The sequence below is a fragment of the Euleptes europaea genome, chromosome 9 (genome assembly GCF_029931775.1).
Source record: "Euleptes europaea isolate rEulEur1 chromosome 9, rEulEur1.hap1, whole genome shotgun sequence".
Classification (NCBI taxonomy): Eukaryota; Metazoa; Chordata; class Lepidosauria; order Squamata; family Sphaerodactylidae; genus Euleptes; species Euleptes europaea.
This window is the reverse complement of record NC_079320.1, coordinates 63,353,014-63,497,192: the sequence shown is the minus strand read 5'-3', so window position 1 is coordinate 63,497,192 and position 144,179 is coordinate 63,353,014. Positions and strand designations below refer to the sequence as shown.

General features: G+C 42.8%; 3 protein-coding genes across 3 annotated transcripts; 2 read left to right on the top strand and 1 right to left on the bottom strand.

The window, feature by feature from the left end:
• Positions 1–27,106: 27,106 nt before the first annotated feature.
• On the bottom strand, positions 27,107–33,836 carry FGF20 (fibroblast growth factor 20). Its single transcript, XM_056855933.1, has 3 exons — positions 33,557–33,836; positions 29,245–29,348; positions 27,107–27,363 (listed from the first exon to the last, which is right to left on the bottom strand). The coding sequence occupies exons 1-3, from the start codon at positions 33,834–33,836 to the stop codon at positions 27,118–27,120; spliced, it is 630 nt and encodes a 209-aa protein (XP_056711911.1). The 3' UTR covers positions 27,107–27,117.
• A 19,621-nt stretch (positions 33,837–53,457) lies between these two features.
• On the top strand, positions 53,458–98,662 carry MICU3 (mitochondrial calcium uptake family member 3). Its single transcript, XM_056855077.1, has 14 exons — positions 53,458–53,736; positions 67,800–67,953; positions 69,591–69,622; positions 70,254–70,332; positions 73,014–73,061; positions 75,498–75,580; positions 79,557–79,628; positions 80,521–80,559; positions 83,114–83,209; positions 87,400–87,500; positions 90,742–90,913; positions 94,834–94,942; positions 96,886–97,043; positions 98,537–98,662. The coding sequence occupies exons 1-14, from the start codon at positions 53,458–53,460 to the stop codon at positions 98,603–98,605; spliced, it is 1,491 nt and encodes a 496-aa protein (XP_056711055.1). The 3' UTR covers positions 98,606–98,662.
• A 15,686-nt stretch (positions 98,663–114,348) lies between these two features.
• On the top strand, positions 114,349–142,766 carry ZDHHC2 (zinc finger DHHC-type palmitoyltransferase 2). The gene is made up of 13 exons (XM_056855934.1): positions 114,349–114,395; positions 129,007–129,033; positions 132,656–132,750; positions 133,813–133,933; positions 134,879–134,948; positions 136,403–136,435; positions 137,583–137,703; positions 138,401–138,533; positions 138,639–138,765; positions 138,918–139,010; positions 141,053–141,162; positions 141,949–142,023; positions 142,576–142,766. Exons 2-12 carry the CDS (start codon positions 129,012–129,014, stop codon positions 141,987–141,989), a joined length of 966 nt encoding a protein of 321 aa, XP_056711912.1. The 5' UTR covers positions 114,349–114,395; positions 129,007–129,011; the 3' UTR covers positions 141,990–142,023; positions 142,576–142,766.
• Positions 142,767–144,179: the final 1,413 nt, after the last annotated feature.

The window sequence follows — 144,179 nt, the reverse complement described above, 5'->3', positions numbered from 1 at the left end:
TTTGGAGGTTTGGACTATACAAAACCTTCACCTTGAATTTTAAAACATTTTTCTCTCTTGGCAGATAACAGGTGGGGGAGGAGTCAATTGCTTTCCAGCCACACCCAACTAGTCTTTAGAAATACAAATAGCAGGCCTAGCCCGATATGATGAGGTGGTCAGCTCACACCTTTTGCAACTGCACCCAGACACATATCAGGGATCAGAGATCTAGAAGGTGCTAGAAAGTAACTGGAGTCTTCAGGGAAAGCTTCTTTGACCCTCAGTTGTGGGCAAGGAGAGAGAATAAAATTCCTTGGCACAGAGGTTATAGGCTCCTCTTGCCTGATTCCACCTAGGACGAAGGAGGTCTTCTACCCAAGCTCCTATGAAGGTGGTCATTGCCATGCAGTGGTCTACAAGTCCAAACAAAGACTCCAATGTAATAGGGACCATTTAGAACCACTGTAACTTTTACGTTAAACTGCCTGTCTTAGAATAACATCAGCTAGGGTGTGTTCGGAATGAGGGAATTGAGTGTCTTTGAATTCCTTTCTTTTGAATCCCTTGCTCAATCTGTTTCTGTGCTGAGAGTATTTGTGTAGGCATTTTCTTTTTTAATAAATATTTTATAACTTTTAGTGCTGGCAGCTGTCCTCTGTACCACCATTCGAACCCATTATTTTAAAACAAACACCGAGAAAGGGGGAAGGGGCAGTCAATTGTTAAGATGCTAAGCGAGATGCCTCCATGGTAACCAGATGCTGGGTAGCAGGATACGCAGGCAGTCCCCATTTTTGGTTTCTATCCCTCATATATTACCTTGACTATTTGGCTTTTGGGAATTCATTCTGAAACTTTTGCTAAAGGTAAAGGTCCCCTGTGCAAGTACCGGGTCATTCCTGACCCATGGGGTGACGTCACATCCCGACGTTTTCTAGGCAAACTTTGTTTACGGGGTAGTTTGCCAGTGCCTTCCCCAGTCGTCTTCCCTTTACCCCCAGCAAGCTGGGTACTCATTTCACCGACCTCGGAAGGATGGAAGGCTGAGTCAACCTTGAGCCGGCTACCTGAAACCAACTTCTGTTGTGATCGAACTCAGGTCGTGAGCAGAGCTTTTGACTGCAGTACTGCAGCTTAACACTCTGCGCCATGGGGCTCTTTAAACTTTTGCTAGGTCATTCTATAAGTGTAACCAGATCCATTGTGGAAGTAACAGTGTAATCAATTAGTTTAGACTGTGATTAATTCCATTTAGGCTTGCAGTGCAAGTTTTTTTAAAAGGAAAATAACAAAGGTCCATTCAGGTTATGACACTGTGTTTCCATTACTGGTTATTAGAGAATAAATTTCTCAGAGTAGTCAGAAAACAATGTTGTGCAATATGCAATAGTCTAAGTGGAGATGGTAGATGGGGGATGCTTGGGCTACCTATCCTTATTATGAGATTAGAGGAGTTATAAGTACATCCCTGTTTAATCTCTTTCCTTATCTAATTGAAAAACAGACTCTTGTCCATGGCCATCAGCTTGACATGTAAAAGCCAATGCGAGATACAGTTCTTCCGTGTCATCAGTCCCTCCCCTCTCCAAACTCTGCTCTCCTCAGGCTTCACCCCAAAATCTCCAGGTATTTCCCAATGTGGAGCTGGCATCCCTATCTACCACTGAGCCATCCAGCCATACCCCAAGGCAATCTTCCATTGGATTGCTGATTTTACAAGTGGGTCACATGGGGTTCATCTTAGTCTGAGTGCCTGACTGAGTCACATGATACTTCTATGGATAAGTTGCCCATATGGTTACACATTATTTTTGAAATGTATATGCATTTGTTTCTTGGACCCTGTTCCCTTAAACCAACTGCATATCCCCTAGAGTACTATCTATTACCTAATTTTGGTCCTCTTTGCCCCTCAATAAATTTTCCTTTACAAGGAAGGATTGCACTGAAACGTAAGGCCAAGTTAAGACAAGAATCATACTTGCTGAGTTCTACAGCGAAAGCTGCCCACATCAACTGATCAGGAATAAGTTCTGTTTTATCCTGTTCAGCCCTAACAACAAAGCTAAAGAGGTGGGGGAAGAATGGATGCACATTGAGCAAAAAAAAAAAGTTCCCAGCTGACAAACACAAAAGCTGAGATATCAAACAGGAGAGAACGGCTGATGATCAACACCTGCAAGGAGCTAGTGGCCAAGAAGTAAGCCAGAGAGTTTGTGAACCAACACACCTGCTTGATTGAGCATACTTTAACCCATTCTCTTCTCGCTGATTTATTTTCCCTGTTTTAAAAAGAAAATCCATGCTTTCTAAGCCAAAATTATAGAGCAGCAAAAAGGGAGGGGAATCCATGTTTTCTGCAAAGGAAAAGAAGGCAGACTGATATGGGTTTTCTTCCCTAATAAATATTTTTTCTCTTAGTATTTTTATTATATTTTACTTTAGTCATATCCCGCTTTTCACCTCAATGGGGACCCAAAGCAGCTTACTCTGACCTCTTAACCTCCATTTTATCCTTACAATAACCCTGGAGTAGAGGTGCCAACCTCCAGGTGGTGGCTGGAGATAGCCCACTATTACAACTGATTTCCAGGCAACCGAGATCAGTTCCCCTGGAGGAAATGGCCACTTTGGAAGGTGAACTTTATGGCATTATATACCATTGAAGTCTGTTCCCTCTCCAAACCCTACCCTCCTCAGGATCCACCTCCAAAATCTCCAGGTATTTCCCAACCCGGACTTGATAACCCTACCTGTGAGGTAGGTGTATCACTGGCCCAAGGTCACACCATGTTGAGCAGCCTTACTAGGGTGACCAGAGGTAATAGAGGTCAGCATTGCAGACTATTTAAAATTTGTGTAGCTTAAGGAATTTTAGCAGCTAGAGATTGTTTTACTGGGATGAGAAAAGCTACATCCACGCTCCTTTTTTCTCCTTTTTTTCCTCCACAAGCTAATATCGGAATTGTTCATTAGCAACCCAAATATTGCTGCTGTTCCTGCATGGTAGTGTCCCATATTGGTCCAATAACATCTAAAGTGGGAGAGGTGGACAACATGCTGCCTTTCCATGACAATGCCACTGGCTCCCAGTTGAATTGATGTGCCAATGCCAGTAGTCTCTATATCATCCACCCTTTCTGTGTTGACTTCCTGTGCAATCCTTACTAGAACAGCTGCAGGAACAGCTATGGTGGGGTAGCAACTACACCACCCAATAGCCCTTTTCAGTTGTTACAGTTCCGACCTCATGTAATGGGAGAGTAAGCTACCCATGATCACCCCAATATGCACAGTTGCCATTTTGTGTGATCAGGGTAACGTATTTTCTATGTGAGAACCAGCATGGTGTACTGGTCAAGAGTGATGGACTCTAATCTGGAGAACCGGGTTTGATTCCCCAATCCTCCACATGAGCAGTGGACTCTAATCTGGTGAACCAGGTTGGTTTCCCCCCTCCACATGAAGCTTGCTGGGTGACCTTGGGCTAGTCACAGATCTCTCCGAACTCTCTCAGCCCCACCTGCCTCACAAGGGGTCTGCTGTGGGGAGAGGAAGGGGAGGTCATTACAAGCCATTTGAGTCTCCTTAAAAGGTGCAAAAATTGGGGTATAAAAACCAACTCTTCTTCTTTTTCTTCTAGCTTCAGTACATGTGAGCTTATACCCACAAGTAATCTAGCCTTCCAGTTACACATACCGTACCAGGAAAATGTATGCTGTATTATTCATGTGAAATGGACAGCATGAGTCTTAAGAGGCTCATGTATAGTGCACAGCTGGATTGGCAAAACTGTAACAACTGAAAGGTGTTAATAAGGAACAGCTTTTGTTCACATGGACTGGCCCTTCATTTCAAAACCAAGGGGGAAATGCAACCATTTTTAAGACTTGGTTGTTCATTTTTCCCCTTTCAAAGAAATGCTAACATGCAATTTCCATTTGCTACTCAGAAATACCTGAGTCTCACATACATTTTCTTGAGGGTAACTCGCATTGATTTCAACTTACAAGCAAAGTGTCCATCAGTATCTTCACCTAAGAACTGAAAAGGGAGCCGCTGCAAAGGTGGTTAGAATTGCTGGATGCCCTTAGCCACTTGTCTAACCTAGGCTTGAACTTTTGAAGCAGTTAAAATTTCAATTGGCCCCTATAAACACTGCTCAAAAGTGCTGACAGTGTGAGGATAACGGTTCGGACACGTTAATAGGTTTTAGTGCCTGATACTTTTGATAATCTGGCCGTAAGTGTCATGGGTCTTCCAGGGTAGATTCCATCTGTCCTATAAAGTTATGTATAGAAACATAATGTGTCTCTTTGATCTCCTCCTCTCTGAAGATTCCAAAAAGTCAGTAGCATGTTCTTAGCTGTTGGGGGTGGGGGAAATCTATCACATCTTGATTGGCAACACTTGTGAAGGTATGGGTTTTTTGAGGGAGGGGAGGAATTAATCAATAAGATGTTTCATTCTAAAGTAAACATGTGTAAATGGTAACCCACTGAAATTTTGTGTCCTTATTTGAATATACCTTCTTGTGCTCATGAAGGGGGGCATAACAAAAGGGATGGATTTATGCTTAAAAGTTGAAAAGCAATATTTAAATCCCTGCAAAAAGTTGTGTTTACTATTTTGATTTTAAGTGTTGCTTTTCAGTTTAAGCACTGGCCTTCTAAAATGCTCAGTACAGGCAAAGAGAAGAGGGGAAGGGAATTTTTTCCTCTCTTTGCTCTCCTATTCTGTTTCCCATCCATGCTAAAGATCTCTTGTGGTTGGATCAGGAGCTTGTATAAATCAATACAAATCAACTTGCTTGGTTATGCATTTTGCAAATGTATGAGAAAAGCTGTCAGGTGGGCAATGTTCACACTGAGGCACAGTTTGGGCGAGATTTGAGTTCAGGGGGAAAATTCGGCCAAATAGCCATAAAAACCACATTTGCGCCTTTTTGCGGCTAAGGGGGGCATTTTGGGGGGTAGAGCCCCCAAACTTTCAGCGTAGCTTGAGGGGACCCTTCTTGCAAGAACCCCCAAGTTTGGTTAAGATTGGATCAGGGGGTCCCAATTTATGGGGTCCCCCCCTTTTCCCTATTGGGATGAATGGGATCAGCCGATCCTGTGTGCATCTACAGAGTGGCAAATCCAAGGCAAAACCTCCCGTGCTAACCATTGCAATGCAAAGCAACATGCAACCTTTGGAGTGTGCAATTGAAATTTGCAAACTCCAAGGCAGAGCCACTCTGGGTATGCATTGCATATGGCAGTGATGGCGAACCTTTTAGAGACCGAGTGCCCAAACTGCAACCCAAAACCCACTTATTTATCACCAAGTGCCAACACGGCAATTTAACCTGAATACTGAGGCTTTAGTTTAGAAAAAACAAATCATACATTAACATCTTTTGTCTTAAAAGAAAAACACAATAACAGAGCTTTATATGCTTTCCACACTCCTTTGCACACTTTGACCACATGCATTTGGAAAAGCAAACCTTATTTGGGGGGGAGAGGGATAAAAACCAATACTAAACAGACTTTGGGCCAAGGAAGCATCTTTAAAAGTCTCATCAAACCCTTTTGCACACTTATACCACATGACTTTGAAAAGCAAACCTATTTTGGGAGGGGAGAGATAAAAACTAACACTAAACAGATATAAAAACCAACATTACACAGTTTTTGGGCCAAGGAGGCCTCCTTATGGGTCAGAGCAAACCCCTTTGCACGCTCCTATCACATGCATTTCAAAAACCAAACTTGGGGTGTGTGTGGAAGAGATGAAAATCACCACATCTAAAAAAGGTGCGGGGAAGGCACCAGGCTCAGTGGGCTGGTTAACAGTGAGAGTCATTAGGCAAGAATGCAAACAGGAGCAGCGTGCGCCCCAAGAGCAACCCAGGGATTTGAGATTGCCTTTTTGCCTCTCTCCTTTCTCCTGCTGCAGCTTGGACAAGTCGCCTGCACTCTCCCCACGTTCGCTGCCCAAGCAGGGGAGAAAAGAGCCAGAAGGGGTGGGGTGGGAGGAGAGCTGCTTGTTCAGCGGGCCCTTTAAGAGTGGGAAGGGCACACAGACAGGAACCTCTCTCTCCTGCTGAAGCCGGGAGAAGTAGCCTGCGCTCTCCCCGCGTTTGCTGCCCAAGCAGGGGAGAAGAGAGCCAGAAGGGGTGGGGTAGGAGGAGAGCTGCTTGCTCGGCGGGCCCTTTAAGAGTGGGAAGGGCACAGAAACAGGAACCTCTCTCCTTTCTCCTACTGCAGCCAGGACAAGTCGCTTGCGCTCTCCCCACATTTGCAGAGCAGAACTCTGTGCTGGGGCGACGGCGCGTGTGCCCACAGAGAGGGCTCGGAGTGTCCGATCCGGCACGCATGCCATAGGTTCGCCACCACGGGCATATGGTATTAATTAACTCAGCAAAAAGGGGGAAAGGAGCAGGTGACTTGGGAGACCGTACAAATGTATTTTGAAAGTCACATTTTGCAAAAACAGTTTTGAGCGAGCGGCAAAAAAGACCGTGCTAAAAAAAAAAAACCCAGAGTTTGTATTTTCTGCCCTGCTCCTTCTTCTCATGGTGGAGGGACGCTCCCCCTTATGCAAACGACCCCACCAAATTCAAGCAAGTCTCACCAGCACCACCCCCACCTCTCCAATCAATACGGCACCGCGCTGCACCCCCCAAACGGGGAAAAAATCCAAGGCGCAGGGGATCTCACGCAAGCCACACTGTTGCACTCAACCCCAGGCTAGGGGCAAAAACGGGAAAAAACACCAAGGTGGAGGAGGCACGGCCCGGGTGCCGAGCGGAGAGAGACTCGCTAGCCACCGCACAGACTCAACTTTAAACTTTAAAAGCAGAACACACTCCCGCAGAGGCGAGCGGGCACACACCCCTCAGCAGAATGGGCAAAAGCCTCCTTTGGCTTCCCCCACACACACAGACTCTGCTTCCCTCCCACACACGCAGGGGGAAAATTATAGAGAAAAGCCCCAAAAGAGGTCTTACTGTGGATGTCTTCTGTTCCATCTGGGAGGACTGAGTAATCCAATATGATTCCATTTACGCACGGGAGGTTTTGCCTTGGATTTGCTGCTCTGTAGATGCACAAAGGATCGGCTGATCCCATTCATCCCAATAGGGAAAGGGGGGACCCCATAAGTCGGGGGGCCCTAATCCAATCTTTACAAAACTTGGGGGTTCTTGCAAGAAGGGCCCCCTCAAGCTACGCTAAAAGTTTGGGACCTCTACCCCCAAAAATGCCCCCCCAAGCTGCAGAAAGCTGCAAGTGTGCACACGCACCCCCCCCCCATGGGGATCTCTCTCTGTCTCACACAAACTCTTTCTCTCCCCGGGGCGCGCAGCAGCTGGGCTCACGCACTCAACCGCAACTGATTGGCCAGGAGAAGACCCAGCTTGGCCACCATTGGCCCTGGGAGAATGCTGCTTACTAAGTGACGGTTATGCTGCTGCTTCGGAGCACCCGGATTCGCCGAATTTATCCGGCGATCGCGCCGAACTCGCCGAATTTGGCACGTCGCTTTCCCGCCTTTTTTTAGTTCGGTTGCATCCGAACTGAAAACCCCCAAATCAGGGAAAATTCGGCTGTTTTTTCGGTTCAGACGAACCAAATCGACAGCCCTACTGGCATCTTGGTTTGTTGCAGGCCCCAGTCCCAGAATCTGTGTCCATGTTTGGAAGGGTATTGCTGTGGATAAGAAGTTGATTAAGGTTAGGAGGCTGTCTGTGGGCAAGAAAAAGTGTGCCTCCCAATGCCTGTGAAAGAACAGTATCAATGTCCAGGATAGGTTGTAGGTCATTAATGATGCATTGAATCGATTTGAGCTGAGATCTGTATATGACTGCCATCTTGCAGCACGTTGTCCCTTGGTATCATTCTGCCTTTGTTGATCTATTTCCTTACTACCTCAGGTGGGTACTGTAATTTCAAAAATGTCTGTTGTAGAGGTTGCAGGCGAGAATCTCTGTCTGAGGGATCAGAACAGATGTGGCTCTAGTGTAGCTAGTGTAGGTAGTGTAACTACCTCACAGGGTGTCTGTTGTGGGGAGGGGAAGGGAAGGGGATTGTAAGCTGGTTTGATTCTTCCTTAAGTGGTAGAGGAAGTTGCTGTATAAAAACCGACTCTTCTTCTTTTTCTTCTTCTTCTACAGCTACCCTCTGAAACTGTGGTCAGTATTAGATATTCAGAAGCAGCCACAGGATTCGCAATCCCATGTTTGCCTCTCATAGCCGAGGCAGCAAGTAATTGCAGGGGAGAAGCAGGTGGTGGGAGGAGATGTGTGTGTGTGTAAAGTACCTTCAAGTTGCAGCCGACTTATGGTGACCCCTTATGGGGTTTTCATGGCAAGAGACTAACAGAGGCGGTTTGCCAGTGCCTTCCTCTGCACAGCAACCCTGGTATTCCTTGGTGGTCTCCCATCCAAGTACTAACCAGGGCTGACCCTGCTTAGCTTCTGAGATCTGACGAGATCAGGCTAGCCTGGGCCATCCAGGTCAGGGCGTGGGAGGAGATACTCAACACTTTTCCTGCTTAACTCTGATTCTCTCCCCCAGCCTTTGTTCTCTGTTTGGGTGGGAAATCCTCTCTTACAGCCAGGCAGGGAAAGCAGCGGCAAGAAAGGGGCGCCTGCAGGGGGAAAGGTGGTGAGGTAAAAAGTTAAATCTATCCAGCCTCATCCCCGCCCCAAGGTGGCCACATACACATTCCTGGTTGTTCATTATTTTTGAACTGTCTGGTTCTCCCCACAGTCCATAGCGACCTTTTCCTTTCCTTTTCAGTCTTCCTCCAGGATGAGGCATACTGACCTCTCCATAGCCCAAACCAGAGATTTCCCGGTGAGTTTCAGAGCTGAGTGATGCTTTAATGTGAATGTCCCACACATCATTCTTCTCCATATTGACTCTTTACAGTTCAGAACACTTCTTGGCTCTCTGTGCTTCTTCAATAGCAGAATGGGAATAAAAGGGCAATTTTTTTTTCACATGTAGTTTATCATCATTGCATTAGATGGCAGTGTAGCCTTCAAAGCAAAAATCTGTAGTGAATTTCATTTTTTTTAACAAACATTTCTATTGTCGTACAGACTTCTGCCATTCTTATACCCTTTTTGTTCTTTCTCTGATATAGGCAATGAGCTTTGGAGGGAAGTAATATTTCTTATCATTCATATAGTAAAATTAGGCCTGAGACATCAGTATTGAAAGTAGCTTCTTAAAAGGGGGCAGCTCCTATGAAAGGAAAAATATTAAATTGTTAAAGTGATCCCTGATTGGATAGAAGAAAAGTTGGTTTTAATACCCCGCTTTTCTTTTCCTTAAGGAGTCTCAAAGTGGCTTACAATTGCCTTGCCTTCCCCTCCCCACGACAGAAACCTTGTGAGGTAGGTGGGGCTGAGAGAGTTCTGAGAGAACTGTGACTAGCCCAAGATAATCCAGCAGGCTGCATGTTGACTAGCGGGGAATCAAACCCAGTTCTCCAGATTAGAGTCTGCGGCTCTTAATGAATGAACAAATAACTATAACTTGAGTTTTTATTGCATTATCTATCCAATATAGGTAACAGTGATGTTACCAATATAGGTAACACTATGCTCAGTCTAACTAAACTTCATGTATCTTTAGTTGCATCCGTACATACCTAAATCTGATGGGGTATATAATATCAAAACATCATAATGTACAGTACTGGATATCTGATAAGCTGGGACCCCCAAAATAGTGGCCACAACAGATAGGAGAAATAGTTGCCATGTAGAGCAGTCACAAATAATATAAAGGTACAACTCAAGTGTTTTTAGGAACTGCCTCTCCCCACAACTACAATTTTAATGCAAAGATAACTAGCTGAATACTCAGCTCATCTCTAGGCAAAGTCCTGCCCTCAGCTCTTATTACAGGATGTATTTATTAGACCTCTCTGAAGATTCATTAGTTGATGAATCATTCAGTCCATATTGGAATAAATATTTGCTATTTAGAAAATCATGTATTGGGACAATGGCTTTTAATTAGAATCATAGAGTTGGAAGGGGTCATACAGGCCATCTAGTCCAACCCCCTGCTTAATGCAGGATCAGGGGGTTGGACTAGATGGCCTGTATGACCCCTTCCAACTCTATGATTCTATGCTTCTAATTAAAATCCATTACCCCAATACATGTAATTGCACATACATCTGGAGCACTAGGAAATTCCTTTCTGTAAATGCAAAATACATATTGCATATCGATAACGGGGGGTGCGGGCAAGCTCAGTTGACTCAGTCTGGGTCCAGCGCTGCTGTCAAGGATTCAAGCACCAACTGCAAAGCAACCTAGAGATTAATCTAGGGCAAAGCTATGGGTTCAGCTAATCACAATTCACGACACAGGAGATAATATCCGGGAAAGCTGAGTCCAAATCAAATTTAGGGTGGAGCTCTCTAAAGCTGAGTGGAGGAAGACAAGGAAGTCAGCTCTAGCATAGAAAAAATCTTTCAGCTTCCGTTCTGATAACACCTGCAGCAGAACCTGTACAACTGGTCCTAGTTCTGTTGCCGCTGGTGGCTCAAAGCCACAAAAACAATTGCAAAGTATCAGTACGTCAGCCTTGAATGCAATTCTCCATGGTCTTTAGGGGTGCTATTAAAGTCTGAAAAGCCTGTTGTTTCGGCTCAAAAAAATCCCTATTTCCTAACCTTGTGTGAAGGGACCCTGTGTATCTTTCGTGTTGCGCGATTTTCTATTTCCCTCCTATTAAGGATGGACAAAAAGAAATACTTCATCGAGTAATTAAATTGTGGTATTCACTGGCAGTGAATGCAGAGACAGCCATCAGCATAGATGGATTTAAAAGGGGACTAGAAGATAAATTCATGGAGAAGAGGCAACTAACCATGGTGGCTAAAAGTGAGCCTCCCCATTCTAGCTTTTTCTTTCTTTCTTTCTTTCTTTCTTTCTTTCTTTCTTTCTTTCTTTCTTTCTTTCTTTCTTTCTTTCTTTCTTTCTTTCTTTCTTTCTTTCTTTCTTTCTTTCTGCCATCAAGTCGCAACTGATTTATGCTAACTCCATAGGGTTTTCAATGCAAGAGACGTTCAGAGGTAGTTTGCCATTGCCTGCCGCTATGCAGGGACCCTGGAATTCCTTGGTGGTCTCCCATTCAATACTAACCAAAGCCAGCCCTGCTTAGCTGCTGAGATCTGTCAAGATTGGGATAGCTTGGGGCTATCCAGGTCAGGGCACATTCAGCTTACACATTACAAAGTCCTGGTGTTGGTTGGGGAACAATCCAAAGACTTTGGGCGAAAATGCATGGTCGCTTTAGCCTCCTTTATTCCCTGTTTCAGCCAGGATTCAGCCAGGATCAAACGTACGCTCGGCAAAACGCATGCGTTCAATCCTGGCTGAATCCTGGCTGAAACAGGGAATAAAGGAGGCTAAAGCGACCATGCATTTTCGCCCAAAGTCTTCGGATAGTTACTTACATGGCTACACGTTTCCCCTGGCACCTAAAAGACAGCAAAATTGAAGACAAATGAACTTCTTTCAGGATAAAGTTCAATAAATGGAGCACGGGGACAGAGCAGGCTAGTCCCTGACTTTCACAGGCACCCAGAGAATTGTCTCCAGTAAAGGCCTCGACAGGCAGGTTCATGAGGCAAGGCAGTAGTCCTTCAGATACCCCATCCCAGTCTACACAGGGCCCTTTGAACTGGGCTCAGGAACCAACTTGGAGCCAGGAAAGATCTTCCAGCACTGGTGTAATGTGCCAGCATGGTACACTGGTTAAGAGCGGCGGACTCTAATCTGGAGCACTGGGTTTGATTCCCCATTCTTCCACGAGCAGCAGACGCTAATCTGGTGAACCGGGTTGGTTTCCCCACTAGGGTTGCCAGGTCCTTCCTTTCCTCCGGCAGGAGGCTGTTCTCGGATTGTGTGTGTGTGTGTGTGTGTGTGTGTGGGCGCGCGCATGCGAGCCGATGCACACATGTCACTTCCGGTTTAGAACCGGAAGTGCCGCCTTGCTCTCTCAGTCCCCCCTACCTCACAGGGTGTCTGTTGTGGGGAAGGGAAGGGAAGATAATTGTAAGCCGGTTTGATTCTTCCTTAAGTGGTAGGGAAAGTTGGCATATAAAAACTAATTCTTCTGCTGCTGCTTCTCTCTGAGGCTAATTTGTCTCAGCCTGCCTTCTGTGTTTGGGACCACTTGGTTTTTTCAAAGAGAGTAAAGGGGTCCTTTGACTGAGCACCATGGATGGGTGAGGAAGGAAAAGATGAGGGGTTAGAACATTCCAGTGTTTCGTTTTTGTTACCACTGTTCGGGATCATGTGGTATCACGATTAACTTACAAATATAAAGATTCAGCCGACACTTTCATTTCATTTATTAAACTTACACCCCACCCTCCCTGACAATGGCAGGCTCAGGCAGCTTCCAACCAGGTAAATATAATAAATCATTTAAATATATAGAGATATTACACTTAATCTAGGCCAAAAGGCCAAGAAGTGATAAATACAACAACATTAAGACATACCAATAAAAGCTTAAAACTAGACCTAGTTAACAATATGGTGCCCTAACTATCAACTGTGTGTGTGTAAAGTGCCTTCAAGTCGCAGCTGACCTATGGCGACCCCTTTTTGGGGGTTTCATGGCAAGAGACTAACAGAGGTGGTTTGTCAGTGCCTTCCTCTGCACAGCAACCCTGGTATTCCTTGGTGGTCTCCCATCCAAATACTAACCAGGGCTGATCCTGCTTAGCTTCTGAGAGCTGACGAGATCAGGCTAGCCTGGGCCATCCAGGTCAGGGTAACTATCAACTAACTCCTATAAAATATCCTTGTCATGGAGGCTGGCCAAAGATGGAATCAGAAGGCCAAAACCTTCAAGAGGCTCACCAGCCAAAGGCCAGGGATAGGCAGCGGCAATGGGGATGGAGAATGAACAAAAGGGAAAACATGGGGGAGGGGCGGGAAGGGGAGGGGAGGGGAAGCGAAAAAGGGGGAAATGAGGGGGGCAGGCCAATCTATATAACCATTGCTGTTCTCAGCCATATGCCTGGTGAAACATCTCTGTCTTACATGCCCTGTGGAACTGTTAAGTCACACTCTCTCAGCCCCACCCACCTCACAGGGTGTCTGTTGTGGGGAGGGGAGGGGGAGGGAAGGTGATTCTAAGCCGGTTTGAGTCTCCCTTAAGTGGTAGAGAAAGTCGGCATATAAAAACCAACTCTTCTTCTTCTTCTTCTTGTCTCCATTCTCTCAGATGGTTTGACATCAAACCTCGTCTGGAAGATATCAAAAGCTCTTTTGCCCATGAGTGCAATACACATCTTCAAAATACCATGGGCAAAAAATATCATGTGGAATCATCAAAGAATTCTCAAGGAGAATTCTATAAAGCTACCAAGTCAACATGCCAAATGCCCATGGTAACTGTGATAAGTGAGCATATTTGTTGCATGCAAACACACATGTCACGTGCAAATATAAATTTCCCCATGCTGTTGTTTAGGCCGGTCCTTAGAATTCTTACCAGTCAGAACTTGACTGCACACATAACTACTCTTCATGTGTAGAGCATAACCTGTAGCCAGCAACCACAGATTATCACTGTAGATAGAAATTTCAGATCATCTGATGTCACCTCATCTTTTCAATGGGAGACAATTTATATATTTAGCTGACAGCACAGAGTGATAAGTATGAATATATAAAGGAGTACTTGGCCTTCCAGATACAGAGCACTTAAGAACGTTTGGAGTTTTATACTCCTTTATGTGGGGGGTTATGTTGAGAAGTCCCAGTTGATTCTATATTAGGGGCCTCTCTTATAGCCTCTAACCATGTTTCAAAGGGATTTTCCTCAGCAATCAGGAGATTCCAAGTGAATTTAGCATCACATTTTCACATGTCTGAAATAACTTCAGCATGAACAAAATTCAACACTTATCAAATGTGGAAAACCAGCATGCTCTCTGATATAGAGGGTTGCCAGCCTCCAGGTACTAGCTGGAGATCTCCTGCTATTACAACTGATTTCCAGCCAGTAGAGATCAGTTCACCTGGAGAAAATGGCTGCTTTGGTAATTGGACTCTATGGCATTGAAGTCCCTCCCCTCCCCTAACCCCACCCTTTTCAGGCTCCATTCCAAAAACCTCCCTCTGGTGGTGAAGAGGGACCTGGCAACCCTACAGATATAGAACCACATGCAGGACGAGTATAGTGGATGTACCACCACATGTAGAGTGTTGCTTTGGCCCCCACCTAAGGGGGGGAGATGCTGTCTTTCCCTTAAACCAGAATCATGGTGTGGCTTGATAGCTTCCATTCAAATAAGGATAACTCATTTTTAGAATGGGAAAATTTCATGTTTTTTTTGGGGGGGGGGGGAAGTGGTGGAGATTGTTCTCCCAAAAATTACAGTAACTCTAGACTCTACCTGCCTGACCCAATCAGCTCTGCTTCACCATTTGACTGATAGATTTTTTTTTTCAAAATAAATATCACCCATATACCTAAGTGATCTTGAAACACAGTCCTCTATGATTTTGAGTGTTACCGGCTAATTTACATGTGATAAGAGGGCAACTTAATAGGGTTGCCAACTGCCAGGTAGTAGCAGGAGATGTCCTGCTAATTCAACTGATCTCCAGCCGATAAAGATCAGTTCACATGGAGAAAAATGGCCGCTTTGGCAATTGAACTCTATGGCGTTGAAGTCCCTCCCCTCCCCAAACCCCGCCCTCCTCAGGCTCCGCCCCAAAAATCTCCCGCCGGTGGCAAAGAAACACCTGGCAACCCTAGCAACTTAAGGAAGTTATTTATATATGGAAGGTGGCATTAAAAGCAAGTTACATCAAAGTTACTATTCATATTCATGCACACTAACATACACAAAGCCATTTGGGCTTCAGCTACCAGACATTTCGGGTAGTGGAAATCGGTGATTCTCGATACATTTCTTTATAGCCTCTCATGGAAATATGGGGAAACCCCCCACACACACACACACACACCCCATTTAGCAAGGAAGGGTGGTTACAGGCCTGCTCCAGCATACCTTTTCCTTGTAGAGAGTATTTAGCCACCTTCCTTCATGGAAAATGGGTTAGAAATAGGGTTGCCAGGTCCCTCTTCACCACCAGTGGGAAGTTTCTGGGGCGGAGCCTGAGCAGGGCAGGGTTTGGGGAGGGGAGGGACTTCAATGCCATAGAGTCCAATTGCAAAAGCGGCCATTTTCCCCAGGGGAACTGATCTCTATCGGCTGTAGTTCAGATGTAATAGCTGGAGATCTCCAGCTAGTACCTGGAGGTTGGCAAGCCTAGACTCCATATTCATGTTTTATAACCTCAAAAACCACTTTAGGTGGGGTCTCAGTAAATAGGCATAGGGGTGGGGGTTGCAGGCAAACAGAAAAAGGTGCACAAGGACAAATGCTATAATCTGGAAATCACCTTTCAGCAATGGAACAACGGTGCTCTAAATCCAGGGAGGTTTGGGATTTCCCCTCTTAACTGCCGCCACCACACCATAACATTATTTCTCCAGCTGTGTGCACGACTCATGATTTTTGCCAGAGGCACATTGCTGCAAAGATGTCGTACAGCTTTTCTTTCAGTTGCTAATTCTGGTGGATCAGTGTCTTAGGCCTTTTATGCATGGCTGTTTCCCTCGTGGTCACCCCTCTGACGACTTCAGGTCTTTGTTATGATTGTGCATGCCGTTTCCCACTGTCGGAGGTCACCTCGCTCTCTCCCTGAGTTTCACTACATTTGAGATAAAACAGGTCCCTGAAAACGTAGGCAAAACAAGGGGAAATGCAGGGGGAGAGCGAGGCGATCTCTGAAAGTCGGAAACGGCATGCATAATCCTAACAAAGACCCGAATTCGTCGGGGGGTGACCGCAAGGGAAACAGCCATGCATAAAAGACCTTAGGGTTGGATTGGGGTTGCTAAGTGCCCAGTGGTGGCAGGTAAAATCCTGCCAATCCACCAGGCTGCCCACCGGCCAGCTGATGGCCGGTGGGCACTGTGGGCACACTCGCGCATGTGCACGCATGCGTCACTTTTGGGTAAACCCGAAAGTGACGTGGACGCTCTGGGAATCTCGGAGATTTTCCCGAGATCGCTACAGCGTCCACGTCGCTTCCGGGTAAACCCGGAAGTGACAAGGGCACGTTGTGCGGGGTGCGCATGCGCACACTGCGCTACAACCACGGCCCCAGAAAGCTCCCGCCGGTGGAGCTACGAGGCCTGTTAAGCCTAGGTTGGATCCATCCCACATTTTCCCTCAATCTTGACCAATTCTTCTCCTTGCTACAATCCCCAGCTTACAATAGCTTTTGTCCATGCAAGTCCCATGATCCTTTTCGGTGGTCGAAGAAAACTCCATCCTCCCTTTTTCACCAGCGAAAAAGCTGGTTGGATCCAACCTACACAGTGCAATCCTATGCAAAATCCTTTGACTTTAATGGACTCAGACTAGCATTACTCTGCCCAAGAGTTAGACCCAAATCAAACATGCATTGTATGGCAGAGAAAAGTTAAAGTACAGATGTTAATCAGTTATCCTGCGTGGCCATTAATCAGTTCAGAAACACGGTGCAAGGGCAGTTAAAAACTTTCTGTTTTTTACATATCGAATACCTGATACTCAATCCACGTAGAACTGCCTTTCTGGTTTTCACATGTGGCGCAGAGTGGTAAGCTGCAGTACTGCAGTCTAAGCTCTGCTCATGACCTGAGTTAGATCCCAACGGAAGTTGGTTTCAGGTAGCCGGTTCAAGGTTGACTCAGCCTTCCAGCCTTCCAAGGTCAGTAAAATGAGTACCCAGCTTACTGGGGGTAAAGGGAAGATGCCTGGGGAAGGCACTGGCAAACCACCCCGTAAACAAAGTCTGCCTAGTAAACGTCGGGATGTGACGTCACCCCATGGGTCAGGAATGACCCAGTGCTTGCACAGGGGACCGTTACCCTTTTAAACTAACAATGCAAAAGAGGCTGGAAAGCACTTTGAGAGTCATATGTGAATTTGGTCTTTTCTATTCTTTCACATTTTAGTTTGACAGTACAATTTGTGAAATCAGCTATCTCCCTAGGAAATATGGGGAAATGCAGATGTGTGTCTGGTGCAAAAATAAGGTTTCGTCCCATACATCCTGAGGATTCAGATCTCCGCACATCTTTGTTTCCTTTAGAGGGGAAGAAAATGGATTTCTGTTCTTTCTGGAATAGTCAACATAAAGTCAACTGGAACTGTCTTGAGTTCTGCCCTTTGTTTCCCTGCTTTTCTCCATTAATATATATATATATATATATTAATTCAGCGGCTAGTATGTCAGGGTTGGATTGGGAAGATCTGGATTCGAATCCCCACTTAGCCAAGGAAACTCACCGGGTGACTTTGGTCCAGTTGCCTTCTGTCAGCCCAACCTATCTTACAGGGCTGTTGTGAGGATTCAATAGAAGAGGAGAGAAACATATATGCCACCCTGAACTTCTTGGAGGAATGGTGGGAAAAATGTGAATAGTCACGATCTACCATGGCATTCACCAAAGTTCCATAAGCAAAAAAGCAAAGGAACATGAAATCTGAAAGGGTTGTTTATTTCGCTCTCAGTGAAATGAAAAACTGATAGGGGACAATAACATAATAGCAACGAGAGATTGGGTGTAATGTTTTATGAGACCATTAATATATGTCTTAAATTGCTTTCATTCCCAGAGTGCCTTGAGGCACTTTTAAAAGGCCTTCTGCAACATGCTGGCTCATGTCTTCAGACTGAAACATCTCCTGTAAAGATCACAAGGCTGGTCTTTAACAGCTCTCTGATAGCAACCAAAAGGCATAAGCTAACCTTATAAAAGGTGCATTAAAAAATAAGACAGCCAGACAGCCACATTTTTCATTTTCAGATTGTTTCCATATGGACATGCATTTTTACTCATCTAAAATCAGGGTATTCAAAGGAAGCGTCAGGTGGCCCACCTTAAAGAAGCATGGAAAACTGGCAATTTCCACCTATTCTTTTCTCCACTTTGTTTGTGTCCATGTTAATAGGGCAAAGAAAGGGGAAAACTATCCCATCCGTCTTCATGTGTTCCATGTAGGATTGCCAACCTCCCACTATTATGACTGATCTCCAGGTGACAGAGATCTGTTCACCTGCAGAAAATGGCTGCTTTGGGAGGTGGACTCTATGGCATTATACCCCATTGAAGTCCCTCCCCAAATCCCACCCTGCCCAGGCTTCACCCTGAAAATCTCCAGGTGTTTCCCAACCTGGAACTGGCAACCCACGATCCATGGGCTGCTGTCAGGATTGTCAACTTTTTGACTTCAAGTTGGCTACCCACAGCCCCTAGTCAGGATAGGAATGCCAACCTCCAGGTACTAGCTGGAGATCTCCTCCTATTACAACTGATCTCCGGCTCATCTGGAGAAAATGGCTGCTTTGGTAATTGGACTCTATGGCATTGAAGTAACTTGCCTCCCCAAACCCCGCCTACCTGAGGCTCCACCCCAAAAGCCTCCCACCAGTGGCAAAGAGGGACATGGCAACCCTAAGTCAGGAGGACTATGGATCAGAACAAGGGATTACAGAGCCAACGAGGGCCTGTTGCATCATGGGTGGGCTCTGGAGGAAATGGCGAGTTTTGAATGGAACTAGGCCAGAAACTTGTGAGCCCTAGACGAAATCTGGCAAAACCCTAGATTTTTTTTGCTTCCCAAACTCCAGTACTGGCACATGACAGAACACTGTTTTACTGGCTGCTCCAGCAACATATACCAAAGCTGACAAACCCTAGCAGCTGAATGCCATTAAACACGTGGTGAATTATGCTGGGAGGATCTGCTGCATCCTTCCCACCTGGGCAGGAAGCCTTCTTTCAGCCCAGGAGGTTCAACTGACACAATTCAGGAAGGGTGATATTTTGCCCTCCTCCTTCTCTTCCTCACTGCAGTTAGTCAAGGTGATGGCTTTTTCATCCAGATGTGTCTCCCTACCTTTTCAGCATTCACAGCCTGCTCAGCTGACTACTTGGGATGGAAGAAGGCAGGAAAAATTTGTCTCTTCCACAACCTTCATTTGGCTCTGCAAAGGATGGGGAGGGGCCGTGGCTCAGTGGTAGAGCCTCTGCTTGGCATGCAGAAGGTCCCAGGTTCAATCCCCGGCATCTCCAGTTAAAGGAACTAGGCAAGTAGGTAATGTGAAAGACCTCAGCCTGAGACCCTGGAGAGCTGCTGGCAGTCTGAGTAGACAATACTGACTTTGATGGCCAAGGGTCTGATTCAGCATAAGGCAGCTTCATGTGTTCATGTGATTCAACTCAGTGATGGATATACTATTGGCACTAAGGGGCCAAAACAGAAGGGGGGGGGTCCCAGTTTAAATCTCACCCTACCATGAACTTGGTAGGTGACCTTAGGGAAGCTGTATTCTCTTTCAACCTCAGCCCTAACGGGCCTGGAGTAAAATGCCCTGTCCCTTTAACAGAGGCTTAATGTGTGGAAACGGGCAGTTGAAGCGTTTCATGACATAAAGATAAAGAACATCTCCTGGTAGATAACAATCCCATTAAGCCTCTAATAATGAATAGGACATTTTTCTCCAGGCCAGATGGCAACCCTACCTCCATCTGCAATAAGGGGATAATAATACCGATCAACTTTACAGGGTTTTAAAAAGGACTACAATCCAAAACATTTGTGAACACTCTAAAGCACAATATAAACATTATATTCCTTCAAACAGGCAACATACAAAGCTAAATAAAGGTAAATAAGTTCCCTGAGCTAAATTAATATCTTCCTTGTACACTTCCCAGTGACTGTGTTCTTTACCAACAAATCTCTTCTGCTGACTTTTATAGATTATCTTGCATGATACGATGTTTAAACCCATGTGTCTTCAGATCTCTGACAGGAAATCCCCTTTACGCTAATAAATATTGTGTCTGTGGCAGGCAATTGGCAAGTTACCCTGATTGTGATAGTCCCTGGCTGACAATCACACAAAACTCAGAGCAGAGAGAATATCTTAAAATGTTTCAGCGTTCGGATTTTCCTGAGGACTCCTTTCAAGTTCTTTATGAACAACTTGTGTATGGATCAAAACATGCTAATTTCATCACTGCTGGCCAACATCATAAAAGAATCCTGTGCAAGCATCTGCATACACTCAGTAATGTTTGAGCAACTAAATCTTGAAGAGAAGCGTCGAGGCAATTCCACTAGATAAAAGGGAGCCTCTGTTGGAAACAATGGTGTCTTTTTTCACATCAGGTTGTATTTGTTAATATTTTAACTTCATAAATCGGGGGACATTTGCCCAGGGCATCTGGGCTCTGAAGGACATCATGTGACTAGCTTCCAGGTGTTATTAACAACAGCCAGAGAAAACCTCAGAAAACCAAAGTAGGATTTTCATGCCTGTTGAAATTTCCATCTAGACTTTCACCATAGAAACATAAGAAGATCTCTGCTGGATCAGGCCAATGGTTCCTCTAGTCCAGCATCCCATTTCACAGAGTGGTAAACCATTGCCCTAGAGAGCCAATAGAGAGGTCATAGGAGGCCAAGGCCTTCTCCTGATGTTATCTCCTAGTACTGGAATTCAGAGGTTTGCTGCCTCTAGATGTGGAGGTTCTCTCTAGTTATCTTGCCTGGTAGCCAAGTGGACCTATCTGCTGTGAATCTGTCTTTTAAAGCCATCTTGTTTAAAGATGTCCACTATCTAGCCCAAAGTACCGCCATGCATTCAAATTGACTGCCACTGCAATCTTGAGGGGTAGAAAGGTGTCATGAGAGCTTAAGATTGTGACAGTTACTCTATATTATTATTTAAAATATTTTATATCCCACCTTTTACGCTGTTCAAAGTAGCAGGTAGAGATGTAATCTGGAATACAAGCAAAATATCAAAACACCCACCCACATTCAATATAGAGAAAAATCAGAAGTCCAAAATCAAATATTGCCTTTATTTCCATGGCATTTGATATGAACAATGCAGAAATAAAAAATTTAAATGTTTACAATTTTTTCAAACTTTTCATCAATCTTAACACAATGATAAAGAGAAAACCAATCAGTTCTGTCTAGTTTGGCACCCCTTAAAGCCTGGTGCCCAAGGTGGCTGCCTATTTCACCTACATGGTTGGGCCAGCCCTGCTGACAACTTTGGACAACATGAAAGAAAGAGTCTTTGGCTGTTGTTTCTATCTGGTAGTGCCGACTTGAGCATCAATTCTGTCCACTTAGCCTGCTATTAGATCTTGGCAGGCTCTCGCAGAATGTTTTCCCCTGGTCCATCATCACTATCACCACCATCTTAGTCAGACTGAACTCAAGCCAACTGGCCTCTCTCCAGCACCCGGTTGTTTTCAGGCATTCAGATGGCACTGTTTGGCCCCAGTATAGAGAAGACAGTGGTGAGCACCCTCCCTTTAAGTCATGGAAAGCTTCTTGAGCTCTCTCTTGTAACTTCATGTAAACCTCGATGACGATGGCTAACAATGCCAGCAGTTCCTTAGAACCGCCACACTGCTTTCCTCTGGCTTGACCTCATGTATGAACAATTCACAACACATTTAAGACTAGTGGTTCGGGGTTAAGAGCGGTGGTTTGGAGCGGCGGACTCTAAACTGGAGAACCGGGTTTGATTCCACACTCCTCCACATGAGCGGCGGACGCTAATCTGATGGACCAGGTTGGTTTTCCCACTCCTACACATGAAACCAGTTGGGTGACCTTGGGCAAGTCACAGCTCTCTTGGAGCTCTCTCAGCCCCACCTACCTCACAGGGTGTCTGTTGTGGGGAGGGGAAGAGAAGGTGATTGTAAGCTGGTTTGATTCTCCCTTAAGAGGTAGAGAAAGTCAGCATGTAAAAACCAACTCTTCTTCTTTTTCTTCAGAGTCCAGACACTTGAGATACAGTCCAGAGTGTGGGCTCTTGTTTTTTCCTCATAGTCTTCCATGGATACATGCTCTGGTTCGAAAATGTCATGTGTGAATTAAGGGCTGCATACGATAGCCGCCTGCAATTTTCAGCGATGTGGGGGCGGGGGGAAAATTGTTTTAATGTCATGATCGTGGGAATTGCTGCTGACAGTGCTTCCTTAAGTGGAGTTATACTCTTCTAAGCCTATTGATGGAAATGGACTTAGAAAGGGGTAACTCTGTTTAGGATGGCTCCGTGTGCCTGTAAACTGTCCATTCACTCATTATGTTTCTCATTGCACGTATACAGGTTCATTGGCTCTGTGTTCATTATTATTGTTATTGTTATTATTGCTTTATACGGCCTGGTCTAAAGCCGGGCACTGAAAATAGTTGTCAGCTTAGTTCAGCTCTAGAGTAGGGTTGCCAGGTCTCTCTTTGCAACCGGCGGGAGGTTTTTGGGGCAGAGCCTAAGGGAGGCAGGATTTGGGGAGGGGAGGGACTTCAATGCCATAGAGTCCAACTGCCAAAGCGGCCATTTTCTCCAGGTGAACTCATCTCTATCAGCTGGAGATCAGTAGTAATAGCAGGAGATGTCCAGCTAGTACCTGGAGGCTGGCAACTCTACTCTAGAGGGCAAGAACGATGGGTGTTTTCTGGGACCCCAAGACTGGCACAGGGCCTACTTCTTGAACAGCACCACCCTTTTCCCTTTGCATGGAGCAACCATGATGTAGTACAGAGGTCGCCAACATGGTGCCTGTGAGTACCCAGGCACCCACCAATATTTTTTCTGTTTTTAGAAAGCAGGGCCACTGGGGCTTTTGCCCAACAGGGCTTCTCATTGGCCATCAGAGAACTGATTGGCTATGAAGGTTTTTTTTTTATTATTGCTTGGGCAGCAGTTGCCACCACAGCACAAGAATCTTCACTGTGTTAGTGAAGGTAAGTTGTGTGCATGCAATAAAATGTTTTAAACAATATGTTCATTTTAAAAGGCATCTGGTTAATCAGAGTATATGCCTGAAATGTTGCAGAGTTTCTATTAGATTTATGCATACTTCACTCCCTGACATTGGAAAGGAGGCAATTAAGGGGAGACATGATAGAGGTCTATAAAATTATTCTTGGTATTGTAACTCCAGGTATCCCCCCAATGGGTTTTTCTAACAATATGGAGAGAGTGGACAGGGAGAAGCTTTTCTCCTTCTCTCTTAATACTAGAACGTGGGGTCATCTGCTGAAGCTGGAGGGTGAGAGATTCAAAATAGATAAAAGAAAATATTTCTTCACCCAACGCATAGTTAAATTGTGGAACTCCCTGCCCCAGAATGTGGTGATGGCTGTCAACCTGGAAGGCTCTAAGAGGAGAGTTGACATGTTCATGGAGGAGAGGGCTATTCATGACTACCAATCAAAATGGATACTAGTCATGATGCATACCTATTCTCTCCAGGATCAGATAAGCATGCCTATTATATTAGGTGCTTTGGAACACAGGGAGGATAATGCTGCTGCAGTCATCTTTTTTGTGGGCTTCCTACAGGCACCTCGTTGGCCACTGTGTGAACAGGATGCTAGTCTTGATGGACCTTGGTTTGATCCAGCATGGCCTTTCTTATGTTCTTATGACAGTTTGTGTTTGGCTCAAAATCCAGGGGCAGCCATTTCGTGCTTACACCCTCCATCCTGTGTCAGAATTCCACAGATGCCCAGAGGCTGAAAAAGGTTGGGCAACCCTGATGTAGCATGACGGAATGATCAGCTTGTGTAGCCTACTTTTTCCAGACAAAAGGTGCCCACTGAGGGTGCTATTCCCTCAAAGCCCTGGAGCCAACAATGCTACCATGTGCTGAGGATAAACCCTAGTGAGGACAAGCCCTAGTCAGTCATGACTGAAATGGAGCCTTGATTCAGCAGGTGATATAGCGCATTGTGCAGAGATTTTGCACTATTACTGCAGTTGCCAGTTGCTGAAATGCGTATGATCTCCATGTGAGGTTGTGAACTAGAGGGGGAAGGAAAGATGTACTGTCCCTTTAACAGATTTAATGAGAGAAAATGGGCAGTTGGACATGACATGAATAACATCACCTGATAATTGCTTGCAGATCAAGCTGATATTAAAGGAATAGCTACCAGGGCCAGTTTATAGGTTGGCACTCATTAAATGACCTAGCTTTAATACATAAGAATGCCTAATCTATGTATAATTGTAAGCCACCTTGGCCAGGGAATTTATGCATGGGAGGTTTTGCCTTGGATTTGCAACTATCTAGATGCACATTTTCCCCATCCAAATTCTCAAAACTCAAAAATAAGCCCCCATGCAGAGTTTTGAGAATTCAGATGGGGAAAATTTGCATCTAGGCAGCAGCAAATCCAAGGCAAAACCTCCGAAGCATAAATGGCCAGAGAAGGAAGGCAAAAATTCCAGGGGGTGAAAACAGATATGGCATGCAGTGGTAATGATTAATAGATACCCATATACTAATCTCATTATCTAGAGTTACAAAAACATAACTGTACCTAAAACTGTATACTTTTGAAGTATTCCATGAACTACTTTGAAAGCCACAGTATTAAGGCAGGAGTAACAGAACTGTATTTCATGAGCTTCTCAAAGATACATTTTGCATTCATTCAAGTATGTATGTCGTTTAGAAAACAACAAGTTCCCCAAACTGCTATGGTCAAATAATTGTAATGCTGAGATGTTGTGGTTTCTGTTATTTATTGCCCCTTGTCTCTTCTAAATTCACTGCTAGTCCCTTTGAGAGATCAAAATGCTCGTGAGAAACTGCATAGAACTGACAATGTACATTTAGAGGGTGAAGCTCCATTTACTGCAAATCAAAATAAATGTAACAGCTCAATCCTAAAAATATAGACTCAGAAATCAAAGTCTCAACTCAGAAATAAGTCTCATTGAGTTCACTGAAACTAATTTCTTACTAAATGTGTTTAAAGAACTGAATGCTGGGGTACGATTTTGTATTTTTGCAGCCAGGATGCAGATGTCGGGACAGAAGAACCATAGCTAGCTTTACTCAATAGGCGGGGATGCTATATTTCCAGGAAGGGCTTCTAAGAAATGAATGTAAAGTCAATGTTTTCCCTGTCTGAAATTTTTCCAGGTCCAAGTGCTTTTGCGTATATTAGCGACAATTAATTGCTACTGTAAGAAAAATTTAAGTTGAATAAGAACAGCCATTTTAAATTCAGAAGCATTTACCCACATTTTTATTACACTGATAGCCTGTCTTTCTTCTAGGGTTGCCAGGTCCCTCTTCGCCACTGGCGGGAGGTTTTTGGGGCGGAGCCTGAGGAGGGTGGGGTTTGAGGAGGGGAGGGACTTCCATGCCATAGAGTCCAGTTGCCAAAGCAGCCATTTTCTCCAGGTAAACTGATCTCTATTAGCTGGAGATCAGTTGTAATAGCAGGAGATCGCCAGCTAGTACCTGGAGGTTGGCAACCCTACTTTCTTCCATTATTGAAGTCAAGGCAGTATACGTAGGCTTCCCAAAATATCTCCATCCAAGCACGGACTAGACCCATACCTGCTCAGCTTAAGCAAAGGATATGATCATGTACCTTCCAGCCATACCAAGGGCTCTTATAAGGAAAGCCTTCCTGAAATCAAGAACTTTCTCATAACCTCTTTGCCCTTTGAAATTAAGCCTTTTCTGAACATGTTAAAAGGTCATCTCTTTTGAAATAAAGAGATTTTCTAGGAAAAGAGCCATGGTGGTAAGCATCAGTGACAACACGGATGCCTGTACTGACACGTTTGCTTTCTGGTCATTCTTTCGTGTTTCGTATTTCTTTGTCATATCAACTTGGATCCAACTGTAATTTCCACTGAAGGAAGAGATTTCTCTCAGTGGAACAGCACTTCCCTGCTTCCCCCTTCTCATGCAGCCCCCAAATTTCCAGAAATGCTGCTCCTGGAGGCAGGAGATAACCCCCGCCCACCCAGGAACAACATAAGGGGGAAACTGGAGATCTGCAGCAGCAGGGAAACAGTAACAATAGTCCCCTCTCACTTCCGTTTGTGGAAATCCTCTCTGGGATCTTTTGCCCGTCTCATAATAAATGTTGCAATGCAAAACCATCTTTTCCTTTTTTTACCATGAGGATTTATACATTTTGCCTGCATACCTAACTCAGAAAGTGATTTAATTCTCTCCCAACACTCATATGCAGAGTGAGTGTAGAGTGGAATGAACCTAGACACAGGTACCTCTGAACAATAACCTCATGAGGTCTTAAACTTGGGGAATTAAGGGGAAGAAAATCACTTTCCTCCCTTAAATAGTTCTAGTATCAGATTATTACTTAAAGAACACCTGCAAAACAGACAAACAGAAATGTATATTTTAATTTCTTTTTAATGTGCTTTTTTTTCAATTCAGTACAAATATATAGGGGGGCAGTCATCATAAGGCAACTGATGTCTTTTTTTCCTGTTTATGACTATTAATCAGGCAACAGTGTGCACATAAAATATAACCCCAAACTATTATCTCACCATAACAATTTTTCAAGAGATGTTAACTCCATTTGTAATGTTTTCTGATGAAATGTCTCTTTTCCTCGTGCACCGTGATACTAGCTCATAGTAATATTGGCACCATCAATGGTTTTTGTCAGGGTAAAGGGTTGTACTCTCTTCATAGCCCAGTAAAAAATAAACTCTGTAATAAATAAATATTTAAAATAAATATCTGGAATCTGAAAGTGTATAAATTAGGTCCATCCTGAAGGGAAAAAAATATTCTGAATTTCATTTCCAAGCTAGCATAGCCACCACAATTTCATCTGATCAGTCTGCCAGGTGTCCTTTTTTATTTTCCCTATCAGCTTTCTGTTTCTTCTTTTTAAAAACCATTTCTTCCATTTAGGTAGTTATTCAGGTTCTACAGTAGGGAGGAAATAATCCAGAGTCGTTGAGCTCCGATCTGGTGCATAAATTGTCCAGTTTCGGCTTCCCATCGTCTACTTGACCAACACAATATTGAATAGACCTAAAAGACGTTGGACCACTTCTCTGTAAGGCTCATCCTCCAAAATCCAGACATTGGGAAACGAAGGCGTCTCTGACCGCCAAGTGGTCTCTCCAACCCCAGCCTTCTCCATCTCCTCCGCAGTCCAAAACTCTTTGTGCCAAGACTAAGATTCTGTTCCCCTTCTGTGTTGAATTCAACTGAATACTAACACGTCCTTGTAGAGTTCGGGCACTCTTTCGGGATCCACAGGCCTGGGCAAGAAATGAGTGAATTTCTGGTGTCTTTTGGACCGTGCCCCGTCTCTGGGGCTGCCATCTTTGTTAAGTGCCACAAAGTACCGCCGGCCTGAGTCGCCGTGCTTGTACACGTTGGAGGAGTAAGTGTTGTACCAGTTCTCTTCAAACTGTTCCCTGAAGATGCATTCAGGAGTGAGCCTCTCCTGCAGATAAATAAGTAAGAGGTTAGAGAAGGGAATCCAGAAAAGGGCAGCAGAAATGTTTTTTTTAAAGTCCAACATCAGCATTTTACTTCAAACGCCGTTTTTCTTCCAACCGATGGAATAAGCATTAGCTGCTTCTGTGGGGTTTATGCATCTTAGATACTTCCAGAACAGCAGTGGTCTACAAGTAAAGTGACTGCTTAGATAAAAGATTCCTCTTTAACTGAGGATTACGGTACTTTATCAGCGAGGAAAGTAGATACTCCAGAGCGCCACCTGCTGAATCACAAAGGGGAACCCAATCTCATGACCCTTTCCTGCATTTACTTTTAACCACTCCTTTCTTTTCTCTCTCTCCCTGAAATTCAGTAAGTGAGCTTAAGGCATGACTTGTGTTTAAGGCTGATCCAGGAAGAGGATAGCTACTAAATAACTATACAGTAGAGACATTTCAGGACTTTGAAACTAATCATAATAAATGTTGCTTCCCCCTCCCACCTAGGGCTACCAACCTCCAGGTGGTGGCTGGAGATTTCCCGCTATTACAACTGATCTCCAGGCGACGAAGATCAGTTCACCTGGAGAAAATGGCCGCTTTGAAAGGTGGACTCTATGGCATTATATCCCATTAAGGTCCCTCCCCTTCCCAAACCCTGTCCTCCTCGGGCTCCAGTCCCCAAATCTCCAGCTGTTTCCCAATATGGAGCCGGCAACCCTACTCCCACCCCAAGATGGGATCCATTTTCCTCTTCCAAATTGACAAAATGTTTGATATTTGATAATGCACAGTATAACCCTTCGTTATTTTATCTTGAAGGGCATTTTTCTCAGGGGCAGATATACCATTTAACTTACAGGGAAATCTGCCAGTGGGACGCTGCCCTAGTGTTAGCTTACCAATTGCCTCTTCCCACACTGCTGGCCATTTGTGGGAGGGGGCAATAGGAGAGCTTTGTTGACCCCACTGGTTGGCTCTGAGTGGCCTCTGCAGCACTAGCTTGTAGTACCACAGGGATTGTTCACCTTGGCTTACTGCTGGGCTATTTTAACTTCTCAAGTCCACCCATGGAAATTTCCTAGGATGAGAAAGGACAAGATGCCCTGATGGCATTAGGGTGGCCAACCTCCAGGTGGTGGCTGGAGATCAGTTCCCCTGGAGGAACTGACCGCTTTGGCCATTGGACTCTATGGCATTGAAGTCCCTCCCCTCTCCAAACCTCACACTCCTCAGGCTCCACCCCCAAAATCTCCAGATCTTTCTCAACCTGGAGCTGGCAACCCTAGTTGGCATGGATTTATGTATCAGAACACCTGCTCTTTGAACATTTTTTCTTAGGTTTCATAGACCTTGGTTGTATTTTCTTTTTGGCCTGAAGTCAATGTGCTTTCTGCCTTCAGACAACTGTTTCCAGAGACTTCTCTGCAGAGGGACCACTATGCATTGGAGAGGATTCTGGGGCTTGTTTTAAGGTAGATGCCCAATTTATATGGCATTCTGGAATTTCACTGTCTCCCTCATAAACTTAGAAGCATTTAAGAACATAAACATGGGATATGCAAGGAAAATCCATAGTGGTGGGCAAGCTGACTTTCAGTAGGCCAGCTTGTTATTATTGATCTTTTCACTGACATACCTCTACTAAACTCCAAACCCAGCTTGAAAAAATATTGGGAAAGGATCACATGGCATCAGTGGAACAGATTATTTCGGATAATTGACACCTTGAGTTATTCCACTGGCCAGATAAGCCTCTTGCTGTCTTCAGGTAAATAATGAAAGAAATGTGGTGTACTTCTGATAGGAGCCAGCAGCCAAATTCCCAATAAGGTACCACATTCAGCACAAAGTCTGTAACAGGTAGTAATGATGGTGGTACTTACAGAGCCATAGAGTTCTCCTTTCTCATTCATTCCAAGGTAAAGGCCGCTGTCCACCCCTCGAATACTGACTAATCCCACTGCCACACTGATGAATTCAAGGATACCTGCATTGAGACAAAAATCAGACATTTGACGTTAATATCTGTTTGTTGACATTAAGACTGGTGTATAAAATACAGTGAAAGTCTGATGATGACTCCACTAAATACAATCTAACTGTAATACTAGAACAACATCCTCACCATGTTTATCTTGGTAACAATTAGTTGTAGTAATATATTTTGACATCTACTTGGTCTGAGGGTATGGACTGATGTCACATGATCTGCTACCTTGCTGAAGCTAAGTTGGTCTGGGTATTGGAGAATTTCTGAGAATGACATTTATGCTGCTTCCGCATAGGAAGGCAAGGCATATGACTAGTAAATAAAATACTGAGAATTAAACACACTCTTAAATACCTTCATATTAAAACCAAGGGGGCTTAACGCTGCTTAACTTTGGTTTCCGCCCATTTTTTAAAAACATAATAGTGATAGATGGATAGATTAGCAGGAAATCCTTTGTTGATTTTTTTTTAATTACACATACTACTCATTGCTATCTTTCAAATAGTAACAGCTATGTTAATCACAGCTTTCAGTCTCTCGTATATTTGTCAACTAAAAAAAATTTAAACTGCTTTTTGTCTAAAGAAAAATAACATATGTTATCATATACAATTTCTGGAGCTTTAATTGAAAATTATTAGGTTTCTGATGTGTAATGCTAAGGGGCATCCCCAGACCAAACTTTTGCAAATATTAAATGATAAATCTTTCTGTTGCAAATAAATCATCAGAGATTTCTGATATTAAAAGTTCCACTGAAAGACATGGGAGGTATTCTGGCTTTCTGATATCATTTTCAAAGACACTGTTCCCCACCCCCACCCCAAATCATAATAACCAGGTGATTCAACTCACAAAGAGACCACATCAGACACATTTACTGAGAATGGAAATAGAAGAAAGAAGTCCCAGAAATGTTTGATCTCAATTTCAAACTTTTTTTTTTTTTTGGTAATTGCTTAGTGTTTACATGCTGTAAGAAGTTTCCCTTCTGTGCAGAACTTTTGTGCTGAACTCAAAGTTCCTTTCCCTTGGAAAAACATTGGCATTTCCAATGTGTTGTAAATCAGTTAAGAACCTTTTGCTGGGGATTGTTTTGACTATAGGAAACCTGATAGAAAACCTCTTCAATCACCTATTGTGGCTGTTGATTCACAAAGCACTCAATGACTGCCAATAATAGCCAGTTTCTTTAGATAAGGCTGGCCTACCCACAGTCTGCCCTGTTTGTTTGCCCTTTTCAAATCAAGTAACCTTTCCTATTCTCAGGGAAGTCCCCTTTCTTGGTTATTAGTTGCACAATTGTATTCTAAAGCAGAGGGGCAGATTTTTGGACTTGGGAGGCCTAACACCTGCTTCTCTGCGGATTCAGTCACTGGCTAGCTTTGGGTGAGCCACTTAGGGTTGCCAGGTCCCTCTTTGCCACCAGTGGGAGGTTTGAGGGTGGAGCCTGAGGAGGACGGGGCTTGGGGAGGGACTTCAACGCCATAGGGTCCAATTGCCAAAGCGGCCATTGTCTCCAGGGGAACTGATCTCTATCATATATTGTCGAAGGCTTTCACGGTCTGAGTTCATTGGTTCTTGTACAACTGATCTCTATCAGCTGAAGATCAGTTGTAATAGCAGATCTCCAGCTAGTACCTGGAGGTTGGCAACCCTATACCCAACTGGGGCTTGTCTTGTTCCCAGCTGGCCCAGGCACAGGAGGAGGTGAGAGATGTAGCCTACGTTGGCCTCTCCGTCCCAGACCCAAGTAACTGTCCAGATCTCAGAAAGCTCCAGCTGTCAGCAAATGGGAATTATGGGATTATGAAATGGGAATAGTAAATACCTGCCAGGACTCTTGCAAAGATCCGTGTAGGCTTAGGGTGCAGTTATACCCTCTATTGATCTTTGGAAGTCAACGATCTTAGAAGGGTGCAACTCTGCTTAGAACTGCGCTGTCACAAAGCTGTTCTGCAGATATGTAACATTGGCTAAACAGACACTAAAATAGCAGTCTCAGTTCCGTGTGGTTGCACAGTTCAGCGCACTGGATGCTCAGTTGAGTAAAGTTGCACTTTGCATACACAGAATTCTACTGAAGGTTGCAATCCTGAAATTTTTACATACTCATAAGTCCCATTCAAATGCATGGGGTTTATACAAGGGCAACTAATGGCAGGACTGAATTACAACTGGTTAAGATCAACTACAGCTCTATTATTATTTTTAAAATCAAAGCACTGGAAGAGAACACAGTAAGACTGAAAATGATGAGTCATCTTCCTTCCTCAGCCAGAGCAATGCTGTTTGTATACATCTATAAATCACACATTTCCACAGTATGCAATTCTGCTTAGCCGTGCAACTGACTCAGCAAGTATGCAGCGCCTCATTCCTAAAGCGAGAGGTGCCGGGACTCAGCACGCTCTGACCTAGAAGCCTTCTCTTCTAAGCTGACTCATACATGCCATATTTCCTACAAGGAAAGCACTATGTGTACCCTTTTCTAGTGTTTTGGGCTTCTTATTACTTAATATTTCATCACTAGGGATACCAGCCTAGTACTAGGGGGCTGGGGATTCCCTGGAATTACATACAGCTCATCTCCAGACTGCAGAGATCAGATCCCCTGGAGAAAATGTGTGCTTTGGAGGGTGGACTCTCTGGCATTGTACCCCACTGAGGTCCCTGTCCTCCTCAAATCTCCAGGAGTTTCCTAACCTGGAGCTGGCATCCCTGCTCCTTCACCTACCCCCACCCCCACTGGTGGCCAGGAAGGTGCTGGCAACCCTATTTATCGCTTATAAACCAGCTTGGGTGTTCCGTCCACAGAAAGGTTGACCAGAGATATACTAAGCAAATAAGTATCGATATAGTACTCAACCATGTGGATAACATGTGACAACTTAGGCAGATGTGTATTGGAGAATCTGAGCTTCCAAAGACACATGCAAGCTGCCCGACATGTATGTGCACGTAATACCTATGTGCATGTAATTCCTATGTTGGTATTGCATGTGCTAGGCTGTGAAGCCATGGCATCTCAGCGGATGCCAGCAAGACACCGCACGTGCCCAGATGCACTCTGTGCTTCACAGATGCCCCAACCTTCAAGCCCTGCCTCAAACCCAGCCCTGCCAACCTCTGCCAGATAGGGTTGCCAGATCCCTCTTCGCCACCGGCGGGAGGTTTTTGGGGCGGAGCCTGAGGAGGGCAGGGTTTGGGGAGGGGAGGGACTTCAATGCCATAGAGCCCAGTTGCCAAAGCAGTCCTTTTCTCCAGGGGAACTGCTCTCTATCGGCTGGAGATGAGCGGTAATAGCAGGAGATCTCCAGCTAGTACCTGGAGGCTGGAGGAAAAAAGGCACCACTGTACCAATATCAAAAGATAAGGAACTTAGTACAGGAGCGAAACACGCAACGTGGTGCAAAAGTACAAACTTTATCTGCTACAAAATTTCCAAGTTAACAAAGTGTCTGTACAATAAATACGCCAACAGTAAAGACAAAAATAGTGGCTATGTACAAAATCATGAAGTAACGAGGTACAAATTCATGAAATAGGGTAACTTTCTCATAACATTAGTCAAAAAGGGCAAGAGTCCATTAGCACCTTAAAGACTAACAAAAATATTTCCTGGTAGGGTATGAGCTTTCTGTATCTGAAGAAGTGAGCTGTGGCTCACGAAAGCTCCTACCCTACCAGAAAATATTTTTGTTAGTCTTTAAGGTGCTACTGGACTCTGGCCCTTTTTGACTACTGCAAACAGACTAACACGGCGACCCACTGTGCATTTTCTCATAACATGTCTGTCTATGGCCGATGGGTAGCCTCCAAATGTGAGGCATCCGGCAAACAAGAAGAGATCTGAAGCCCCCCGAATTTTGCAGCGTGTAAAGTTTGTCCTTTTGCACCCCGTCGTATGTCTCGCTCCTGCACTAAGTACCTGGAGGCTGGCCACCCTGAGCATCTGCCCCCTCGGCTGTCCACAACCACCTTCTGCCAGCCTCTCCGGGTCGGGATGGAGTTGTTTGGAAATTCCCAGCTCGACGAGAGAGGCCGTTGCTATACCATCTGTTGCTATAGGATGCTTCCGTCGGGGGGTGGGGGGGGGTGAAGGCAAAGAAGCCGCAGAGGAGAGCGAGGGGGAGAGGAAGGAAGGAGGGAAGGAGGGAAGGAGGGAAGGAAGAAGGGAGGCAGGGAGAGCGGCGCCTTACCGAAGAGGCTGTGGTCCTGCCTGGTGCCCTGGACGCGGCCGTCGGGCAGGATCTGCAGGTGGAAGCCCGTCCGGCAGTAGAGCTGCCTCCGGCGCAGGATGCCCTGCAGGTGGGCGAGGTCCGGGACGCCCCCTCGGGACCCCCGCTCCGCCGGGGCCAGGCGGTCGCCCAGCAGGGGGGGCCTCTCCCCGCCGGGGGGCAGCAAGAAGTGGGAGCCCACCTGCTGGCCCAAGCCGTCCAGGCCGCCGAGGAAGCCCCCCACTTCGGCCAGGGGAGCCATGGAGGAGCCCGACGGGGGGGGCGAGGCGGAGGACCGGGGGGGAAGCAGAGGGAGGCTCGACGGAGAGGGGGGGGTGTTCCCCTCTACAGGCTCAGCCGACGCTGGAGGCTCTCCCGCAGGCCGGGCTCGGCGTTAAGGTAGCAGCTGCCTGTCTGGGGAGTCTCTGCTCTCCCCGGGCATGGGGGTGGCGGGGCTGGGCTGGGCTGTGGCATAAAAACATCGGCAGGTGCTGGCTGGCTGGCTGGAGGTGTCTGGGGGGGGGGGGACCCGACGTGCTCCGACCGGAGGCTGCTCTCCCAGCGCGGATCGGTATATATATAGAGAGGGGCATGGGGCAGGTTTCTCCCTCTCCCCCCCCCGACATATGCTAATGCTGGAGGTGGCTTGAAATCTTAAACCCCCCTGCTCTTCCCCTCCTCGCACCTCTGCCCCTCCTCCTCGATCCGAAGTGACGAAGGGGAGTTCCTGATGCTCCCCAGCCGTTCACACACACACACACACACTTGGCTTCCAACTTAACCTTGGAAACACCCTCCCGTCCAGCCCCCCGGCCCCTCCTCCATCACCCCCTCTCCCCCCCCCCTGCTGTCGAGGGGGAAAGGGAGGATGCCGTCGGGTCCCTGCCGCCTTTTGATGTCCCAGCCCCTCCCCGGGGATAAATCGCAGCCAGCTTTGGCAGGGGACTCCGGCAGCAGCAGGAGGGTGGGATTCGTGCAGCACCTTACGTGGACAGGTGCAGGGAAAGGTAAGACGCAGGAGAAGGAGCCAGGGCGTCACCTGAGGGTTGGACCTGCCCAGACACACATGAAAGGGGAGGGTGGGGGGAGCCAGCGAAGCAAAGATCTAACAGGTCGACGCCTGGGTTTGCAGAACAACTCATAAAAGTGTTACACGGTTATCCCCCCTCCCGCCCCACACCTCCGCTGCCTTTTATCACCTTATGTTTTCAAAAAGGGGGATTTTTTTCCCCTTCCCCAAATGAACTGGCATCCTCCGCTGGGGTTTCCCCCTTTCTTTCAAGAGGGGTTCCCCCCTTTCTTCCATGCTTCGTTCCTCACAGACAATGGGACCCATATCGTGTGGCCTGCATTAACTGAACGATCGTGTATATGATGTGCGTAAAACGGAATAAGGAGTATACCCTGGGCGACGGCAGGAGCTTGGTTGAGCGATGACATTTATAGGTAAACCTGACAATACGAAGAGCCCCAAAGGGGCAGTAAATATCAGAGCAGAGCACCTTGGATAAATGCCCAAATGTCACGTTCGTTTCCATCTTCTACCACAACACAGGTGTAAATGTCAAACTAGACCCGAGACACAACGATTTCTGACATTTCCTGATGGGCCACACACAAAAAAAAATCTTACCAGTCACTGTCATCAGTCTTCTCTAGGAATTGCCAGAAACTATGGTTTTGCCAGCTTTTGGGATATTTTAACATATGCACAATACATTATGTAAGAAAAAATGTTGGGCCTCAGTGTCTGAGTTCAATATTGGACCAGCCAGCCAACCAGCCTTGGCAGAGGTGCTGTTTATAGACAGAGCGGAGCAATACTCAACCAATAATCAACTAGAGAGCCAGCATGGTGCAGTGGTTAAGAGCGGTGGTTTGGAGTGGTGGACTCGGATCTGGAGAACCGGGTTTGATTCCCCACTTCTCCACATGAGCGGCAGATGCTAATCTGGTGAACAGGATATGTTTCCTCACTCCTACACACAAAGCCAGCAGGGTGACCTTGGGCTAGTCACACTCTCTCAGCCCCATCTACCTCACAGGGCATCTGTCATGGGGAAGGGAAGGTGATTGTAAGCCGGTTTGATTCTCCCTTAAGTGGTAGAGAAAGTCGGCATATAAAAACCAACTCTTCTTCAATGTGTGAAAACAGAATGTAGAACAGAGGAAACAGACCACCAGATGCCTGATCACCCGTGGTCTGAAAAGCTGGGAGTGGACAAGAGAGCCCTCCCTCTAGCTAAATGGTGTACCTAATCGATTCCAGCAACTCTCCCTTCCCTGCATACTCTGTATGGAAAGAAAAGTAGAAGTGTTTTCTGCTTTCCGAAGAAGGTCCCAGGAGACCAGTACTGATTGCAACACATGCCACTTAGCGTGCTTTTTTTGAGCCTCTTTCCCACTGCGCGTTGAGGTGCACGAGTGAGACAGTCTTAAATGAGCTTCTTCGGAGTTTTAAACCCTGATTGACAGCCGTGCAGGAAGGAAGTTTACAACCTTCATCCACCATTGTTGTCATAGGGTTGTAGACTTTGGGGAAAGGCTTTTTCTCCTCTTTTTAAACCTCCCCTTCCTAAATGGAAGTGCCTCCCTTTAGCCACTGTGGTGGTGGTGGAGGAGGAAGAGGAGAAGAGTTGGTTTTTATATGTTGACTCTCTACCACTTAAGGGAGAATCAAACTGGCTTACAATCACCTTCCATTTCCCTCCCCACAACAGACACCTTGTGCGGTAGGTGGGGCTGAGAGAGCTCTAAGAGAACTGTGACTAGCCCAAGGTCACCCAGCTGGCTTCATGTGGAGGCATGGGGAATCGAACCCCACCCTCCAGATTAAAGTCCACTGCTCCAAACCACCTCTCTTAACCACTACACCACGCTGGCTGTGTCCTGTTCTCTAGGTTAAAAAATGATATTGCCGTTATTTTTGCTTCCCTAAAAGAGATTATACCCTTCCCTGGATGGCCCAGGCTAGCCTGATCTCATCAGATCTTAGAAGTTAAACAGGATCAGCCTTGGTCAGTATTTGGGAGGGAGACCATCAAGGAATACCAGGGTTGCTATGCAGAGGCAGGCAATGGCAAACCACCTCTGTTAGTCTCTTGCCTGGAAAACCCTACTGGGTTGCTATAAGTCGGCTGTAACTTGAGGGCACTTTACACACACAAAAGAGATTATATCACAGCCATTCTGATTTTTCCAGAGATCTGGATTTCCTTACGCAAATCACTTCCTTCGCTAATTGCACACAACAAGTAAGAAGAGAGAGAGAAATGGAGGGAAAGTCCCTGCTGGTGCCATGCAAGAGTTCTCACAAGAAAGAGGAAGGAAGGCCTAATTCAGAGTCAAATTATTTTCTGCCTTAGGTGGAAGGGAGAGGTAGGCATGCTCAAGCTCTCACCACGAGTGCTGCCTGCATTGTGGTTGCACGTTGCTATCCCAGCAGCTGAACGTTCACCGGACTGTTCACCGGACTGTTTGGGTGGAGTATGAGAAAGTATGACTGACCCAAGGTCACCCAGCAAGCTTCCATGGTGGAAGGAAGATTTTTTAAATATAAGTTTTATTAGTTAAAAAAAATTCCACACGCATACAGCAGCATACATACAGCCATTCCACTCTTCCAAAGTGTGTCCATATCCATCATATTATAAAATCAAATTTCAATACCTTTATTGGCATACCATCAAGCAGTCGATCAAATAAAACCAACCCTCCAAACATCATTTAATCTCCATCTCTTAACAATTTCATCAAACAATTTAGCCATAGATTCAATAGTCTCAGAATCTCGGGAGGATAACAACAATTTGATCTTACTATAATCAGCTTGATCTACATGATTTGAGAGAAAGGGATCTAAAAGGACTGCACAAATTTCACAATAAAATGGACAATACAAGAGCATAGGGTCAATACTTTCAATCTCCCCCAGGGCACATTTACACACCCTGGCAGAGTATGGAATTTTCTTATATCCATATTATAAAATAATTATCTCTTAAATTACTACTGATAAAATCCATTTTACAAATACTATAATAGATAATTTCTAATACTATATTAGTACTGATTGTTACTGTTTCTAATTTATGATTTTATACCTAATGTTATACATCTTGATACTGATTCAAAAACTTTCTGAATAAAAGTAGCATTCTAAATTGAAAACTGCTCATTAATAAAATTGCAATATTTAAAATGTCTACTCCATCAATACAGTAAAAATACTATTAAGGGGCTATAACATGTCTACCTTAATATGAATTTCTCCATATCTGTATTATAAATAACTATTTTACATAATCATAATAACTTCCCCATTTTCTTTGCAATTCCCCTAATGGCAAAGGGAGGATTTGAGCAAGTGCAAAGTGATGCATACGGGGGCAAAAAAACCCAACTTCATGCATACACTGATGGGATCTGTGCTGGCAGTGACAGACCAAGAAAGAGATCTTGGGATGGTAGTGGATCACTCGATGAAATCATCAACCTAGTGTCTGGCTGCTGTGAAAAAGGCAAATTCCATGCTTGCCATAATTAGCAAAGGAGTAGAGAATAAAAGTGCTGCTATCATACTGCCCTTGTACAAATCTATGGTGAGACCACACTTGGAATACTGTGTACAGTTCTGGTCACCACATCTCAAAAAGGATATTGCAGAGCTTGAGAAGGTGCAGAAAAGAGCAACCAAAATGATCAGAGGACTAGAGCAACTGCCCTATGAGGAGCGGTTAAAACGCTTAGGGCTGTTTAGCTTAGAAAGAAGGCAGTTAAGGGGAGACATGATAGAGGTCTATAAAATTATGCATGGTATGGAGAGAGTGGACAGGGAGAAGCTTTTCTCCCTCTCCCATAATACTAGAACGCGGGGTCATCTGCTGAAGCTGGAGGGTGAGAGATTCAAAACAGATAAAAGGAAGTATTTCTTCACACAACACATAGTTAAATAGTGTAACTCCCTGCCCCAGGATGTGGTGAGGGCTGCCAACTTGGAAGGATTTAAGAGGGGAGTGGACATGTTCATGGAGAAGAGGGCTATCCATGGCTACTAGTCAAAATGGATACTAGTCATGACACATACCTATTTCAGGATCAGAGGAGCATGCCTATTATATTAGGTGCTTTGGAACACAGGCAGGATAATGCTGCTGCGGTCGTCTTGTTTGATCTGATCCAGCATGGCTTTTCCTACATCATGGTAAGTTTTGAGAAATGGGGCTTGCAGCAAAAAGGGTTGTCTGGCATTGGGGATGCTGCTGCAGTTGTCTTGTTTGGGGGCTTCCTAGAGGCACCTGGTTGGCCACTGTGTGAACAGAATGCTGGACTTGATGGACCTTGGTCTGATCCAGCATGGCCTATCTTATGTCTTGTGAATCATTTTTAATTGCATAAATAATAAATAGCAAAATGCAAAGGTTTAAAAAAAATGGTGTGCTCATTTTCTTCTGAACTGATGAGTTTGTTGCTCAGGTACCCACCTCATAACTCTAGCTGAAAAGTCTTCTGATCAATAGTTATCACCTACAGGATAGGTCAACTACAAACCAAAGAATCACACAAGTGCAGAAGCAGCAAAAAACTAAATGCATCTATGAAAGCTTCCCATCCCCATGTTAGAGTTAAGTGGAAAACAGTATGGATGGGATGAACTGATCCAAGGCTGTACTTATTTTCAGAGCATGGTGGTCAAACACAGAACATTTACCTAGCAACCGTGTTCATCATGAAGTTTTCAGTAGGCCTACAGAGAGAAGGGGAGAGACTATCCTGCAGCAAGGAACAAGGAACATAACTGCCGCAGCAGTAGAAGTCACCATTTTTCCGTGATGCTCATTTGCTTCCTCTCATTATCACACACAGGCTCACTCACCTGTATGATACTGTGGGTGGGGAGGGGTGTAATAAATGCAAACGGTCATGTTGTTTCCTTCCATGACCGTAATCACACAGCTAGAAAGCTACTCATTCATTGAAAGCCAGTGTGGTGTGGTGTTTAGAGTGTCAGACTAGAATCTAGTAGTCCCGGGTTCAAGTCCCCACTCTGCCATGGAAGCTTGCTGGATGACCTTGGGCCGGTCACTTGTTCTCAGCCTAGTCTACCTCTCAGAGCTGTTGTGAGGATCAAATGGAGGAGAGGAGAACAGCGTAAGACACTTTGGGTCCCCATTGGAGAGAAAGGTGGGGTATGAATGAAGTGATTAAATATATACATCGCATGATTCTGTCCTTCTTCTTCCATGTCTATTCTCCATGCCTCCACTCCCCAGACGGTTTAAAGATATTTGGTTGTTTAATAGACATGTGTGCACACCAGCAACGGAGCACATAGAAGAATTTTTTTTCTTTAAAAGACACTGACAAGGCTCTGAGAGGTGAAATTGGGAAGAATGTTCAGCTTATATACAACTGCTTTGCATTACTGCCCTGTGGCACAGAGTGGTAAGCTGCACTACTGCAGTCAAAAGCTCTGCTCACAACCTGAGTTTGATCCCAATGGAAGTTGGTTTCAGGTAGCCAGCTCAGGGTTGACTCAGCCTTCCATCCAAAGTCGGTGAAATGAAGAGCCAAATTGCTGGGGGTAAAGTGTAGATGATTGGGGAAGGCAATGGCAAACCACCCTGTAAACATAGTATGCCTAGTAAATGTTGGGATATGATGTCACCCCATGGATCAATAATGACCCAGTCCTTTACCTTTTTGCATTACTACTGCAGAGGGGTGGACAGGCAGGTGAAGTACTAAAAAGTCAGAGCAAGGATGCTGGATCAGACCAGTGATCCATCTAGTCCCACATCCTGTTTCCAGAAATAGCCTGTCAGAGGGCACAGGGAAGCCCGCAAGCAGAGTTTGTGGACAACAGTCATCGCCTGCTGACTGACTGCTCCCCAGCATCTGATAATTCCACTGAACCCAGAGGATGCACTCAGCTATTGTGGCTAACAGCCAACAATAGACTTATCCGCCATATATCCGTCCAACTCTCTTTTAACTCCATCTAAGCCAGCTGAACAGATTTGTGGAAAGGTGGAGTAGCTGCATTTGAATCTGGTCTCAGGGCACTATAAGCCAACATTTGTTGTAGGTAAATGTAGGGGGGTGGTTTCTATTGTGCTCACTGGCTGGGGTGAGCATTTGTCGCAAAAGGTGGCGATGCACAACAGGGACAACTCTTGAGCAATAATTGAAAGCTCTTTAAAATGCACGTCATTCAGCCTAATGATTCCTCTGGAGAAGTGAGCCCTGGGAACATTCCCAGTAATCCCTTTCCTTTTTGTTGCCATATGCTTGTTCTCTTATAAGGCGAACAGCAGACAGATTGACACAAAGAGAGTTCTATTGCACATTATGTAAGAATTACTATACTGGGTCACAACAATACTAAGTTGTTATATTTAGCACAGCATTCTCTCGTTGATTTAGGAACAGGAGAACTAAGATTGTGATAGGCATCCATTATTGTCAACACATGGCAATCATACTTCTGTTGAAGATAAATAGAGTACATATGTATCTAGGTATGTAGATATTATATATAGATATTATATCTAGGTATATAGGTATTCTAGGAAGCTGTTAAAAGTCCGTGGTTTATAATGTATTGGCAATAATAGCTCCATGTTTACTTGTCACTTTCACACATACATAGACCTTAAACTGCCTTATACAGAATCATACCCATGATACATCAAGGTCAGTATTATCTACTCAGACTGGCAACAGGTCTCCATGGTCTCAGATGGAGATCTTTCACATTGTCAAGTCATGTGTTTCTCGGGCTAATCTTTCAGTGCCCTTGTATGGACTTTTATGTTGTACTGGAGGTGTTAATGTAGTTGTGTTTAAATACTGTACCTTCTCTTACTGTAAAGAGCTGGAAGAATCAAGATATTCTGTGGCTGTTCATGATTATGCTAAGAAAAGGTACAGCAAAATGTATGTGTGTATAGTATAGCATAGTGGATACAAAATATTGTCGAAGGCTTTCATGGTCAGAGTTCATTGGTTCTTGTAGGTTATCCGGGCTGTGTAACCGTGGTCTTGGAACCTGAGAAATCAGCAGTGGCTGAACATGGACTGACACAAACAGGACACAGGGTCTTATTCCAAGACACTGAAAGACTGGACAATTCTACCAACTATTTTGTCAGATTGCACAGAGAAGCCACTGAAATTCATAAACATCAACACAACTTTAACAGAAAAGAAGAGAGTTTAAGAATGAATAAGACTTGGCTTCCTGCCCTGAAAAACCTCCAGACTAACAAAGGCTACACTCAACAATAGCCATGCAGATTTCACACATTACCAGATCATTTCAGGATACAATGCTTCCATATTAACATACCACACTCTCATTAGTACATTATCTTGATACTTACAGGACAATGATTAGCACATTATGTCTGCAGGACAGTACTCAGCTCAAACCCAACCCCTCTCTGACTCTTCCTACACACTTGACACTGAGAGACACTGTCCTTCAGTGTTACTACTCTGAAGATGCCTGCCACAGCTGCTGGCGAAACGTCAGGAAAGAAAATTCCAAGACCACGGTTACACAGCCCGGATAACCTACCAGAACCAATAGTGGATACAGTTTGCATTCTGTACACATGAAGTTTCCTAGCTCCCACTATAAACCCCCTTTCTTTTATATAAGATTGATCAGTATATAATGGTTAATATAATTTATTGGAAGCACTATGTAAAGGTTAAAAATATTTTTAAAACATTAAAATAGCACAATGACATTTCCTAAGGCTGACATCTGTAACCACAACCAAATGCGTTTCAGCCTATTGGGCCTTCATCAGTGGTTAATTAAAACCCATGTTAAGCCTGCACACATTTACAGAAATAAATAAATACATAAACAAACACTTCAAACCCAACCAGACATGTGTATAGGCTGTAAAATCTATTGCCAATTACTCAAACATCTGGTCAGATTGGTTCTAGTTGTAATACTGGTTAATATATGTCTCTCATATACTAGCAGGTATCAACCTAGTAGAGCAGTGTCAAACTGGTTGGGACTTATTCCCTTCTTTTTTCTTCCACCACAGTATATAATGGTGCCATCCTATGCAAAGTTACACCTCTTAAGTTCATTGACATCAATGAACTTAGACGGGTATAACTCCAGTTAAGATTGCATTGTAAATGAGAAACTCTCACAGTCTAACATTCTATCCCAACTTTGTCCTGCCTTGCTTTATTTGGTTTGCAGTTTGTTCTGGGGTATGTCCTAACCCATATTTCAAGAGAGACAGGTAAAATGTCCCAACTTTTAGATGTTTCTAGAAATCAGAGCACATTGGACATATGTGCCCAATTTCAGTTTAGCCATGGAAATGCCTTGACATTGTAGACATGGAGTCTAATGTCAGCGAGTCCCACACAATCTTTTTTAAAATATAAATATACCTAACTGAGTCAGAAGAGATTTGATGGCACTTAACACACACATGAACACATGAAGCTGCTTTATACAGAATCAGACCCTTGGTCCATCAAGTCAGTATTGTCTACTCAGACGGGCAGCGGCTCTCCAGGGTCTCAGGCAGAGGTCTTTCACATCACCTACCTACCTAGTTCCTTTATCTGGAGATGCCGGGGATTGAACCTGGGGCCTTCTGAATGCCAAGCAGATGCTCTACCACTGGGCCACAGCCTCTCCCCAACTGTGGCTCAAGGTCTGACTTTCAACAGATTGGGCAGAGATCAGCTGCCAATGATTATCAGCAGGGTCCCACAGATGTGCAGCATGCCAATGAAAAATGGCCTCTCCCAGCAACGTGAGTCTCCAGATGCATATGATTTTGATTTTAGTCCATCTAAATTAAAAATATATTAATATACGAATGCCTAAAGCAGTTTGCTATGTTAACAAAACATCCATGTGTAAAATGGATAACAATTCTTACTGGATTCCTCCTCACAGCCCTGAGGGGTAAGGTAAAGGTAAAGGTCCCCTGTGCAAGCACCGGGTCATTCCTGACCCATTGGGTGACGTCACATCCCGACGTTTCCTAGGCAAACTTTGTTTAAGGGGTTGTTTGCCAGTACCTTCCCCAGTCATCTTCCCTTTGCCTCCAGCAAACTGGTACTCATTTGACCGACCTTGGAAGGATGGAAGGCCGAGTCAACCTCAAGCCGGCTACATGAAACCAACTTCCGTCAGGATCAAACTCAGGTTGTCAGCAGAGCTTGGACTGCAGTACCACACCTCACCACTCTGCCCCACGGGGCTCCTAAGGGGTAAGTTGTTACTATTCCTATTTTGCATATGGGGAAAGTAAGGCGGTGAGCAAGTGTCTTGATAAAGGCTATTTCTGGAATCCATGGAAGTTTGACCCAGTCCAGCTCCATCCTTTCAGCCACACTGGCTCACTCGTGATGGACTGCATGAATTCAATTCTAGTACTGCAATGTATATGCTTACCAGCCTCAATACACTGTTTATTGTCATGTATAGAAATGTTGTTTCCCTATTGAAGATTTTCAGTATTAAATCTTGAAAGGGATGGAGGGGGAAAAAATCATTCAGCGGGCTTACACTTTTGTTTAACAAAAACATTATGGCGCTATAAGAAAGAACAGGAGGTGCTTTTTCAAAGTCTCTTTCCATGTGTCTTTTCAGTCACCGTGTAAATCTGAGAGATCAAATGGATTTTGGCTGCTTTGCTTTATTTGCTGGAGAGAGTTTGGGGCTAATTAATTGGCAGGTGGCTTAAAGCAGGTAATGCTACACCTTTTCATCGCAGCAGTCCTAAGTACTGCCCTGTGCGCACCTGAGTGATTAAAAAAAAAACTGTTGAAAGCAAGTGATTTATTGTGGAAGGATTTAAAACCCCAAAATGAAAATAATGTTAAATACAATGATCAGATAAATCACCTCTGAAGGAGAGAGAGAGAAGGAACAGACAGGCTTGCTGGAGAAGCTGTTGCAGATAGATGTGATATAAGTTTACCTTTCAAATAACAGGGGCCTGTCATGTGGCTGGACCCAAAAAAAAATCCGCCATGATCGAGCTTTCAAAGCACATCTGTGTAAACATTATCACATCAGTGTAAAACATCAACCAATGGGCTTTTTCTTTGAACCAAATCTTCTTAATTGCAGGGCTAAATCAAAGAACCAGATCAAAGATGCAGAATCCAAGAAGGACCAATGATGCAGGTAGCCTGCACACTTGTGTCTTAGAGATAGCTTTTTTAAAGTTTGACACACCAATTGAGTCTTTTTTTCCAAATAAATGACACAAGGGAGGAGGATCAAGCTATAATTAATGCAGCAGCATAGTACAAAACACTAGGAAAGGTCCAGTTGACCAAAAACATTACAATTAAGAGAGAGATTATCAGATTCAGAGTGTGTAAATATTATTCCGGTTTGCAACAGAAGTTTATTTAGAGATACTTTTATTTTATTTTATTTTATTTTATTTAGAGATACTTATACTCCCACCTTTCTCCCCAATGAGGACCGAATAGCTTGCAACATCATTCTTCTCTCCCTCCATTTTATCCTCACAACAACCCTGTGAGGTAGGTTAGGCTCAGAGAGCGATTGACCCAAGGTCACCCAGTGAGATTCCATAGCAGAGTGGGGATTTGAATTCAGGTCTCTAGTCTGACACTCTTAATTACCGAACTTTGCTGGTGGTGCCTTGGCTCCAAGAAAAGGAACAAGTAGGATCCACCCTCTATCATTTACCTGCTATGCCAACAAGTTAAAGTAGAAAGCTATCAGAAGCACAGAATAGGGTTGCCAACCTCCAGGCACTAGCCAGACAGCTCATGCTATTACAACTGATCTCCAGCCAATAGAGATGAGTTCACCTGGAGAACATGGCAGCTTTGGTAATTGGCCTCTATGGCACTGAAGTCCCTCCCCTCCTGCCCTCCTCAGGCTCCACCCCAAAAATCTCCCGCCGATGGCAAAGAGGGACCTGGCAACCCTAGCACAGAACCAGACTCCTCATGGCAGAAGGGGCTATCTTGTTCCTATTGCTCTGTAGGAAGAAGATGACCTGGGTTACCACTGAAAATGTGATCTAAAAAGGATGGCAATTTTAAAATACATACAAGGGCAGGATATAAATCTAACAAAATAAAATAAATGAAACATGAAACATCCAACTAAAAGTCAGAACCATTAAAATACATCCTGGGACTCTATGAACAGCTGAGTCCAGCCCCTCAAGACCCATCACAAATAGGAACAGGCTGAGGGTGAGATCTTGGGAAGCCTTCAGAAGGTGCCCTTGATTTCCAAACCGACAGAATGAATAGGGATGCGTTCTTAGTAAGTTAGCTTCAAGAGATTGTGGATGGGACAGGTGGGGAGGCCGGTACGTTGGGCCAAATTCATTTAGGGTTTCAGTCAAAGCTAGCAGCACAATCAAAGCTAGAACACAATCAGAAAACCCGTGATGTACAGTACTCGCAGCCTCCACATTCTGTTCCAGCTGACGCTCCCCAATAATCTTCAAGGCCGGCTCTCCGTGGGGATCATTCAGCCCATTCTGAACCCTATCTACATTTTTCCTAATAAGAATGAGAAACTTTCCCCAAGCCTAAACCATAGATTTTCAGGCCTTGAAGGAGTTCAGGAATGAATGAGTCCACTCTTCTCATTGAAGAGCTCAACGGTATAGCGATGCCCTTAACTAGCACCAATAAAACGTTTCTAAAATTACCCAGGCAGATTTATTACAATCCTGCCAAAATATTCTTTTAAAAAGTAATATAAATATGCTCAGAACAGAGCAAAAGAAAAAAATACAAAACAACCTGACCTCTTCCCCGCGTAGCCTTTCGTGTCTGAACTCTGAAGCAGTTAGGCTGCTTTATCAAGTACCGAAAGACACGATAAGGAACTTTTTTCACCTGTTTGCACTAGTCAGGTGACAGGAAAAGATAACTCCAAAGTTTTTCTGGTCCTTCTGTGATGCTGTTATAGAAAGTTAAATACATTTTAAGAGTTTTTCCCCCCAAGAACACATTATTCTGCTTTGAGCATACATTGCAATCTAATCTTTCCCCCTTTACTTCCTAGAACGGCATTTTCAATGGAGTTGAATAAATATATAGGTGATCCAAGTTTTTTTATGTAAAAAAAAAAACCACTCCCAAAGCAAAAGACTATTATGATTTGCATTGGCAATATAATTTCTCGCCAGTTTTCATAGAACTGTATATTGTCCTGAAGACCATTTGGTGGTTTACTTCAGTACAGAAAAATGAAATATTTACTTTACGCTTTTCCATAGAAAAAGAGTTCCTTATTTGTGGAGTGGCAGGATCCTATGTATGGGATGACTGTGTCAAATCATACCAACAGGGTGCCCTCAGGTGGTATCAAAAATTATAACAGATCAAAGGGAATCTGACCATTCTTTTTCTTTTTTCTTTTTACAAGAACATATTTTGTTTTAGAAGAATGGATTTGAAATGCATGCACTGCCCCAGAGCCTTTATCCCCCTTAGACCGATGATTCTGTGGTGTTTATGTGTCCTCCAAGCAGTGATGGAGGAGGTGTCATGAAGAGCTCTGGGAAATATACCCAGAAACTAATTTGTCTATTAGAATGGCTGAAATCTCAGATCAAATAAATAAAATTGCTGAGTAGTGCGGAGGAGAAATTGTGACCAGAAGATTCCAAGAGAATGCTGCTAGCGAGTGAGGGATGGGGAATAGGTCAGTGAACACATGTGGTTCTGTTGGGATATGACAAACTGCAGAACCAACCCGGTATAGTTGAGGAAAAGCTACTCACACTGCAGTCCTTAGTAGAGTTACACCTCCATTAACTATAGAAGACCCAACATAAGCACAACAGCAAGTTAACATTTAATCTACTGGTCTAAAATAGTCCTTTGATGTTTATACATCACTCTTGGTACATAAAATATTAAAGTAATAAAATATTGGTACATAAAATATTATAGTGGTTTGCTGCACAATAGGATAGTAATAAAATAAATATTATCCTATTGTGCAGCAAACTTTATTCTACTTTATTCACTTTGTAAACAGAAGGAGAATTTCAAAACAGTGATTTCTCTGGTAGTTATGTGGCTGAACCATAACTTGAACACATTTTCCCCTAATAATTCGTTAGTAAGGAGGCACGGTTTTTATTACTTTATTTAAATCCTTGATACTTTTGCTGTTTCTAAGTTATATAAACCAAATATTTAACTGTTAAGTCAAACCATCAAAGAAATGTTTCCTTCCATGGTCAAACATAGCAATGACTGATTATTAATCTTTGCATGATGCCATGATTTCTAATCTATTTTAGGCCATTTATGCAGGGTCAATTTTGATGCTCGCTCAAAGCTTTTCAAAAAAATGTCACCTTTAAAATGCCTATTCATGGTCCCGATACAAAAGGAGAAATTCCACCCCCACACACACTTGCCTCCTCCTTCGTTTGGCAATGGCTGTTTGCATAGCTAAGCCGCGTTTGTGATTTTGCATGCTTCCTTGAGGGGATTCTTCGAGGTGGGGGCGGAGCAATCACAAAAGGTCGTGTTAAAGGGAATCTTAAGAAATGCAAAGCAGGTATTTGCCAGCTTCGCAGTCACTTCCTGAATGACGGTTCAGCGTGAAAAACTAAAAATAATATGCGGGCCTTTTCAGTCTGTAAAGCGCTGCTAATTACCAAGCATAAATGGCCTTAATGTTGGGTAAAACTATGGCAATTGTTGATCTATTGTGGTGTCTTCCTACCAGACCACCCATCCCTAGAGCCACTTTGGAAACAGAGGTTCAAAACAAACTGTGTTGGATACATGTGTTTCATCAGGACCTCATAGATACTTTTAAAAGAATAATGTGAGCTCTCTAAATGAAAGCATTACATCAGAATCAGCTTTTCCAGAGATATATCAATGGATACGCCCCAGTAGAAATCTGGGACCCCTCAGGGAAATATTGTGATCAAGCACACCTGTATAATGTTGTGACCCACCAAGCCAATGCAGGTGGTCCCCACCCAGGTATGTAGTCTAGTCTGCTAGTACCTGACAAATATCCTCTTTTTCATAGCCCAGAAAAGCAGCATAAGCATAATCAAGCCCCAGGGGAACTACCTTACATATCTGGTGGCATGCTACATTCAGACTGGAGGGTCACAAGTTGTGTAAGCCTGTAAAGTAACATTTTTACAGGAAGACACTTACCCATCATGTTGTTTTTTAATCTATCAGATAACTCCAAGCATTGCATGAGAAAAGGTTCTCTGTCTTTTGAACAGTAAACGTCCACATTACAGAAGTCCTCTAAAAGCAGGAACTTTTGAACATTGCCTCAAACTGCGCTGGGTGTGGATGTCAAAAGTGAAAGATCTGTCCAAGATGTTTTAGCTGTTGTTTCTTTCTGGCAGAAATCCTAACCTGGCCTACTTAGAAATGATTTCCATTTTATTCAATGGGGTTTACTTCCAGGATTGCAGTGTTTAGGATTGCTGCCTTTTTCTGTGGCTGTCTCATTGTTACCCAGAATGCTACTCATGGGGGTTCCTTCCTTTTAGCTCATTCCTCCTTCACACCATGAGATGTGCTCTCTGCAATCTCTCTCCATCCTACCACAGAGAAATAAAATGCCTATTCTTCCTTTTCTATCAAATTATGGAGTTCATTTACAATAAAGGACCTCTATTCCTCTCTTGAAGCAACAGTCCTCTTGTCAACTTTATTCTGTTAGCAGCATCCCCCTTCTGCAACACAAATGAAGCTGCATGCTATCAAGATAGCCACTCATACCCCACTGATTCTCCACTGACATGCTCCATAAGTACCATATCAGTCCTATCCCCCTTGCTGTTCTAACCCCAGTGGTTAGGTAAAAAGGTAAGGTAAAGGTCCCCTGTGCAAGCACCAGGTCATTCCTGACCCATGGGGTGACGTCACATCCCAAAGTTTACTATGCAGATTTTGTTTGCGGGGTGGTTTGCCAGTGCCTTCCCCAGTCATCTTCCCTTTACCCCCAGCAAGCTGGGTACTCATTTGACCGACCTTGGAAGGATGGAAGGCTGAGTCAACCTTGAGCCTGAAACCAACTTCTGTCAGGATCGAACTCAGGTTGTGAGCAGAGCTTGGACTGCAGTACTGCAGCTTACCACTCTGCGCCACGGGGCTCCTAGTGGTTAGTTAACTATTGTTAAATGCACTGTTTATCTTAGTTCTCATATTACAGTTAGATAATGAAAAGCATTTCACTACCGGTATTAAAGTAGCATAATTTCCACAGGGTTTGGCCAAGATCCATTCATATATTTTAATCAATGGGTTAGAAGTCTGGGATGAATATAACTGGCAAGACAGCTTTATACATTTTATTATTATTTCTGCACTTTATTTTTGCTTATTATTTAGATATCTAGGACATATTTTGAGTCTGTTTTTGCTACACTGTAAAGAGATTGAAATATGGATATGTTACATAGCATGATCTTTGGTTCTTTAAATAAATTTCTGATACTGGAACATTCACTTTGTTTTACGAGAGTTCGAGTGCTAGCACACAATATCTTCAATCAACTTGGAATCTTATACTTACTGTGCGATTAAAATGAACTTGTGTTCTTAAGCAAACATCTCAATGGGAGGGTCTGATGAACACATCCAGACTTAAGTGGTTACAGATGTGCTTTTTTTTTTCAGTTGAACAAAAGATTAGCCTCGAGGTGCTACTGAAAAGTCATTAAATTCATGACTGAAGACTCCAAGGAAGCATTTAGCACAGATATCTGTTGATTTTCACGTGGTTCGAAATGATAAATACAGATCTCACTTTGAGTTGACCCCCTGCCTTGAGATATGCCTTGGATTTTTTTTTACATAGGCATATTAATTTTCATCTTTCCTATTGCCTGTATTTTTTTTAAATTCCAAGGCATATCTCAAGACAGGGGGCCATTTCATGAACTACAGTGGCTGTCTCTTAGAACCAATGTCCATCTTCAAACATTCTTCCAGCTACCATCTGCTCCCCATATTAATTACAAAGCTACAGAGCATCAAAACAGAGGCGGAAAATACAGACGCTCCATTTTAAGATCCCCAGTGACCATAGCTTGTAGAATGCCGGTGCTGATACCACCCAATCTACTTGAAGCTCCGGAGAAGGCACAAGCTGATGACAGTTCTGCTTCTTAGGTATAGTAATCCATTCCTTGAACACAGGATACTGACTTGGATAGAGCCCATACAGATTAACAGCATCCGAAGTCTAATTTAGGGACTTCCCATTCTCAAATTCTGCTGAACAGCCAGCGTGGTATAATAGAGTGTCAGATTAGGCTTGGGTTCAGATCTTCACTCTGCTACGGAAGCCTGTTGGGTGACCTTGGGCCAGTCATCTGTCAGCCTAATCTACCTGAACATGAGTCAGCAGTGTGATGCGATAGCTAAAAAGGCAAATGCAGTCTTGGGCTGCATCAACAGAAGTATAGTGTCCAGATCACACGAAGTGATGGTATCGCTTTACTCCACTCTGGTTAGACCTTAACTAGAACGTGTCCAGAGGAGGGCAACAAAGATGGTGAGGGGTCTGGAGACCGTCCTATGAGGAAAGGTTGAAGGAGCTGGGTATGTTTAGCCTGAAGAGGAGAAGACTGAGAGGGGATATGATAACCATGTTCAAGTACTTGAGGGGCTTTTATATTGAGGATGTTCCCTAGTTGTTTTCTGTTGCCCAAGGTCAGACCAGAACCAACGGGTTGAAATTAAATCAAAAGAGTTTCCGTCTAGACATTAGGAAGAATTTTCTAACAGTTAGAGCGGTTCTTCAGTGGAACAGGCTTCCTCGGGAGGTGGTAAGCTCTCCTTCCCTGGAGGTTTTTAAGAAGAGGTTAGATGGCCATCTGTCAGCAATGCTGATTCTGTGACCTTAGGTAGATGATGAAAGGGAGGGCATCTTGGCCATCTTCTGGTCACTAGGTGTGGGGGGGAGGTAGTTGTGAATTTCCTGCATTGTGCAGGGGGTTGGACTTGATGACACTGGTGGTCCCTTCCAACTCTATGATTCTATGATTCTGTTCTACCTCAGAAGTTATTGTGAATATTTATTTAAAACATTTCTACCCTGCTTTTCTCCAGTACACAGGACCCAAACTGGATAAAAAATGGAATATAATGGGAGAAGGGCAAACCTCATACGGTGCTGGCATCAACATTGTTAGATAGGCTCCATCAAGGAAGAGATAGAGGATTTGACATTTCACTCTACCTCTTAGGGCTGTGCTTCACATTCTTTAATCAAAAACAAAAAAAAAATGGAAAATCCACTTCCTCACTGCAACTGTCCATGGAATTCCTGGCTGAGCTAATGCACGCAAAGGCCACTTTGCAATACCATGGCACCAAGCCAGGATATTGCCCCTTTACTCAATTGTTAATTGCTGAAATTGCTTCCCTTTCCCCAGTCCTGAACGCATTTCCCCCTGCTATCTGGATTGAACCCAGAGACTAATAAGAAAAATGTGTTTAAAGATTTCAGCACCATGGCAACCCCGCTAATTTTCTGCACTGCTGATGAACATGCCCAAAAGTTATTTTATTTTGGGACAAGATCTTGAGATAGAATTAATCACACAACACAAAGTCCCTCATGATGCGTTGTCTGATTAGAAAAATTTCATATACAAAAACTCTCTATCCTAAAAAGGGTACTGATTTCGTTACTGCTACTGGCAGCAAAATTTCCGATTACCTCAGGCTGGAAAAAAAGCTAAGATACTTTCCATTGGGCAGTGGTATGAGATGTGGAATCATTTTAATTTTAGATAAGATATCTTCACAACTTACAGCCCATTCCTGAATGGGGGGGGGAGCAGTTAGGCTTCCCAGCTGCTGAAAATGCCCCCATAGACTTCAACGGGGCTATGACACCAAAAAAAGTGTCGTAGCGACACCACTACAAGAAGGGGTGTCCCTGGGGTGAAAGGGGTCAGGAAAGTGGTTTGCCCCCAGGAATGCCCTGGGAACACCACCCAGGATGCCCAAGCGGGGACTTGCGCCACTGGAACGCTGCCAGGAGGCAGCGCCTGTGCCCAAGCCCCGAGCCGTGGCATGGCATCCCGGCACCGGCGTGGACGCCACCCATGATGGCGTAAATGCCCCTTATCATGGATTAAATGGGCATTTACGCCGGCATGGGGTCACACCAGCTCCTAAAGAGCTTTGCCCCTCCCTTCAGGATTGCAGCCTTAAAGTAGCAATTCCCAGTGGGTCGCCGTGTTAGCCTGCCTGCAGTAGTAGAAAAGGGCAAGAGAGTCCAGTAGCCCCTGAAAGACTAACAAGAATATTTTCTGGCAGGGGATGAGCTTTCGTGACCCACAGCTCACTTCTTCAGATCTGCAGTGGTAGAAAAGAGCAAGAGTCCAGTAGCACCTGAAAGACTCACAAGAATATTTTCTGGCAGGGTAGGAGCTTTCGTGAGCCACAGCTCACTTCTTCAAATACCAGAAAATATTTTTGTGAGTCTTTCAGGTGCTGCTGGACTCTGGCCCTTTTCTGCTACTGCAGGCAGGCTAACACGGCGACCCACTGTTAGTAATATTTAGTAAGAAATGTTGGAGTAAACGTTTAATGACTAAATTAAAACTTTTCAGTTGAAATTTCTTCAACGAAACTGATGAACTCGGTCCATTTATTTATTTTTTTGCAATAACAACAATAACAATACCAAAAATCCCGCGCTGCAGTAGGGATTGACAGGCGTGAAGCCCGGGGCAGGAGAGCGGCGCGCGGAATAACGGGACTTTGGGGAGGCTCCACGTTCGCGCTCGACACCTCCGCTCTCGCGAGATTTGCTGGCGGCGGCGGCTCTGCGCGCTGTGCTCTCGGCCGCGCCGGCTCGCATGGCAGCGCTGCGGGGCCTCCTGCGGTGGCCGCGCTGCCGCCTCCAGGGCCTCGGCGGCGAGGCCGGACGCGCCCGGCGGCCGTGGGGCTCCGGCAGCGGCGTGGCGGCGGCGGCGGCGGGCGGCGGGGCGCTGGGCTGGTTCGTGTGGCGGCGCTTCCACGAGGGGCGGCCCGAGGAGCGGAGGCCGCCGGCGCTGGGCGTCGGGGGGTCCGGCGACGCCGCCCAGGCCCGAGGGCTGCTGCCCATCCCTGTGGCGGCCGCTGCCATGGAGACGGCGGTAGGTGGACGAGAGAGAGAGAGAGAGAGAGAGAGAGCGCCCCGCCTCGGCCGGCCTCTTGGCCCCTCCCTCTCTGCTTCTCCTCCAGGGGCGGGGCGGCAGGGGGGCTGCCTCTGGGGATGCTCTGCAGGGAAGCAGGTGCTTGGGGGGCGGGGGTGGGGTGAGAAAGGGGCTAATACTACCACTTCAGAGCAAGCCTTCCTATTGTAGGTCTGCTATCTGTTCTCAAGGTGTCAATTCTGCCGGAACCCTGGCATCTCTAGCGGCTTGAAAGAACCCTGATGTTTTGCATTTCAAAGCCATTACTTGTCATCAGTTCTAGTGTGTGTCCCCTATAAAGATGGCCTGTATTTCCCCCATCTGTATTCTGACCTTAAGTTTGTATGGACCTACTGAACTCGTTCTGCGTTCTTAACAAAACTTTTAGCTTGCTGCACCGTCCGGAGTGAAGTTTACTATTACTGATATGCAACGAGGTACTGACACGGTTACCAGTTTTAGCGTTCCTGCTGTTTTAAGGGTGCTAGACAGGAGGCGAGGGGGCGTGGCTCAGCGGTAGAGCCCCTGCTTGGCCTGCAGAAGGTCCCCGGTTCCATCCCCGGCGTCTCCAGTTAATGTGATGCAGTAAACCAGAGGTTCGTGGGGGAGAAGGAGACCCGAGACCGTTGTTTGCAAGAAAAACGAGTTATTTATTCGGAGCAGCTGCTACCCAGAGCACTCTACCGAGTAAAAATCTCTGAGTCCCGATCATACTGAGGAAGGGATATTTAACCAAATTCAAGATATGAAGATATTTACCCATCAACATTCAGGGTAAAGCTGATAGCACTACAGACATGGAGGCGGCAGTATAGTAACAGTTTCACCCAGTTCTTGTTATGGTTCATTGTAACCCTCCGTGCCCCAATTCCTTAGCACACAGACACACAGAGATATCCTGCCCATCACCAAGCTATTCCCTGGCTGTCCTAATGCATTTCAATACATTTTACAGAAAGGAAAAGAGATTATTGCAAATTGCTAAATCAGTGGATCTTCCATAGTCAGGGGAAGTCTACCCTGCTGTCTCAAAAGGGACTCGGCCGGTAGGTGATGTGAAAGACTTCACTCTGCCACAGACCCTGGAGAGCCGCTGCCGGTCTGAGTAGACGCGCACTTTGAATTCCCAGCGATGTATTAAGCGTTTGAAAATGTTGTAAAAAAAACATCGCTTTAAAAGGGTTTTTGGATACCACAGCTTATAAATGGTTGGAAGACATCTTCACAGCTAAAGGGGCCAAACAAAGTGTGAACAGTATTTTTTATAACGTTTTCAAACTCTTAATACATCGGTGGGAATACAAGTGCGGTAACAGCCAATGCTGACTTAGCCATTGACACAGAATTGAATTGCTCCCTGTACATGTGTATTGAAATAAGGGTCAGGGGAGGCTTCACTGCCCCCATTGTACATGGGGACGGAGCCCAATTAGCTAATGTGTGATGGTTGGAGCTTTTACTTTGATTGTACTCTGCTGCTGACGCTTGCTGGCTGACCTTTGGCCAGTCATATTCTCAGCCTAACCTATGCAGAGGGTTGTTGGGAAGATACCGTGGCTCAGAGGTAGAGCATCTGCTTGGCGTGCAGAAGGTCCCAGGTTCAGTCCCCGGCATCTCCAGTTAAAGGGACTAGGCAGATAGGTGATGTGAAAGACCTCTCTCTGCCTGAAACCCTGGAGAGCCACTGCCGGTCTGAGTAGACAATACTGACTTGGATGGACCAAGGGTCTGATTCAGTATAAAGCAGCTTCATGTGTTCAGGAATCCGGTGTTTAATTGAGCAGGAAGGGGCAGTGTGTGAGGTTTACCTGTTGAATTTCTGTCTGCCATGAAACTGTAAAAGAAGAAGAAGAGTTTGTTTTTATGTGCCAACTTTCTCTACCACTTCAGTAAGAATCAAACCAGCTTACAATCACCTTCCCTCCCCCTCCCCACAACTGACACCCTATGAGGTAGGTAGGGCTGAGAGAGAGCACTAAGAGAGCTATGACTAGCCCAAGGTCACCCAGCTGGCTTCATGTGTAGGAGTGGGGAAACCAACTCGGTTCACCAGATTAGTGTCTGTTGCTCATGTGGAGGAGTGGGGAATCAAACCTGGTTCTCCAGATTTTTTCCCTATTCATTTCATTTATTATGGCCATTTGACCAGCATTATAAAAATACAGCGATACATACCATAAGCCTTACCAGCAAAAACAAGACAGATTTAAGGACAAAACAGATAACACTATTAGAATAAAATATGACCATTAATAAAATAAATAATTTAAAAATTACTGCTGTGATTTCCAAGTCCTACATATTAACATGCAGTATCTAGCAACATATCTCGAGATCTGGGGATTACCGTATTGCCTGCTAATAGGTGGTGCAATTTGGTTTTGTCAGATTCTCCCGAGAATTTCTTTAGCAAAGGATCAGTCATTTTACTCCTAGCCTCCTTGTAAAAAGTACACCATAAAATCATATGTTTGATCGTTCCCACCTCTTGAAGCAAGTATGGGTACTTTCTATGAAGGGGATCTTAAATTTGCTTTCAAGATTCTCCAGATTAGAGTCCACCGTTCCAAACCACCGCTCTTAACTACTACACCACGCTGGTGTACATCTCACTCTGCCAACATCTCTCTCTGTCATCTCTCACTACCAACATATAAGGTGTTGATATTGCAAAGCCAGCTGATAACAGCTGATATTGCAGAGCCAGGCGTCTGTACACTGTAATCCCCCCCTCCTCTGCCATGCAGCCAGCACATTGCTTGAGTCAGCGTCTCTGATCACGGCGGCTGTTGGGGAAGGGGGCCAGATGAGCAAAGAGAACCCTGTCCCTAGATGCAATGGCCTTTAATGTCATTTCTCTGCCTCTCTTCCCTCTCTCTTGTTTTTTATGTTCTTGGTGTGGCACTTGGTTGCCATAATTTGTTATATCGGTCAGTTCAAGCATTATAATTTTCCCATGTCAGAATTGTTTCAATGTAGGAAAATACAGAGCAAAGCTGCATATTTCGTAGGATGCTTGAGTTGCACAAGCATTCACCCAGGCTGGAAAGTTGTGAATGCAACAGCTTCCTAGTTCATTCACACTAATGCTTCCTAGTGTATTTACATCCACCCAGGCTGGAAACTTGTAAATGGCTACAGTTTCCTAGTGCATTATAATGAAATATTAATATGTTTACATTACAGATACCTAACAGTGAAGACATTGTCTGTCAAAAGAACCGTGTTCACCGTTTTGCATCGGGAAATGCATGTCAAACAGCCGGCAGTCTAGGCATCTGTAAATCCCATCATACCATGATCCAGATTAATCCACAGCTTTGGATAAATTTGCAGATCTTTATCATGGTTTGCTGGTTTGTCTTGAAGTGGTTTATGTGGATTACTAAACTGTGCTAACTTAATCTGGGGAAAAGGTTGTATTCTATAGTTGACAAACTAATAATAATAAAAGAAAGGCAGGGATTGTGTCCTTTATATACAGCTTTATGGTCCTTTATACCATAAATATATTAGTCCACGGATACTGTGGACTGCCAAAAAAACAAAAACAAATCAGTGGGTTATAGAACAAATCAAGCCTGAATTGACCCTAGAATCTAAGATGACTAAACTGAGGCTATCTTACTTTGGTCACATCGTGAGAAGAGGACAAGAGTCACTGGAAAAGACAATCATGCTAGGAAAAGTTGAAGGCAGCAGGAAAAGAGGAAGACCCAACAAGAGATGGATTGACTCTATAAAGGAAGCCGCGGCCCTCAGTTTGCAAGACCTGAGCAGGGCTGTTAAAGATAGGACTTTTGGGAGGACATTGATTCATAGGTTCGCCATGAGTCGGAAGCGACTTGACGCCACTTAACACATGCATGGTACAGGTGATTTCAACACTGCTAACTCTGTGGACATATTATCAATCAAAGAGCAAACAGATGAAAAAGACCAAAATTTTTAAAAAATGAATTACAACTATACCAAAAATGAGCTACATTACTATCAAGATTCACATATCAAACCAGAATCAGTATTATCAGATTCTGTTTGAATCGAAAATAAGGATTCCAAAGAAGTTTTAGTGAAACAGAAATGTTGGGTTGGAAGCAAACTCTGCCTTCTCTCCTAAGATACATTCCCAGTGCTGTCCCTCCCTGTTCACGTTACAGTGTACTGAAGTGACCAAAGTGGAGCCTTAGAAGATGCCTCTGATATTTTCCCAGGCCCAAACACAACTTCACTCCCCCCCCCCCAATTGGCAGAATAGGGATCATTGTGGCAAGGCTGAGCAGGAATGCCCGTTTTCTATATTAGTACATTGGATTCCTGAGACTATTCACACAATTCCTGACATCATCAGAATCCAACACACTCACAACTTCCCAGTGTCTCTGTTCCCACAGCTTCAGTTAATTCTTTTCAGAATGTAGAGAACCCAGAATCCAAGTATTACTTTGTGTGTGTAAAAGTGCCATCAAGTCACAGCAAATTCATGGAGACCCCATAGGGTTTTCAAGACAAGTGATTAAGCAGAGGTGATTCTTCAGTGCCTTCCTCTGCAGAGTCTTCCTTGGTGATCTCCCATCCCTTCCTTGGTGATCATCCCAACCCTGCTTAGCTTCTGAAATCTGATGAGATCAGGCTATACTATACCGTTCCACATCCCATCTGCTGTTTCTACTTCCCATATATTATGTTTTCCTTCGATCTGAGACAGCATTTTATATTTCACTTGATTAAACATTTGTATCACAGGGGTTGGGGGACCAAGAAGAAAATACAGCAGCAGCATCACAGAGGCCTTCTTACTGTAAACTCAAACCTGTACAGTGTCATGAGACACAGAAAAGTAGCCATGTTAGTCTCACAACAACAGAGAACAAACATTCAGGATTTCACACAGTCCGAAGCTACTGTGAGTTCTTAGATGAAAGCTCATATGGTACAGTAGTTAGATTGTTGGACCAGGACTTGGGATACCTGGGTTCAGATCCTCACATGCATCTCACTGCATCGCTCGAGGCCTTTCACTCTCTGTCGGCCTAACCTATCTCACAGGGTTGCTGTGATAATAAAATGGAAAATGGTAGAATTATTTACACTGCCCTGATCTCCTTGGAGGAAGAATGGTCTAAAATGTAATGGACACCTTTGCCATGTGTGTTTACAGAAACTCTGAATCCTTTACCAAGTGCATGGACCCCAAATAGATAATGAAGGAGCTTTGGAAGGGGGAGTTTGTAGAGGCTTGTTAACAGTGCTGGGGCAAAATAAAGATCATAGCTATAATGGCTGGTCTGTGACATGGTATTAGTGGCAGATTCCGCTGTAAATCCATATAGTATCTCATGATTTATGTTAGGAGGATGAACTTATTTTGTTACTTTTATGTTTTTCTAGTGAAGTTGTAGAAACAAACACAGACTCTTCGGATCAGTTTTAAGGACTTCCGGGATTGAGAGCGGTTGACAAAAACCCCTAACTGATCAAGTGGATTTTGGGCAGTAGTTTAAGTTGCTTTGTGAACAAATATATTTTGTTTGAGTAAACCTGATCAATGAATAGTGCAAGGTTTATGAAATTGAACTTTTGCCCCCGAAGGCTCTACTGTGCCTTGTATCAACATAACGTTTACTGCCATTAGAATGAAATTTATTTATTGGATAGAAAAATTTATTTATTGGATAGAAAAAAGAACGCTCTCCTCTAAAAAACAATGTGAACAATGGATAGCCCAGGCTAGCCCGATCTGGTCAGATCTCGGAAGCTAAGCGGGGGGGTGGGGTGGGTCACCACACTTTGTATTCCCAGCGATGTATTAAGAGTTTGAAAATCTAAAAAACATCGCTTTAAAAGGGTTTTTGGATACCATGGCTTATAAATGGTTGGAAGACGTCTTCACAGCTAAAGGGGCCAAACAAAGTGCGAACAGTATTTTTTATAACGTTTTCAAACTCTTAATACATCAGTGGGAATACATAGAAAGTGCAAACAGTATTTTTTATAACATTTTCAAACTCTTAATACATTGCTGGGAATACAAGTGCGGTAACCTCCAGGGTTGGCCCTGGCTAGTATTGGGATGGGAGACCTCCAAGAAATACCAGGGTTGTGGCATGGAGGCAGGCAATGGCAAACCACCATTGGACGTCTCTTGCCTTGAAACCTCTACAGGGTCACCATAAGTCAGATGTGACTTGACGGCCAAAACAAAACCACAATGCAGAAGATGCAACATTTCTTGACATTTTAAAGGAAATACATTTGTACAAAAAGGGGAAGCGTATAGAGCCGTGTTGGCGAACCTATGGCACGCGTGCCACTTCCGGCACGCGTAGCCCTCTTTGCCGGCACGCGTGGGTGATCTCCAAAAGGCCTCCTGGGTCGTCTGTGCCCCTCCCTCTCTCAGCTGAGCTCCCCCCACCGTGCGTGCGTCAGCGAGTCAGCTTCCTGCCTCGCACGCACCCGGCTGGCTTCTTCCTCTTCCCCCCCTCTTGCCCCGCAACAGCTGATAGGCGGCGGGGAGGCCAGCAGCAACGAGGCGGGGCCTCCTCCTCTAGGCTCCAGCAGCAGCTCCTCCTCACCGCCTTCCTCCTCCTTGTCCCCCTCAGGCGGCTCCCAGCAGTCCAGCTCCAGGCTGCCGCCGCCTTCGTCCTCCTCCTCAGGCGCCTCTCCCCCTGCCGTTTTCACCTGCCTCCTCCTCCGGGCGCTCGCGGAGGGCCAGGCGGCCCCTCAACAGCCGCGCATCCGCCGGAGAAAGGCCTGCCATCTCCCGCCGTCCTCCCCCTCTCCCCCGTTCGCGCTCGTCCCTGACTCTTGCGGTAAGCTTGTGGGGTAGCCGGAGCCACCCTCGAGTCCTCCGGCTTAGGCGTGGCTGCGTGGCCTCTGCCTTCTCCCTCCCCGCCCCCTAAGGTCGCCCGCAGGCTGGCGGGGTCGCAAGTGTTGGCGCGCTCGCCCTTGCTCTCGCCGCCCTCCTCCCCTGCCCCCGACAGCAGGTGCCCAATGCTGCCGCGCCGGGGCCCAACGTCTCCGCCGTCCCGCGCCGTCGCCTCGCCGCCTCCCCAGAGCTGCCGGTAAGGGAGGGGGGAGAACTTCAGTTGTGCATCCTGGAGCAAGTCCTGGGTGGGGCTTGAGGCCCGACCCAGGACACTTCCTTCCCTCCTTACATCCTTTCTTCCCCAGTTCCTTCCTTCTCTTTCCTTTTCCAGTTCCTTCCCACCTCTCTTCCCCTCTCCCCCCCCTCTCTCTCCCCCTCTCTCTCCCCCTCTCTCTCTCTTTCTCTCTCTTTCTCTCCGTCTCCCTCTCCCTCTCTCTCTTTCTCTCTTTCTTTCTTTCTCTCTCTCTTTCTCTTTCTTTCTTTCTCTCTTTCTTTCTTTCTTTCTTTCTTTCTTTCTTTCTTTCTTTCTTTCTTTCTTTCTTTCTTTCTTTCTCTGTCCCTCCCCCCTTTCTTCCTTCCTTCCTTCCCCAGTTCCTTCATTCTCTTTCCTCTCCCAGTTCCTTCCTTTCTCCATCCCTCCCCCTTCCCCTACTAGGGCTGCCAACCTCCAGGTGGTGGCTGGAGACCTGGCAACCCGAGCAATAATGTCCAGTATTCAGGTTAAATTGCTGTATTGGCACTTGGCGATAAATAAGTGGGTTTTGGGTTGCAGTTTGGGCACTCGGTCTCTAAAAGGTTCGCCATCACTGGTATAGAGGATCAAAAGTGTACCTGATGTCTTAAAGCACTGTTTGGTTTCTAGCAGCATTCTTTAATATTACATTGTGATGAACAGGTTGAGTTCCACCTCTCTCTAAGAGTGACCAATAAGAGCTGACAGTACATTGGGGAGAGGCAGTTGGAAAACAGCAGATAAGAGAGCAGTGGGGATTTGGAAGCTAGGGAGTGGGAGAGAAAACAGTATGTTTGAGTGAAGCTGAGGTGAAGATCAGCTTAAAGCTAGTTGGCTCTTTTTCAAATCACAGCAGCAAACTTAAAGTTTTTATTCATTCCTACTTGCCCTGTTTCAGAATATTTATGTGAAATCTTAAGCGCTAAGGAGGATCAAATAGCAGGACTGCTGGGTACTCTATAGACTCCAGAGTTTTCTAAGCACTGAAATAGTTCTGGCTGCTTTGGGATTTTCCCACACTAAGAATTTGATGTTTAACCTCTTGGCCACCCAGCAAGCAAACAAAATTATACCACTTTTATCTACTTGGGAGCATATTATGTTTGCCTGGGGTTAAGTAAAACACAAGTTTTAAAACTGTTTTATTTTCCTTCACTTGTACAAAATCACATTAATTTCAAACAACCTTACTTGGCATCAAGGAATGTGAAAATTGCTCGTTTTAAATTAAAATCTCATACAAGACTCTTCTTAGATAAAAGTGATGTGAATTTGGCATGAAGGTTGAATATGCTGTGTCTTTCACTTCCAATAGACTCTTGATGAAAATGTGTTGTAGAGTTAGTGCTTAAATTCTTGGTTGAAGTGTAAAATTCAGCTGACTCTTCACTGTTGGACTATAATTCTGTGTGCCCTACAGTTTGGATCTATGCAGTAACATTTTTGTCTGAAATGGAGTGCCAAGCTATAGCTGCAGCTGGTACATCCTTTGGTCATAATGCATTCAGTTTTTTGTGGTTCCCAGTGATTTAATCAGAACCTCAGTTGAATTATTGTTCCAGTGTAGACATAATGCATGATGAAGTGATTGATTTTGGATTGTAAAACTTTTGATACAATCCTTTGCTGGTGCTTGTTGAGGGATTAAAAAGCCGATGTTGTTTGACTATTGATAATGAATATAATTGTGGAGTTACATCTTTGGGGCATCTTGGCATCAGTTTGCATGCAGTAGATCTTTTATCTGGTGTTCAGCCTTTTCTCCATGGGAAAATCACTTTTTTTTTTAAACTTTAAAGAGGAAGCTTTTAGATTGCTGGCCTTAAGGAAACATGAAACCAACTCTTGGCAATGAACCATTTGTTTCTTCTTCCTTAAAAAAAAATCCTAAGAATTGAATGATGTCATGCTTTACCGGAATTTAACTGTAATGAGGCAAGGCTGTTGTTTTACATGGTACTTTGGTAAAATGAAGAGTTTCTAACACTGTCATTATACTTTATAAGCACAGAATTTAGATTTGTTCAATCTAGTAACAGACATATTACAGATATGTAAAAAAATCTTACTTGGTTTCTTAAATTTTATACAGCGTGCAATACTTTCGAATAGTTATAACTGCACAACCTCTCCTGGACTCAGATCCCAACTCCTCATCCAAGGACAATCAGGATGAGCTAGGAACCACTCTGGGGGGAGATCTGTAGGCCCTGGGGATACCTAACACCACCAGGCCCTCCCCAGACCCATAGCCCCTGGATCCAGGGCCTCAGTTGAAGGATGTGCCTCTGAAGGCTCAGCTCCGGCCAATGCTGCCAGTGCTACAGACCCTGGGGAAACTAGCCCCATGCCATTCAGGGCTAGTTCCCAGACCATCAGTTCTCCAGGTTGCCCCCCCCCCCCCATCCAGCAAGAGCTGCAGAAATGGTAGGCCCATGAGGACGCAGCTCAGTATTGATAAAACGCTAAGCTGCTGGCTCATATTCCACCTACAGAGCCAGCTCACTGCCTGAGCATATATAGTGCTTTGCACGATTGGGGCTGTATCAGGCCCTGGCTTGCTCTCCAGGATGTTTAATTCCTGGGCTAAACAGAGAGGCTTGCTTCAACCATTTCACATGGCCAGTGTACTTCTGCTGTCCCTGTGAATCTAAAACCAGCTGAACTCAGATTCTGACCTCAGCATCTGTGCTTCTCTAAAAAACAGATCCATTCTCCAGCTGCTGTGCAGATCCCTGCTCCTGAAGAGTTGTTGTTGTTGTTTTAGCATTTGAATAGAATTTAATGACTCAGACCCTAGCGGCCAAAGACAGAACAATATCTAAAAATGAGACAAAGCAGTAGTTTAAATGTTACTTTAAAATATATAGCCTGGCACCTGTGGTCAGGTGACTAAAGGCAAATGGGCCCTTTCCAACGACTCCATTATTGCTGGAGAAGTAGGTGAATTCAGCAGTGACAAATGCCTTTTCCAGTGAGCATGGAGATTCAGTCACTACCCAGCCGATTTGGCCATGTGGATCCATGCCATGGTAACCTTGAGGCTAGGCTGTTGTCACATGGGACTGCCCTTGAAGACAACTCAGAAATATCGATTGGTGCATATTGCTTACTGTTGAGAGCAAGGCAAAATGAAGAAGAGGAAGAGTTGATTTTTATATGCTGACTTTCTCTACCACTTAAGGGAGACTCAAACCGGCTTACAATCACCTTCCCTTCCCCACAACAGACACCCTGTGAGGTAGGTGGGGCTGAGAGAGCTCTAGCAGAGCTGTAACTTGCCCAAGGTCACCCAGCTGGCTTCATGTGTAGGAGTGGGGAAACAAATCCAGTTCACCAGATTAGCCTCCACCGCTCATGTGGAGGAGAGGGGAATCAAACCCAGTTCTCCAGATCAGAGTCCACTGCTCCAAACCACCGCTCTTAACCACTACACCACGCTGGCTGAACACATCCTACTTATCTTACAGTCTATACCATTTATTGCTGATTAGTTTCAGGGCTTGATTCAAGGTGCAGATTATTTCCTTTAAAGCCCTTCATGGCCTGAAACTTCAGAAATGCTGGACTGCCTCTCCTCATATGCTTCATTCCTCTGAGCAAGGCCTTCTGAGGGAGCCATTGAGAAAAATTGGTATCTGCCCATACTCAAAGCATTCTCTGTAGTAGCTCCTACTTGGTGGAATGGCTTACCTGACGTTGCTGGGAAGACTCCCACATTGTTTTATTCCAATGATTATGTAAGACAGTTGTTTAGGGAGTGTTATTATAAATGTGGGATGTTTATGTCATATGAAGGCCTTTAATGTGATTTTATTTTTTAAATTGTTTCTGTAATCCGCCTTGAGAAAGGCAGGTGAGAAATATACTAAAATAAAAATTTGTTATACAGTAAAAGCATTTTAGATGACATATGGTATGTCTTCTAAAATACTGCTCGCCACTTACAGTTTTTGTAAGTAAATAAAAATAATTCGCTTTAAAAAAAATTTGCTGCCTGATTTGTGTGTATCGTTTTTATTTGATGAGAAGATTTTAATCTATTAATGTAACAAATTAACTATGCATCACAGCCATAATTCTGTGCAATCTTTAATGTACATCCCAGAATCTCCTGCATTATTGCAAAAGATGTTTGTGAATCGTCAATTCACTTTCCCCAGAGAACCATCCATATCAGTTCTTAGAAACATGCTCTCTTTTAGCTTGGAGCCTGCCCCACCAGGCAGCTACTTAGTCTACCTATATAGTAGGTCTAATTAGGAAATCCCTAGGATGAATCCCATGACCAGTAAAAACACAATTAGTATTGCTTATATTTTACAAGCATTAAAATCTGATTTCCAGCTCAGTCTTTAGCTATTCCAGCAGTACCTAGAAATGTAAAATTTCCAGAAATTTTAAAGCAGGGGTTGAGGAATCCCGTTTGTCCTGACATAAATGGAAAGATGAAATGTATGGAGTACTTTCCTATGAAACCTAAATTTCCTTTACAAAATGAACAACACAAAATACATAATTTATAAATTGGTCAGCATATAAAATTTTAAGAATATGGGTGTGAAGGTTGGACTGTGAAGAAAGGTGACGGGAAGAAAATTGATTCATTTGAAAAGCAGTGCTGGAGGGGAATTTTACGGATACCATGGACCACCAAAAAGATAAATAAATGGGTTCTAGATCAAATCAAGCCTGAACTCTCCTTAGAAAGTAAAATGACTGAATTGAGGCTATTGTACTTTGGTGACATCATGCGAAGACAAGAGTCAGTGGAATAGATAAGAATGCTAGAAAAGTTTGAAGGCTGCAGGAAAAGAGGAAGACCCAACATGAGATGGATTGACTCAATCAAGGAAGCCCTGGCTTTCAGTTTGCAAGACCTGAGCAAGGCTGTTCATGATAGGATGTTTTGGAGGTCATTCATTCATAGGGTCTCCATAAGTCAGAAGTGACTTGACGCACTTAACACACAACCACAATCATCTTCATTTTCTATAACAAAAATTGGCAGGGTTATCCACTACTTGAGAAAGAGTGGCCAACTGCTACACACTGTGCTACCATAGGACGTGTATCTTTAATTTTTGCCAGGAAGGAAAACTAGACATTGAAAGTAGAAAACCAATTCTATAGTAAACGAAAGAAAGTATATTATTTGGACCAGTGATATTCAATGACTCAGGAGCCTCATGTGGGTCTTTGGCATGCCACTTGTTGCTGTTCTGAGCACCATTCCCCAATGTGGTACCTACCACATGTCAGGAAAGCGGGCACAGCTCCTTCCAGGTGGGGCTTGTGGTTGGCACTTGGTTCCCAACTTGAACCAGCTGCTGCTGGAAGAGTAGATAAACTGTGAGTTTGGCTTGGCCTGACCAAGTGACATTTATGTCATATCCAGCCCTCATAACAAATAAGTTCGACACCTAGGGTTGCCAACTCCAGGTTGAGAAATACCTGGAGATTTTTTTGGGGGGTGGAGTTTGAGGTATTTGGAGAGGGGAGGGGCTTCAGTGCCATAGAGTCCAGTTGCCAAAGCGGCCATTTTCTCCAGGGGAAGTGATTTCTATTTCATGGAGATCAGTTGTAATAGCAGGAGATCTCCAGCCACCACCTGGAGGTTGAAACCCTGTCAACACCCCTGATCTAAATAATAGTTACCACTTGACTGGAAGAGCACATTAGCTGAAGATACAGTTGCTGATACTAGTTTATACACTGGAGAACTTTCCAAGGTACAATCTTTAAACAGTCTATTCAAGAAGCTCCCATGAGTTTCAATGGGATTGGTCAGGGGAAAGTGGCTTGATTTTGTCTGAATACCCTTACCTTATAATGATAATTACATAGGTGGAAATTTCTTTACCGTGGATGCATTCGTTTCAAAGCTTTTTATTTTGGGCCCTTCTTGTTTTAAAGAGAGGTTAATTTTGAAAGAAATGGCTGTAGTTGCAGAGCTATGCTACATTGTTTTTTTGGAGAATCCTGTTAAGCAACCTAGTTCTAAAGGCTTATACAGGTGAACTAAGATCTGCTGTTCATAACAACAACATAATGGCTTTAATCAGAGATTCGTGACAGTGCGCTCGAGAGAAATGGCTATGTCCAGTTTTGTAAAGGTGCTGAGCTATAACATGATACAAGATCACTGTAAGATTGCCAAGAAGATTAGGAAACAAAGGTCTTAAAATCTTTTGATAGGGATACGCTTTCATGAAAGTTTTTGAGGTTTGCCGCTAATTACTAAGAGATTTGGATCAGATAATCTCCAAAAGTAAGAATAGAAATCGAACACTTATTGACTCTTACCCATTACCTCACCAATGCTTTTGTCCTTTCCTGGATCTCATTGCATGGTCTGTGGGGTGTGATTTCCATTCTGTTTCACACACAAAAAAAATGTTTGAATGTGCATGACTTGGGCACACTTTTGCCATCTCTGTTCCCAAGCAGCATGCATTCATAGCAGCCCTAATTCTGATACTTGGTGGGAGCAAGTTCTTTCCTATTTCAGACGCTTCTTTATAGTCAGTCTATAGGCTACTTTCTTTTAAGTTCTTTTCTGGCCAACAAGACGGGTGTACCGATGGCTCTTTAAAAAGGTAGCTGAACTACGCATCCATAATGATAGGTGACACCTAATATCTTTTGTCACAAAGGAAGGGTATGCTGTAAAACAATACATATAGATAACTGGCATGTGTTTCTTGAAGCTAAATAGACTACACGTAATATGAAAGAGGGAGAGAAGGAAGAATTCTGTGGTTGAAGAAGCAGGTTGGGGCACTGGAGGTGAAGAGAAGGTGAGCCAATTTTGAGTGTGAGACAGGAGAAGTTTGAAGGGGAGAGGTAAAAGAAGAACCACAGTCATTATAAATCAGCAGCTTATACTCTTTTTATTTATGTTTCTGTTTGGTCTTTTAACAGGGCACAAAAAGCATACCAGATTATGAAGATTTAGGTCTGTATGCAACATCCCGGGAACAGCGGTTTCGGGTGTTTGCAAGTTTAGAATTTGAAGGGCAGATGTTTATGACACCACATGATTTCATTCAGTCTGTAACAAATGATGAACCAAAACGTAAGTATAGTTTCCACCCCCTTGCACACCAGTGTGGCTGCTACTACATATGTTCATTAAATGCCGCACATCCACTTTATTTAATTTACAACCTGCCCCTTTATGTGGGCTCAGTTAAGCTGTCATACATCATACAAAAACTTTAAGGAGTGCTTAAAGTTTAAGCTAGTGAGCCCTGATTAATCAAGAAGGATTATGTAAAATAGAAATGATATTTGTTTCATGATTCCTGTGAGGCTCGCTTAGATTAGCTCTGTAAAATCCTTATCTAAATTGCTAAATAAATTATTATGCTCGTACATACATTTCTGCCATTTCCATTCCCTGCAATCATAGATACACTTTCATAGCTTTATGTGTGATACTGGCATAATTGTTTTGGTATTGTGAAGATATATGTATTTCATAGCATCACAAACTGTAAAATTGGGTTTAAGATTAGTTTGTCCTGCTTGTACAACATTGTCAGATGCAAAGAAAAGGGTTCAGCAATATAAGGGCAGAAATGACTCGGCCTCCCTCTTCATACCACATTTAGCCCTCATGCTGTTTCCTCTCAAGGCCAGACTACACATCACAATTCTTAACATGTAGCGTCTGTGTTCCCCTGACCTGACTTTGTGTTCCCCTGACCTGACACATCAACTCGTTTCCCAGGAACCCAAGGCCCAAATTTGAATCGAAGCCACAGCTTAGGGGGAAGGGCCTCCCTTCACCATTTTCTGGACCCCAAACAGATTCAGGGGCTGCTATTTGCCCCACTAGGGCTCTACACATGTCCATCAGTACACATACAGCCCTCCAAGAGGAACATTGAGGCCCCTCCCCCCTGTGCTGGGTTTAATCTGAATCAGGGCCCTGGGCTTCTGAGAAACACATTCCCTAAAAGTAAAAGTACCCAGGTAAATATTGGACACAGCTTCAAGGTGTAATAACTGTATTGCTGGCTGATTGCAAGACCACGGTTCAGGCGTGTCACTTCCTTTACTGTGGCAGTAACAGCCTCATTTTCTATGGCATACGAATGCTAAACTCTGCATTCTTCTGCCTTTGTGCAATGGATTGGATTTTAACATAGATTTTAACTTTTGAAAACTTCAGTTTTGAGCTGTGTACTTTTAAGTAAGCTGTGTTCCAATTAGTGATTCTTTTTGTAATTCGCATCATGCATTTCTGTGAGCAATCCAAGCTGTTCCCAGATATATATCCACATGGACAGACTTCATAGTGAACCTGGGAATCAGTGAATAAAATCTGCAGTAGTTGGCAGTCACTTTTCTCTGGCATGCGTCATATGAAGTGAAGCTAAAAAATAGACATGCTCCTTTCTGTGAAGAGTATATTGCCATGTAGTTTGTAATTAAAGTATGCATTAGTTTCAGATAGACATCCATAGGACTGTTAGTTCAAATGATATCCAACAGACTAATAGTCAGACCAAAATATTCACAGAAGTATGTCTTACTGAGTACCATGTGTGTATGAATGAAGCCTAAATTGGTTTAAAACTAAGTTTTTTGCTGATTTTGAGGACTGAGATGCTAAAAGATAAATTGCAATGCTGATCATGAAATTGACCTGTAAGAGCATACCATTGAAGATTTCTGTATAAATAGTTATTTTTCTCTTCATTTTAGAGACAAAACAATTGAGGTCCCTTTCAAAACAGGTGAGTTTCAGGTCCCTTTTGTACGGTAGGGAATTAGTACAGGTACCCCCAAGTACACAACAACCTCTGCCTCAAGAGTCTCCAGTGTGCAGCCCACTGACACCTTTCCTGATGCCGCCAAGTGGTTTTTTTGTTTGTTTGTTTGTTTGTTAGAAAATGGACGGGGCTTTTACCCAGCATAGTTTCTCATTAGCTGCTGATCTGATCGGCTGTGCAGATTTTTTAAACCGTTGCTTCGACGGCAGCTGCCACCAGGGCACAAGGATATGCACTAGCTTGACTGAAGATATGCTGTTTGTATAAAAGAAACTATTTTAAAGCAAAAAAAGGGTTCATTTAAAAAGGCAGAGTTGCAAAGGTGCCCCCAGGCTCAAAATGGGTTGGGGACCCCTGCTCTGTTTTGTCAGTGGATGGTTTTGATTTGGCGCCCTACTGCTAGTCATAGGATTGTCGCATTTACTGTTGGCAGGAGTGATGGAAGGTTTGCAGGTTTTTGAAGTGTTCATTTCAGCCATTTTATATGGTTAGAGTTAATCTGACTTCTGTTATAGTTGTCCTGATCTCCTACCCACCTTTAATCTCACTGAATATTATATAGCTATTGTCATCTTTTTTAATTAATATTTTTCAGGAAATGAATCAAATACTTGTAGAAACTCCACCAGTTTGGAAAGGGTCGTCAAAGCTCTTTCGGAATCTTCAGGAGAAAGGTATTTGTTTTGTGTAATATTTTTGCTGTAAATCCTTTCGATTCTGGAAATGGGACTATCCATTTTAGTTGAATTCTCCCCCCCCCTTCTGTCACTTTAATCTCCTTCTGATTATCATAGGTATGGTGCAGTAGCAACATTCCAAGTAACATAACTATGGCCTGCTTGTACCCTTCCTCCCTATCGTCTTACACACGAATGAATCCCTTTCTGGAGTCAACCATGTTGCAAAATTACAGTTCTCCTTATGTTAATGCTAACCACGGATACTTTCAAAGAGAGAGCCAGCGTGGTGTAGTGGTTAAGAGTGGTGATTTGGTGGACTCTAATCTGGAGAACCGGTTTTGATTCCCCACTCCTCCACATGAGTGGCGGACGCTAATCTGGTGAACCGGGTTGGTTTCCCCACTCCTACACATGAAGCCAGCTGGGTGACCTTGGGCTAGTCACAGCTCTCTTAGAGCTCTCTTAGCCCCACATACCTCACAGGGTGTCTGTTGTGGAGAGGGGAAGGGGTGATTTTAAGCCAGTTTGATTCTTCCTGAAGTGGTAGAGAAAATTGACAACTAAAAACCAACTCTTCTTCAAATCAGAATTCACATCCGTGGTTAGAAATGGTTGTGCAAACTCTGTTTTAAGCTAACCATGATTATTATTAACATCAGTTTGTAATGTACTCCTGCAGCAAAGCTATGCAAAGTGAAAGGGAAAAGAAATGTGAGGAAAAGAGGAGCCCACAAATCTGCAAGAGGCTTTGTCTCTTATCAGGAATATTATACCTAGAGACCCTAGCGTGAAACTTAACCTTTCTTACCTACCCGGAATTACTTTCTCACACGGTATCAGAGAAATGTTTGAAAATATGTGTGTGTAATTTTTGACTCTCAGAAACCAAAAAAAAATGAAGGATTCTTGTTTTAGACTTTAGCATAAAAGTTAGATTGCCTTTTACTGTTTCAGGAAGTTCTATTATACTAGTTGGGTAAGCCTTTTGTGCTGAATATACTGTCAAAACTAGAACCTATATCTAAAGCCATAGTTTTATCCCCTTCTAACACATTAATCTTCCCTGACCCCTACACATTACTCAGATACCTGTTCCTCAAAAATGCAGGCATAGTTCACCAGGCTGAATTGAGCGGAAGACTGAAGTGAGTCTGTCAGAGGTCAATCTGGAAAGGCAACCTGAATCTGTAACAAGCAAATACACACAGACTTAAGATTTTTATGTGCTGCAGGGCAGTACCTCCAGAATCTCTCTCCCATAACACTGAGAGCAGTCGTCCAGAACTGTCGATCTATAAGATGCATGTTGTAGTATAGACAAAGACAGGAACGCATTCAAGATTTTCTAGGTAGCAATTTTATTTCATGAGAGCTGCCTTTTTATTCCTTTGCTTCACAGCATAGAGAGTAGTGCTAAAACACCAGTCTTAAAGCTAAAGATTATGAGGTTAACTTGTCTGCATAAAGATTTCTTGTATCTTTTTTTCTGTGACTTATCAGCCCTTTTATGAGTATTTTGTAGACAAATGACTTGAAGAAATGTCATTGCACATGAAAGAAATGTGATGAGTTAAGTAAAATGGGAAGACGACTGATTTAGGTTATGTGACTGAAACATGGAATGCAAAACCTTAAAATCTTGGATTCTATGGGTAGACGGGCAAAAAAAAAAAAGTGCCAGTCCTGGTTGTGTTATAGAGGAGAAAAGATGGAAACTTTGTAATATTGTCCTGTGCCATGAATTTCTGTAGCTCAAAATATCTAAAGCAGTAAGCTGTGGCTTCACAGCTTGAAACCTGGTGTTAATGTTTCACAAATTGGGAATGTGTTTCTATTCAGGAATTTTGAATAAAAGGTGTGTATAATAGACACTAAAAGATTCTCATGAGAAAATATGGGAAAGGCATTTGTTTACAAATATCACTGCTCGTAAAGTATTGCGTTCCGCAAGAAGGTATTTGTAGTATTTGTCACAGAAGCATGTCTTAAAACTAGACTGCTAGGCACTTAGCATATGATCTGTACACCAGTATTTGACACAAATTTCAGTGAAGGGGTAAGATTTCTACAATAACATTAATAGGGTTACAACTTTAGTGGTTATAACCCCCCCCCGGCCTTGATAGAAATTTTTTTTGTGTGAATACAATGTGGTGCACACAGTGCCTTTTCAGATAGAAGAAGAGTTAGTTTTGTATGACGACTTTCTCTACCTATTAAGGAGAATCAAACTGGCTTACAATCTCCTTCCCTTCCTCTCCCCACAACAGACACCTTGTGAGGTAGGTGGGGCTGAGAGGGCTCTAAGAGAACTGTGACTAGCCCAAAGTCACCCAGCTGGCTTCATGTGGAGGAGCAGGGAAACCAACCCGGTTCATCAGATTAGAGTCCACCGCTCATGTGGAGGAGTGGGGAATCAAACCCGGTTCTCCATATTACAGTCCACCACTCTTAACCACTACACCACACTGGCTCTCCAATGGAAACAGTACTATGCCCACATTTCTGTTGGAAGTTATATGGCCATTGATCTGTAGCTGGACTCTTATTTTGTAGTCCTTTTTATTACCTTTAAGCAAACTATCAATTATACCATTAGTATGCTTTCAGTAATTAAGGATTAATATTTAATGACTGAAGAAAAATCAGTTAACTTGCTGACTTACTTTTTTCAGGTGTGATTTCTTATACGGAGTATCTGTTCTTGTTATCTATCTTAACAAGTAAGTATTCAGAGTAAAAAAAAGTTGCATAAATTGCTGCATATCAAATGATGTTATGTTTATTGAAGCTTGTGTCAAGATTGTGGGGAATAGGAACATTTCATAATTTGTAATTGGTTCTTTGTCTTCCCCTGTTGAAATCTTAATGGAATAATTGAATAACAAAGTGTACTTAGATGGATATCCTAGAAGAAGTACTACAAAGCCCATGCTTATTATTTTGAGGGAAATGCAGGTACTCCCTTGCTGCCCATTTTGCCTGGGACCACCAGCCTGATGCCTAATGGTGGAAATTCCTGAGATTTCTGCTGAAAGGTTCTACCTCCACTGCACGCCAGCCCAGGGACCCACCAGAACCCAGCCTATCAACAGGCAATGTCATAAGAACTGATGATAAACATTATTGATCTAATCCTTTTACTTTAATGACAATTTTTGAAAATAACCTTTCTACTATTATTTTAAGTTAAAAGATAATACGTATATACTCGGGTATAAGCCGACCTGAGTATAAGCCGAGGTGCCTAATTTCACCCCAAAAATGGGGAAAAATTAGGCACCCACATATAAGTCGAGGGGGAAATGCACCCCCTCCCCCCCCGCAGGCTTACCTGACTGGGCTCCAGGCACACAGGCAGGCAGCAGCGGCCCCCTCCCTGCGCGCAGGAGGCCCCACAGGGTCAGCTGGCAAGCGGGAGGACTGGCCCAGGTGGGGTGGGGGAGGTTGGGGGGGAAGAAACCGCCGCCGCCCAGCAGAAGGCGGGGTGGGGTGGGGTGGGGGTGAAGAAGCCGCCACCGCCGCTGCGCAGAAGGCGCGATCGGGTGGGGGGGAGGAGAAGGCGGTACAGCCCGCCCATCAGCTGGCCGGCGGGAGTGCGCTGGGAGAGGGCCCGGCAGGCGAATTACCGTATTGACCCGAGTATAAGCCAAGGTGAGTTTTTAAGCCAAAAATCATGACTAAAAAACTCGGCTTATACTCGAGTATATACGGTATGTAACTGTTATATCTATTATAATGATAGAAAACAGAATTGAAATTACAGTTTGGAATATTCTAGTAAGATTAGAATTTTAAATACAAAAGAGTGTACAAATTTATAGCAAGATGGAGGAAGATAAAGGGGAAGTATTTTTATTACATTATATTTTCTTAATGATGAAAGAGCTTTTCGACAATATTGGTAAATTTCTCCTTATGCTACCTATTCATAAAATGTATATGTTGTTGAAAAGTATTTCCTTACAGTATAATATTTTGAAAAATAGAACTGATGAGAAACCACTGAGCTGGCGTGGTATAACTGTAGGCTGTCCTGTTTCCCCACTGCTTTGCTGTGGCCACTAGTGTGTCTTATTCCAATCCAGTCCAAATTAGACATAGTTGTGATAGTTCAATTAACCACTCATTGATCTACATCTGATGCTCTTTTAAATTGTTTTACTGCATTTTTTCTATCGCTGCTGCTGTTTTATTGTTCTACTATCGGGGGGGGTGTTTACATTCTTACAGTGCAATCCTGAAAGGGGGGGCGAATGTTCTTAGGAGCCGACGTGACCCCTATGCCGGTATCCATGCCACTTGCACCGTGCATAGTGGCACGGACACCAGCATAGGGCCACATACGCTGGCCCTCCTGGACCGTGGTGGCAGTGCAGCCCCGTACCAGCGTTCTCCTGGCACAAGTCCCTGTGCCGGCGTCTCAGGAGGCATTCCTGGGGCATTCTAGGGGGCAGAGCTGCCATTAGGCAGCTTCCTAACCCCGGTCGCGCTGGGAACGCCCCCTAACACAATGGTGTTGCTGCGCCACCATTTTTGGTGGCTCAGCCTCGCTGTATACAATGGGGACTTTTCCCCCTTTTCTTTAAATTTTACTTTTTAAAAGGTTTTTTTTTGTGTCCGTGGCGACCGGGAAGCCTTTGAGGAGGAGGCGTGGCTCCGCTGTTCTTGGCCACTGCAGATCTACCTCCCCTTCAGGATTGCACTCTTTTTCTTATAAGTTGCCTTGCAAATATTCATATGGAGAGGTAGGGTATCAGTAAACTGCCTCAGTCACATAGGAGGTGGGTGGCAGAGGTCTGACTGTAACAACACAACTGGCACATGGATAAGGTGTGCATACTGCCTCTCCATCCATAGCTTATCTACATACATCTTCTTTTCCCTGAGTGTTTTCTTCTCAGCTGAGTTCAGCGGGCAGTAACCTTGGCTGCATGAAAAATGGTTGCGGCGCTGTGGAAAGATAAGTAGCAGATGTGGGGGCAGTTCACTAACATGGCTCTTTTTTGATTAGAAATCAAACCTCCGCCCCTCTTTCATCCCGATAGGAGCAATTCCATGTTTAAAGATATGGAACTGCTGCCTTCATGTCTACTTTGGCCCTCGGTGTACATGTTTTAAAAAAAATTCATCATATCTTTTCCTTTATTCCTTGGCAGAGCCACATGCTGGTTTTAGAATAGCTTTCAACATGTTTGATACAGATGGAAATGAGATGGTGGATAAAAAAGAATTCTTGGTGGTAGGTATACCGGAACTTGCCCTTGTATCAGTTTCTTCCAATTTTATAAGATTGGTGTCTTATGATTAGTGGGTTGTTGCGCAAATTGGATTTTATTGTAATACTCTGCCTGGGTTTTACAGACGGGTGTGGATATGCATCTTCAAATAAATAAATAGTCGTGTGCTGTGTTTTTTTTTTTTTAACCTTAGAATAGTTCATGAAAAATACTGTAGAAGCCTTCTGCGATCAATTGCTGGTAGCTAAACTGTCTGGAAAGCCCCTGTATTTTAGCATCTGAAGCGCCTACAACTTATTTTTTTTCCGTTTGCACACTTTCCCAACTTTTCTGTTTGGACCCCTTGGGTGCTGCTTTGGTGGCTTCATGAAATAAGAAACGTATGGATAGCTGCCTAACAGCAACATGAACATGTCAAATTAGGGTTGCAGCAATGACGTTTTGCCACAGACAAATGCATACATCAGGAAGGAGGTGGTTGGAGAGAGAAAAAGAGAGACTAGGAAGCAGGAGCTAAACAGGCAGTCAAGATAAATTCTCCCGTGATTGACTAGCTGGCAGGTGTGGTAAGAAAGGTGAGTTTGTTGGAATTAACCATCTAAAATGTAGCTTGCTTATGAATTACAGCAACAACAAAAAAAGCACTTATGAGATTTTCCCAATTTCTCGGATGTTTCTGGAATAGACCTCTTTGAGCCCATGGGGAGTAGTGGTTAAGAGCGATGGACTCTAATCTGGAGAATTGGGTTGGTTTCCCCACTCCTACACATGAGACTGGGAAGGGTAACCATGAACCAAAAGATTCTGAAGTGTAAGGGTGTGTCACTGGCCACCAAGATTAAGTTAATTCATGCCATCACATTCCCTATTACTATGTATGGGTGTGAAAGCTGGACATTGAAGAAAGCTGATAGGAAGAAAGTCGATTCCTTTGAAATGTGGTGTTGGAGGAGAGTATTACGGATACCGTGGACTGCCAAAAAAACAAATCAGTGGGTTATAGATCAAATCAAGCCTAAACTGACCCTAGAAGCTAAAATGACCAAACTGAAGCTACCGTATTTTGGTCACATTATGAGAAGACAAGAGTCACTGGAAAAGACAATCATGCTAGGAAAAGTTGAGGGCAACAGGAAAAGAGGAAGACCCAACCAGAGATAGATTGACTCAATAAAGGAAGCCACAGCCCTCAATTTGCAAGATCTGAGCAAGACTGTCAAAGATAGGACATTTTGGAGGACTTTGATTCATAGGGTCTCCATGAGTCGAAAGTGACTTGACGGCACTTAACACACACACACACACACAAAGCCAGCTGGGTGATCTTGGGCTAGTCACAATTCTCTTAGAGCTCTCTCAGCCTCACCTACCTCACAAGGTGTCTGTTGTGGGGAGAGGAAGGGAAGGTGATTGTAAGCCGGTTTGATTCTCCTTAAAAGGTAGAGAAAATCGGGGTCTAAAAACCAACTCTTCTTCTTTTTGTCTTTGCAATGATTTTGAAGGTACACCAGTACTGACCACCAGGCCACAGGCTGGTGACATGAACAAGGGCTTCTATTTTAAAATCCCTAAGGGAGAAGCAACGTTGTGCTTCCTGTAAACAAAACCGCTATAATCAAGTCAATAGTACTGCACTTGACATTCATGTTTATTAGACCTCCTTTCATAAAGAGCATGAAACATGACAAGTAATTTATATTACCCATGTGTTCTGCATGTAGAAAGAACCCCATCCAAATTATTTAACCTCAGTCATCAAATCAGATACTTTAGAGATTTATTCTTTCTCCTATTTACTTATGTCATAGGTCTGAGGTCAGAGAACAGGGGGATTTTGTTCCCTTGATACAGGAGATGTTGTTATGTCCTTTCTGCTTTCAACGGTCAATCCCATTATTTTGTTTCAGACAATGTTCCTATGAAAAGTGCACTCAGATTAATTCATGTTCACTGCCGTGTTCATTGGTATCCCGTAGCACTTCTTCTATACAAGAGTTTCATTTCCAGAAGTTCAAATGAGCTTTATTGATTAAGTGCAACAAGATCTTCCTCCCCGTATCTGGTGTAAGAGGAAATCAAAGCATGAACTAGGTTTTTTTTTAAAAAATCTTTTTTGCTTTTTCAGTTACCATCACACTCATTGCCATTACTTGATGGCTTGACCTTTTTTTTCTTAAAAGTGTACTCCAAAGTGAGCTATTTCAAACATTTGAAAGAACATGTGGTATCTGGGACTGTGCTGCTTCAGAATGGGGGTGGGGAGCCTACATATTTGAAGATTCCTAATGTCAAAAGTAAGGGAGCCCCATGGCGCAGAGTGGTAAGCAGCAGTACTGCAGTCCAAGCTCTACTCACGACCTGAGTTCAGTCCCGACGGAAGTTGGTTTCAGGTAGCTGGCTCAAGGTCGACTCAGCCTTCCATCCTTCCGAGGTCGGTAAAATGAGTACCCAGCTTGCTGGGGGTAAAGGGAAGATGACTGGGAAAGGCACTGGCAAACCACCCGTAAACTGCCTAGTAAACGTCGAGATATGACGTCACCCCATGGGTCAGGAATGACCTGGTGCTTGCACAGGGGACCTTAACTTTTTACCTAATGTCAAAAGTACCCAGCTTGCTGGGGGTAAAGGGAAGATGACTGGGGAAGGCACTGGCAAACCACCCTGTAAACAAAGTCTGCCTAGGAAACGTCGGGATGTGGCGTCACCACATGGATCAGGAATGTGCTTGCACAGGGGACCTTTACCTTTTTTCTTTTTCTTTTTTTTTAATGTCAAAAGACACTCCTGCACACTGGGAAAACTAATATGCTAGGAAGAATTGCAGGCTAATACTATTCTCCCTGATGTGATAGCTTCCTGTGTCTCAGAAATTCTTGAGGAAGTAGCAGTGAATACGCAACCCTATCTACCATTGAGAAGTTATACTTTTCCAGGAAAACTACAGCAGTGGGGTATATATTTGAATCGGCTCTGAGGCTTGTCTGTCATGGAAGTTGAATGAATAGTGGATTTTCTGTCTTGGTAATGCTGTGGTTCATTAGGGAATGTCCAGATGGCTCTTGAATCGGGCGCCAGGTAGGCAAGGAACCGCTGATCAAACGTTCTTGCTTGCTCATACAGCTAATAAACAGTGCAAAGGGTGGATCCAGCAGTTAGTTCTGCCAGCAGAAAAATATTTTTGTTTGCAGAACGGGACTTGTTTGTGTTCCCCCATACCACTGTGGCCCTAAATGTTCCCTGAAATTCTGCTCCTGAGAAACAGCGGACCCCCATGAACAGCATGAGGGGGACCTTGGAGGTCTGTAGTGGATGGGCATTGGTGAAATTTGCCCCCCTTCCATTAGTAGGTGTCTATTGCTGGCTCAAACCATTGGTTGTGTTGATCTGTATCACTTGATTATTAAACACACGTGAAGCTGCCTTACAGTGAATCATACCCTTGGTCCATCAAAGTCAGTATTGTCTACTCAGACCAGCAGTGGATCTCCAGGGTCCCTAGTAGAGGTCTTTCACAGCACCTACTTGCTTGATCTCTTTAACTGGAGATGCCAGAAATTGAACCTGGGAGTTTCTGCATGCCAAGCAGATGCTCTAACACTGAGTCACAAGCCTCTCTCTAATTATTATAATGAGTGCAGTGGGAGTTTTTTAAGACAAAAAAAAATCTGTCTTTCATGCACTCAGTTACACACTGTAGCAGCCAACCAGAAAAAAATGCAGTAAAAAGAGTGTTTCTGTTGATGCAGTTGCACCTAGAAGAGCACATTAAGAGCTTAGCAGGAGGAAAATGTATGCAAACACTCCACTATGTATTAAAAATAATCCTACAACTGACCCTTGTTGCTTTCAGTGCAACAGTAACAACTAACCTTGCTGTTTGCCTTAAGCTATTTAGTTCAGATCAACCCATATCTATAAACTTAGAAATAGGTTATATACACAGGACAACTACAGATGATGCAATTGATTTTGTTGTAGCTGCAAGAGATATTCAGGAAGAAAAATGAGAAGAAAGAAAGAAAAGGAGATGAAGAGAAACGTGCCATGCTGGTGGGTATCACTCAAACAAGTTGGAGGTACAGTTATGGGTTTCTGGCTCTCTACCCCAGATTGCTTGAGAGGCCTGTTTTCAATGAGGACACATGAGATGGGGTTATGAATAACCCCATTAATAACCACAAGTAAGCAACTTCTATTCTAAGGAACATGTTGCTGCCCTCTCAAACGAAGTTTAATGAAATACCTGGAGAAAACTAGGGTGTCTTGGCCAAAGAAATTCAACATCCTGCATAAGAAAGAACAGATCTCACTAGGTTCTGTTCAGCCACATTTTGACACCAACATGGATCCCTGAAGCTGGTTTTGGCTTCCCCAATACATTCTATTCCAACAAGAGGAAGGTAGTAAAAGCTCACCTTATGCTGCTTATGAAGGTGGTGCTGTGTTAAATCTCTCATAACCCATGACAAAGTATAGAAAGTAAAATCATACTTCTTTCTGTTTCCCAGAGGTTTTCTTTTGTTTTTGAAGTAGGTCCAGAGGCTGCAAGAAAACAACAAGAACTGAGAACTGACTTCCCTTAGCCGAAAGCCATGGGTTCTGCATAGATCCAAGTCTGCTTTATTGTCATGGTTATAGTGACCATCAGTGCAATCCTAAATAGAATTGCACACTTCTAAATCAATTGAAATCAATGGGCTTAGAAAGGTATAACTGCTCAGGATTGCAATGAATGAAATTTATGAGTATTAAGACATCTAACTGTTTTAATATTGGAAGTATGAATGTTAAGGCTGTAGTATAAACTAAACAACTTTATCTTTTAACTATTTTATAACATGTAAAATAAACGCCAATTTATTTTGTTGTCTTCTTTCTTTCTCTTATCTTGACTTCATTTCGAAATGAAATTCTTCACTTTGACCTTACTGCTGTATGTCAGCATCTTCAGCTTTATGGATACCACACTTCTACTAATGCTGTATGTACTTTGGTTTTTGTTTTGTTTTTTTACTGTATGAAGTACTGTTAATCTATATGATAAAAGCATTTGTCATGGCTCACAGTATGCAGTTAAAACTGAAAATTTCCATTATAGGTGAAGGAGATTTTCTCCTATCGCAATTTAAAGATCCTTTCTCTATATATAAAATTGTGAGACAACAAGAGAGAATGTATAGACTATCCTTTCTACCCTGTTTTTCCACCAAGCAAAACTTTTACCCCACAGATAGAGCAAACTACTACTCTTGGTAATCCTAATACTAATCCTTTAATATCGTAATTTCCTCCTGAAATCTATGTAAACTAATGTTTATTTGGTCTGTGCTAATACTATGGCATGTAGCACATAATGTGTAGGTGGGTGAATTATAAGTAGAATGGGGACAATGTTTTCTGTCCCTTTGTGTTATGCATTATTTTTTTGAAGCGTCGCCTGGTGCATGTAGCTGGCATGTGGTGAGGGTGCCTTATGACTGGCTAAACTGAAAATGTGTCATAGCTAATTACTATCATATGGTATAATCTGTACACAAGCAAAGCATGCATAACCGAAAAATACTAACAAAACTAGTATTGATTTGAGCAAAAATCAGTTATGAATGAGTTAATGCGTGTATTATTGCTGGTGTGTTTGTTTTCCTTACACAGAATGATTCCTGTGGTAGGATTTTCAGGCAAATGCAGCTGGTGTAGTCAAAAGAACTGCTTCTCTCTATATACAGTGTCTTTGCCTGAGAATCCTATGATGAGGATTATGGCAGAGCATGCCTTAAAAGGAAAAAAAATACTGCCATGTATCCAACCTTGCATTTACTTCACTGGAATGAGATTTCTGTTTATGGAACAGGTGGCAGCAATTTTCACCAGTTCCCCCCTCCCACTGCAAACCATTTTCATCTTGGGTCCATGCAGCATTGAACCAGATTTCTTACATTTTATAAAACAGTTCATAAAAAAGGAATTACTGTACTATACTAACACGATTATGTCGTAACCTGGATGGCCCAGTCTAGCCTGATCTCACCAAGGGATACCAGGGTCGCTACGCAGAAGAAGGCAATGGCAAACCACCTCTGTTAGTCTCTTGCCTTGAAGCCCTGCTGGGTTGCCATAAGTCAGCTGTGACTTGACGGCTCTTTACACACATGTATGATTATACCCCATGATAAATGTTTGCAGGGACTTCCCGACCAGAACCAAAAAAAAAGCATTCTCTATAGAATGCTCTGGTTTAGGACATGAAAATGTGGTCTCCATTGAACAAGCGATCAGCACGACCAAGCCTTCTCCAGGAGAAGTCCCAAGGGGGAGGGGTGGGAGTCCATGAGCTCAGCTGGGAACGTACAGGTACCTGGTGTTCTCCTAGTTCTTTGCTTCAGGGTGATGGCCTCCCCCTTCCCCTCCCTTTTGGTCACAGTCATAACTGAAGGACCTGGCCCAGTGCCAGGCTGACACTGCTTTGATCTTTCCGAAGATATGTATGGAAACTTAGGTCCAAAATTGTAGCAAGGATTCCATGCCATGAGGGTTACCACACACTTGGTTGGAGTTTCTGTTGAAATAAATTGTTCTTATTTCTGAGTGTCTTTAGGAATCAGAATGTCATTTAATATAATATAATATTGGTAATTTTCAGGGGGGTGACAATGTCAGAACATGTACATCAGTAGCTTCACTGTGTCATCTAGCGTGTCACTACAGAAAACCTAAAATAAGCACGTCGTTTCTTAGCCTATAATTAAATATAGCATTCTTGCCTGAAGAAAAATATCTACATTCACTAGAAATTTTAATGTAGTATGTATAATAATAAAATATTCTTTTTATCTGCTTTTTTTTGGGGGGGGGAATTCGTTGGCTTCTGATCAAAACATTGAGCATCATCCAGCCAAAGTTAAACACAATTAAATTATTTTGATTTTGAAAGAGAAAGTTAAGCATGTGCTTAATTCCTTGCCATAGCACTTGAAGCACTTACTTTGGGTATATCATGCCAATTGATATTTTAATTGAGCAAGTGTATCATTCCTTCCAGTGACTCCAACCCAGAGGAAGTTAGCTGTGTTCAAGTTGCTTTAAAATCAGCAGAACAGGATAGTCAGTCTATCATAGATTACAATGGAACTTGTATGGCTAACTTTCTCTGATTTGGGCCACATTTTTTTCCTGAACTGCACTGAAAAAAATTCCAATCCATATTGGGGTTTTTTTTTAAGTGTTCAAACACACTTTATTGTATACTTCAGTGTTTAATTCAGTATTGTGATTCCACATGCAAAGATCTATTAACAACAACTTTGAGTGATCTTTCTTACAAAATCACATCATGACAAATAAGGAAGAAGGGAGGTTGCCGCTTTGGAATGGGCAGTGTTATATAATGTTCTTTGTGCAGGAAGAAACAAAAAGGTAATCTCGTATCGCTTTCTTAAGATTAGTTAGCAAAAATATACAAGTGCATAAGCTGTTCTTCATTATTATTCCTTGATATTTTTTCCCTCCAACACCTATGCTTTTTAAAAATTCTGCAGGTGCTTAAAACAGAAGGAGAGGACCTTGTTCCAAGAAGCTATTGGGATACTCTGAGGCGTAGCACAAGCCAGGCACTCTTTTCGGACCTAGCAGAGGTATAATAAAACCTCTGTATGGTCTCTAAACCTTTTTTTACTTACCCTTTTTCATGTTCCTTTGTTTTTTTCTCCATGGTAAATGTTCTTCCTTCTTTCTAACTTAATTTGCTGGAATTCTGGCCCTTTTTTCATTCATTTCTTGGTTTTCGTTTGGTACTGTGGTTTGTCAAGTGTCCTCATATGTTTGTAAACAACATCAGTTTACATTTCCAGGTTGTTGTTTTTTTTTAATTTAGTAGATGTGGAAGAATTAAGTGTTGTGTTCCACACCCTTGGGATATTTGACTGTTCATTTCTATGAAAACCTTTCTTCGCTGAAAAAGTAATCCTATTGGATATCTAGACATTAGAAGGATGTTTAGAATTTTACACTGGAAGAGTCCAACTTGTATTCAATACATTCCCTTTATTGAAACACCCATTGACAAAGCATTCTGATAAAAGGACCACCTCTGCCTGTTAATACACATTTTTCATTGGATTAACTGCCACCTAGAATGATCAACACAGAACTTTATCTTTAGGAGGTACTGAGTTGTTTTGCTCTTAGGCATTTTATTGGACCTGGACTGCATTTGGTCTTATAACTGTTTTATTTGCTTGGATCCAGCCAGTTATTCCATGGCTGAAAAAAGGAGGAAGTGATCCCTTTGACCACTTAAAGAAGTTAAGCTGAGGATTATGGGAGCTGCATGGAAAAGGCATTGTGGGATGGGGGCTGTAGTAAGGAGAAGAACTGGGCAAGATATATTGAAAAAGCTAGCTGGATCCAGCCCTTCCAGTTTTGCTTATAGCAGACTATGCAGACAAAAGTGTGTTGCACAACATGTTTTAAAGCAGAGGTTCCCAAACTGTGCTCCAAGGAACACTTGGTGCCCCGCAAAACATCTCCTAGTGCTCCATGAAGAGATTGGAACTGTCATTCGGTTTAGTATAGAGGTGCTAGGTGAAAATTAGTACTCCGTGACAAATTTCTCTCCTGAAAAGTGCTCCATGACTCAAAAGTTTGGAAACCTCTGTTTTAAAGGAACTATGTTGTAACCCAGTGTTGCAGTCATGCATCACGTATCAGACGTTTGGACACTGTCACAGTTAATTACACTCAGGATTTTTAGTATCCTTATGGAGATGATTATAATGGATTTTGCTGCACTTAAAACAAGCAGATACACCTGTGGTCCATGGCTTGGTCTCACGGTTAAGTTCTGCTGAGAACAGTTTCATTATTTTCTGGAGCTCTAGTCAGGGAGCTAGCACTCTCATCCCTCCCCTCGGGGAGAGAGGATGAGCTTCTCAGTGTGTGGCCCCACGGACAGAGTGAGCATCTGCGTACTCAGTTGTTTATTGAATGCTGTCAGTAATAATGTCACTAAGATACATAAGATGGTTCAGAATACAAATGTGTCTTATTACAACAGCAGCTTCAAAGGCACCAGGAACCTGGCAAATGTAGTTGTTTTCATGGTATTAGAATCCAGAGACTTACAGCCCGTTCCCAAAAAAGGGGTAGATCTGTGGTGGCCGGGAGCGGCGGAGCGGCGCTGCCTCCTCTGAAGCTTCCTGGCTGCCATGGAGAAAAATAAAGGGCATTTTAAAATAAAAAAGGAAAAATAGGGGGAAATGCCCCATTGAAAGCAGTGAGGCTGCACTGCTGAAAAAGGTGGTGCAGCCCCGCCAGCGCTGAAGAGGGGGTTCCCAGGGTGAATGGGGTTAGGAAGCCGCCTCTGGGAATGCCTCCCCCCATGCTGGCGCAGCCATTCTCTTCTGGGATTTAGTTCCTGGACTGGCTGTGCTGGCAGCAGGGGCCAGCAGAGCTCTGTGGCACCTGAACGCTGGTATGTTTGCCACTTTATCCCCTGATAAAGTGGCACCTACACCAGCATGAGGTCACGCCGGCTCCTAAGGAGATTCGGGGGGCCCTTCAAGGTCAAACTAATTGAGATGCTGGGAGATCTGTAAATTGATATCCCTGTTATTTTTATAATAAGTAGGCTCAGGAGTCCTGATTTCAGATTCAGACTGCAGGATGGGAAAATAGAAGTGAATAATCATTTTCTTCCCATGCTATTTTTTCAACTTAAGCCCCTAAAAGTGCCATTTGCACAACTGGGAAAAATATACAGATTGCCTGAGTGGGAGTATTGCAGATCTGTGATCCCTGGTCCTCTACATTATGGCCTCAAAACTGAAGAAGGAAGGGGCATGGCTGATATTTACCACTTAAAACGTCTGAGAGCTTACTTCTCAATCTTCTAGGTCGGACCAGAACGAACGGGTTGAAATTAAATAAAAAGAGTTTCAGTGTAGACATTAGGAAGAATTTTCTAACAGAGTGGTTCCTCAGTGGAACAGGCTTCCTCGGGAGGTGGTAAGCTCTCCTTCCCTGGAGGTTTTTAAGCAGAGGCTAGATGGCCATCTGTCAGCAATGCTGATTCTATGGCCTTAGGCAGATCATGAGAGGGAAGGCATCTTGACCATCTTCTGGGCATGGAGTAGGCGCCACTGGGGGTGGGGGGGAGGTAGTTGTGAATTTCCTGCATTGTGCAGGGGGTTGGACTAGATGACTCCATGATTCATTTAGTTTGGAAATTATATCTTCCTGGGCTGTTTGTAGCTAAAACAATTGCCCAGCTTTATTCTTTATTCTTGACACAAGGTCCTGGGCCTTATAGTTTCTAGAACTTCTGTTGTCCATGGTAGGTACTCAGGTGTTGTAGAATACTGTGTTTCCCAAGGTCCCGGGACCTGATGTTGGCTGTTATGGCATTCTAGATGCCAAGATGAGAAAGTGAGGGAACTGTTCTTCGTTTAAGTAGTGGCACAGAGTTATGCTTTTGGAGATATTTTTTTTCCAATAACATTTTAATTCCTTCCATTTTTTTCAATCCTACCATCATAAAATCTAAGATTTTATTTAATCTTCATACCTTGAATTCCCAAGAAAGATCACGCCTTTTAAACAGCTTTTTAGAGTAACTATGTTAACATATTTATTTCTGCTTGGAGGGTCTCTAGTCATTGTGCATTGTGTGTGTGTGTGTGTGTGTGTGTGTGTATATAAACATATATATATAAACACACATATATAAAATAGCCATTTTTCCACATTCAGACAAGATAGATATTTTACCTTTCTTATTTTGACTTTTCACAGACGTTTAAATTGAAAGCTTTACCTAAACCACCTTTCTGAGACAGATGAGTATCACTTAAAATGCTTTGAAAAGTGTTGTTATTATGAGTATTGTAGGGAAGTGAAATGCATTCCTGACGATTCACAAAATTTGAAGATCAAAAGAAATTGCCTTAGTCACCCAGGATGACCCAGGATAATACAAGTCTTAGCATGCACCAATCATCTGCCTTGTAAATTGACTTCACACCACTCCAGGAATGTGCCCAACTGCACTCAGAGGGTTTTGAAAGCTATAGCTGTAACGGTCATCTGTCAGTTTTATTTGCCTGAATCAAATGTGACATTACTGCAAGATCTTTTAGGCCCTGATTATGTAAACTGTGCCATGTAGATCAAGCTAGCCTCTTTAGGAGGACAATATTTTATTAGTTAAGTAAGGAAAATACATGTACTTTAAAGGCATTGGAATGGTTTCTGACTCTATCCAACAGTTATAATTCCACCCTTACTCTGTTCATTCATGGGTTTTTTCCTCATAGAAAGTGGAAATTTTTGCATGGACAGGTTTTTGCAGAGAGATAACAGCATGGTATCGAAACCAAATATGTCACTAGAAGCTGAGGTAGGCTTCTGTTATTTTATTTTCCCCATCAAAATATTTCCTTCAACTTTTTTGACATTAAAGATGTTATGAGAAAAAAGCAGTTACAAACATGTTTTGACTTTTCCTTGTAAGAATACTTTTTAAAATAGTCACACTTATTTTCACTAATTTTTCTCATTCGTTGTACTTACGGCCAAAATCTTTGCTTTTATTTATCAGCCCTTTATGTATCATGACATAGCAGTTTTGAAAAGTTCATTGAACTAAAACATAATTCACAGTTGATATGTATATTATATAACCTGACTAATGTATTACTAACTCTTTTTGCAAATTGCATGAATGTATTCAGTCTTTAAAGCATTTTTCAAAGCGAAATATTTTGTGACATTTTTTTCTGCTAAATTGATTATAGCTTTAACTAAATTTTATTTTGGTAATTTTAAGCGTGCAGATGACATCACCAGTTTACTGTCTGATACTACACTGCTGGTCCACTTTTTTGGCAAGAAAGGAAAGGCTGAACTTAACTTTGAAGACTTTTATAGGTGAATCTTGCTTTTATACTTCTTATAACTACAAACGCTTCAGTGCATGTAGTACTAGAAATAATGCCTGCTCATAATATTATTGCCTGAATGTGTATATTGTTCTTCAGTCATGAAATACATTCCAAAGGTATTTTTCTGATTTTACTGTGCTACAGCTGAATACAACCCTGCTAATTGTATAGTCAAGCATTAACTTTACCAGTAACTAACGTGCCTGAAAACATGAATGAGTGTGGGAAACACATAACAAAATTCCTTGCAAACTGTTTATTCTGAATGAAACTTAAAACTCCTCAGGTACACACTAGGAAGGAAAGTAAATTTGGGTGTATTGCACAAGGTGTTTTTACAAGTATTTAGATGATACATAAACTGCTTCTGCAAGGAAATCTATCTGAAAAATGTGATAGCTGAATTGCCATTAATATTTCTACCTCTGAATTGGTTCTGCCGCTAATGATTTTGCATGAGAAGTAGAGTACTGGCAGTATACCAGTGGTGGGAAAAGAAAGGGCAAGATAGATTCTAGATAGGGTAGGGTTAAGCTTTTATTTGCATATTACAATATTCTCAAGTGGAAACAAACTTATTTCACATTCACTTGATGATACATTCAGATGAGTTGGAAAGGCGACTTTTGGAGCAAACTTTTGTGGGGGGGGGGTTTGCCCACCAACATGTAATGCTGTCTTTGCCCTGTTTTTTTTCCTGCCATCTGTCATATATTTAGAGATTGCAAGTTGTTTGCAAGTATAGAATTGATCTAGGATATTGGCATTATTTCACTTGCCTGTGGACTTTGTCCGCTCACAAAGTGGTAGCCTCAATGAGTAGGTATGAGTACAGAGAAAAGATAGCAGGTGTAATTGGGTGGCATAGCCACATGCCAAGCAACAGAAGAGACTGTTAGCAGAGCACAAATATTCCTTATAATTCTTTCCGGGCAGCCCATTTCTGAAAGGGGTCAGTTAAGCAGAGGCTGGGAGTAGCGCAACCTACAGAGGCTTCCTGGCCACTGCAAGGAAAATAAAAGTACTTTTAAAATGAAAAGGGGAAAATGCCCCCATAGAAAGCAATAGGGCTACACCACCAAAAAAGGTGGCATAAAAGTGCCACTGTTCAAGAGGGCATTCCCGGGGCGAAAGGGGACAGAAAGCTGACTAATGTCAGCTCTCCCCCTTGGAATGCCCCAGGAACACACACACACCCCATGGCGGCACAGGCTTTCCCTTCTGGGACATCCCTGCTGGCATGGCTGCACGGCTCCCAGACGCCAGCGTGTTTGCCCCCTCGCCAGAGTAGGTGCCGCCTTATTCCGTCACGCCGGCTCCTAAGGAGTTTCGCCCCCTCCCCTTCAGGAATGGGCTCTGGACCCTTGAAAAATGCTACAACAAGCCTTGGCAAAAAAAATTTTTTTGACTTCCACTCAGGGCTTCATATTTGAATGGCAAAATTTTCTATTTATTGCTATCATAAAAACCTAACCTCTTCACAGTCTCTCATAACCATATTAAAGCTATGACAAGAGTGTTGTAATATTAGAAACATTGGGGTAACTCTGGTTGTAATCATCCCAACAAAAAAGCTAACATTTAACCCTAGCCTAACTTCTCCCTGATTTCTCATCATCCCATTAAAAGCTCTGTTTAATTGAATACTGTAGCCAGTGTAGAAGGCAACTGTTTAAAACGTGACTTCATCTACTACCAGTTAAGTTTACATATCAACAAGCAATGACAAGAACTTCATGCACATTTATTTTTTATGTCATTTTTTATTCTGCTGTGACACGATAAACAAAGCTTTGGGTTGGATCCCACCGGTAACCAGAAAAAACGCACATGAAAAATGCCCACATGAAAATTGCTCACAAAAAAAAACCCACGGTCATAAATAGCCCACACTGAAGAAAGCCCACACGGGATGAAGCCCACACGAAAAGATGCCCACATGGGTAAAAGCCCACACAGAAAAATACTCACATTTAAATACTTAATATTATTTATTTATTTTGTTTTAAAAAAATTACAACTATAACATAATTTTTTTCGTGTGGGCTTTTTTCTTGTGTGCATTTATGACCGTGGTTTTTTTTCTGTGAGCAATTTTCTTGTGGGCTTTTTTCTTGTGCGTTTTTTTTCATAGAACCGATCCCACCATCAATTTTGCTCAGTCCAATTCCCCTTATTACAACCCCCAATTCCACATATCTTTTGTCCATGCAGGATAACCTTTTTGGTGGTCAAATTCCCTTTCCTCCCTTTTTCACCAGTGGAAAAACTGGTTGGATCCAACTCTTTAAACTTCCACTGTGAACTGTTGAGATACACACAATAAAATCATTGATGAAATACTAGGTATTGCTTTTCTAGGTGCCATGGTGACCTGGCACCTGGGATTTGCCCTGTGCTACAGAATAAATGCAGGGCTTTCAACATCAGGTTTAACTTGATACGTTTAATCCTGAGTCGATATTAATATGGTCAGGCAATAATTGTAAAATGTTATTTATTTATGTTGTATTATATTTTATTTTTTGGCTTTTGTACAACCAAGAGGCTTAAGGTAGCACATGAGCAGGTAAATTGGTGTTTTTATGCTAGATAGTGTTGAAGCTAGATAGTGCCTTCTTAAAGAGTGGAAGTGGTGATTTCTCTTGAGTCACATTGTAGCACTGGTAACTGTATTGTGCTTCCTTCTAAACTTGTTTAGCATTCCTATATGAATGAATGAATGAATGAATGTATTTACAGCAATAGCCAGCACAACTCATCCAGTTACAACCTATAGCATTCCTATATGGAATATACTTAGTTTGCTAATTCTTTTTATTAATCTATGCTTCTCTTTCACCACAGTGGTTTTGTTATATTTGGCAGCAACAGTAGTCCCATTTTATGTGCAGATGATATGCATGTTTACTGTGAAAGTAACTCCCATAACGTTCATTAGGACTTCCTTCCAAGTTAAGTTTCATAGGATTGCTGCTGTACATATAGGACAACAAATCTAAGGAAAGTTTGGAGAGGGTTTAGATTCAGATGCAAAGTGAGATTAATTTAGCGAAGGATTGCTTTGTTCTACCTGAAGGATTAGGTACAATACAGCATCAAACCAAACATCTGACAATTGTTACTGTAATTGATATTGTGCAAAATTACTAAAGCTTTAGTGTTTTATATATTTGCTTTTTTTGCACAAATGGACTCTTAAAAATATTAGTATTTTTCTACTTCAGGTTTATGGATAACCTTCAAACTGAACTTCTTGAAATAGAATTCCTTTCCTACTCTAATGGGATGACTACCATCAGTGAGGAAGACTTTGCTCATATACTTTTAAGATATACAAATGTTGAAAATACATCAAGCTATCTGGAAAATGTGCGCTGTAGTATGCCAGAAGAACAGGTAAGTTATATAGTTGAATAGTTGTAAAGTTGCACAGACTATGGCTTTTGATGATCCTAGGTAAAAAAACAGTTTTCTAGAAAGAAATATAAATTATTTTCAAGTATACATTCTTAGAAATGCAGCCTGAACATGGTGACTTCTATAGAATCCTGAGCATTTGGGATTTAAGGGGGGAGGGGGAAAGGATTTAGGGAGGGAAAGGGGACAAGGTGTTAGTCCATAATGTTTTGGAGGGGAAAATGGAAGCATGTAAATGAATTTTGCTCAGTGTGCCAGCATGGTATAGTGGTTAAGAGCAGAGGTTTGGAGCAGTGGACTCTGATCTGGAGAACCGAGTTTGATTCCCCACTCCTCCACATGAAGCTAGCTAGGTGACCTTAGGCTAGTCACAGCTCTCTTAGAGCTCTCTCAGCCCCACCTACCTCACAGGGTGTCTGTTGTGGGGAGGGGAAGAGAAGGTGATTGTAAACCAGTTTGATTCTTCCTTAAGTGGTAGAGAAAGCCAGTATATTCAAGCCAACTTTTCTTCTTCTACTACTACTACTTAGGTCCTGTGCATTTCGACAGGGCTTATGCATATTCTGGATCGATTATGCACGTAGAAACTAAAACATGCCTAGGAAGCAGTGAGGAATAATGTTCACAGCTCAGACCTTTTACCCTCAAAATTCATAGATTTCAGCTCTTCCTAATGGTCTGTAACACCATATTAAAATACAGTATTTTAGTTTATGTCAGGTTCTCCCATATGGTTGCTAACATATTTTTAAACTGCTCCCCCTAATAGCTGTGTAGCATTGCAGAAAACATTACGCAGGTGACTGTTTTCTGACATGCTGTTGGGAAAAGCTTCAGCAGCCTTCAGTCCATCACACATCTGTTAAAGTTGGTGCAGCTCTGTTAAACAAAAAGTTAGCCACCCTTGTCTTTCCACCACCACCCTTTCCAGTAAGGTGTCACTGACATAAACAGCCAATTCGTCTACTTAATAAAATGCTATTGATGTTTTGCTTGCTGAATTCCAAATTATAAATAGAGGTGGCGGTTTCCTTTGTTTAATTTTTCTTTATTTTTTTGACTTGCAAAAGTAGACATAATCTACCCAAAATGACCAAGTATTTAATTAACCAAGTATTTAATTAACCAACAGCACAAATTCACTTGCTTTCAATCATTTTGGGGATTATAAATTGATCAGAGGCTAACCTCATTTTATACACATGCAAATATAACTGTAGTTTGAAAACAAAATTGTTCTAGCCATTCATACTGTGTTAAACATCATTCCTCCTACTATTTCTGCCTGAACAGAAAGATTCTAAACAGAAGGGCAAATATTAACACCTTTTATCTAGTTCTCCAATAATCTTAACAGTCAAAGGCCATTGATAAGTTAACAGTGCTTATCAGTGTCTGAACAGAAGTTTTCAAAGTGTTTGGGCAATAGTTGTTAGTTAATTTATTTGTTAGGAAACAAATGTCTTACCAGTGAATTTGAGCATCCAGTGGTAGCTGAGTGCATCAGTGCAAACCAGTAAGATTGATGTTACAGACAGTCTCTCAAGCATGAGATGCTTGGATGTAATTCACTCTATTTGTTTGCAAAAAGGATCAGGTTTAACTGTTTTAGAACTACTTGTATACGTTTTTACCGAATGGCTACACTTTTCGGCAGTGTTGACAGTTTACCTTGTGGAGTTTTAAAAGGCCGCCAGTAAGCATCACTTAGTAGTTAACCTCAAAGTGTCAGTCTACGAGCTTGTACTGAAACAGCCAGAGTGGATGGATACCTAGAACACAGGGTAGTCAACAGCTATAGATGAAAGCACAATACTAAGCAGCAACATTAATGTGTCTGTTAACAGTGGCATCAACCACCATTGAAAAAGAAAATAAATAAATAGCTGTTACAAGCTTGAAGAGGACATGGCAGCGCTTATACCAGTGGTCATCCCCCACCTATTCTGGGGAGCAGGCAGAAAGGCATGGGTAGAGTTAGGGAATGAAGAAACATGATTGTGTTCTGGTTTGCTTTTTTTTTAACATTTGCATTACTTAAATGCCTTAGAGCAGATTTGAGCAGCAGGTGAGAAAAAAGATACACACAAGGCTCGGCATCTTCTCCTCATCCAGTAGTGGCCCCATTTGTTAAGGAAGCTGGGTATTCTTTGGCTGTGGGACTTTTAAAAGACGTTATTAATAGATGGGAATGTGATACCAGTCTGGGTGGTTCATGTGAGATTGGACTATCTCTTTTACATCTATTTGGAAGATATGTCCCTTTTGTGTTCCCTTTCTTTACGTTAAAAAGGTAAAGGGTAAAGGTCCCCTGTGCAAGCACCGGGTCATTCTTGACCCATGGGGTGACGTCACATCCCGACATTTTCTAGGCAGACTTTGTTTATGGGGTGGTTTGCCAGTGCCTTCCCCAGTCATCTTCCCTTTACCCCCAGCAAGCTTTACATTACTGTTGTTAAACTCTTGAAATAGATATTTTCAAGCTAGAACTGTCCAAAAGTATTGTTGCGTTTTTTAAAAAAAAATCAACATTTGCAGACGATAGTTTATATGTGAGAACAGAGAAGAACATTGGTAAATAATGTGGCACACGATGAAGAGGCTAGCTAACAAACATACTTCACTTACAGTGCAATCCTAACAGTGGAGCCGAAAGCCCTTAGGAGGAGACGTGACCCCAGCGCTGCCATAAATGCCACTTACGCCAGCACCGGAGAGTGGTGCCGGTGTGGTGGCAGCATACCTCCGGCGCAGGGGCTCGTGCAGGTGCCAAAGGGAGCATTCCCGGGGTGGGGCTGACAGTCAGCTCCCTGAGCCCTTTCGCTCTGGCAATGCCCACTTTTGCCGGTGTGAATTTACATCAGCAAAAATGGTGGTGCAGCCCGTGGAACTGCATAGAGCAAGCTGCTCAGGAGGCGACTCGGCTGCGCCTTGGCTGTGCCATCCCTGGTGCAACTACCCTCCCCTTAGGATTGCACTGCCCAAGTCTCTAAATATTTAAAATTAAAAATTAATATTGTCTTAACATCATTATCATGTTTATCTAGTATTGTATAGGGTATGACTGAATTTGAAAAGGTGATAATGCAGCAAAAATAACATTAGGATGAATTTATAAGCTATTACTTCAATTTGACACAGAAACATAGCAAGTACATGTAAGGTTGGATGGAAGCAAAATTTTGAGGAAGAAATATCTCTCCAACAATGGCAAACCTTATGGACAAAAGATATAAAATTTGCAGCCAGTTAAACATTAGGAGAAAATTGGTATAAGATGTTTTATCTGTGGTATATTACTCCAAAATATATCAAGAAGATGGACAAGAACTATAAAGGGAAATGTTGGAAGTGTAAAAAGGTGGACGGCACCCTTTATCATACGTGTTGGACGTAGAAAAAGACAAAAAATAAATAAAGAAATAAGTGCCTAAATCCAGAAAATTTTAACTCAGAAGCCTGACTGCAGAATAGCCAGTTTCAGCTTTAACTATTTTAATTTATGCATTTCACTACTAATGTCAAAATATTGGAGGCGGGGATCTCTCTGAGCATTTCATTTTAACTGTTTCTAATCCCTTATCTGACATTTCAGTTTAATCTAAGAATTACTAAGTGTCATGTCAGTAGATTTAAAATATTGAACAATGTGTAACAAGTGAAGCTTCTGTCAGTTTGGTGAGCCACAGGGAAAGAGGTCCAACCGTAAAAGAGGGCCTCCTTTCTCCATTAGCACAGTTGGTACAATAGCAATGTTGCAGATTTGTGGTGAGGGCAAGGAATTTTTCTCCATCCTCTGCTTGCTATCAGTTGTAATACTGCTACAATTAGTTGAGCAAGGAGTTGCTGCACCCTCTCCCTCTAATCTACTAATACAAACATTTTGTTTTATTCAACAGGGCATTACATTTGATGAATTCAGATCATTTTATCAGTTTTTGAACAATCTGGAAGATTTTGCAATTGCAATGCAAATGTATAATTTTGCAAACCGTTCAATTGGACAAGGTAAGACTATCTAATTTTGACATTTTTTAAAGGTAATTTTTTAATGTGTGGCTTTGAGACAATTATGTGAGTATCATGTGCTGTTGGCTCCAACTCATTTAGAAAATACTGTGTGGTAACATTAGAAATACTCATCCTTCTTGCTTCCCCACCTCACAGAAGTTCGAAGAGTAATGCTACACAGGAGACATAATACATCTAACTGTAAGCAAGTTTCTTTCCACCAGCTAATAAATATGCAAGATAGAGCTAGGTAGCTATCTTGCTGCATGTGTGTGTTCTTGCTTTTGTAGGAATATCTACTCATTCCTTTAGATCCACATTGTCTCCCTACTATCTGATTGCTGTTCCATTAGGTTTACCCTGCTACCTTTTCCTTCCCTTGTTTGCTCATGGAATTCACTTTGTTTTGGGAGACTCGGCCTATACAGGCCTATCCTAAGTAGAGTTACACACTTCTAAGCCCATTGTCATCAGCTGATTTAGAAGGACGTAACTGCTTAGGATGGGACAGACAAGTTTCCCACACTGTTATCCCTGGTGCATTAAGTATTTGAAAATATATATAGAATTTAAATGGCAATCCAAGGCTTCTTCTACCCAGAGTAAGACCATACAATGTATATTACTGGACTACTACAATGCACTCTACATGGGGTATTTTGGGGGGGACAACCAGGAACATGCAGTAAATGTAGCTGCATTCCTGTTGATTGGATCTAGTCACATTACTTTGGCTGATAGTGTATTTCCAAGCTCAGTTCACGGCGCTGGTCTTTACCTTGTTAAATGCACCCTTTACAACTCACATAACTGAAGGACCACCTCTCCTTAAACAAATTGTGTGATAACTGTACTCTTTCCAGAGTTGTCTGTTGTCCTTCTTTGCTTTGAGGGAAGTGAGATCAGCTACAAACTGTGGTAGGGCTTAATCTGTGGTACTGGTCTTCTTTGAATATACCAAACATTGAGGGGATGGCTGCATTGTCTCTGCACTCTTTTAGTAGACCTTGCTAAAGCAGAGCTATATCAGAGAGCCTTTTGTTCATATACTTGTTTGCAGCTCTTTGGCAGCTGGCTAACAATTTGAGATTTTAGATGGGTTTTAAGGTATACTTGTATTTTGTTTGTTTTGAACCCACTGAGCTGGGCAGGAAAGGCAGTAGAAAAATGTTTCAAACAAAGAAAATCTCCATTTTCTGTTGCATGTCTGGCATTTAAAACTGAGTGCCTATACTTTCCTGGTATCTAAAACCAAAACGACAGCTATAGTCCCTGAATCAATCTTCCTGCAGAAGTGACAGTAATTAACACTGGGCATTTGCCAGTGAACATATGAAGCCAATGAACATATGAAGCTGTCTTATACCGAGTCAGACAACTGGTCTGTCTGTCTCAGTACTGCCTATTCTAACTGTGATTTGCTCTAACTGAATGTGACAGGACCAAACCTAGGATGTTCTGAATGGAAAGAGTGTACTCTATCCCAGGACCATGCCCCCTTTCCTATATCCTCTTATCTCGTGTGCTTAACAATGGAACACCTGAGAAAGAGGAACAATGGCTTGAAAAAAGACCTTGGATGGAGGTAGTATTGCATCAAGATATTACCACCACCACTTTGACATCCCTGAAAGGTCAGATACAATTGTGAAAATTAAATGCAATATTAACAGTAGCCTGTAATTAGACTTAGCAGAGTAGAAGGGGTAGTTGAAAAGACTGTGTTGCATAGCCATTATTTCCACTAGCGGTTGCTAACTTTCAGGAGATAAGCTGGACAGATATAAAATTATAGGAAGTTGTTTTGCTTTCCAGCTCATTCTGTGAGAGCTTCTAGGGGACAGTATGCTCCTATGCCTGATAGAAGCCAGGTTTTTGTATGGTGATCAGATTATGCCATCAGCCATCTCGTGCGCTGTGTGTTTACTTGCCCCTTTTAGATGAGTTCAAGCGTGCTGTATATGTTGCTACGGGTTTGAAGCTTTCAGCGCATTTGGTGAACACAGTCTTCAAGATCTTTGATGTAGACAAAGACGATCAGCTGAGCTACAAAGAATTTATTGGTGTTATGAAAGACAGATTGCAGCGAGGATTCAGGGTAAGAATATGGAGGCTTTTTTAATCGCGATGGAATTATATTCCAATTGTGCTGGTTATGTAAACAAGCCTCTAAACCAGTGGTTCCCAACGTGGGGCACACGCCCCACAGGGGGGCAATTTGATTTTTAAGGGGGGCAATTCGAGAATGAGTTATTAACAGTGAATTGTATAGTAATTACTTCAACTGTCCTTTCGTTCTTTTATTTGTCTCTTTCATGGATGCCATGTTCTTTGGAAGCTTGTTTAGACCAGGTTAATGGCCTTTTAGACTTCCTGCACGTGAATAGGAGTTCACTTTTTGAATAATAAGAATTATATGTCACAGGGGGGCATCAGGATTTTAAAGATGCTTAGTTGGGGCATGGCCAAAAAAAGGTTGGGAACCACTGCTCTAAACTAACTCTTAACAGTGCTGTTTCTATAAGCAATTTAGATACAAGGTTGCATAGATTTTGTTTTTTTAAAACGAATGTTGTCTATTACAATAAGCATTAACATTGGTCTTATCATGGAAATGGTGTTAATTCTTAATCTAGGGTTATTATACATGATAAAACTATGTTTACACAGAGCCAGTGTTTAGGTTTTTTTCCTGTAGCCATGTCTACAGACATGACCTGATCTAGCCTATTGTTCATCAAGTAGGCCCTCAGTTCGACATTTAACAGGTTTTGTTTCTTCATTACAGTTTATGGACAGCAGAATTACTGTTTCAAACCTCTTGGGACTCAGTCACCTCTACAATAGTTTTACATGTTTTATCTGTGCCTGACTGCCCTCTAGAGACGAGAAATGGATTAAATTGTAATCAATGCAAATGAATGTTTGTGATAACTTAGTATTGCATTTAATTTACAAGTTTTGGTGATATGCATCCTTCTGTGACTGTCAAAAGTACAGTACGATTATGAGTGGCATTTATTTTTAAACCTGAAATAGAAGATTTGATATTTTAGCTTAATAATTATAATACTTAAAGAAGGAATCGTTGCAGGCAGGCTTATTTTAGTATTTTGAATTGGTGAACTCGTAAGGCATATATCTTTCTTTAAATGTGGTAATTTGCTTTCTTGTATTCCAGGGGTTTTTTTAAAAAAAAAACAGTCATAATACAGTTGGAGACGCTATTATGTGTGTGTGTGTGTGTGTTCAGCTGTCACCCTGTGAATGGAGAATGAAATTCAATAATGAAAGCTTTGTCATAGAATTTTATTTAAGATGGGGATTCCATATCTTTGTTATAAAACATACAGTTTTTCTCTCTTTCTGCTTAATTCAAAAAGCATTAATTGTCCTGTAGACAGTTGCATTAAAGGTGCATGATTTTAGAATCTAAAATTATTTCTGCAGATCTTTCTGTTCTATGACTAACTAATCATACTTGCCATTTAATCTCAGTCTTTTATATTTTCATGTTGCTCTTCTACCACTCACCTCTGGCTGCATTCACCCTGCCTGCACACGCACACTTCTTTGTGTTCTGCTTCTCAGGGTTACAAAAGCATACAGAAATACACTACTTTCAAATCCTGTGTGAAGAAAGAACTCAATAGCAGATAAAAATGGTATGTTTTTGCTGCACAGTGTTTCTAAGGTTACTGGTAAGAGTGTTTCAGCTTTTCAGGGGAGGGTATTGCGTAATTAAAAACATGCCTAATGGGTTTGGTACTAAAAATGTATAACCATTAGACTTTTCTTGATTAAAAACAAAGATGAGGGGGCGGGAGAAAAATGGATTAAAATTTGGATCAAATTGTTTTGCCAATTAGTGCCACTTTTGCATGTAGCAAGTGCTAGTTTTTCATTTTGCACTACAAATTAGGGGGGGTTAACTTTTTCCCAAAAGAATTTGCTTTATTCTGGTTACTATCACCATCGTATGTTCTCGAAGGCTGCAATTCTAAACACCATGTTCATGTAAGTGCCATTAATTTCACTTGGAAAACCAGACTGTTGTGTTTGTCCATGGAAACCGTTTTTCTTTTAGCTAGGACAAAACAATATATTATTTTGAGGGGGTTATAGTTTGCAAACAGGAAACAAAGTCCTGAATACTGAGACACTTTAATAATATCACAGAAATTCAGTTTGTTCACATCACCTATCTTGCCTTGCAACCTACGTGCTGGGGGAAAAAACCTTACTTTCTATGGGAAATTGGCTGCTTAGTTGCAGGCCTGATTTACTCACAGTGCATTCCCGAGCAGAATGCTTGCGCTGGGCTTAGGAGGCAACGCAGCTGTGGTGCCTCCAAAGGAGGTTTCGGCCCTGCTGAAACCTCCTCCCTGTGCAAAAAATCTGTGCAACCCTCAAAAAAAAGGGGGCGTTCCCGGGCCAGACTGGCTTAAGAGGCCACCTAATGGGGGCCCTGCCCCCCAGCCCAGCACCGGGACACCCCAGGAACGCCTCCCGGAACGCCGGTGCAGCCTTTGCCGGCGTTCGGACGCCACTGGAAGGCCCCATCGGCTTCCTGGGGTGGTGCTGCAGCAGCCGGCGCCCGGGCAATCCCTCTGGCGTTGGGGCCACAAACACCAGCATAAGTTGCCTGGACGCCGGCGCAGGGAGGACTTTCGTTCTGGCCGCCACGCAGGTCAGGAATGCGCTCTCTATGGGTGGGGGACTGAGAAACAAAGGTTCTCTGATATTTAGCTTTATCCTGTTTAGATTTTATAAGAACCAAGCATTTTTTTAAAAAAAATGTAAACTTTTGGTTTAAGAACAAAAGAAAATTAAGACATGATTTTTAAAAAAAAAGTCTGTCTTAAAGTGGACTGAACCAAGATGTCATCCTGTAAGTACTGGTCAGAATTCTGTCCATGTATTTGGACCAAAAAGTGTGGTTATAAGAGATTTTTTAGCTTCTTCTATACAGGCCACAGATAGATTGGATTGTTTCTTTTGATTTAAGCATGCTCGGTGATGTTGGCAGTCAAAATTTACCTCTTATAAATCACTTAATGTTTCTTTTTTGTGGATATATTTAAGGTTGCTTTTCTTTTTGGCGACAGAAAAACCGTAAGTATGGTTTGAAGGACTACTACGTTTATGTGACTACTATAACCAGCAAGCACTTCAGAAAGCTTTGGAAGCAGTTTCGAAATCGAGATCTGCTGAGATGAACTCAAACGCAATTCCACCTTCAGTCACCATTGCTGCACTTTCATTTTTTATATTTTTTTTGCCTTGGAAATTATATGAGAGCAGAAGAGAGCAGAAAATAATTAAGCTGAACATCTACCATCTGTAACAGCGTACAACATTTTACCATCTTCGGCTGCAATCCTGCCAGTGATCGGCTGCTGTTATAAGTTTTGTTCGCTGAACTAGGATGAGTGACAGCGTCATGGAGAGCCATCTTGTTGGGATTTTTTCCCCCTAAACAGTCATGTGTGATATTTAAAGAACTCTTTTGGCCTAGTCCAGAATAGTAAAGGCGCGTGCGTGTATGTGTGCAGCAACTGGATCTGCACACACACGTGGCCCTTTCAAAAAAGGTTTAGGTCCTGTTTATCGGCAGTGTGACAAGGAAGAAAAAAAAGCCAGCCTCTCACTCCCTCTTCAGAACATCTGTGTGCTAGAATTTAACTCTTTCAGCATGGTGTAGTGGTTAAGAGCAGTGGTTTGGAGCAGTGGGGTTTGATCTGGAGAACCGAGTTTGATTCCCCACTCCACATGAGTGGTGGAGGCTGATCTGGTGAACCGGGTTGGTTTCCCCACTCCTACACATGAAGCCAGCTGTGTCACAGCTCTCTTAGAGCTCTCTCAGCCCCACCTACCTCACAGGATGTCTGCTATGGGGAGGGGAAGGGAAGGTGATTGTAAGCCAGTTTGATTCTTCCTTAAGTGGTATATTCCTTAAATGGCATATAAAAACCAACTCTTCTTTCTCTCTCTCTAAGGACTTAGCATACACAGTTCCAGTTGTTAGTACAATGAGGAACTACCTACGCACCATCCCTCTCCCTATCCAACTGGGGATAAACATGCTGAGTTGTGTAGTTCCCAAGGCTATATCCAGCCATTTCACTTTAAATGTACCGGTTATAGACCTCTGCAAAAATGTGAATGTATAATGTATTTTAATTGTTCGTTATTTATTTTATTTTCAAGCACCAGTCCTCTTTTTCTTCCTATATTTTTACACTAGTGAATGTGCCTTTAGTAACAGATATGGGAAAGCTATTTCCATGAGATGTTATAATGTGATCATAACCTTCAGTAGGAAATGTGAGATCAGGCTTGATTTGTAGTAGAAGGCAGTAATCTTGTCGCTGAAAGCTAGATAGCTGGACTTGAGAGGCCGGATCCAAGACAATTTTTTCTGCTAACGGAAGGGGTGGGGTAATTTCCACCAATTCTTTCTTCCTGATGAAGACCCTCTTGAGACCCTCCTGCCCCCAAGATACGGTTGCCAACCTCCAGATACTAGCTGGAGATCTCCTGCTATTACAGCTGATCTCTAGCCAATAGAGATCAGTTCACCTGGAGAAAATGGCTGCTTTGGCAATGGGACTCTATGGCATTGAAGTCCCTTCCCAAACTCTGCCCTCGCCCAAAAAAACTCCCGCTGGTGGCAAAGAGGGACCTGGCAAGCCTACCCCAAGGAGCAGCATTTCAGTGAGATCAGTAGGCTGCAGTGGGAGAGGGGGATGCAGGAAAACTCTGTCCCGCTGACAGAAGTGCCTTGCATGCACGGAAAATTTAGTCTGGATCCAACCCAAGGTTTTGAAATAATGTGATTTAAGAAGCTCTTATGGCTCAAATCAATGTTTTAAACAATCGACAAGGAAAGCTGATAATATGTAAGTAGATCTATCTATAGACCACCTAAACAAAGCTGTTTTTTATTTAATCCAGTCGTCTCCCATTATCAGATTGGTTAAATTAGTAATTTTGTTTAACAGGTATGAGGAGCATAGTCTTAACTGTCTTTACTTGCACTCAATGGGGCAATTCAGGTTTGCTTCCTTTTAATGGTTTAATTATGAACAGTCTTGCAGAATGGAAATGTGAATATTTCCTAGCCTATTTATTCATTCCATGCTGTAGAAATACATAATGTATCATATTTTAAAAATTTATTTAGATATACCAGTAAATCTGTAAAAAAAATATTTTGTCATGTAGTGCATGACATAGTATGCAGGGTATTGTTTAGAAAGATGCACTGTATGTTTGAGTAACTAGCATGCAGAACTAAACAGTTTCAAAATTGCTTCCTAGTTTATTTTTAACTTCAATGTTGCTAAGGGAATGCAGTGGCTGTAATAGTTAGTATTTAGCCATAGCCAGTGAGAGTGCCCTGACTTTATAATACTTAGGCTGTAATCCTTTGCACATCAGCCCTGGCTAGTATTTGGATGGGAGACATCCAAGGAATACCAGGAGCGTGAGGCGGAGACAGGCAATGGCAAACCACCCATGAACATCTCTTGCCTTGATAACCTTATGAGGTCTCCATAAGTCAGCTGTGACTAGACAGTACTTTCCACCACCACTAATCCTTTGCACATTTAGCTTGGAGTAAATCCTGTTGGAATTTGGGATTTATTTCTGACTAGGCTTGTTTAGGATTGTATTGTAAGTGACTAAAGACCACCAGTGAGAAATCGTGCGGAAAACTACAAGCAATAAGCTGCTACATCCATAGCTGCTTTTTAAAAATACATGTCTTATATTATAGGGGAAAGTTATTTAATAGATGTGACAATTCCTAAATGGATTAAAGGAGCATAATTTTACTTCCGCCTGTGCTCTAAGTATTGGTTCATACTCATGTGACTGAGGCCTCTCTCTAATGGTGGAGGAATGCAAGCGCACCCCACTCCCGCTGAATATATGTAACCCACACGCTGTGTGTAGGCTTGAGCACAAGATTTGTCCTCTTTTTCGAAGGATTATATGAAATGGAATGCTCAATCACAAGTAATACATATATACGGGAAGAGGAAACGTACCCATTCCAACATGCATGCATAGAGAATCCTTGAATACAGGACTGTGGAATCCAGCCCTAATTTTTCTAAACGTACACATTCTGAATCTGTTAACTTCCACTGGACTTAACTAGCAATTTCAGTAAAAATTGAAACAGCACTGAGGTTTGGCATTGGCTTGGAGTCTCCAGAGAGTGGGGTTTCCTCCAGGGTAGCTTTCCAGATGGCTGCAAAAGGAGAGAATGGATGCTGCCTTGCATGAGCAGAAGAGCATCTAGGATCCAGGTCATTGCATTTGTGGGCTGCTTTGCTACATAACTATGTCTAGGGTCACACCTTAATTTGCAATCGCTTTGCAGCAATTTTACAGAACATTTAAATTGAACTGAAAACAAAGTGATTGACACCTTTACCTCTGCATAGTTCTGGATAAGTGAAATGGAATATGAAGATTAGATTGTTGTGTATTATGCACCCAGTATGCCCTTGAACTGCAGAATCAGTGGTATTTAGCCTGCGTGACTGTTTTTAGTAATAGAAGCAGTGTGTGTAAAATCAGGTTATGGTTTTTTTCCAAAATGTATATTTTTACTTTACTACTGAGATTATAACTGCAACCTCCAAGTTTATAAACTGCTTCTGTTAGAATCACTCTCATTTTTTTTCTTTTAAAATGTGTAAAAAAAAACCTGCATTATTTTTATTGCAATTTAAACACAATAAATACTCCTTCTTTTGTTCCAACGATGGTGCTTAATTTATTTATCTTCCAATAATATTTTCCTTGCTGAACTTCCTGTGGCCCTCTACCTGCTAGACATAGGGCGAAAACACATGGACGCTTTAGCCTCCTTTATTCCCTGATTTAGCCAGGATCGAACGTACGTTTGGCGAAACGCATGCATTCGATCCTGGCTGAATCCTGGCTGAAACGGAATAAAGGAGGCTAAAGCGACCATGCGTTTTTGCCCACAGGTTCATTCTCCATTTCTTTCCAGTTCCTCGGCAGTAGTGAGCAACAGTGGATCTGCACTTGAGTCCATTTTTCACATCCCAGATGATGATGGTATCGCTTTACTCTTCTCTCGTTAGACCTCAGCTAGAGTACTGTGTTCAGTTTTGGGCACCACAATTTAAGAAAGATGTAGACAGTTTTGGGCACCACAATTTAAGAAAGATGTAGACAAGCTGGAACGTGTCTAGAGAAGGGTAACAAAGATGGTGAGGGGTCTGGAGACCAAGTCCTATGAGGAAAGGTTGAAGGAGCTGGGTATGTTTAGCCTGAAGAGGAGAAGACTGAGAGGGGATATGATAACCATGTTCAAGAACTTGGGCTGTCATGTAGAGGAGGGTACCGAGTTGTTTTCTGTTGCTCAAGGTCAGACCAAAACCAACGGGTTGAAATTAAATCAAAAGAGTTTCTGTCTAGACATTAGGAAGAATTTTCTAACTGTTAGAGCGGTTCCTCAGTGGAACAGGCTTCTTTGGGAGGTGGTAAGCTCTCCTTCCCTGGAGGTTTTTAAGAAGAGGTTAGATGGCCATCTGTCAGCAATGCTGACATCTGTGCTGACATCTGTGACCTTAGGCAGGTGATGAGAGGGAGGGCATCTTGGCCATCTTCTGGTCACTAGGGGTGTGGAGGGGGGAGGTAGTTGTGAATTTCCTGCATTGAGCAGGGGGTTGGACTTGATGGCCTTGGTGGTCCCTTCCAACTCTATGATTCTATGACAGAAAGGACATCCCATAGCTGCCCAATAACTAACAGCAGCAGTGACTCTAGGAAAGGCTATTGAGGTGTACAGTAACTGGCTGGTTAAGAACCTACTTCAGACTATATACATAGGAAAAATCATGTGTTCAGTAGGTGAGTCAGGCCTGGCTGCCATTTAGAACTTCTGCCTAGCCTAAACATAACATGTTTTCTTATTTAGCATAAAGTTACTGACTGATATTAATATATAGCTGACTGATAATTCTGTTCATAAATTCAGCCTGAAATTTGGCATGGATAAGCTGTCTGGTAAGGGAAATAATCTGGCCAGATCATAGAACAATCCAATGAAGAATGGCTCAGTTATAATTGTTGTTTTGAGTTGAGTATCCAGTACATGAGTAGTCTTCCCTCTCCTCTGATGATCCCCCAAATATCAGCCACATGCAGCAAACTGCCCTGTTTTACCAGGTACCCCATGGAACTCATTTCTCCGCATCTGCACCTCACTCTAGGGTGACATGGAAGAAATGACAGACCACCAGTTTGCCATTAACTAGTCCATGAAGTGTTGTCAAGGGTAGTGATAGGTCAAAAACACACACACATAAAACTGGGGAATGAATCCTTACTCCTCGGGGTAACAAGCTACTACCAGCCCCTCTAGCTAACCCTCAGCTAAGAGACTGAGGGACCCGGTCTGCAGCCCTACTGGGTATTAATCAAGAAGTCAGTCCTGCACGGTAGGAACCTGCAAATTGCATTCCAAAAACAATTACTTTGGTAGCTAGTCAAAATAGGCCAAGGGTTTAGATTGAAGCTCCAAAACCCAAATAACACCAGAGAATATGATTAATAAGGTTATTTAAAGAAACGTTCAAAAGGTTCCAATGTAAGAACAGTGCCAAAACAGGGAAGAAAATAATAAAGCTAAACAGCTAACCTAGGATTTAGTCTTCTAACCTAGATGTTACCTGGTCAGACCTGAAGGTACAGAGTCCAAACAGAATATCAAAGTCCAAAAGCAGGCATTCTGGCCACACAAGGCCCAACCTAGTCAAAAGGAGGACCCAAAAGGTACATACTAGAATGAATGATCTTGTGTGAGGTCGGAGGTCCGCCTTCAGCCACCTTTGCGGTGATCTTTTGTAATCTCCCGTGGTCTCACAACTGGAGAGGGGAGGGGGTTAAATCACCATGTTCCTCCTCCTGTCTGTGGACTGTCTTCATGTCACCTCTCTTGGTTCCAGCTTTGACCTCATCCCATTTACCTTCCCTGACCACATGTGGGAGTGATTCTTTTATAGGGTTGTTAGGTCCCGCCTCTTCCAGGTCCAGACCCAACCTGCTCTCTCTGCTTATCTTTGAGAAGGCATAAAAGTTGGAGAAGTGTAGCCACCTTCCTCCCCTTCCATTTAGGGTTGCCAACTTCCAGGTACTAGCTGGAGATCTGCTATTACAACTGATCTCCAGCTGGTAGAAATCAGTTCACCTGGAGAAATGGCCGCTTTGGGCAATTGGATTCTATGACATTGAAGTCCCTCCCCAACCCCCCATTCTCAGCCTCTGCCCCCAAAACCTCCCGCCAGTGGCGAAGGAGGACTTGGCAACCCTACTTCCATGCCATTTGCCTGCCTCGTCACCCCAGGGGCTGACACACCACTCTCCTCCCTGTTTGTGTTGGCCTGGCCACCAGACCCTGTCCCCCATCAAGACCTTCACCTCCTCCTTTGCAGTCCTTCAGGCCTGCTCCATCCGCTTTCATTTCTTCTTGCACCACCTGGCCCCCACCCAGTCAGCCCAGGTCCCACTAGGCTTCTCGGTGATCGGCGCAGGCTGATGACATCGCCAGCGATCATGGCAGCTCTGTCTGAGCCTCAATTGTTGTCCTCTCCCTGCCCTGGCCACCCTTCGCCTCTGCAGCTGGGCTGCAATTTGCTGCCCCTGTCCTGACCCTTTCTGGCCCTTGGACCATCAGGATTGGGTGAGTAGAGACCCCCGGCACATTCAGCTTGCGCCTCCCAGGGCGGGCTGAGTCAGCGGCAGCCTCCTGCTCCCAACATCTTGTTTTATGCCAAACTGCCTGCAGCTGGCCTGATCCTGTTTGACCAATCAGGTGTGTTCTAAGACAGTGCACGTCTGCAGCTAGTACATGTCCACGGTCAAGCAAGGACTCTACCCCTACCTGGGGTTCCTTGCTCTTAATGAGATGGAATGCAAGTTCAAAACTGGTCTCAGCCATGGAACTCCCATTATGTCATTCGCACCTGTGTCCGTCTCATCCCTTATCTCTCTTTCTCTCTCTGAACTGGAAATCATCCTGACATTAATTTTCCAATGAGAGACTTTTAATAACTTTAAAAAAATATATTAACAAAAAAGAAAATTTTAAACACAACAAACTTACATAACCATGCATACAGTGTATTGAGCCTTCCAAAAAGTACCTTATATTAACTGCCTTCTGTATCAGCTAGGCAGTAACTATGTCAAATTTGAAAGATATCATGATATAAAGTTCTAAAATCCCTAAATGGAACTGTTATATACTGCCTAATAATTTATAGGCGTGGTCCTTCTTATTTCGCTACACCTCAGCATCAGACCTTCAGTAACTTGACTAGACCCAAAAGCCTGAGCAAAGATTTTGAAAGGCCAAGAAATGGCCAGAAAAGACCAGTTTCTTGACAAGAACACACACATGGTTTGCATGCACAATGCAATCCTCCTCTGCAGCTTATCTGCAAAGGTAGTTGGCTAGTAGGGCTAGTCCTTTGCCAGGATCCAACTGGGTGGAAGAATGCCGTTCCCTGAGAAAACAAGTGGAATTAAAGAACAACATGGTGAGTACATGCGAATGATCCTGCTGGCTGGATTAACAGTAGCACCCAAACTTAAACAATAATACAGATTTTCAGGGAAGATATTTTCATTTCAGTAAGAATCCCAGATTCTTAACACTGCTCCAGGAACCCGGAGTAATGACCCAAAAATTGATTTTTGTGTACATTTTCGTCTTGGGAGTTTCGTTCTGTACACACCTACTATCTACGTACCAGGCATTTTGAGACGTCGTGCTGTTTACTGAGGCATAGCAGACACAAGGTATGGTTGTCCATTTGGGGGTTTTTCAACCTGCAACATGTGCATTTTTGAAAGAAAGCCTCTGGGCCATATTAAGGGAGTCCAGGGTTGCTACACAGGCAATGGCAAACCACCCTTGTTCGTCTCTTGCCTTGAAAACCCCACAGGGTCACCATAAACCAGCTGCGACTTGGCAGCTCTTTCCACCACCAATCTCAGAGACAATATCTTAGGCTACCACTAGGTGGTCTCCACACATTACATTTTAAGCTTTTAAGGAATAGTGAGGGGGGATGCTTGAGCTCTTTAGGCCAAACTACTCCAGGACCCAGGAGAAGGTGAGATTACTCTGGATTTATAGATTAATTCCCTGTTTAAAAAAAAGCACGAAGTTTTACAAAATGATTTAAAAGAAAAGTTAAAGTGCCTACAAATTCACTCGAAGCTTTACAACATAACGTGGATATGTAAAATTTCTGAAAATTGTGAAGCCGTGGAGGAAATCCTCATTTTTTTCTCCTGAGGATTTTTTTCATAGGAAAAAAACCCATAATTCTTGGGGGGATTTTCTTATTAAATGCATCATGTATTACTTGGTTATCATACAAAATTGTACTATTCAGCATATTTAAGGAATTTATTATTTTAATGACTGACTGATGTACTTAAAAGATCTATGCCAATAAAGGTTTGAATGAATGAATGAATTTATTAATATCTTTCCTACAAGCTAAAAATACACCCAACACTTTAGAGACTTCAAATTGCTGCATTCTATGTATATGTATCATCATCATAATAGAACTACCAGCATAACTGGATATCTTTTACCGATATTGTTTTGAATATAATATTGAAAGTGTGAACTTTTTAAAGTATTATCAAACACATTATAGCATATTAATTGTTGCTGAAATTATTCACATTTACACAATAAACATATATTTGAAAATATGCCATATGAGGCTATAGTATACCTAGGAATTTTTTAATGCTATACATTTAGGGTTGCCAACCTCCAGGTACTACCTGGAAATCTCCTGCTATTAAAACTGATCTCCAGCCGATAGAGATCAGACCCCCTGGAGAAAATGGCCACTTTGGTAATTGGACTCTATGGCATTGAAGTCCCTCCCCAAACCCTGCACTCCTCAGGGCCTGCCCCCAAAACCTCCCGCTGGTGGCAAAGAGGGGCCTGGCAACACTATGTCCAGGAGGTGTTTCTTTCACTTCCTAAACTCCCCAGATCTCCTTCATGTAGGCCCTGTATTGCATTACAAACTTCACTTAATGGCTCGGTTAATAACAAGGTGTCAGTAGCCTTTTCCTTACCAGTCATTAATGTCCTCCTTACTTCACCTAGGCCATCTACTCAATCTTTTTTTATATAGCTAAGTGGTGCAATTATTCCCTAAGAGTTCTGGAATGGAGAAATTCTCCTTCCTCTTGTCCTCTCCCATTGTCTGTACCCAACAGACTGGGAGGGGTCACTCCCTGCTAGAACTGTGGGAAGTGGATGCCTCTCCCTCCCAGCACATGACGGCTTCAGTGAGAAATTCTGTTGCACAAGCATGGGGAGGAGGTGCCCCCCCCCCAGAGATGCCTAAAGCTCTGGATAGCTAAAGAAAATTATCTTCCATAGCCAGCCTGTGCTTTTGCAGTCCCCACTGTGTGCCTGCACAGAAAACACTCAATAAACAATAGTTACAGGTAAGTACAACCCCGTTTTATTCACAACCCTAACTCTACCACGCCCTTTGAGCGAGGGTTGCCAACCTCCAGGTACTAGCTGGAGATCTCCTATTACAACTGATCTCCAGCCAATAGAGATCAGTTCACCGCTTCGGCAATTGGACTCTAGGGCATTGAAGTCCCTCCCCTCCCCAAACCCCGCCCTTCTCAGGCTCCGCCCCACAACCTCCCGCCGGTGGCGAAGAGGGAACTGGCAAGCCTACTTTGAGCTAGGACAGCTTGCTTACCTAAAACTGGTTCAAGGCAAGGCATTATTTGACACATAAACAAAGGTGGCTAATTTACATCAAAGTGTTTCCTAGTGATGAGACATTTGACCTTATTATGTGAGAGAAGACAACAATGAAGATAATTATCAGTTCGATTCGGCAGACAGTATTTGTTTAGCATAAAACCAAAAGGAATGTACACATTATACCAAAAGATGTCTGTTCCAAGTATGGAATGGACCCATAACTGCTTAGCTTCAGCAGTACCATGGGCCTGCAGTCTGGAAAGTAATTTGTCTTACTGACTTATACAGACAACATGAAAGTTAAATGATCCAAATCTCCCTCGATCTCCATAGGAATAATCTAAATCAATTGACTTCAATGGATTAAGAAGGCTGTGATGCTGGTTAGAATTGCACTGTAAATATACAAGGTGTGTTAGATCTAATAGATGTTTTTCAATCCATGCTCTTTTTTGACATGGCATGGATAAGGTGAGATTTTTGAGTACGGAATCTTAACCTAATCCAACCCCCATTCTGATTTAGGCCTTGGCAGCCTAATCATTTATTGTTTAATTATTGCACACAACCCTGAAAGAATCCATATTGATTCAATAATTTCCAACACAATCAAGCTGCCTAATGAGGTATATCAGATTGCTCTCTAATAAGCAGCTTGGGAAATCTGGAATCCTCCAGTGACTTGACATGCAACAAATTCAATGCTGGTGATGAGTATTTTGAGTTGTTGAGCACTTCTTCAAAGATCACGAAATTCCACTTACTAACATACTTGCTTGTGCAACTGATCAAGCACCATCAATGACTGGTCATGGGTGTGTTGTTTACTTGAAAAAAGACATCCCAAATGTCTTTAACATTCACTGTGTCATTCATCGCCAACATCTGGTTGCAAAAAACCTCAGTGATTGCCTGCACAAGTCATTACACACTGTCACTACAGCAGTGAATAAAATGAAAGTCCTTGCTCTCAGTGATCAACTATTCTGGGGGCTCTGTTGAGAATGGTGAAGATTTTGAACATATTGCTGCTTCATACTGACATTTGTTGGTTATCAAAAGGTGACTGTGTGAGATACTTTTATGACCTTTTTGACACAGTTGTAGAGTTTTTTGAAGACACCAATGCTTTGCTCAGTGATGAACTCAAAGAGATCGGACATGACAATGCTTATTGATCAGAACCATTTGCAAAGTTCAATGAAATGAATTGGCAGTTGTAAGGAAATGAGGTCGATCTTATTAAGGTCATAAATTGGAGCAACTTGATGGCACATAACACACACATCCTGCAGTGGTTAAGAAGCTCCATGTTGCATTTACAACATCATAGTTGGTAGAATGTGGTTTTAGTGTGGTCATCCAGTTTCTCAATGAGGAGCACGTGGCAGTCCTCTCAAGAGCCCTATTCATAAAAGGCAGTTTCCCTTTCCAAACCTCTCAGGGTATCTGCTGAGGTGAGAGCATATGCTGAGATCAAGGTTGCTAGAGTCGCAAGTGCCACCGGACTCTTTTATTATAAATCTAGCAGCAGCCCGTCTCACTTTCTGCCGTTGGCACATCTTACATTCAAAAACTGGGTGCGTTGGGAGAAGGGTTGAGTGTGGTCTTGGTAGGTAGTAGGGTCTTCTCACGACCTGAGTTCGATCCCGACACATTTAGTCGAAATTCCATTAAAACGTTTTAGTTTAGCAGGTCTCCAGCTACTACCTGGAGGTTCAAAAATTCCACAATTGATTTGAAATATAAATTCTATAAGGTAAGTATCAAGTAAGTCCTTTGAAATAACTATCTTGGTCTTTTCTCAAAACAGATGCTGCAAGATGAACAGTCAAGGAGAATACAATCGTTTTGGAGCACAAAGGCTCAGTTCTTCATCAGTCCTTCCTGTACAACATAATGAATAAATTTTTTTCTATTCTGCCGTCTCTTTAAAATCCAATAAATATCTTTCAATAAATAACAATAGTTCAAACACTTACAAAAGATGCAATGCATGCAATCATGTATCATCATCCATGATACCAGGTTTCAAAGAATAACCTTTTCCAGAATAAAGTGTATAATGCTTCCCCAGAGGGGTAAGATGCTGAGTTCCTTCCACTCCTGGTAAGGACTCAAGTGGCGTTATTCACATAGCATATTCAGTAAACTCAATACTCATCAGGTGGGTATTACATGAACCAGCTGATGCACCAGTACCTGAGAACGCTTCTTATAGTGATATTACCCATTTTTATCTTACAAAAACCAGGAAAGATCATTCTCCAAGTTCAAGCCATGGGGTATGAAAGGGGTTGGGTTTGAGCTGAATCACTGTCCTGCAAAAAGTATCAAAGTATATATTACTTTGATATATATTACTCTTCCTACACACTTGACACTGAGACACTGTCCTTCAGCGTTACTACTCTGAAGATGCCTGCCACAGCTGCGGGCGAAACGTCAGGAAAGAAAATACCAAGACCATGGTCACACAGCCCGGATAACCTACAACAGGGGTGGGGAATCTTTTTCCTGCCAAGGGCCATTTGCACATTTATGACATCATTCAGGGGCCATACCAGGTGTAGATCTCCCGTGGGGGGGGGAGGCTAGGGTTACCAGGTCTCCAGCCACTACTTGGAGGTTGGCAACCCCAGGGGAGGCCACACAGAGAAGGCCTGCAGGACGCCCCTGCTGCCCCCCTCCCAGGCGGGAGGGCAGCCAGCGGTGGGCCTGAGCAAATGAGGCGCCAGGGGGGCGCAGCCCACAGTCAATCGGCAAGGGAGGAAGGGAGGAAGGAAAACAGAGAAAGAGGAAAAGGGAGGAAGGGAGAAAGAGAGAATGGGAGAAAGAAATGGAGAGAGGGGGAGAAAGAAAGAAAATGATGGAAGGAAAGAAAGAAAATGACGGAGGGAAACAAAGACAGAAAAAGAGGGAGAGAAAGGAGAAAGAGTGACAGAAAAAGAGGAAGAAAAGAGAGAAAAGCCTTCCTACACACACACACACCTGCCGGCCCCGCACAACCAGACCCCAGCCTCCCCACCCACCCACCCCACACACAGTGGCGCACGAAGCCCCACGCAACCAGGCCCCAGTCTCCATACCCTCTCCCCGCAGTCCACAAAAGCCCCCCCCTGAAGCCCGATCGGCTCCCGCATGCATGCTCTGCCGCCGGGAGCCGCCGGCCTCTTCCCCCCCTCGCTGCTCAACAGCCAACAGGTAGCGAGAGGGGCTTACAATGTGCCGCGGCGTTCCTGCACGCTGTGGCTGTAGGGGGCAGCCTTGGGGAAAGCACCTCTCCCCTCTCGCTGACCAACAGCTGACAGTCGGCAAGAGGAGGTCCAAAGGGTGCCGCGGAGCTCCCGAGGGCCACAAAAATGTCCTCGGGGGCCGCATACGGCCCCCGGGCCTGAGGTTCCCCATCCTACAAGAATCAATGAACTCTGGCCGTGAAAGCCTTCGACAATATAATGTCTCGTCACCTCGCTCTGGTGTAGCTATTAGTATAGTCCTCCCTAGGCACATATGTGCCTTGACCTGGATGGCCCAGGCCAGCCTGATCTCGTCAGAAGCTAAGCAGGGTCAGCCCTGGTTAATATTTGGATGGGAGACCACCAAGGAACACATGAGGCTGCCTTATACTGAATCAGACCATCAAGGTCCATCGAAGTCAGTCTTGTCTACTCAGACCGGCAGCAGCTCTCCAGGGTCTCAGGCAGGGGTCTTTCGCATCGCCTACTTGCCTGGTCCCTTGAACTGGAGATGCCTGGGATTGAACCTGGGACCTTCTGTACGCCAAGCAGATGCTCTACCACTGAGCCACAGCCCCAACCCTGGAAGTCCAGGGTTGCTGTGCAGAGGAAGGCCCTGGCAAAACCACCTCTCTGGCCTTGAAACCCCCCCCCCCAAAAAAGGGGGTCGCCACAAGTCGGCTGCGACTTGACAGCACTTCGCACACACGCATCCACCCCCAAAGCGTGGGGAAGATTTATCTCGGAAGAGCTTCCTCGGGTGTTTCCCTTTATCATCCTGCTTATTTGCGTGGGGAGGAGCGCGCCGCCTTCTCCAGGCAGCCCCTGAGGACGATGGGGGGGGGGCTCTCCCTTCTCCCTTCTCCCCTACCCGCGGGCGTGGCAAAGGGGCGGGGCCACGACCACCACAACAACAACGGCCCCGCCTTCCCTCTCTCCAGGCCCCGCCCCCCTCCCAGCGGAGGAGCGGCCTTCCCGGGCCGAGGATGTGGCCCGCGACTGGTGGGAAGGAAGGCCCACGCGGAGAGGCGGGAGCCAATGGTTGGAGGAGGAGGAGGAGGAGGCGTGGCCTCTTCCTTCCGCGCCGTCCAGCGGAGGGAGGGACCGCGCGCCGGCGCCGCCAGGGTTGCGCGCGCAGGGGGGGGATGCGGCGCGAGGGCCCGGGGCCCCCCTTCGGCCTGAGGCGCTGAACCAAGCCCGGGCGGGAAGATGGCGCCGCCGCCGCCGCCGCCGCCCTCTTCTTCCTCTTCGTCCCGGGGCTCGGGCGTCCGGAGCGGCGCTCGGCGGGGAGGCGTGAGGCGGCGCTGCCAGCGGCTGCTCTGCTGGGTGCCGGTGGTGTTCATCTGCAGCATCCTCTGCTGGTCCTACTACGCGTACGTCGCCCAACTCTGCCTGAGTAAGTTTCTGCTATGCTACACGCCTGTATCGCAGGGCCGGATTTGGGCCTGATGAGCCCCTCCGCTATTGAAGGCAATGGGGCCCTTTATGTGTCCAGCTGTCCTTTGGCCAACCACGAATCGTCGCTGTTTTTTTGCGTTGAATATATGCTAGAGGGTAATTTATGGACCCAATAGGTATCTGAAGCCATTTGCGCATAACAAAATGTGTATTTTATCAAAGTAATTGTTGAACTGAAATACAATTAAGAAGAAATATTAATAGTGAAATAATTATTATTTCCTTAAAAAAATTTTTTATGGGGGGGCCAAGAGAGTAGGGCCCTAAGCTTGTTTAGCTTATACGTAAATCCGGCACTGCCTGTATGTTTGCATCTCTGTGTCGCGTGTACACGCCCTAGTGTGGGACAGGGGAGCCAGGTAAGAGGAGAGGGGCGGCCCTGGAGGCTCCCCTTTGACTCCTACGTTTCTCCCTCACCCACTCTGGCAGTAGGGTTGCCACCTCCATGTTGGGAAGTACCTGGAGGTTTTGGGGGCGGAGCCTGAGGAGGGCGGGGTTTAGAGACGGGAGGGATTTCAGTGCCGTAGAGTCCAATGGCCCACCCGGCCATTTTCTCCAGGGGAACTGATCTCTCTCGGCTGGAGATCAGTGGTAAATAGCAGGAGATCTCCAGCTATTGCCTGGAGGTTGGCAACCCTATCTGGCAGGGTTAGCCCCTCCGCCCGGTCTTCCTCTGGCCTTCGCACCCTACATTGGTTTTAGGGGCTGAAGCTGTAACATTAAGGTGTTCTAGTCGTCCGGCCAAACCCCCCCCCCCCCCATAATTTACAGTTACGCACCCACTGGTGCACAGAGATTTGAATCTGTGCTGTTTAGCCATGTTGAGTTTATGGGTGAAACGCTGCTATATTTAGGGTTTTGAAATACGCACACCAAAGCGTCCAAGAGAAAAGGGATCTGGCGGCTGCTGTTCGAGCCCAGTGTTTCCCCCTCGCCTACTCTCCAAACAAGCTTAGCATTGCCTTCTTTTCTCCTGGTGTTTACCCTAATATGCATTGGGGTTGCAGCTGTGACGTTAAGAGTAGCCTATTCCCATATGTTCAAGATGAACATGATTTTACTGTCTTCTTTTTCTCCATGAGAACAAGAATCTGAACTGTAGTGTTTAGTCATGAAAAGTGTACCAGCCAAATACTGCTATGTTTGGCTTTCACAATATTCATCCCAAAGAGGACAGGGATGAAGAAATATTTCGGGGCGGGGGTGGGGAGCACACTTTGTTGCCCCTGGCTACTGGACTCTTCCCCATCTGATAGGAATATTAACCACACATGAGGAAGTGGAGACTGCTGGTGAAGTGAGCTTGAATTTATGTGGCTGTCTGGATGAGACTTGGCCTTGAAAAACGACTGCATATATGTTTACCAAAAAAATCACTGCATTTTTAATTCGGACACTTAAGATCTTTAGCTGCCCAGTATTATTCAGAGTTGAAGTGGTTAAACAATTTGATGTGAGAGATGAAGGTTCCTGATATCCGTTCTGTTTATGGAGGAAGTGGGGATACTAATCCATATAAATTAATGTAGGCTCAGAATTAATGGTGTATTTAACCCATGTTACTTTAATACAGACTAGCAAGGGTGTGATTTTGTGTGTGTATATAGTTAGGGTTGGGAATTGTGGAGCTTCCGTGTGAAAAGATCACTCCTGCGTTGCCTCGGTTTGGGAGTGGTGACTGCAGCTGCCGCTACTACTGCTGCAGGTTGTTTACATGCTGAGTATTTCCCCATGCTAAATGACAGGCTCTTGCTCTCTGTTTTCCCACGCAGAGCAGAATAATTCATATTAAAATCCTCTGTTAAGACTCGATTTCAATAAATTGGCGCATACAATTAGTTTGGCTTCTCTAAGGACGGACACTTGGTTGCTGTGACTTGTCAGAGCTCCAGAGCTAAGCAGGGTTGGCCACGGCCAGTACTTGGATGGGAGACTACCAAGGAAGACTGGGGTTGCTATGCAGAGGAAGGCAATGGCAAAGCACCTCTGCTTATCTCTTGCCTGAAGCGCCCCTGAATGGGGTTATCATGAGTCGATTATGACTCAAGGGCACGTTCTTCTCTTCTTGTATGGTGTTAAACTGGTGGGCCAAATTCCTGGCACTCTTCCAATTTCAGTGTAGGTGTTCCTGTTTAATGTTTATGTATACTGTAGTTGAGTACATGTTGCTTAGCAAAAATGGGCAAATACATCGAACCTACTTGGCATTATAGCAAAAATCGTTCTTTCATTTCAAGATGTAATTTCAATAGAGGTTTTTTTGGTATTTTCTGTACTCCAGGCAGAATAAAATGAATACTGCCATTAAATGCAATCTAGTTCCTTTTGAAAAATACCCTGCCTCTCTGTGTTGCCAGTTGTGTTTAAAAATGTATTCCTATGGTGGAGTATACTCTTGAGAGATGCTCTGCCTTTTGAAAGGTAAAGGATATCTCCTGGGTTAATTAAATGTTAACATGTGGTGAATCTAGGCTCCAGTTATAGTGCTGACAAATCTCTATATGCATACTGGTTTAGTAGTGTGGTGGTAAACCTTATCTGCAGGACAATAAGGAACACGTACATACTATCCATTTAAAACTTTACCGTGCATGTCTAGGAAATCAGCTTGAATTCAGGATTGTGTGTTTTTATGCATGTGTATATACAGAAATCCAGTATGGTGTCATCTTAGACTAGGCTGAGAGTAGTCTGGCCCATCTCGGGGTTTTGAATGGATCTCCTTGGAGGAAAAGTAGAATAAAAACATGTTAATTACACCTTCTCTGTGTAGAGCACTGGTTCCCAACTGGGGGTCCACGGACCCCCAGGGGTCCGCGAGAGCTAAATTAAGGTCCGCGAAACAAAGTTATAAACCCATAATAAATTAATCTTTTCAATTAAAAGTTCTCTATTATAAAAAAATATTAAAATATTATTCTAAGTTTAATGTTTAACTAACAGTTATGATTAAAGTTTATTTTCAAATTCTCTGAATTTTTATTTTGAACCTTGGGGTCCCTGCACCGAACAAAAAATTCCTAGTGTTCCCTGGTCAAAAAAAGGTTGGGAACCACTGGTGTAGAGCATAGCTGACCGATCAGTCCATCAATTTATTGTAAATCCTGGCCAACCAGGTACATCTAGAATGAGCACTAAACAAAACATAAAGGCAACATTCCTCGCCTAATATTGAGGTGTTCCTGAAATCAGAGGTTCCATTAAGCTATCAGCCAGGAGGCAGCAGCAGCTATGGTAGTAGGCAATTACCATACATTTCATTATGGCTGCCAGCAGAAGAAAGCTTTTAGTAGACTCCACAATAGCAATATATATTTAAAATCCATTGGCAACACAGAAAGGCAGAGTGTTTCTTTCAAAAGGCACCAGATTGCATTTTATGGCAGGTTACAGCACCAGTATCATGGGTTCAGTGAGAGGGTTGCAATAAATAAGTCTGCCTTTCTCCCATACCATCATCAGGCAGCAAATTAGCATCATCCATATGTAGACTTTTCACCATTTTGCCATTTAAAATTTTTAAATCTTTTTTCAGCACATACATATCTTTTACAGCAAGCTCAAGTAATGTACAGCAGTACATTCTCTGGAAGGAAAATTTCTTTTGCCATATGGGAAGAAATTCGGGGCAGTCCAAAGCTTCTTTACATTTGGGGTTTTATTTGTACCACAAAATGTGCATGTTGTATAATAAAAACTGTACATGTGCTATTAAAAGGGCCAGTATAATGCTTGATTATTTTTTTTATAATTTTTTTATTATTTTTATAATAAAACATAAACACACAAAAAAACAATAATAATAATACATATAAAAAGAAAAAAAATACTACTTATCCACTAATACAATATACAATTCACTAAATTCCATTGTGCCCTGAATCCAAATCCCACCCCCCCACCACAGTGCCCTTCACCATTGGACTTCCGATGGAGTGTTATGACATTACAAAATTAAATATCTATAATTATATCATATTTAAAATCATATTGTACTATAGTTCGTTAACTATACTTTTAAAATCCGTTTTTGCCACTTTATCCCAATATGCGGTAGCCTTTGACCATGTTAATTTAAATTCCTCCATATCTTTACCATGTAAAGAAGCTGTAATTTTGGCCATCCGCATATACATCCATAGTTTTTCTCTCCACTCTTTAATTGAAGGTTTATTTGTTTGCTTCCATTTTTTTGCAGTTATAATTCTTGCTGCTGCAAAACTATATTGACATATAACTTGATTATTTTTGCCCAAAATAATTTATTATGAGTAAAGAGGAAGTATAGGCTTTCCAAGAAGGAATAGCCTGGCAAACACATTTTCATGGAAAGACTTCAGACACTAGAGTCAACTTTTTTTTTGGATGTGGGTAGAAATATTGGTGAAGCATATACTTTGTATGCAGAAGGTCCCAGGATCAGATACTGTTATCTCCAGTACAAGAATCTTGGATAGTGGGGCTGAGTATTATCTGAGATCTACCTGTTTGAATGCTCAGGTAGATACACTAAGGTAATAGTAAGTGAAAGACTATGTTAAAGGCTGCTATCTTAGTTACTTGGGAATAAGCCCCATTGAACTTAGTGGGGCTTGTGTGTGTGTTAAAGTACCGTCAAGTTGCTTCCGACTCATGGCGACCCTATGACTCAAAGTCCTCCAAAATGTCCTATCTTTGACAGCCTTGCTCAGATCTTGCAGATTGAGGGCTGTGGTGGGGCTTAGCTTGAGTAAATCTGCATGGGATCATTCTGCACAGAACCTCCCTTGCCACTGGATTTTGGAAAAAGCTTTTACTAGGAAATCAGCAAGAGATTTGATTTCAGGTTTTAAAAAGAACAGCCCCGTACAAAAAGCAGTGGCAAAATCGAGGTGCTTTTTAATGGTGGAACTAGATGAGAAACTCTGGGAGCTTTCTGGGATCAATGCACATTCTCCTGGTTTCAGGTCTCTCTCTCTACCCCACCTCTGTGCCACCACGTGTTGCTGCTGTTTCTGGATAAGCTCCACATTTAGGTTGGTGATGAAATGCTTCATCTCACCACAAGGTCATCTAGAACATTCCTCTCCTCTGCCCACCGTGTGTTTTGTGTTCCTGGATATGTTACACACCTAAACTCAAATGCTGCTCCCAAAAAATACCCAATGTCAAGGTTTTCTTGCAATCAGTAGATCTGATGCATGGGCAGCAGGTACACAGAAGGGTGCTGGTACCTGCAGGACCAACCCCTACTCTAATGAGTAGAAAGTTCTTTGAGAAGCTCCTTTAAGTGAGTTCTAAACTGGAGTCAGAAGGTTGAGTATTCCCATGGGGCAGAGAACTAGGAAGCAAGTCTTTTGGCTGGAGTTTCTTAAACAAGGTACAACCACAAATAAGGCCCTGTCTCCTAGTTCCAAATGGGAGGCACCTGGAGAAAGGCCTCTGATAATGGTTTCAACTAATGGACAGGGTTATGTGGGAGAGGGAAGTCGCTCAAATACCCTGGCCCCAGCCATTAAGGGCTTTAAAGATCAATACCTCCGCTGTCCAGAAACATATTGAAACCAGAGATCTTTCAGCATCTAATGAATGTACTCACATTGCTAACGGGGATTTTCCAAACTGGTTGTGGTGTTCTGGGCTGGTTGAAGTACCCAAAGATTTTTCAAAAATAACCTCATGTATAACTCTGTAATAGTGCTTAGATATTATCAAAAGGCTGTGACAACATCCTTTTCTAGAAGGGGCAATGACTAGTAACAAATGATGCTTTGAGCTGTGGATGCCACTTGAGCAGCCATAAGTGATGTAATAGCACCCGTGAACCCTGAACCTCATTGCTGAGGAGAAGAAGAAGAAGAGTTGGTTTTTATATGCCAACTTTCTCTACCACTTAAGGGAGAATCAAACCAGCTTACAATCACCTTCCCTTCCCCTCTCCACAACAGACACCTTGTGAGGTAGGTGGGGCTGAGAGAGCTCTAAGAGAGCTGTGACTAGCCCAGGGTCACCCAGCTGGCTTCATGTGGAGGAGTGGAGAAACCAACCCAGTTCACCAGATTAGAGTCCGCCGCTCATGTGGAGGAGTGGGGAATCAAACCTGGTTCCCCAGATTAAAATCTTATCGTTCCAAACCACCGCTCTTAACCACTACACCATGCTGGCCATAGGGTACAACCGTATCCAAAACTGGTTGTAATGTTAAGGGCTTTTCCCCCAGATAGTTCTTTTTTGTTGTCATGTAGGTTGTGAGCTTTTCTGTGAAATCAGTAGCCACAACAGTTAAAATAATTTGTGGCATCTGTTTTGCATAATAAAATATACCATAGTAATAAAAATAGATTGTGTGGGTTTTTTAAAAATTCTGTATGACCCTATTAGGTTTTGGTGATAAAACAAGTGTTTGTTGATGTGCAGTATGCATTAAGAATCTTTGTATGATTCAGTGTTTGGGAGAAGAACATAAGAAAAGCCATGCTGGATCAGACCAAGGTCCATCACATCCAGGAGCCTGTTCACACAGTGGCCAACCAAGTGCCTCTAGGAAGCCCACAGGCAAAATGACTGCAGCAGCATTATCCTGCCTGTGTTCCACAGCACCTAATATAATAGGCATGCTCCTCTGATCCTTGAGAGAATAGGTATGCATCATGACTAGTATCAATTTTTACTAGTAGCCATGGATAGCCCTCTCCTCCATGAACATGTCCACTCCCCTCTTAAAGCTTTCCAAGATGGCAGCCAACACCACATCCTGGGGCAGGGAGTTCCACAATTTAACTAGTTGAATGTAAAGTTGTTTTTCCACCTTTTAAAAAATGTCAACAAAAGATATTTTTGGTGGAGTAGTAGTAGTATTTTCCTCACCTTCTAAATAAATAAAAAAACAGATATTCACTATTTTGTCTGAATTTGAAAATTGTAATTGCTTGGATCCTGCTGAAAACTTGTGCTGACACAAGGATTTCTGTCCTTGGAGCACAGTTTACTTCCCACTGCAGGCCAAAATGCCCCCCTTACTGCTGCTGGGATCTCCTTGAACAGCATGACAGCAGAGTTGGCAAAAAATAATCAGCAGAAATCCTATGAGAATCCAACACAGTACATATAGTATAACATGCAGGTTTTATGTAACACATGTCAAAGGTCCTAATGCTTCACATACATTATCTATGGCTACCTGGTGGATTTGTGACTGGGACAAGATTTGAGCCAGGTACTTCCTGGCCCACACACTTGACCACTAGTCTGAATTGGTACATTTTGTCTCCTGCTTCTTGACAAATACTCCCAACAGTAATAGGTGGTTGTTATGAGGCAATTAAATTCCTCACTTTGTTGTGCTGTTGAGTAAGTTATCACATGTGTGGTATGTGGTAAGTTGAAGAGTGTATTTGGAAACTAATGGCAGTTTCATGCAGCATAGAAACCTCAAAGGTTGAGCCACAATAATTAAAAGGAATATTACAAATATTTATTATTAAGTGCAGAGTTGATAGGGTTGCCAATCTCTGGGTACTTAGGAAATAAGATAACCTGTGCTGAGTTAGTATAGACTGAGAGAGAAGGCAGCACGGGGCTCAACAATAATAAAAAATGAAAGGTGTAAGACTTGTTTAAAGAAAATAATAGTTTATTCACCAAGCAAACAAAAACAGAAGGTAAATACACTCAAGTGTAAGCGTGCTGCATCACACACATAAATGCCTCGCAGGGCTTAAAGCGTATAAAGCATATTATGCCGCACTGGGCTTAATGAAATAAACAAACAAAGTGAAAGTACAGCCGCTGAGGGCTCCAATTTTTCAACTGTGACAGTAGCGCTCTATTAAAAGTTCAGATTGAAGATATTTCATGCTGTCACATAATATTGATCACTGAGAAACAAAGATAAACAGCTAGTCGGTAGCAAGTCGGTGGCAAGAATGCTTGGCAAGCTGAAGAAGGTTTCCCGAAACAGTTGAAAAATTGTAGCCCTCAGCAGCTGTACTTTCACTTTATTTATTTGTTTGTTTATTTCATTAAGCCCAGTGCGACATAATATGCTTTATACGCTTTAAGCCCTGTGAGGCATTTATGTGTGTGATGCAATACGCTTACACTTGAGTGTATTTACCTTCTGTTTTTTGTTTGCTTGGTGAATGAACCACTATTTTCTTTAAACAAGTCAAGTCTTACACCTTTCATTTTTTATTATTGTTGAGCCCCGTGCTGCCTTCTCTCTCAATCTAGGTACTAGCTGGAGATCTCCTGCTATTATAACTGATCTCCAGCCAGTAGAGATCAGTTCACCTGGAGAAAAGGGTCACTTTGGCAATTGGACTCTATGACATGGAAGTCCCTCCCCGCCCCAAACCCTGCCCTCCTCAGGCTCCGCCCCAAAAACCTTCCGCCAGTAGCTAAGGGGGATCTAGCAACCCTAGCAATTGCACTTTAAAAGAGTTAAAAACATAAACCTCAAAAGGTAAACATGAGGAATCACATGAAACAGCGAAATTGGTTGCACAATAAAAACCATATGCGTTTCAGCCCATAGGGCCTTCTTCAGTGGTCACAATACAGTGTATACACACCTCTACAATAAAAAAATATATAATTTTTGTATCAGTCATTGCAGGTTGCATGTGAACCAGTTCATGATTAGGGCTCCAGATATAGATAAACGTAAAATCAGGCCTGAACTCGTTCTGGAACTCCCATCCATCACATAAATAAGTGTGATGCAACCATACTGCTATTGGCTGCACAGTTTCCAGCATATGTTCACAAATGGCTTCTTTCTCACAAAATATGGGAGAACTAACTGCACTCCTTGGGAAAGGTGATAACTTCACCACACTTGTTCTGGTCACGTATATTGTAGTACATTATAAATGTTGCTGCTGCTTTGAATACTGTTCAGAAACTTCAGTTGGTTTCAGAATGTGGAGGTAAGGTTTTCCAAGGTATCCATATGAGCAGCCAGTTATTTATTGTAGGGCAAAAAAAAAGGGCTTAAAGTTTATCAGAGGTATCCAAACAAACCAGCCATCAGTTTTGCCTGTCATCCCTTCAGTCTTACAGACGGTCTACTTGTTACTTACAGTTAAAGACTGAACCTTGATGGACCAATCTAATGCAACTCAGCAAAAAAATAAAAATTAAAAATCAATTTAAATGTTGCAGGGCACTCTAGTCAGATATAAACCCAGCAGTACCAACCTAGAAATCTATATGAGAAAATAAAGTGCTTAATTGATGACATCTTCCACTTTGCCAAACCCACAAGAGTATAGCAGTTCCTTAGCTGCAGAATTCTGTTGTACAGATTTCACTTCTGTCCAGAAGGCTTTCAAAAGTTTGAATGATTTCATTTCCAAGGAAGAAGTAAATCATGTGACTGGTTGATAAAATAAATAAAATGGCATTTTGAGGGTGGGGGAGACACCAAAATTAGCACACTGTACCTGTGCTTTAAGATTTGCTTTGGCTCCCAGTTTATTTCTAGTATAATTCAAAGGGCGGCTTTTAACACAAAGCTTGATACAGACTGGGACCAAGGTATCTAAAAGACCACCTGCTCCTATATCAACGTGCCCATTCCTTTAGTTCTTCTTCAGATGCCCTACTCCAGCTGTCTGACCATCAGAAGTGAAGCAGGTAGAGACAAGAGAACAAGTATTTTATGCAATAGTGCTACAACTCTAGAATACTCTGGCGAGGGTTATTTGCCTGGTGCCAGCATGGGTGTAACTCGTTAGTTGAAGATGCTTGTTTTCTTTGGCTGTTGATAAATGCTCTCACTTTAATTCTTCCTGGCTATGGGGGTGTTTGTGTGTTTGCTGCCACTGCTGTCTTAACTGTGTGTTTCATTCTATACACAATTGTATTTGAATTGTTGTAAACTGCCTTGGGCACCAGAAGCAAAATGGTGAGATACATTTGCTGTGAGTAAGCAAGTAGTATTGGCAATTGGTGTCAAAAGGTCTATAACTGTACAGTGAGAAAGATCATCCCATGGGGCTGTTCCTTAGTGTTTGCATTTGGGATGATTTTTCCTAGGTTTCCCACATGCATTGTTATGTTCTTATCCTTTACAGTCTTTTGATAGTCCCTTTTCTGCTTCTACCTGTGTAGTGGTTCAGAAGGAGGTATACAGACCAGCAGCATCTGGAGCATTGTTATAGAAGTTTTTAAAACTGCAAAGATAATGTACATTCAGGGAATTGTTTGAGTCATGTCTTTACTTGCAAAGTTCACTTAATTTCAATTCCAGTAAGATTTGACCGACATACTTTCTTCAGTTGAAGTATTTAGTTCTAAAGAGAGAGAAGAAACTTGTGTTGTGTGGAGTGTAAGTAGATGTGAATAGTTCAATAGTAAAGGCATTTTATGTATAGGATTTATAGTAATAATTCTTCAGTTGTTGGGAAAGTTGAAATGTCCCCCGTCACAAGGCTTAATAGTATTGTAACCTCTCATGGTTGTTGAGGCACCTGTGAAATGCTAACAGTGTTAAGGGGAAAACAGTGGTGTGCATATTAGAGAAAAATTTGAATTGGGGAATTTTCTGATTTACCCAATAGCAGCAAATATTTCAACTAAAATGCTTGAAGTGGGCCCCCAAATCATATGTGATGTAAAGGTTCAAACAAATTCAAAGCTTTATGTGGAAATTATTTTTATTGGAATAACACTTTAAAAAAAATTCAAGACAGTATAACTACTTCCTTTATATGCCTTAAATTTAAGAAAAAAACCCAAAGACACTGGAAATTGACAGGCTAAATTTAGCACACTGAAGTAACTGTGCATGATATGCTGAAGACCCAGCTGTCCATCTCTGTCCTCCTCCAAAATTTAGCTCTCGGACACATAGGTCACGGGGTCACCTCATCACTTTGCGGTAGTTCCATATCAGTTTAGCGATCACATTATCACTTCTACCATGTGACAGGAAACATATAAATAAGAATTTTAGGTCTGGTTTTGATTTGAGCTGAACAGCCAATCAGGAGAATTCATAACTTGATTTTTTTTTAATTTGGGTTGTTTGTATTTTGTCTCCCTACCCCTGGTTTACAAATGATTAAAGCATAGGTGGACACTCTCCCCAAAGCTTTCCTAATATTGTATAAGAAGTGAAGAAGAGTAGAAGAAGAGTTGGTTTTTATACCACGCTTTTCTCTACCTCAAGGGGTCTCGCAGCAGCTTACAATCACAATCCCTTCCTCTCTCCACAACAGGCACCTTGTGAGGTAGGTGGGGCTGAGAGAGTTCTGAGAAAACTGTGACTGGCCCAAGGTCACCCAGCAGGCTTCATGTGGAGGAGTGGGGAATCAAACCTGGTTCTCCAGATTAGAGTCTGTCACTCTTAGCCGCTATACCAGCCTGGCTCTCATTGTTTCACAAAATTAGCAGCCGTCTTTAGAAACAGAAAATTTTCCACCCCGAATCTATGGGAGATAGTGAGCCCAAGTATGTGTAAAGGTTCTTCATCTTTGAAAGTATGCTGATCTAATGCATTTATACAGTTATATATACAATGCTAGTGTAACATCTCTACAGTGAAGGTTAGGTGAGAAAACGTTCCATGACGTGTTGGTAAAGTTCTCAAAATAAAACAAGCCCAGTGGCACCTTAAAAACTAACAGCATTTATTTCAACATGAGCCTTTGTGAGTCCCACTTCACTTCTTAAATATGTGAAGGAAAATCATACTGGGATTTTTTTATGGTGAAAGTTACAGTAGGGTGAGGAGCCAAGGCAGAGAAGCTTGGTGTAAATTCTGCCATGAATGGTCCCTGGCCCTAAGAGTGTGCGGCTGTCCTCGATGAGAGCCAGGGCTCTTTTGGCCCTGGCTCCAGCCTTGTGGAATGCTCTACCTGGTAGCATCAGGGCCCTGAGGGAACTTAAGGAGTTCCTCAGGGCCTGTAAGACAGAGCTTTTCCACCAGACCTGCAACTGAGGACAGCCGTGGGTATCATCTTTACTAGCCTCTCTGTGTGTGTGTTAAGTGCCGTCAAGTCGTTTCCGACTCATGGCGACCCTATGAATCAATGTCCTCCAAAGTGTCCTATCCTTAACAGCCTTGCTCAGATCTTGCAAATTGAGGGCCATGGCTTCCTTTATAGAGTCAATCCATCTCTTGCTGGGTCTTCCTCTTTTCCTGCTGCCTTCAACTTTTCCTAGCATCCAGTAGCACCTTAAAGACTAACAAAAATATTTTCTGGTAGGGTATGAGCTTTCGTGAGCCACAGCTCACTTCTTCAGATACAGCTAGAATGTGAATCCATCTGTCTTTAAGTAGAGGAGAGTGAATTCAGACAAGCATTAGTATGTAAATGTTAACAGTATGTAAATGTGAATAGCAGGCGTGATGGGATTAGGTGTGGTATGCAGAAGAGTTCTGTGATGTCCAGGGGAGAGATGGGTGTGGAGAAATCAGCATTGGTAATGAGCCACGAATGCAAGGTAAATGCATTGACTTTAGTTTGAATATCCACTGTAATTCAGCAGTTTCTCTTTCCAATCACCCTTTGAAATTCCTTTGTAAGAGAACTGCTACTCTTAAATCTGCAACAGAATGTCCTGGAAGGTTGAAATGTTCTCCCACTGGTTTTGGAATATTGTGGTTTCTGATGTCAGACTTATGTCCATTTAATCTTTGTCTAAGAGACTGACCTGTTTAAGACAGGTCTTAGACAGATGGATTCTCTACTTAAAGACAGATGGATTCACATTCTAGCTGTATCTGAAGAAGTGAGCTGTGGCTCACGAAAGCTCATACCCTACCAGAAAATATTTTTGTTCGTCTTTAAGGTGCTACTGGCCTCTTGCCCTTTTCTACTACTGCAGACAGACTAACACGGCTACCCACTGTGAATTATTTTCCTAGCATGATTGTCTTTTCCAGTGACTCTTGTCTTCTCATAATATGTCCAAAGTACAAGAGCCTCTGTTTAGTAATTTTAGCTTCTAGGGTCAGTTCAGGCTTGATTTGTTCTAAAACCCACTGATTTGTTTTTGTTTTTTGGCAGTCCACAGTATCTGTAACACTCTCCTCCAACACCACATTTCAAAGGAATCTACTTTCTATCAGCTTTCTTCATTGTCCAGCTCTCACGCCCATACATAGTAATAGGAAACACTATGGCATGAATTAACCTGATCTTGGTTGCCAGTGACACATCCTTCTTGAACTTGAAGGGGTGGTTTCCTGTATGGCACTCACAGTATACATTTATTTTGAGCGCCATCTTGTCTTATTGTTTTGGGGTTTAAGTGTTTTAATGTTGATTTTATTGTACCAATTATTATTGTATTATTTTAGATGATGTTACCCGCCCTGAGCCGGCTTGCTGGGGCGGGCGGGTCACCACCCGAAAAATAAAATGAATTAATTAAATAAAAGAGAGGAGTAAAGGTGGAAAGGTTAGGTGTGATTTCTCAGCTGCGGTCTGATAAAGAAAGTAGACCTGGTATTCTCAGGCGGGGGGAGCCGCCACCTTTGTTAATATGGAGGCTGAATTCAGGCTCCCCTTTTCTCTTCTGCCATCTGCTGAGAGGTGTTTTTCATTGCTCAGCTTCTCCAACCTCAGCCCTATCAAGAGCTGTGTAAGCTTCTAATACTGGAGATAAGGAATAGTTTCTTAAGAGTTGAAAGCAGTCAGAAGAGCTGTTGCCCATAATATGAGCACTCATCCACCATAATTTCTGTTTATAGACTTTGCAAGGTTTTGTGCCTGTATTACAGGAGATAACAGTGGGTTAAAAGACATCAGTGACTGTGTATGTCATAGGAAATGATGTCCGTATCAGATATCTTGCAGCATTTTGGTAAAAACTCACGTGTCTTCAGATGCCGCTGCTGTGATTCCTGCCAGGGCAGAGCGTACATGTATCTCAGCCATCCTTTCAGTGGGCAACCTTTAACACAAAAAAGGTTCCCTTTATTTAGGAGAGGTGCAGAGAGCAACGTATAGATCAGGGTTCCCCAACATGATGCTTGGCTGAGCTTTTCAGAAAGTTGGTGGGGCTGTTGTAAGTCGGGGCTTTGTTATTGAAAGGAAAGGATTTTCCATGCTTGCGATAACGGGCAGACGCTGGATGATCAGGAGGACTGGTAAACACTCAGGGTTTCCTTAGTCAGTGTGTGGATCCATTCCCCCTTCAGGCATTCCTTCTTCCCAGGAAGTATGAGAAGGGAGGCATCCTGCAGAAGGTTTTTGTTTTAAGTTTTGGCTCCACCTCCTGTGGCAACCGTTCTGGACTGGCACTCACCACCCACTCTCAAAATCCGAAAGGTGCCCTCAGGATTAAAAAGTTCGGGGACCTTTGGTATAGATCACGTCCATCTTTTTCTGCTATAGCAGGTAGTCACCTACAAATCTTGCAACTCTGTATATGATCTTGTTTAAAAGAGATACTTTGACAATTGCAGCAATTAATAAAGTGAAGACTTGTGGAGCATTAAAAGACAATGTAATAAATTTGAGGCATTTATTTCTATATTACTAAACAGAAAATAGCATCAGGTAAATGGAATACTATAATGGCAGCTAACATTTTCCTTTTTTTCTGTTTTGCAGTAACCATGACAAATGTTGGAGAAAAAGGTAAGAAAAGGTAACTGGATTTCCAGCCAGTGCTAACTAGCTTTTTAATGTTGCTTGTACTGACTTCTTTGAAGTGGAGACCTGAATTGGTGGCATGAATCAGCAAGTTCTAGCAAATCCAGTTAAAGTTCAAATCGAAATAGTACACATCGTATTTTTAAGTTTACCCAGCTCTGGGTTGGGAAACCTGGAGGTTTTGAGGGTGCAGACTGAAGAGGGTAGGGTTTGGGGAGGGCGAAGGACTTCAGTGGGGTCTAATCCCATAGAATTCACTTTCCTGTGCAGACACTTTGAACTGATTTATGATGCCTGGATAGCAGTTGTAATAGCAGGAAATCTTCAGCCACCAGCTGGAGGTTGGCAACCCTGCTTGTGCAGCTCAAGTGGCTGCCTGGATCTCTCTTCATTTGGTGGCACGCTGGGAGAAAAATCTAGACAGTGCTGTGAAGTCATGAGACTGGTAGGTGTTCCATACAATCTGACAGAGACATTAGGTGACATTTTAGGATGTTTTAGAGTACCCTGCCAGCATTCAATTAAAATTGTACCCAAGGTCTTCAGGATCAAACTTTTTAAAAATGGTTCTATGCAGGGTAGATAAAAATCAATATATATTTTTAAATTAAAAATTGGATTTTAAAAATTTAAATCGGATTTTTTAATAAAATGCTTTTTAAGGAAAAATCTGTCTAAATCTGTTTAGTTTTCTATTTAAGGTACATTTTTTATTTTTTGGGAGGGAGGGATACAAAAGGAGAAAGGTAAAGGTAAAAATATAAACAAGACAATTGAAGAGAATAACAAAGTACAAAAACAAACCTAACAGACTGCAGTGCCATGCTATTCAGAACGATCATACAGTTATAGCAACTGCCAACTTACAAAAATAATTTTAAATTTTGATCTTATAACTAGAACACAGTCCCCATATCACGCGTATCAAACAGATTTACGATCAAAATGGTTATCTGAATGTCGAAATATAAAAACTAGAATAGATTAGAATAAATTGAAGTAAAAATTATAATAAATAAGAGGTATGTATGTATTTTTAAATGGCAAAAAGCCTGTTAACTGGGGAAAGGTGGAGAATGGTGATGGGTAAGATCACATCAAAAAAGGATTGGGGAAAATTACAGAAGAGCTTGGGTAACCCGAGAAGGCTGATGGAAACACGATATCATGCAGAAGCCACAATCAATTCCGCTGTGATATGGGGAAGGCGCAGTACAAGAGATCCATGCAGAAGCAATCCAAGCATATTGTCATTATTACTGATTGCCATACATCTGTACATGTTATTAAGATGATACCGCCTTCCAGGCAGGGTGTTTGCAGATGGGGGCAAGCAAGGTCCTTCCTTTCCATCCCCTGCTGGTGTGTGTGTGTGTGTGTGTGTGTGTGAGAAATATAACATTTCCCAAGGGAGCTTCTTGAGGAGAAAAAATGTCTTCCCCAAGCCATCAAACCATTAGTGTAATTGATGGTTATGCTGGGCAAACAAACACCACTGAAGAATATTGTTTTTTCTTTGAGCACAGTCTGTGCAACTCTGCTGATTCTAGTAAGTTTCCCTGTCTGTTATGTGAGGGGGGAAAGTATTTGATCCCCTGCTGAATTTGCCCATTTGCCCTCTGACGAAGAAATGACCAGTCCATAATTTTAATGGTAGGTCTATTGTAGCTGTGAGAGACAGAATAACAACAGGAAAAACCCCAGAAACCCAGAAGACAAAAGTCAGAGATTGATGTGCATTATAATGAGTGAAATAAGTATTTGATCCCTTTGCAAAAGATGACTTAGTACTTGGTGGCAAAACCCTTGTTGGCAATTACAGAGGTCAGACATTTCTTGTAGGTGGCCACCAGGTTTGCACACATCTCAGGAGGTACTTTGTCCCACTCCTCTTTGCAGATCCTCTCCAAGTCAGTAAGATTTCGAGGCTGACCTGTAGCTACTCGAACCTTCAGCTCCCTCCACAGATTTTCGATGGGATTAAGATCTGGAGACTGGCTAGGCCACTCCAGGACCTTAATGTGCTTCTTCTTGAGCCACTCCTTTGTTGCCTTGGCCGTGTGTTTTGGGTCATTGTCATGCTGGAATACACATCCTCGACCCATTTTCAATGCCCTGGCTGAGGGAAGGAGGTGCTCACCCAAGATTTGACGATACATGGTCCCATCCATCGTCCCTTCGATGCTGTGAAGGTGTCCTGTCCCCTTAGCAGAAAAACACCCCCAAAGCATAATATGTCCCCCTCCATGTTTGACGGTGGGGATGGTGTTCTTGGGGTCGTAGGCATCATTCCTCCTCCTCCAAATACGGCGAGTTGAGTTGATGCTAAAGAGCTCGATTTTGGTCTCATCTGACCACAACACTTTCACCCAGTTCTCCTTTGGGTCATTCAGATGTGCATTGGCAAACTGCAGACGGGCCTGTACATGTGCTGTCTTGAGCAAGGGGACCTTGCAGGCTCTGCAAGATCTCAGTCCTTCACGGCGTAGTGTGTTACCAACTGTTTTCATGGTGACTATGGTCCCAGCTGCCCTGAGATCATTGACAAGTTCCCCCCATGTAGTTCTGGACTGCTTCATCACCGTTCTCATGATCATTGCAACTCCACGAGATGAGATCTTGCATGGAGCCCCAGACCGAGGGAGGTTGACAGTTATTTTGTGTTTCTTCCATTTGCGAATTATTGCACCAACTGTTGTCACCTTCTCACCAAGCTGCTTGGCAATAGTCTTGTAGCCCAGTCCAGCCTTGTGCAGGTCTACAATCTTGTCCCTGACATCCTTGAACAGCTCTTTGGTCTTGGTCATGGTGGCTAGTTTGTAATCTGCTGGATTGATTGCTTCTGTCGACAGGTCTTTTGTACAGGTACTGTAATGAGCTGGGATTACAGGTAAGACCTCTCCCTTACAGCAGGTGCTTCTAATCTCAGCTCGTTACATACAGTGAAGATACCAGGTAGCCTGACTTCTGGCTGGTAGATAGGGGATCGAATCTGGCTGGTTGATAGGGAATCAAATACTTATTTCACTCATTATAATGCACATCAATCTCTGACTTTTGTCTTCTGGGTTTCTGGGGGTTTTCCTGTTGTTATTCTGTCTCTCACAGCTACAATAGACCTACCATTAAAATTATGGACTGGTCATTTCTTCGTCAGAGGGCAAATGGGCAAATTAAGCAGGGAATCAAATATTTTTTTCCCTCACTGTAGCTGCTGAGTTTGGCACATCTTGACTGGGTTCGAATAAATGGTAAACTGGGCATCAAAATAATGGACAGTTGCAATTTTACTGGCTATAACTGTTTTTTTCAGTCTGTAGTAGTTATGGATTAATGATTTATATAACTTCAATTCATTGTTGATTAGTTAATATGCACATTCCCACAAGATTATGCAATTCTATCCTTTGAAAAGATTGTCAGATCTCTTAAAAAAAAAATTCTAGTAGGGCTATAGGACTCATTTTGTTGTCCTTGCTTTTTTTAAAGGTTTATGATACATTGTAACTGAACCCAGGAGAAAACTTGGCTTCCTCTTTGTATTCTGACATTTCTGCACAATTTCAGCTGTTTGTTTAATGCCTTTATTTTACGTCTTTGTTTTTAGTGGTGTGCCTGATTGCCTATCATCTATTTTTCGCAATGTTTGTGTGGTCTTACTGGAAAACAATATTTACGTTACCAATGCATCCTTCCAAAGAAGTAAGTTACAATTTGCTAAAAGATAGACGCATCTGTTAATTTTGTTTCTGGTTATACAGAGTTCCCATGTGTGTCACAATTGAATCTTGAATGAATTTGATATTTCCAGTTTTTCATCCTACTCATCTGAAGATTGCCAGGTCATAATAAAGCTTACAAATGGCAAATAAATAATATCTAGCTGAATAAATCCATAGCTGATTCTGTATATTCTGTATATTCATTCATTTAAAATGTCCCACATTCATAACGAGTTCTTGAGGTGGCTGGTATCATGTTCTTTCACATACGTTCTAAAAGCCAGCAGCTATTATGAATACATTTTTCAGTCCTTTACACTTGGTGCAGGTTAGTGCAAAATGTGAAACAGACATGTAAAATATAAAAAATACTCCCTTTCCTTTATCCCTAAAAAATACTTCCATGTATATGTTGTGCTGTCCTTTAGTGGCCTCATTCCCCCACCCCCGAATGAGTACATTTAGCTCCATAATTTCTATCGCCACTCATTTTAAATGACAAGAGCCTCTGAATATTTTGGATAACAGGGAGCGCTGGGAGAATTAGCCCTTTATTATTTCATAGTGTCTCAGCAAAGCTTTAGGAAATTATTAGTTCAGATGTGTGGTATCATAAGCTGAGTGAGAAGCTTTGTTAGGAAGGATGTGAACATTATAGCCATGTGGAAGGTACCAAAAAGCGTTTCTTTGTGGTAGCACTCATATAATTTACATCCATACCTCATGCGTTAGCCCAAACGTAGGCAGCATCTCCACATCAGCACTGTAAACCCTTTCAGACTTCTAGTGCTGATGTGCAGAGACTGTATGAAACATCTGGATTTTCAGTCTTCTGACGATTTGAAAATGGCATAACCCAAGAACTTGATTTTAGATACGTTACTTGGGGCCTGAACACTTATATGAGCCCTGAGTTTCAGAGGCGGTAACCTTATTAGTAGTCTCATGGTTTATACCTTCACTGTAGAGCCTGGCACCATTATATGTAGATAGTTTCAGAGGATAGCAGTGCTGGTCTGAAGTAGAATTACATTTCTCCCAGTTCCACATGACGTATGCAGACAAAGAATTATTGGAGAGAGAACCTAGAGGTGAAGCACATCAAGAAGTGTTGAAGAGAGCATCCAAGGACCTCCCTATCTATACAAGAACAATGTCTGGAGGTAAACATTTTGTCAGTAGTGGTGTTTAGATGTATTTTTCTGTTTGACAGAGGAGAGCTCACAAATACTCCAGTGCAATCTAAAATTCTGTTGGAATAGCCATGCTAACTCTAAATTATAGTTATTTACAGTCCTTAGTAGCACTTTGGGGTCTTGCTTAATTATTATTTTTATTTTCATTTGATACATCCCACACCCTGATCCTGAAAAATACATACAGTTTTTGCAGCATATCATTGTCCTGAAGAAAACACAGTGAAAGTCTGTCTTCCTGTAGTAGTGCAAGTGAATGGCAACCATGCGTATGGAATTACCCCGACAGTAACATCAGCATGCATTTTGTTGTGTTTACTGCCAGTACATGAGTACCATTCATCCTGTTGCACAGGCAACAACATCTTGAGCACAGAAAAGGCACAAATACCCCAGGGTCTGATTATTTTGAAAGGGGGACTAAAAGGGCCACACCAGTCACGGGAAAATAGGGCCAAGGCTGATGGTGCAAAATAATGTAAAAATATATTTTATTAAAAGGTAAAGGTCCCCTGTGCAAGCACTGGGTCTTTCCTGACTCATGGGGTGACGTCACATCCCGACGTTTACTAGGCAGACTTTGTTTACGGGGTGGTTTGCCAGTGCCTTCCCCAGTCGTCTTCCCTTTACCCCCAGCAAGCTGGGTACACATTTGACCGACCTCGGAAGGATGGAAGGCTGAGTCAACCTTGAGCCGGCTACCTGAAACCGACTTCCGTCGGGATCGAACTCAGGTCGTGAGCAGAGCTTTTGACTGCAGTACTGCAGCTTACCACTCTACACATATCCATGGAAGTTCTGCTGCTTCCAAATTTTTCATTATCTGAGAACAGAAGAACAGTAACATTTTAAAAAAGCATTTGCGCATATTAGCACTCATGTTAAACAGAACACTTTCTCCTTTCTCGATAGCTATCAGATACTGTGACCGATGCCAACTTATAAAACCAGACCGTTGCCATCACTGCTCTGCCTGTGACAAGTAAGGAGCCAAATGTGCAAAGCATTCACTGCATCCTGTTAATACTGTAGAAACATATTTACTATTTATTAAGAATTATTTTCAGTCTAAAATAATGTCTGATTATCTATTTCCTTAAGGTGAAATGCTGCCATTATTTACATATGTGCAAGACCTGTTGAACCCAGTGAGACTTATGCCTGAGTAACTGCCTACAGAATTGTGCCCTTCATATTTTGGACTGTTGCATTCAGCGTGGTTTACTAGTGATCAACTTCTGCTTGAAACTTAGAACTGCACAGTATGGTGCGCGTCAGACTTAGAACAGTAGGGCTTGTTCCTTTCTGTTTTTCCAATTCAGAATGTCACAATTCAACATTAAATTTAAATCTCTTTTTGGCACAAATTGTTGTGTCATGTTTATATACGAAGGGCTTCTTCAGATATATGTTACTTATAAGGAATTCAAAAATTCAAGTGATTTGCATCATTTTTTTTACTCGGCTGTTGTGTTTGATGCAGGGATTTTGCCTGCCTCACATACTATGAGATCTGTGAACACCTAACGACCTTATGAACCCTCAGTGCTCACTGCAAGGGGCGATACGAAGAGTATGGCAATGAAGAGCCAGTGTAGTATAGTGGCTAGAGAGTCAGACCAGAATTTAGGAAACCCAGGTTCAACTCCCTTGCTCTGCCATGGAAGCTTTCTGGGTGACCTTGGGCCAGTCACAGACTCGAAGTTTACTCTGGGCACTTTCACACATCCAAAATAATGCACTTTCAGTACACTTCAACGATAGTTTGCAAGTGGATTTTGCCAGTTCATACAGTAAAATCCAGCTTCAAAGTGCATTGAAAGTGGATTGAAAGTGCATTATTCGGCATGTGTGAAATTGCCTGTCTCACTGGGTTGTTAACGAGGATAAAATGGAGGAGAGGAGAATGGTGTCAGATGCTTTGTTCCTCTATTGGGGAGAATGGCAGTCTGTAAATGAAGTCAATAAATAAACATGAGACATCAAAAGCAGCACTAACAGGAGGAGTCACATTTTAAAAACCATGAATCTTTTTGTGGCGTTCTGATTTTGATCCTTGGCTAACATTACCTCTTCATGACTTCCCGAAACAACTTGCAATTAATCTTACTTAGTTCAGCAAACCTACCAACATGTGAATAGTTTCAGGATCTGCCATAGGTGATAGTGGGGGTCTGAGCAGCTGCTCCCAATAGGGCTTTATGCATATCCGTACAGTTAAATGCAACATAACTACTTAGTTCTGGCATTGGAGAACATCTGTCTTTAACAGTAAGTTCTATAGAACAAATTATAGACATGAGATGTGGTGAGGTGAGCATTTTATCCAGGCAAGCCAGTCCTTTGTAGTCCTGTGTAAATATTGACATGAATCATGCATAATAATAATTCAGTTTTGCCTTATAGTAACTGTAGCTATTTGTTTGTTTTTTTAAGATGTATTTTGAAAATGGACCATCATTGCCCTTGGTGAGTAAATGTGACTTCCACTGTTTAGACGAGACAATATGCTTGGAAATCAAACGTCTTCCCCCAGATAATGAGGATCATTTTGCTCTTAGCATGTTTGCCCTTGGTGTTAAAGAACATAAAAAAGGCCCTGCTGGATCAGACCAAGGCCCATCAAGTCCAGCAGTCTGTTCACACTGTGGCCAACCAGGTGCCTCTAGGAAGGCCACAAACAAGACGAGTGCAGCAGCACCATCCTGCCTGTGTTCCACCGCACCCAAAATAATAGGCATACTCCCCTGATACTAGAGAGAATAGGTATGCAGCATGACTAGTATCCATTCTAACTAATAGCCATGAAGTATCATTAGCTCAAGAAGTATCATTAGAAGTATCATTAGCTCCTATCTAGTACTAGTAACAGAGTATCTTTGTGCAATTGAAGGGGTGGTAGCCTTTGTGTACTTATGGCTGGGTAAAGTTGCTGCCTTTCCCTTTTTTAAAAGAAATATTAATCAATGTAGATGTGTATACCTTTGTTGGGGAAAAGGAGCACGCAGCCTAGAACTAAAGTAAATAAATAAAAAGTTCACAGAATGTCAGGGAGAGGAGGGTAGAATGATCTACTGCGGCTGCTGGAGGAGGAAGATATTTAAAATTTTCAGTCCATTGCTCAGCAAATGCAGGTGAGCTTTTCTTTGGCATCCATTGCAATACTTGTGTGCTCTCAGGACAGAGCACTGATAAAAAAACACCAGGAGGTACCCAAGTGCTGTGTCATTGCTTAAAAGTCCACTGATGTGTATGTGTGTGTGTAAAGTGCCGTCAGAGGCCATTAAAAGTAATGATATTATTTTGCACACATTCATTAGTTCAGCAGAGTCAAGTCTCATTGGGTTGGGTCCAGCCTTCGTGGAGCAGCCTCTGAGAGGGCATTTTAGGCTACATCAGAGTGGGAGGGGAGGGGGAGACAGTCATGCTATGGGCAGAAATCCTTCCGCCCATAGAAATGCTTTGCTGGATTCAAACCTTGGTGATAAAGCTGGGATGTAAAAGCTTGGATTCACAGATGAAGGCTCAAGAAGGAATTTTAAAGATGAGAAGAAATCAGTGATTATGTATGTGTTTATTTTCAGTGATTTATGCTTCTTCCCCCCCCCCCCCCCAGGGTGAACAACTGCGTTGGATTCTCCAATTACAAGTTTTTCCTCCTTTTCTTGGCATATTCTCTGTTTTACTGCCTTTTCATCGCAGCAACTGATTTACAGTATTTTATTAAATTCTGGACAGTAAGTCTTAAAACTATTATTGGTTTAAGATGTTTAGATTTGTGAATATAAATTTGTTGACTGATACATGTAATGTTAAATAAGCAGTTTCTAGACCATGATTCATGTAATGTTGTTAAATAAGCAGTTTCTAGACCATAATTTGGGGTCTAACTGTGTCTTCTGCTGACTGAAGGCCAGTGTAAGGAAAAGAAAGAGGCAGAGATTCTTGTTAATTTCCCCCCTCCCACTGCAGAGCCTTCCATGTGAACCCCCCCCCCACACACACACACACTGTTTTAGGATGTTGCAAGTTAGAAGTGGAAAGATCAGTTTTCACTGGGGATGGGGGGGAACAGCATAAAAATGCCCAACTAAATAAAGTTCTGTCCTGCAAGTGCTACTGTGGAGGGCATAGCATAGGATCCGAGCTTCCTAACCTGTTTCGATTTCCTTGTGTTTCATGGCTGTTGTGTTCAGAGGAAGAAAACCTAATCTTGTAACGTTTTAACAGACTGGCACTTGAACTTAAAGTTGCCTTGTACTGCTTACCAATGACAATAAATAATGTTTGGGGTATTTTATACAGTTTTTTGAGACATGATAATACCACTTTGTCAACATTGGGCCAACCCTTCTTTTTTTTAAAAAAATAGCTGTGTTTATGCACCTAAAGTTGTAGTTCTCAACAACTCTTGTTTTCTCCCTTTCTTTATAGAATGGCCTTTCAGATACTCAAGCCAAGTTCCATATCATGTTTTTATTCTTTGCCGCAGCCATGTTCTCTATCAGCTTATCCTCTCTGTTTGGATACCACTGTTGGCTAGTCAGCAAAAATAAATCAACGCTAGGTAAGCCATGTTGCTCAGTGAGGCTGATCATCCGTCTAACCCCCTGACACACATACTTAAATTTAAACGTGTTAGAAAATCTAAACATGTTATTTGTTTTCCTAGAGGCATTCAGAGCACCTATTTTCCGGCACGGAACAGATAAGAATGGCTTTAGCCTGGGCTTCAGCAAAAATCTAAGACAAGTCTTCGGAGATGAGAAAAAATATTGGTTGTTGCCAGTTTTCACTAGGTAGATATTCTGGTAAATGTGAATTGTTAACCATGCTAAACAGTATCCACTATACCGGATGTTCTGAAGCTAATATTTGCACTGAAAATATGACTTTTTAAAATGTTGTTTGCCTAAGTAAAATGTTACTGAATCTTGTTTTCTTTTTCCAGCCTAGGGGATGGCTGCTCCTTTCCTACTTGCCTTGTTATCCAAGATATTGAACAAGCTTCTACTCCTTCTGGACTACCTTCTTTAAACAAAAAGTAAACCCATGTTTATTTTTTGTTAAAGGTTGTTGTTTACCTTCTTTCCTTATATCTTGGTTGCAGTAAATGTATATGACAATATCATAAAATAGTTTTAGGCCTTATAATTAATCTTTTCCTAACATCCAAAGATACTGTTGTTTGTACAGAGAGGTAGATAGCATTCTTTAGCATGATACTGAAAGAAGGCAAAATCCATGTTCCTACAGGGAGGACATGGTTGTGCAATTACCCACCCACACCTTTATGCCGCATGGGAAAATATGGAATTATGGCAAAGCATAGCATTCTGTTAGAACACTGTCATTTGGAACACTTTCTGTCAAAAACCTCTACCTTTCATTACCTCACCCTCAAAGAGGGAATAGAATGGAATGAACAGGACAATTTAAAATTAAGAGGGGGAAGAGAAAAATTGAAAATAATTATAATGCCCTAATTTGCCTCTCCTAGAAAAGATTCTGAAGTGTAAGGACGTGTCACTGGCCACCAAGATTAAGTTAATTAATGCCATTGTATTCCCTATTACTACATATGTGTGTGAAAGCTGATAGGAAGAAAGTAGACTCATTTGAAATGTGGTGTTACAGATACTGTGGACTCAGTGGGTTATAGATCAAATCAAGCCTGAACTGACCCTAGAAGCTAAAATGACTAAACTGAGGCTGTCGTATTTTGGTCACATTATGAGAAGACAAGAGTCACTTGAAAAGGCAATAATGCTAGGAAAAGTTGAGGGCAGCAGGAAACGAGGAAGACCCAACAAAAGATGAACTGACTGTATAAAGGAAGCCGCGGCCCTCAGTTTGAAAGATCTGAGCAAGGCTGTCAAAGATAGGACATTTTGAACGACATTGATTCATAGGGTTGCCCTGAATCAGAAGCGACTTGACGGCACTTAACACACACACACACAATTTGCCTCTCATTTCTCACAGTAGCATCTTCCAGCTTGGCTCTTCAGCCATCGCCATCTTGCAAGACAACTGACAGCTTTAATAACTTCCAGCTTGGCTCTTCAGCCATCGCCATCTTGCAAGACAACTGACAGCTTTAATAACTTAATCACAGTATTTCTCTTTCCTAGGCTTTAGCCTAGTGCCACCTTTGTTCTTACGTAGCCCAAAGGTCTTCTATGTTGAGGTAGTCAGATATCACAGACAGGGAGCTTTTTGATTCAGGGACCGTGTCTCTAGTGTACTTTGCACAATGTGTCTTTATTTGTAGTAGCTAAAAATACAACATGGCTTTCTTGATGTGTATCCAGTTCTTGGTGCCGCAGGCCAGACTCCATCGTGTTCTGTGACCACAAGCACTAGGTGCTGTGTCATGCGGAAGCTACTACTCATGTGATAGCTCAGTATCTAGTTAGTGGAAACAACCCAGGAGATGTGTTCTGATATTTAAAATTATACTCCATGTAGTCAACGCAGCATGCCATGGGGCAGTCATAGGGGCTATTCTGTGGTGAGAGAATGTCATGTAAAGAGGTCTGTCATTTTGTCAAGTCAGTCATCTTTCTCACCATTGTTAGCACCAACTGTCAATTAACATTACGCAAAATACAGGGAAGTCCCTTGATTATGTAGGTATAATAATGGGGGTCTGTTTGATACCACGTGAGGCAACATTGTCAGCTTGCTTTCAGCCATTTAGATTAGATTATTTTCTGAGCTTGTTTATGCACTTGGTTTCCTGTAGCGCTTAACAGCTTGCATTAACTTTGAAAAAAGACCACCTCTCCCTGATAACGTGACCAAGTAGTCCTCTCTGTTCGCTTTCTTCGGCAACAGAAAACCTAAGCCATTCCTTTTGTGCAGCTCCCGAACTCCCAAAACCTTATTGTATATATATGACTTTCATATTACAAAAAAATGTAAAACTAAAAAAATTCCTGTTTATTACTTACTTAGAATGTTCATGGGACAAAGAGTGACCCATATTTGAAGTGAAACGTTTTGCCACCTCACCATGGTAGTCTTACGGTATATTCATTAAGATCTTTTGCTTCTTTTCCATAATTTGTTGCTTTCTAATAGTGAGAATCACCATTTCCCTGCAAAGCCACTACGAGATTCCCAAAGCCACCTTCTTACGGACAGTCATTCTTGGACAGAAACTAATGCAAGTATTGAAAAGAACAAACTAGGTAAGAGTGGGTTTTTTTCCTATGCTGAAATATTTGTGGCTTTATAAGGCTTAAGACATTAAATTAATTTCCATCAGGTATGAAAAGAAAGTGAATTCTTATACATATCAAACTGCATATTACATGAGGAGCCCAGCTTCTCTATAGCTAAGAGACTAATTTTAAATCTTAAAGGCCCTGTAAGCTCGGTATTTCTTAGTAGAGAAATGGTGACTCTAACCACTTACTCAAGACCTCTGAACCCTTATCGGTAATCGTTCTTATTCTTTCATGACATCTCGGTAACCAATGGTGTTTTGTTAAAAAGTCACTTAAAAGCAGGGTAAAAGGCTGATAGCAGTGGTTTGGGACCAAGATATCCGAAGGACTGCTGAGTCTGCTCCCAGTTCTCCCCCTTTTGAAAGTTGAACTTGTGGCCATTGGAGACAGGGCCTTTGTGGTGTAATGGCTTCCCAGCAGTAGAATACCCTATAGAGACATACTAGTTTTCTGTGGCTCCTTCAGCAGACATGAGCCATGATCACTGCTATCTGTCACAAAGGCCATAGCAGTAAATCGCCATGACTGTTTGGTGTTTCTCTGACCTTGTTTATTTCTCTTGAATCATTATTCCAGTTTGTTTCTCATACTGGCAGTGTTTTTTGTCCTTGTATACAAGACCCAAAACAGAGGTTACTTATAAATCAAGGGTAACCACAAAAGAGAGGTCTTCTCTAAAGACAATTTAATTTGCCTATTGTTTTTTTTTTTTAAAATGCTTAACAGCATTGTTTTGTTTTGCCCAAGGTATGAGTAATCCTGCACTAATGATAGAAAATGAAACCTAGCACATACAAGTTGAAAGTATCCTGGCAGTTCAAGGTAAACTTGTGGTTTTTCTAAACTTTGTTGGGATGTTCTGTAACCTCCTTACAGGCCGTAACTCTAATCTGACATGTAGACAAAGAACCATTGGCCATTTATGCTTGGTAATTAGCAATGCGTTCCAGGCTGAATTGCCCCACATATTTTTTAAAACAATTTTCACGCTGAACCGTCATTTCGGAAGTGACTGCGAAGCCGGCGCATACCTGCTTCGCATTACTTAAGAGCCCCTTTAACGCGACCTTTGGTGTTTGCTCCGCCCCCGCCGTGAAGGATCCCCTGAAGGAACCATGCAAAATAACAGCGGCATGTTAGCTATACACATGCTAATGTCTATGCAAACAGGAACAGGCAAGTGGGGTGTGTGTGGAATTTCTCCTTTTGCGTCAGGATGGTGAATAGGCATTTTTAAAGTCGCATTTAAAAAAAGAGCTTTGAGCAAGCATCAAAACTGACCATGCATAAATGGCCTGTGAGAACTTGTCGGACATGTCACTCAGTTAATGTATTCCCTTTTCAAACCAGTGTACTTTTAATTCTTTCTTATAGTTTGGAATTGTTGCTGAGAGGAAGAGGGATTCTTCCACAACATCAGCATCCATCAACCAGCCGTTCCAGTCCACCGCTGCGTGGATGGGCCCAGAAGATATCTCAAGACCTAATTTAGCTATCTCCATATCATTGCTTGAAATACAAGACCTGTTGTCATCTCTTGGTGTGTATAAAGGAATGTTTTGGTTAACACAAAGCACTGTTGAAATACAAGAGGAAAGTCTTGAACATTACAGGATGGGAAAACAGGAAGTTCTTCATTAAGACATATAGGACAAATACTTAATCCTTTGCAATATAAGAGGTTTTTTTGCATTTGCATTGGTACTTCAGGTATGTATAACCTGTCTGTGCTCATGCAGCAACTCTTCATTCTTTAAATCTTGCCTCTGGTTTCCAGTTGCGCGCCTATCCTTATGGCTGGGAATATGTAATCAATTTTGATCTATTGATCAGTTAGGTATGATGATCACACTATTTTGATTCCTGCCTTTCTGCAGAGTTAGTGAAACAGTTTTAAATTGATCTCTGGGAGGTGAGATAAATGTTGAAAGACTGCCACAGCTCACTCCCCCTTCCTCTTCATGCAGATCGTCTGCTTAATGAATTCATACGGGAGAAGCCAAATCATAGCACAGCTAATTCTGTGTGTCTAAGGGCACACAATTAAAAAATGTCAAGAGCATAATCTTTTGAAACTAAATATGCAATGCTTTACTATTGGTATCCAACCGTATTATAGAAATATGACAGCAATATTTCTTGAGAACCCTGGATATGATAATCTTAACCCTAGGTTTGTGTCTTTTAAGAGGCTGATTTAATAAAGCTGTTGTCAAAGTTTGACATATTATCCTTAAATTGCAGCATTCCTCATCATTACCCTGATGATGAATACGCAAGGAGATGGATGTTATCATGTAGTATACTTACACTCATTACTGTGGTTCAGATCACCCTGAAGAAACCAAGAGGGCCTTGCAGAGAGACATTTTAAAGTTAAACTAGTCACTGTCGAGGCCTTCAGGATAGCTTTTGTAGAATCTGTTTAACAAATCTCCTTAAAAACATTTTTCAGAGTTCTGAAGCCAAGAAAATTGTAGTGTTACAAACATACTTATGTCAGTGCCTTTGCATGCACCATACGGCAGATGAAGTGACATAGACTTAAAGTGTCACAGTTGATTTACATCAAGTCCAAGGTGGTCATGTTTAATTCCAAAATATCTTATGGATTTGATTACATTATTAGCTAAGAAACTGAGGTAATTAAATCACACACTTCATTCTCAGGCACCGTTGAGAATCAGAAAGTCGGTTTGGCAGTCAGGTTATCTATTTCTGTAGATATAGGACAACATAGGTCTGGTCCTATGACTTATTCTACATTCATCAAGCGCAAAATATCTTCAAAAGCATGAAGACGTTTTAGAACATCATGCCTGAAAGGATTACTGGTTTTCTACTACTTCAGAAAACTTTTTTTTAGTTAACACTTCTTGCAACACAAAGTAGTTAAGACTTTGATTCATTACTTCAAAATGATTCTTTTGGGATGGTTGTTAAGATCCATTTGAAGGAGCTAGTGTGACATCTCTGTA

What these genes read in the sequence shown, in the direction of transcription:
- MICU3 (XM_056855077.1), top strand. Translation starts at nt 53,458, where the DNA reads ATGGCAGCGCTGCGGGGCCTCCTGCGGTGGCCGCGCTGCCGCCTCCAG. An exon ending in AAGAGAAACGTGCCATGCTG is followed by an intron (nt 79,629 to 80,520) that starts GTGGGTATCACT and finishes GCTGTATGTCAG; the next exon opens with CATCTTCAGCTTTATGGATA. An exon ending in TCTTTTCGGACCTAGCAGAG is followed by an intron (nt 83,210 to 87,399) that starts GTATAATAAAAC and finishes GGTAATTTTAAG; the next exon opens with CGTGCAGATGACATCACCAG.
- FGF20 (XM_056855933.1), bottom strand. Translation starts at nt 33,836, where the DNA reads ATGGCTCCCCTGGCCGAAGTGGGGGGCTTCCTCGGCGGCCTGGACGGC. An exon ending in GCAGGACCACAGCCTCTTCG is followed by an intron (nt 29,349 to 33,556) that starts GTAAGGCGCCGC and finishes GTCTCAATGCAG; the next exon opens with GTATCCTTGAATTCATCAGT. An exon ending in AAGGAGAACTCTATGGCTCT is followed by an intron (nt 27,364 to 29,244) that starts GTAAGTACCACC and finishes ATTTATCTGCAG; the next exon opens with GAGAGGCTCACTCCTGAATG.
- ZDHHC2 (XM_056855934.1), top strand. Translation starts at nt 129,012, where the DNA reads ATGACAAATGTTGGAGAAAAAG. An exon ending in GACAAATGTTGGAGAAAAAG is followed by an intron (nt 129,034 to 132,655) that starts GTAAGAAAAGGT and finishes CTTTGTTTTTAG; the next exon opens with TGGTGTGCCTGATTGCCTAT. An exon ending in TTGTTGCCAGTTTTCACTAG is followed by an intron (nt 138,766 to 138,917) that starts GTAGATATTCTG and finishes TTCTTTTTCCAG; the next exon opens with CCTAGGGGATGGCTGCTCCT.